We start from the raw sequence: 142513 nt of genomic DNA, 5'->3' as shown, positions 1-142513 counted from the left end.
GAGGGCGTACTCAGAAATATGAAGAGGGAAGGGGTTTTGTGCGCTGTCAGTAGCGAGTCTGGGAAAGACAAGCAAGAGACAGACGCAGGGACAAGCAAGCTGTGGTTTGTCCAAAGCCGTTTCAGTGAGAGGCACTTCAGTTCTCCCACCAAGGTAGACCTGAGCTGATCCCCTTCCATCCCACGGAGATGCCTGCCCTCATCCGCAGGGCAGCCCAGTCCAGAGCTCACGGAGCGAACCGTGGGAAGATGTTCAAAAGCAACTCAAACTAGAGAGCACTAAAAAAGCAAAGGCGGTTTTTAGTAGCCTTTCAACCTGGAGCTGAGGCTGACTGAGGAGGAACGGGATTGCTGTGCTTGCAGTTTGTTTTATGTATGCACCTTGAAGCCAGTGCAGAAGATGCAAAATAACAGTACTTTGAAGGAAAAGAAACCAGAAGGCCAAGAGACAGGCAACTGAACGGAGCAGATTGACTTAACAGATACGATACGTTTTGTTGCTGTCTGCATTATGTGTGGAAATTTATACTCTAAGTGACATAGTAACAGACCAGATTGTAATCAAACAGAACTGCTGAGGTGTCAGGATCACAGATGCTGCCTTTTGAAAATACCTAAAACAGAAAGTAAAACGTTGAAAAGTCCACCGTGGGGAGTACAGTGAAACTGCTCTGTGACATTTCTAACCATTTCTTTCTGCTTTGTATTGGTCTCTCTGGTGCTGGCGGTCTGATGACCTAAGTGAGTAACAACAGCTACAGTTCAAATAAACCTTGATGAAAAGCAAAGGCTGGCAGCAAACTGGCCAGGGCAGCCTGGAGACACGCGGTGTCTATTGTGCGCTAGACACTGGCCGGGGGGGAAGGGCTGCTCCACGCGTTTTGGGGAACTTCAGCCAATGGATTCCTCCCCTGGGTGTTACGGGAGGGCTTGGCCAGCATGTGAGAAAGGGAGGGGAAGAGTTTGAAAACAACCCAGCAGGCTCGAAGGAAGGAAGAAGGTTAGAAAGTGGCCCGCTTGGCTCTGTTCGAGCGTTTCGCTGCAGGTGATCGGCGGCGTTAGGGGCGGCAGGGCAGGAGGAGCCCGCCGGGCGCGGGCCGGCGCCGTCGAGGTCCCGGGCGCAGGTAACCCCGGGCCGCAGGTGTCGGGGGGCTGGCGTAGAGCAGCGCGGCTCGCGTGGGTCGCGCTGAGCTGGGGGTCGGCCAGGAGCTGTCGGAAGAAGGGTTTTTTCCTAAGAATAACTCAACTTGGTCTGAATGATAACTGGGAGGGGAGGAGGGCAACTCTGCTGGTCTGCTTTGATGGGGAATTTGGCGGCGTTTGCTGTTCATACAGCTGGAGGAGGGAGGGAGGCAAGCAGGCAGGGAGCGACTCTGTGCAGCAGCTCAGGGATTAATGTGTGATTTGGCTGATTCCTTTATCTATCACAGGACGTTTTGAGGCTAGAAAGGCAGAAAGAGATGATGTCTTTTATTAGATTGGCTGATAGAGTGGGAAAACACAAACAAGCTCTCATGCACGTACAGCCAAACCTAGATGAGATTTTCAGTGGCTGATATCCAAAGTGCTAAGAGACATTCAGCAGGAGAAAGAAGAAAACACAACTTTTTCTTGTCTGGAGGTGTGCTCGCTGGTTCAGGGTTTTTCATCTTTTTTTGATTAATGACCCAGATTTTGGGCCTCTTGGAAGTGATCCAGTCCTCAATTTTAGCAGAAAATCCTCCAGCAATTTTCCGCAGTGCTTTAAAACATTTAGTAACAATTGGCATGATGCACGGATGTGGTATTTTGTTGTATTTTCTCTTGTGCAGGTTCTTTTTACTGTTTCAATCTGCTGTCTCTGCCATCTCTCCCCTCCTCAGTGCAAAAGCCCTTTAAGGGTTATCTTCTCTCTTACAGGGGGGAGTTAATTCCATTTTATTTGTTAATGGCCTGGATTGACTTTCCAAATTTCAGTAATGTCACTGTGGTGTTTTGCCTTGTGCATGCTAATCAGTGGATGTGCAAAGAGCAAAGTGGAAATTATGTTTTGATTGATGAGAAAACAACATCTTTCAAGGGTGCCTCTAGGTTGCATGTGGAAATAGTCTTGTATGAACATGCTAAACTTCCCTGACTAGAAAATGCCTGGAACTTAGTGTCTTGGTGAACACGAAAGATTTTCTATTATTTGTCTGAGAGGGGAAGTGGTTTTTTCATTACTAAAACATAGCAGTCAAAGAGGATGGCTGAGTAAAAATATCATGCTGCACAGTCTTTTTAGTAGAATATCATTTGTTGTTTTAATTCTTAAACCTGCTTATGATGATTCATGCAGAGCCAGGCCAAAAAATGAATTTACAGGGTCTAATATAGGGAAAGTTTAGCTCTTAATTCAGTCAAATCTACACCTATTCAGCATAGAATTATAGTGGAGTAATATGTAAAAATACTATAAAAGTCAAGTGATAATGTATCAGCTGAGGGGGATTCTCTTGCTGGTAGCTGAAAAATCCTGCAATGCAGGAGTACTAAAGCAGAACTGATCTATGTTTTATTCCCTCGTAGCAGTGAAGTGCTATTGCTTAGGCTCTCAGGGGTGAGAAATTAGAGAGGGAAAATAAGGGATTAGCTGAGGTTTTAGGAGACACTGTGAACGGGGACAAAATATTTGACAAGGAAATGGGACCATCATTTCTAATTAGGTGGCCTTAGGCAGTGTACATAGAATAAACAGGGTAAGGGTAAAGTAATATAAAGTAGAACATTTAGAGGGCTGCGGATGGCTATCAACCCCCTAAATGTGCACTGTGCTAAGGGTTTTAGCAATGAAGACGACTGGCTGCAGCATCTTTTATGGGTCAGCTTCCCTGAAAATGAATGAGTCCCGTCTGCCAAGTTTGAGGCAATTGCGTGGTGTCCTCCTGCCAGGATCTCTAAACTCCTGTCCTGTAACACCGAATACTGCAGACAGGGAGTGGGTACATGGATCCTGTGTGAAGAGGAAACAAAAAGATCTGAAACCCTGGTGTTAGACTAGAATAACATAAAGAAGTAGTAATATTTTTCTGGTGGTTTTGCCTACAAAAAATGTAATGATTCCTAATTAAAGGAGGAGGATAGAGTGCTTGAACAGGAGTCAGGAAGAGCTGTCAAAGCGTCCACATTTCTCTTTCAGTTTTTGTGCAGAACTCCATCTGCCTTGGTGAGGTTTTGTAATTCGACCTGCAAAAGCCCCACTTCGCCCCTTCCCGTTTGCTGCGGGTGGAACTGCTCCCCCACCTTCCAGGCTTTGCCATTTCAGATCTAATCTAGAACCCGTTCAAGGTTTCTGCTGCTAACCGACACTAATGACCCCCTGAAATGACACAAGTCAGGAGATAACGACCAAGTGCACTTTTACGAGTGGGTCGGGGCAACTAATGGTACACAAGGTGGGAAAATGGATCTAGCTGGCCCGCTGCGTGCGTGACGCCCCGAAGGGCACGGCTCCGTGCAGCTGCCCAGGCAACACAGCTTTGCTCCAGCCACCCGGCCAGGTGGGCCGAGCGCAGCTCGGGCAGCAGACGCCGTCGGCAGCAGCGTACGGGGCCCCCTTGGCTCCCGCACCCGTGCAGGTTTATTTCCGCCACCTTTTTTTCCGCGCTGGACATCGCATCCCTCCCTTCCGCGGGTGGGATGGCGTTCACTCGGGAGCCCGCGGCCGGCCAGGCCCGTGGCCCGGGCGGCGGCCGTTGCCGTGACCGGGGAGTGGGGGGGCTGCTGAGGCCGGGGCTGCGCGGTGGGGAGCGAGGCCGTTGCCCCCCTTCCTCCCCCCCCCCCCCGGGGGCGGCTAGCAGCTCCCCGCGGAGCAGCACGTCTCTCCTCAGCGGCCGGGACAGCAAATGGCGCCCCCGGCCTCACCGCAGCAGGTCGGGCGAGGGGGGTGGTGGGGGGGAACCCGCTCCTGCCCCACTCTCCGGCAGGGTATCCCTTCCCCCTCCCCGCACGAATGGTTCCTTCCCGCTCCCCCCCCACCACCACCACCGCGGCTGAGATGGTTTCGCCCCCCCCCCCGTTCTCTCTTCCCTTTCCTGAGGGCTGAGCCGCCGCCCCCCCTTCCACCTCCCCGCTGTCCCCCCCCACCCCACCATCATCCTCGCTTGCGGATTGGCTGCGGTGCGGGAGGGAGCCAGCCAATCGGCGGCGGCCGCTGGGGCCCGTGTCGCTGAGGGGAAGAAAACACAAACAAGCCGGGCAGGCGCGGCGGGGGCGGGGCCGGCGCCGCCGGTAACGGTGCGCGAGGAGGCCGGCGGGGCGGGGCGGCCGAGCCCCTTCCCCCTCCCCCTCCCCCCTGCCCGCGGGGGGCGGTTGCTGAGGCGAGGAAGGCGCGGTGGGAGCGGGTCCTCTCAGCCCTTCCCCTCTCCCTGCCGCTGGTCCCCCGGGGGTGGCGGCGGCGGCGGCGGCCGTGCTCCTCCGCGCCACGTCGGTCAGTGGGAGCGCCTGAGGTGCGGCGTTGTGCCGGGGCCGGCCGTGCCCGGGTCGCAGCCGCCAACGGCCGCCGGCCACCTGCGCTCGCGCCATCTTGTGCCGAGGCTGCTCCGCTGCCGCCGCGGGTTGCCGTCTCGTTTGGCTGTTGGCGCGTGGGGCTGCGGAGCAGCCGCCGGGGCGATGACGAGCTTGACGAGCTTCTGCTTAAAAGTGATGGGGCAGAGAAAAACTGCATAAGCGACGCGCAAGTTGCTCGGGGATGTTTCACATAGAGTAAGGTTTGGGGAGGTTTTTGGAGCTGTCCCCTGCCGCGTGGGTTGTCCCTGTCTCCCCCCCTCCCTCCCCCCGGGGAGGTACAAGTGCATGTGTGGGCCTAGGCGCGTGGGCTGGCCGTGAGTACGGGGATGGCGGCCCCCGGTTGCTGTGCGCAGCTTACCGGTGGCTTTCAGTGGCCTAGGAAGTAGCTCCGGTCTTTTGGACTATTTTGAAAATACGTTTCGTATCGCTGACTCATCTTGAGATCTCTTGCGGTGTTCTCTTTCTGCAGACACTTAAATTTACTTCTGTCCATTTTGTTCCAGTTTTATCTCTTCTAACATAAATTCTGGGTTTATTTATTCTGTTGTTTTTAATGCAAGTTTTTGGATCTTGTTCTGTGGTTGATTGGTAATGGTGCAGGTAACTTATCCAAAAAATCACTTAGTATTTTGCTACAGAGATAAATTGCAGCATTCTGAAGTTCGGGCAGGCCCTTTAACTTGCATTAACTAGAGTCTAGGCTGGGAGAGCGCATTCCTAAAGTGAGGATATGTCTCCTGATGAGTGTATCAATATGAATTGTAAAGCCCAGTTATTCCATCATGCTAGTTATGAGCAAAGCAGGGTTCTGATGAGGGTGAATCTCAAGACTGCAGATGAAAGTTGTGTTGTTTTTGTGTAGTGGTACACAAGACTGCCCTGTACGGAAAAAGTGTTCCTTCACCTGGAAGTTAAACTTGATGATAAGTAATGAAATACTTTCTCTTGGTTGCTATTTAATACATTTTGGTCCTTTATCATCTTTTTTAAAGAAGTGGACAACTGATGGAACACTTCACTGGGAAGAATAAAACTGTTCTTATGTGGTAGTTTGCTCAGACTAGACCAGATCCATACAAGAAAGCTCTCTAACCACCAGTGACTCAAAACACTTGAACTCTGAATGGCTGAGGTAATTCAGAAAGACCTTTTCCTAAAAAATGGTTTGGGGCAGGGAGGACTTCTTATTACACAAAGTCCTTAACTGCTTGGAATTAGGGTTGACATTAGGAAAATACAAGATTGTGACAACTTGGTACTGTGTCCCAAACCAGAATTTCTTCACTTTCAACTGCTTGTGATGAATCATTTGCAGTTAATAGGTTTGTGGTACAGTGGGCAGAAGGGAGGAAAACAAAGGAAGAGAAGAAAAGCGGAAGGGAGTGATGTCGTTGGATGTCACAATCTTGCCTCTTCTCGCTAAGCTGTTTTCAGGGCAGTAATAGATGAGAAAGGGAAAGAAGAGCCACTGAATTCTCATGGGACAGAGACATACACCAGTCAGTAGTATTCATAAGACTACAAAGTGATTCATGTAAACACTGCAGGTAAAAAAAAAAAAAAAAAAAAAAAAAAAAGGATGTGACGGATGCTGGAGCCACCTTTTTTTGTGTACATAAAGGAAAGATGGATGATGCCATCATAGTGTTGACCCTTGGTGGTCTCTAGAACAGCAGCTGTTAGGAAGAGGGGGAGAAAGAGAGTAGCAGAAAACCAGAAATTTCCAACTTTATCTTTGTTGATTGAATGGTGGGTGTGAAGAGAGTTTAGCGTGTCCATAAGCACAGATGTGAGAGCTTGACAGCTGTAGATAGGCATACATATGCCGTAAAATAAAAAGACTCTGTCCTTGAGGGAGGAACAAAAATATGTGTCTTCTGAGGGTTTGTCTGAACTTTGATAAAGTTGTACCAAATTATCAGTATAGTTAAACCTGAAGAACATTTCTCTTGTGGGTGCCAATATAACATTGATATTGTATGCTCAAGTAGATAATTCCTTTGCAGAAGAGGACAGTCTAAGCTGATAGAAGCGGCTTTTATCAGCTAGAGCTGCCCACAGAGGGCTTTTACCCATAAATTAACGGCTTTCATCCTGGCGCCTCATTTCGCCTGTTACCTGTTGTCTCTCAGCAACAGAACCACTACTGCGAAGACATCAAGTTCTCATTCTTGATGTCATAATTTTGCGCTATGAATTATGACATCTAGATAGATGTGTTTAAAGGTGGTGGTGTCTCATGTTACACATTTTTGCCTTTCAAGAGGCTTTTCAGTGCTTACAGTTAGTTAAGTATGTATTTTGTGAGTGAAGCTTTTGCAGCTTTTTAGTCCTTTATGATTTAGCCCAGTGCTTTCCTTTCCACTAAGCTTTACATTTCTATTTAGGTCTTGAAAGGAAAACGTTAAGACTTTGCGTTTTGCTGTCCATTCATTTAAGCAGCTATGGAAATAGAAAATAAGCACGTTTATGTTAACCCTGCAGGTAAGTAACACATTCGGTTTTTTTGTGCTTAAAATTGCTTGGTTGGCCTGAAATGTTCTCTGTTTTAAGTTGTATTGCCTGGGTTCTGTGTGTGTTGTGGGTGTTTTTTTATTTTTATTTATTTTAGAATAACTTCAAAAATAAAATGTGTAGGTGCATTTGAGAAGGACAAATGCTGCTTTTCTGTAGCTGTTTAGTTTTAAAATTAGAGGAAGAAAATGATGAAAGGTTTGGCTAGAAGTAGGCTGGAATGGGAAAACGTTACTTGGTATGTGTTAGAGACCGCCCTGAAATTGACTGTTCTGTCCATATCGCAGATGCCTTTTCTAACAAGGTCCAGTTACTGCAGTATCATGTTTTTATGTCTTCCAAATATTGTAATGGTCTGCACTGACTGTTTTATACCGAAGAGTTGTTGTGGGCTTCTGATGTTTTTCAAGGAAAAAAAGTATATATATGTTAAGAGATTATGTAATGCAATTGAAATTGTAACTTTCTGTAGATGAACTGTAATTTTAATATTACTACCAGAATTTAATTTAATACTGTAAAAGAAGCATTGATTCTTAGCATTTTAGAATTACATTTGGATAAAGACACGAGACTGCTAGATCTCTAAATTCACCTAATTTGGCCAAATTAAATTACTGTGTAGATAAGTATTTGCTGAATGTTCTTTTTGTTATTTACAGTAGCTTCTATATAAGCACAGATTGTAAGTGTGCCTGCTAGGCTATTGGCAGTTAGTACGATTGATTTGGATAACTTTAATGTATAGCAAGCAAAGCCTTGAAGTTTTTAGAATGCTACTGTTTATCTGTGTTTATGTATATGTTAAATGATGTAAAAATGTAAAACTGAAAGGAAGATCAGCCTCATTTTATTTGTGCTTTTGATTTCATAACACTTCTTGATTTTTTTTTTTTATAAACTTCTCAAAATAAAACATACTGTAAAGAAATAATCTGAAGTTCTGCTTAACATCGTGATGTGATTTTTCTGTTGGAAAACCATAGTTGAGAATAGACAGGTAGTGGCACACTCATCAAAACTAGTATAACCATTTAATCTATTTGTTCAGCACAGCATGGTAATGAATAGTGGAGGGCCATCATAGGGATCGCAGTACTATGGAGAGAGAGTCAGATTTCAGCTGGAAGTAATAGTGTTATATTAAAAAATATGTGTTTAGTAATGCAGTGAGAAATATTGAGTCTTATGGTAAGGGTGTTTTCTGTGGAGGATTTCCTTTAGTCTCAAACCTGAGATCAGGATTGTTTAAGGAAGTTGGGACTATAGCCTCCCCCTTTTTTCCTTAGTAGTCAGATTCAGGACTGCCTTGTGTTAATTCTAGAACGGTTTCTTTGCAAACTGAGCGAGAGGTGGTCACTGAAAAATATAGGTCCTGGACAGCCAGATTGAAGGTCTAAACTGGAGAAATTAAGATGGGGCACAAAGAAGAATTTTAATTCAGTTCTTCTCTGAGATGAGGTGGTTGTGCTGATGGATGGGTGAAGGAAACCTGTTTGGGTTAGCTTCCCCCCCCCCCCTTCCCTCTGCGAGGTTTATGCAAATTATCCTTATTTTATTAAAATACTAGACAAACTGAGAAAGCTTGTTGTGGGAATTCTTTTCTGGATATGATGCATTCTTTATTTTGCTGCAAGCGTAAAAGGAATGCTTTGTAGGAGTAATGAGTGGAAAGATGAACAATAATGCAGTCATTCCAGTCTAAACTTCAACTGTAGCATTCACATCTGTGAACGCTAGCATCTAAATGTTGGTTCTTTGATCATAAAGAAGGCAGCATCAGGCTTTCTTAATTTTATAGTGTAATATCCTCTTTGATATGGATAAGCGCTTTGAGGTTGGAAATGTTTCATTAGTGCACTTTGTTTTCAAAACTTTGCCTGAACCTATTTTGAATTGAAAAAATACAGTTCTGAGAAATATGGCCAAGTGAACACTGTAAATCACCATGTATAGAAATGGTGAGGTAATATATTTCAGCTAAGTTCAAATACAAGTTTAAAATATTCTTCATGTTCTGGGTTGATGTTGTGAACTTTTCTGTAAAGTAGGCTTGGTACAGCTGGAAAAGCATCTTCTGTGAGCCTCACCAATGTGCTTCCTCTTGGGCTTGGGCTTCCTCTTGGGCTTGGATTTGGGCTGTAGGTTTTTCTTCGAGCCTAATGAACAGGAGAAGAAGGGCTTTATAACAGGGAACTTGGGCTTTTGCCTTCATGCATGTTTGCTCTAATTTGCAAGACTTTTCAGGGTATTAACTGGAATGTAAAATCGGTCCCCATTTTTATGGATGAAGAAAGGGGAAGAAGAAATTCTAAAGGCTCTTCTAATAAAAGTCTGCTTAATCATTGAGTTCCTGTGGAGAAGATCATGACTTTGTGAAGTAGAGACCTTAGGTCCGAATTTTAGATGTACATTAGCTTCCTAAAAGAGTGAAAATTGTTGCACTTCTCAGTGCCCCGAGATGTTCACAGGTCCTTAAGTTGTGAGAGGTGGGTTTGGGGGGTTGGGGAGGGATAATACTTTTACATTTTAGGGGGAAGGGTTTAATAGGTATTAAGCTTTGTTTCATTTTCTTTATGGTAGGGCTGGGGAATAAACAGCAATTTTAGAAACAGGCGTGACATAGCCCACAATAAAGGACAGCCCCTTTTCTGGCCTATAAAGGGCATATAGTTGGTGTGAAGGGTGTTTGTTTTGTTTTCTTTTTAAGAAGAAAGCTCCGGTGAAATTGTAGAGTAAGCATTTGTTACAACAATTATTCTAATCTTATTCATTGTATGAACTGATGTTTGGATTTTGCTAGGTAAGTAAGCACTTAGGATCCTGTCCCTGAAAATGGCAGACTGGAAAACACTGGAGGCTTCATCCTGCAGGATACTGGGGTATCATAGGAGGTTAAGGTGGGATCATTATATTAGTCTTGGGCCTTATTTGTTGGCCTGTTTAACTCACTCATTTTTCTCCCTCACTTGTCCCCTCTTACTTTTAAGGCTAGAAAGGGACAATTGCGTTTAATTTCCTTTAGGAGGTGGGAACCTAGAAAAGAAAAGGGAAAGATCACATCTTTTAAAAATACTTTTTTTTTTTTTTTTCTTTAACAAGTCTTTGTTACCAAACTCTCGGGGCTTTGTATTGAACTGCATTTTTTTCATAGCTTGAATAAGAGAAAATGGAGTGAACTTGTTAATGTATTCCTGTTAGTCTAAATCATTGCTTTCCCATCTGGTGGTCTGTGTTTAAAATTCCTCGAATGAGAGGAATGTTGGTTGATGATTTAGGAAATTAATTTCACTTCAGTGAATAGTCTGTTAACGTTAGTGAGTTCTTACAGAACTTACTGCATTGGCAGTTTTGTTTGCTTCTAAATCAAGAGATGAGTGGGTGGCGTGATAACTAGACATTCAGATCTTAAGCACTTAGGAATTCTGATAGATTTTTTGTTTAACAAGGGTGGAGTTTTATGTGGTGTACTTGTTTGTAAATGGTTTATTTATTTGCTTTCCCTCTCTTGACTGATGCTCTGTTTAGGTTGTGGAGAACCTGTGTAGGGGAATAAGGAACTCCTTATTGCCGTGATATGTAGACATACTTTAAAAAAAAAAAAAAAAAGTCTTCTTAAAACTGTTGGAAGTAAGATATCTATCTAATGTTAGTGTTGTAATCCATTTTAAATACACAGCGGTTTTGGCATTTTGACAGAAAATTGTTTAAAAAGGTAAATGAGATTTTTACTGTGTCTCTTTTTTTAAGAACTCGATAATCTAAGTGATGCTCAATTTTCTGGTGATGAAGAAAATGGTGGGTCTGAGGAACGAAAGACTGAAATCAATGGAAATTGGATTCCTGCAACTTCAATTACTGAGGCTAAAATAAATGCTAGAGCAAAGAGACGATTGAGGAAAAATTCTTCTCGAGATTCTGGGAGAGGAGATTCTGTTAGTGACAATGGAGAGACGCTGAAGACTGGAGTTGTTGTGCCAACAAGCCCAAAGGGGAAACTCCTGGACAGACGATCCCGATCTGGAAAGGGAAGGGGTCTACCAAAGAAAGGTTGGTATAGCCTAGCAAAGAAAGCACCATTAGATTCTGTCCAAAAACATAGCATTTTTTCCCCATTGGGAATCATTTTTGGAAACGGCAGTCTCTGTCTGTGCAGGCATTTGGGTCCTTGTTAGGTACAGCAATAGTAGATAGCAGTCTTTAGGACAAAAACTTGTATGTGTATCATTAATTAACTTCTGTCTTTAAGGTATGTACCTTTTATGAGTATGTTTCATACACAGATTTGAACTGTTGCGGTGGAGGTGATTCAGAGGACTATTACTAAGGCAAACTGAAAGCGTGGTTGTATTTGAAAGCACAGTTGTTTCAGCCTTCGGTAATTCTTGTGTTGTTTTGTACTGCTAGTAGCCTACTGGAAAGAGATTAAACACTAGTTGCTAAAGTGAGAACGTGTCATACAAACACGCCTGCCCTTTTCAGCATATACCCTGAGAACTAAGAGGTGGGCACAAGCTGTGATATATTGCCTTTGAATAAGGGATTGTTGTGTTCAATTCAAAGTATTTTTTGTAAACTAGCCGTTCTTACTGTCCTGTGTTTTGCCAGGTGGAGCAGGTGGTAAAGGAGTTTGGGGAACACCAGGTCAAGTGTATGATTTGGAAGAAGTAGATATTAAGGATCCTAATTATGATGATGACCAGGTAGGCACATACCTTCTTTGCACAATGTGCATTTTGATTTCCCTTATTCGTTACAATTGCTGTGATGTTCATGCTAGTGAAAGTGTGGCCTCTCGAGTGACCTGAATGTTGGCCTGGCCGTCCTAAGTGCTCATTTTTATGTTCAAGAATGGATTATTGACTAGTTAAAGAAGACCGCTGTATAAATGCGATAGTATAACATTCACAGATCTTACCTTAAGCTTATTTCCTCTTTCTTTGCCTCCTAGGCAACACCCTTTTCGAAGGTGTGTCCTTTTAGTACTGGTTCTCCTGGAGGTGAATGTTGCAAAGCTGCTCTAAACTGCAGATCAGCACCACGTTAAAAATGCAGCAGACTTTCTCAAGATGGGAGATACTGGTCTGGGGGGGGGGGGGGGGGAATCTCTTACGAATTTTTCTTCTTCTCCCATCCCTCCCTATATCTTACATTTTCTTGGTGTAAATGCTTCCAACTAGTGCAAGGTTGATAGCCTAGATTTTTTTGTTTGTTTGCATACATTTATTTAGGATTTGTTGTGGAAGGTTTCCCCTTTATAACCACATTGTTGGCAGGGGTGGGGGAAGCTCACTGAGCAAATGATGCTTCATAGACTTAAATCATTAAGGAAAAGAAAATTACAAACACTGATTGCTGAAGTCTCGAAGAGCAATACATTTGTGAGACCGTAAGTAAAGTCTTTATAACTTAAGCAGAGTGATGGTATTGTCCTTTGAGCAGAGACTGTAGCCATAGCTGCTGGGAGGGTGAATGTGGGTACATCAGAACCTTGCTTTCAGAATCTTCGCCCCTTCCCCAGCGATTCAAAGACTTACCTTAGCAGAGAGAGTTATTGAAAATGAAGCTGATGATTGCATAAAAGAAAGTTGAACTAATATTCTGTGGGACTTCTGCACGGTTAGCTTTACTGAGGTTGTAAACAGAAGCTGATATGGTAGAAGGACAGGTGTTTTACCTTCTTTAATTCTTGGTCATGGAAGGCTGCTTTTGAAAAAGCACTAGCTGGAAACGTCATTTAGATTTCTTTGATCTGTAGTATTGCTCTAAATGTTACTACTGTACTCTTGTGAGGAGTGAGGAACTGAATTATGGTGAGAGATGTGGCTGTGCTGGAACTCTGGTCTTATACACAGTGCTTTACAGGGCCAGGTTTTACAGGTGGCAGTTGCTGTGTGATTCTTTTTTCCCTTTAGGGAATGTCTTCACGCACAAATACCTTGAAAATGCCTTTTCTCTGTCATGCAGATAGGTACCTGCTAGTGCCTGTCTGCTTTTGCAATCAGTGGGGAAGGGGGAAAACAGGCAGGCTTGCTGCCAGGGACTGGAGTGCAGCTTGCAGGGAAAGATGCTAGAAGTTTAAACTTGTGCTGTAGCACAGCTGCATCTGCTGAGCTGGTACAGGAGTTCCTGTTGCCCTCCTTTCAGTACACAGGACGTAGGTACTTAGGCTCTCTGTTCATACAGCGTCAGCAGAATCCTAGGAGTAGTGTGGAGTGCGTACCGTCACGTGACAGTAAACTCAGCTTTCCAGTTGAATTCAGCTAACAGTAAATTCAGACTATAAGGAGCGTGACATTAAGCCGCACTTGAACTGTGGAGACATAATCTGATATTTTCTGATAGAATCTTGACTGCCAGGACTAAAGCATTAATGATTTAGAAGATATTTTCATGCTAGTCAAACTGTGTAAGACCTAAGAAGATACAATATTGTTTACAAAAGTGTGTATTTTTTGTTGCCTTTTAAACTAGGAGAACTGTGTCTATGAAACAGTAGTTTTGCCTCTGGATGAAAGAGCATTTGAGAAAACTTTAACACCAATCATACAGGAATATTTTGAACATGGCGATACTAATGAAGTTTCGGTATGTCACGTTATTTATTTGCTTGTTTGTTTATTTTAGGAGGCAGCCCTGTAGTGTACATGGGAGTCCAACAGCTAGCTATAAACGAGTGTATAAAGATGTTGGCAGGGAATGTGCAGTTAGAATACCTAAATGGTTGCTTCTGCTCATGCCATAAAGAGAACAGAAATATGTGTGTGTATATGTGTGTGTATAAAATGTCATGGTTGTATATGTTTTTATATATTACATACAAAAAATCTGTTTTATTTTTCAAATCTTATTTAGGAAATGCTGAAGGATTTAAACCTCGGTGAAATGAAATACAGTGTGCCAGTGTTGGCTGTTTCCTTGGCGTTAGAGGGGAAGGCTAGTCACAGGGAAATGACATCCAAGCTTCTCTCTGACCTTTGTGGGACAGTAGTAAGCAAAACTGATGTGGAAAAATCGTTTGATAGGCTACTGAAAGATCTACCTGAATTGGTTTTGGATTCTCCCAAGGCACCAGAGGTATATCTGAAATTTTTTGTACTTGTATTCAAAAGCTTTTTCTTCTTAACTGTGGTTAAAACTGGTCGAGTAGACTGAAGTAGACTCTGTATTTGAAAAGTATGCATGGATTGTCTTGCTGTCTCTAATGCCCTATCCAGTTTCCCGGGCTGTGTTTTTTACTTCGAGATGACTCCTTTAATAAATGAAACCTGAAAACCAAGCACGTTAGAATTATCTGCTTAGAACTGCTTTGAAGTTCAAGGTTTATTTAAAAAGTGCCTCTGTTTTGTTGCAGTTGGTGGGCCAGTTTATTGCTAGAGCTGTTGGAGATGGGATTTTAAGCAATACTTACATAGATGGCTACAAAGGCACTGTGGATTGCACCCAAGCTCGGTAATTTATTTGCTTTCTATAGTTGCAGTTTTCAGTTTCAAAGGCCAGGCAAATAGGCTGGAAATTTGGAGCTTTAGGATAAACAACGTGGTTCTTTATTAAGTCTTCTTTCTTAATTTAAAATGAACTGAAAGAAATGCACAGAGAGTGTCTGTCACCAAAAAAAAAAGAAAAAAAAATACCCAGAATGACTCACATCAGAGGAGAAATAACTGCAAGTGCTTCAAGAGTATTTTAATATATTTGAGTTCAGTCAGTCAGGTTTGATATTCATCTTATGTTTAAAAGTTAAAGAAAAAAAAAATTGAGCTGGAACAAGAAGTGTGCCCAAAAAGTAATGGGAATGGGAAAGTGTAGGTATTACAGATTTTCCTTTATGTTTTGTAGTAACTTCCTAAAACACGAACTTTGCTTTCTAGAGCTGCACTCGACCGAGCTACTGTGTTGCTGAGTATGACGAAGGGTGGAAAGCGTATAGACAACGTATGGGGATCAGGAGGTGGCCAGCAGTCTGTGAAACATCTTGTGAAAGAGGTGCCTGAGTTGTACAAAACTCCTGAGTTTACTGTTTGCCTAAGCTTATCTTGTTTGGAGTGGAGCAGAGAGACGCACATATCCTGTAACAAAATGATGTCAGAGTGGGTTTTTGTATTTATATAAAGTAGTTTTTAAAAAGTGATCATTTCGTTGATTGAAACGGATACCTATATTACTTTGTCAGCGCTGGGAACCTACAGGCAATACAGAATATGAACTAGTACACTTTTATTTTTGCTTATAGCTTTAAGAGTTTACAATGGAAAAGGCAGTATTATAGAAGAGCCAAGGTGGAAGCTGCCAGCATTTGCTTGTTTTTTGGCATCATCAATTAAAAACACAGTAGAAACAAAATTAGGGGAAGAATCGGGACAGGTTAGAGATCCATACTAAGAAGTAGGGAAACGGTTTGAAGGGAACAGTCGTGTTAATTTCTAGGCTGTGAGCATAACGGATGAAAGGAGGAAGAGTTTAAGGGAGAAAATAAATTTTATCATGGCTATGTTAACCTTTTGTGGTGATGGGCATCTTACCAAGCAGCATTTCTAGTGCTTGGGTATCTGTATTACACTATGGAGAAGTATTTGGCTTGTACTGTGTTTCATGTTACTGATAGCTTCTCAATTTAATGACATGTATTTAAAAAAAAAAAAAAAAGCTGCAAGTTTTGGGAAATAACTTGCTGCTGAGTGGGTTGCAGATTATCAAAACAGTTGACATCTTTTAAATTTTTATATCCAATTAACACTGGGTTTTTTGTTTGGTTTAAAATCCAATAGATTGATATGTTACTGAAAGAATATTTGCTTTCTGGAGATGTATTGGAAGCGGAACGTTGCCTTCAGGAGCTGGAAGTACCCCATTTCCACCATGAACTTGTATATGAAGTAAGGAGGAATCAGAGTCCCTTTAATAATTGTCAGTAATGAAAGCAGATTTTGTTTTGTTTTGATGTGAGCATGTAAATAATGTGACTGGAATCTGAAGCTCAGGTTGCAAGTTCTGATGTTATTTGAATAACTAAAGTGAAGTTAATGGTTTGTGTACTCATTTGTGTGCCCTTTGTGCAACAAGTAGACCATTGGCCCCTCTGTGAAGATCCAGAATTAAATTTTGTTTGTTGGGTAAATAGGTGCATTCAGATTGTTTCAGATTATTGCAAAAGAAGAGCTGGTCCCGTCCCGTCCCGTTCCCCCCCCCCCCCCCCCCAAGGAATAGTGGCAAAAAACATGCTTTGTTTTGGTGTTTATTTCCTTTTAGTTGCGAACGTGCAACAACAGATTTCAGACATCTGGATAATCTAAAGGCTGTTCATGGGGTTTCTTTTTTTTTTTTTTTGTTGTTGTTGTTGTTACCCAGCTTCCTTTGCATGGTGGAATTGTTCCATCTAGTACATTTGTAAAAGCTTTGAGTATATGAGAGAAAGATCTTCCTTTGCTGCATCCAGAAGATTGTTCTTACTTGTATTCTTTTCACCTGCTAAATTGGGGAATGCTTGTTTACCATTTGAAACTGAACACCCGCAATCTAAAACAATCTAAATGTTCTCTTTTGTATAAAATTGATTCCATTTAGCAAATTTCTTCGGAATAAAAAAGTCCTTTTTGCTTGTTGGGATTTGTGGAGATTGGTAATTTTACACTTTTTTTGGATTCTTCCAAGATCATAGATTAAAAACTAGTTTCACAAAAATAATTTCCCCCTATAGTGCAGCAACTGTATGAACATGCTCACGTACCTCTCAAGTCATGCAATGCTCTTTACTCTGTCTTCTCCTTTCTTGTTTTTCGTAGCTTGTGTCCTTATTTGAGTAACTTTCCCTCAGTCTTTCTCATCAAACAATAATATACTGCAATTGCGAGTCCTTAAAACAAATGGACTTAACCTCCCCAGCAAATGCACAATACTGTATTTATTGTTACTCATTTTTGCACTTTATATACTTACACAAGATGTGCTTGAACCACTGTCATCTTTTTAGTTAAAAGGCTTGCATAATTCGTTTCAGGCAGTGGTGATGGTTTTGGAGTCATCTGGAGAAAAGACTTTTAAAATGATGCTGGATTTGTTGAAATCTCTTTGGGGGTCTTCTGTCATTACTGTGGACCAAATGAAAATGGTAAGTATGTCATTTGGAGAATATTGGGTAAGGTCTCCCAAAATTTGTATAGTTTTTACCTTTTCGTAAGGATCGTTGCCAGGGTTTTGTTCCTGCTTCCTCCCCTCCCCCCCCCCCCCCCCCCCCGCGTCTTTCTGTATCCCATACACAAAAGCCGTCACTGATGTATACAGTATGTAACAATATTTGCCATGTACTGGAGCAAATACAAATGAATTCTGAGCAGTAGTTCTATGTAGAACTGAAGGGTATTGAATTTTTAAATCTTCTATTGAAGAATTTCAGCTGATCTTACACAATTAAGTGATTAAAACCAGTAATTTAAAATGCTACAGTATAGCTTCATTTTTTTAAAATAATTTTTCTGTTTAACCAGTAGTTCTTCATAATCAAAGAAGTATAATGAGACCCAATTAGAAATACCAACTGCAACAGTACATAGAAGCAAATATTTTACTAAATAAGCATAATTCGTGACTTTGCTTCCAGCTGTCAACACTGGACAAATCCTGGGGCAAACTGGGTACCAGACTTAAGACTCGCGGCAAACTTTCCCCAATCCTCCTGCTGGAGGGAAGTGATGAAGTCATCTCTGGTTGGCACAAATATTTCCCTTGCTGCATAGTGGTGGAGATTTGCGGCCTGTATTTTTTTTATTTACTAGCAGAAATAGTAAGTTTTCTTCCATGTGATAGCAACCAGGCTAATACATACATTCTGTGCTGCCTGGATTTATAATTTTTTTTTTTTGGAGTCTTAGAATTCTGTTCTGCTAATGTTTTCATGTCTGTAGGTGGTTCTGTAATACCATGATACCGGCTGGTATTATTCCTTGTTTTTCTGCTAACTTGCAGCTCCTCTGGTTTAGGTTTGTTGAAACTGTTTATAGTATACGTGAAATTACATGACAATTTATTCTACAGAAAATTGTAATAAAATCATGGAATAACCACATCAGTATTTGAATTCTTACACTGCAGGGCTATGAACGTGTTTACTGTGAAATCCCAGATATTAACCTGGATGTGCCACACTCCTATTCTGTGCTTGAACGGTTTGTAGAGGAATGCTTTCAGGCTGGAATAATTTCCAAACCACTGAGAGACCTCTGTCCTTCAAGGTACTTGTTTTATTATAGATAGGTGAAGGCACAGGTTTTTATGCCCACTGTAGCTAGCCGAAGGCAGGATCTTGTGACCTGGGTATTGTAGATTGCAGTTTGGAAGCTAAGGAGGATGGAGGAACATGGGTTGGACTGGGAAAGAGTTTATTATTATAAAGGTGCATTGATCTGATTGTTACGTGGAGGCTGCAATAAATAGTTGAGGAAAGTAAGCCTCTGGAGAGTCCCAGGCAGCATGCCTCTCCACTTCCCAGAGGAGGAAGACCTGCTTCTTCTCTGTTGTGTTAATTGGCTTGGCAGAGATCAGCGCAGTCCTGAGACGCAAGATTTGGGCATCACAGTGACCCATGTAGTAACAGTGGGAAACCAGACAACCATTTGTAATTTACTTTCAAAAAACTGCTTAAACAAACATACTGAAATGCGTTAATAGGGTACCAAAATTAGATTCATTACATCAGAGGAAATGGGACACTTGCATGGCATAAGCTCTAAATACCTAACCCTTTACTATTTTTCATGTGGTTTGTATAGTGTTTTTTGTTTTGTTATTGTTTACTTATTCATAGCATAGATAATGTTCCGTTTTTTCCTTACTGGTCACCATAGATCCATAAATTCTACTTCCTGTGGGCGATACACATAGTTTTGTTGAATTTAATGTTAAAAATATTTTTTCCCTCAATTTTGTGTGTCGGGAATACTATTTATTAGACAGATCTTTTCCAGTTTGGGTGTGGTGTTAGATGACTTAAATATAGCATCTTCCCAGCTGGCAATCAGCTTAGGTTTTGAAATTTTGGTGACTTTATCGAAGACAAGCCTCTACTTGTGGACTTTGGACTTAAAATTGAGCTTGTGTATATCTTGATGATATTAAATGTTTTGCAGGCCTGAGGTGTGGGAGGGTTGAAAGTCATCTCTGCAACAAAAGCGTGATTATACTTCAGTACTAGTAAATATATTGAGGTGTGTTTTTGACTTACATACTTCTGCTTTGGTTAGAAAATGCAATTTCTAGGCTTTCAAGCCAGCATCTTTTACATGCATTAATGATATTAAATATTTAAAGGCCAGCAAAGCAGAAGACACTTGAGAATGCAAGTTTTGAAAAGCTTCTTCCTACAAATATAGCTATATAAATAGTCAGACAGATTTAAGCAATTTATCAAGTGATGAAGAATATTAGCTAATCTTGTTGATACCTTGTACACTTGTCCCAAGACCAAGTAAAGATTTTTCAGTAACAAAGAAAATAGAAGTGATGCTAGTTTGAACTTCCTAAAAAGATACTATTTTCTTACAGGGGCAGAAAGCGTTTTGTGAGCGAAGGAGACGGAGGTCGTCTTAAACTAGAAAGTTACTGAATGTGAAAACTAACTCCTGAAGCCTTAGAAGTTTAAAGCGGAAGACTATATGTGTATATATATATATATATATATATATACACACATATATATACACACACACACACACACACACAGACATACACATATATATATATACACACACATATGTATATGTGTGTGTGAATATATGTGTACACATGCACACACACTTTTGGAGTGTGTATGTGTATACGTATACACACACACATACATAATACACCAAAATTCTAAAGAGTTGCTTAGCACAGTTGATATTTTTTTTAAAAGCACATGCTTCGGGTACAAATCATTTTTTAAAATAGTTTTATAAATTTCAGGAAGAAAAACTTTCTTTGGGCATATAGTAAAACAACTGGCCACTCCGCTGTGGTGGTGCCTTCAAATAAGCTATCTTTTTATAAGTGCCATATGTTTATGACCTAATCATTCCATGTTTGCATGGATGTCTAACTGCCGCTCTTTCTTTCGAGGACAGTGTTTTCATCATAAAATCACTGGTTTATACAAAGCTTTACCGAAGGGTCAAGTTATGCTGCTGTGACCCCATTTTCATTGCTGCTGAAGAAATACTGTGCTTTGGGAGGAAAAATAGTTGTTTCTTTGTTTTAAAGAGCCCAAGAAAATGGGGTTGGGTCATAAGATGAATTCATCTGTTCCAGGGAAGAACACTGGTAGGTTTTAGATTTTTCTAGCTACCATGTACCAAGCTGTTTTTTTTTCCTATGTAACTGGAAAAGTGAAGTTTTCTTAGAACATATTAAAGTAATTTTTTTTTTTGTGAAGTTGTCCTTTCTGCCTCCTCTTTGTGAAAAATGTTTAAAAAAGATTGGATCTCATGCTTTATTGAGTTTACTCCATGCAATAAAGCTTTACATCTAACGCCACCTTTTTGTATTACAGTCTACAGAAGCGCACTGACTGATTAAACTAAGGGTAAATAGTTACCAACAACGGTTGTGAAAACAAAGGGGGCTTGCATCGGTGTATGCAGGCTGGTGGTGAGCTCTGTGGGCGCTCCGGGCAGCGCAGCTGAACCGAGCCCTTTCTCCGTGTTTGTCTCATGCCAAACACGGGGAAGACCGTTTTACAGCACCGCCCTGTAACCCTCTTTCCCCCCCCACCCAACCCCCCCACGTGTCGGTGGTGTTCGGCGGCGCGGAGGGACGGGGCGTCGCCGCCGCCGGCCGCCCCCTGCCCGGGTGGGCTGCGGCTCCGCGGGCGCCGCCGGGGCCGGGGCTAAGGCCGCGCCGCCTCCTGCTGCCGCGCCGCCTCCAGCGCCGCGCGCTGCAGCTTCTCCAGCTTCTCCAGCGACACCGACTTGAGCGGCAGCAGCTTGGGCTTGCACAGCACCATGGCCGGCGCGTCCTCCACCGACAGCTGCCCTGCAGCGGGAGAGAAGCGCCGTCCGTGAGCGCCGGGGCCGCGCCGCGCCCGGGCCGCCCACTGCCGCCGCCGCCGCCGCCGGGGCCAACGGTACCTTGCTTGGGCAGCACCTCCCGGAACGCGGCCTTCCCCTCCGGCATGGCGGCGGCGCGCAGGCGCAGTGCCGGCAGCGCCGCCCACGGGCATGCGCAGGGCCGAGGGAGCGGGGCTAGTCAGCGGAGAGAAAACTACACTTCCCGGCATGCCATGTGCGGCGGCGCCCCCCGCCCGCAGGGAAGCGGGTTTGCCGGGCTCTCACGTGCCTAGTGCATGCTGGGGGTTGTAGTCCTGATAGGGCCGGGCCCACGGCGGCCGGGGAGCGGCTTGCCCAGGCGCACGCCGGGAATTGTAGTCGCTGTGGCGGTGCGGGCCCGCCGCGGGCGCAGGCCCTCCGGGTGCCCGCGGCGGCGAGGGCCGGGGCGACGCCCTCCGCCTCCCCCTGCCCCCGCCCCTGCCCCGCTTTTGTGTTTTCTTAATGAAATCCCAACAGATACCGTCCGACAGACGGGCTTTGCCAGGGCTTAACTGCTCCGGGGTTCTTTTTGAGGCAGGGCCTTGGGATTTGCAATAGTGAGTGATGCTACTGTTCAGAACGTAAACAGGAGTAAAGGGGGGGGGGGGGTGTTTCCAAACGCGCAGGGCGTAAACGCAGCAAAACCAGAACTGCCGGTGCTGCTCCGAGCGCTGCGCGCCCCGGCAGCGAGCCTGCACGCTGCAGGACGCCTGGCGCCTCCGAGCAGAGCAGCTTCCCCGGCGACCCCTTGCCCCCTTTGCGCGGTGGTCTGACCCCCCGCGCCTCCACAGAAAGGTTTCATCGCCCGGCCTGACCGGGTCAGCGCCGCTGTGACGCAGGGCGCGCTGTAATTTCAGGTCTGGCTAACGAGGGGGCCTGGCCGTCCTGCGCGCGTCGCCCGTGCAGAGGCCTCTCTGGGGATTCAGAGTCGGCGCCTGCAGTCGGCCGGGCCTCGCCTCAGCGGGCGAGAACGACTGCCCGGGTGGCGCTGGGATTCGGACAGCTTTCTGCGTACCGCTGCTGAGGGCCTGGCCGTGGGTCAAAGCAGGGGTGTATAAACCAGAGCACAAGCTATGTTCAGCTATGGAAAATGAGAGAGAAAGTGATTTTTGCTGATTGCTCCTTCCCGTTCTGCCCTGCTGCGGCTGGGCATGTGTTTCCCTCTGTAGCCCAGATGCTGCGTCGGGGACCCGTCAGCTGCGGTAGCAGAGGCGTTCTTGGGTTTACAGCGAAACCTGTGACAAAACGTTCACTTCCAGTAAGCAACACCTCTCCGATAGCTATTTAAAGCCTCTGTCTCCATTGTTCCAGGGCTATTTCCTTTTTCCTCTAAGGCAACCTACAGTAGGAAGCCGCTGGTCCCTCAGGTAGCCCACTTCCACATCGCTTGAAGTCTTGCCTGCTTGTGACGCTTGAGGCCAGCAGAGGCTGGGAGCTTGTCTCCCGCTTCCTGCCTTTTGTGGACTCGGCCAAAGATAACACTTGAGTTTGGTCCGGGAGACCACAGAAGTGGGCCCATTTCTGTTGTGATTCACCTATTCCACTTTCAGGTCAGAAGATTGGCCTTGGTGAGACTATTAAATGGTTGTGCTTTCTTGGGACATCCTTCTCTACCCTTTGAAGTCCACAGAAATGTTCCCACTGATTTCAATGGAAAAAGCTTCCTCTTTAGTCTGGTGTGCTAGCTGGTGTGCCCAATTAGTGTTTCCTACTGATTGGAAGTGAAAAGGACTAGGCACTGATTGTGGATGTTTGCAGATGAAGGCACTTTACGCAGTACTTGCGATTTACAAATCAATAATTTGGTAGCTTTTTTTTTTTTTTTTGGCTGATCCAGTCAGCATCTTAGCTAAAAATGAACTGTAAACAGCAGTAGTTTTTTCAAGACGAATGAAAATCTTGCTCCGTGAGACCTGCAGTTGCTCCTGTGAAAACAAATATGGCCTGCAGAGCTACAGAAGATTAACTGAAAGCAAGACATTGAAATCAAATTGCCAGGTTTGGTTTTCTTGACAGTGTCCTTCAGAGCGTAGATGACCACCTGGAGTCCAGCCTTATGTGAGGGTTGGCATTTACAGCAACCAGAGCCCATCTCAGTCACGCAGGGAATCACTTTCCAAAGCAGTTTTCCTGCCAACAGGGTTTGTTTGCTTGGTGATGAGAAACAATGGTCACCTCAGTTTGTTACTTGAGCATTTTAGTGATTGAGAAGTGGCATCTGGCACTGTGCTAAACCCATTTTCTTAGCTAGCCAAATGCCAACTTGGCAGCCTATCTAGAAAGCTGATAGCATCGAGACAGGGTGATTATGGGGATTGTTTTCAGCAGTCACTAGAAAGTCTGCTTTTGCACCTCTTTGACACCTCTCTGTAGAGAAAAAAAAAAAAGTTACCATCAGCAGGATTGGAAGGACTGGAGGAGAGAGAGGAAAGAGGCATGGGCATGGTCTGGAGCTTAATATTGTGCTATTTTGCACCTTCTGTCTGAGGATTTCAGAGTGCCTTAAAGACAGTAATGGGTTTAGCTTTGAGTTAGGCTAGCATTCATTCACTAGAGTAGTGTTAACTGTAGGTGACAAAAGGGGAAAGCGTGGCACAGAGAACCTGACTCCAACCTTGTGTTGGAAGAGGAACGAGAGAAGGTAAGCGACTTTTCCAGTTACATATGAAGGACCTAGTCTTTTATTTTGCTAAGAAAAAAGTCGTTATATACCATTTTTTGAAGTTTTCTGCCTCTGGGCTGTGTCCTCTGACATACACTCATTTCTCGTACGACCCTGTCCAGTTGCCAGAAATAGCTAGAGAGCTGAAATACTTTACCCAAACCCCTTGATCTGGGGGTTCGGAGTGCATTCGGAGTAGGACAGTCATGAGCTGCTGTGTTGTCTTGGTGCTACCCCAGGTGCCTGGGGAAGTTGGACCAAGGCTGCCCTCCTGCACAGCACATGAATACGCAGCTCCCACGTTGTGTCCTCACTGCGTGCTGCCTCTTACAGTCTCTAGATTAGACCTTCAAATACAACCTGCTGCTGTTTCTCTAAGTGTGAGCGTAGTATCTGAGAAGGGGATAATGCACTTTAGGTTCCATCCTTATTTTACTGATGTCACAAACAAGTTATTCTTGTACGCTGCAGAAAGCCTCCCAACCACAAAACCAGCAATAACTTTATAAATGATAAGCTTGTTTTCTTCCTCCTCTTCCTAGATATTCTCAGTACGGCAGACAGCAAAGAGATGAGCATTGCTGGAATCCAGAGAGTTTCATAACGTGGCGGCTGCTTGCTGAAAGCCCTGCAGAGACAAAACAACATTTATTTTAAGTCTTGAGAAACATCTCTGACCGAGTATAAGAAAACAGGATTTAGGTGGAGCAATATTGCCAGTCCCATAGGTTCATGAGGCTTGGGATTTTTTTTGTCTTTACACATTTTAAGTGCTTTTTATTTTTACTCTGCTTTTTGAGTCTCGCAAGTTCATGTTTTCCAGTTTAGGGGAGAGTTTTGTGTTTTTATTTTTTCATACAAGGCAGTCTGGAATCAAGTCATTACTTTAAAAACAAAAACCTTATTGAGAATACCGTATAAACACAAAACTCCAGACATGGGATGTTTAAAAATAAGGCCAGTTTCATGAGAATTGCCCATCTTGAGGGTGATTTTTCTGTTCTAAGTAAACACATTGTTGACAGTTCTAAGAAGCTTTTAATAACACCTGATCTGTGTTTGCTTTCCAAGCAGATCTCTCCCGCTCGCTCGCTCGCTCGCTCTCTCTCTCTCTCTTTCTCTCTCTCTCTTTCTTTTCTAACTATCTAGCACTCTTTTCACCTCTACGATTGCTGATGAGGCCAGAAACGCAGTGTAGCAGCATAACTTTGTGACATGTGTTTCAACACATGCACATACCACGCTTTCAAATATACATATGTTTTTTCATGCATTTGTCTCCTTAAGCTGCTGACTGGTACTGCAGGATACAGGACATCAAGAAGAAGGTCATTCTGGGTGAGGCGATGGGGGAGCCGGGACAAAAAGCCTAGTGTGGCTTCCTGAGGTGTTCGTTGAGGATGCCTCACAGGCGTCTTCAGAGCCTGAAGACAGCTTAAAATTAAACACAGTCCTCGTTTTTGAAAGGGAGTTGATAGGTGAGTGGATTTCTTTGAATTCAGTTTGATAAAAATACTTATCTTAAAATCTGTTGGTATTCTGACACAGCAGTACTTTCAAGCTGTACACATCAAGGCAAGAATAAAAGGTGGACGGATAAGTCCTTATTCAGTGTAAAGATTTGTCTTTCACTGCTGCATTTGTGCCAAGTGCCTGGAAATGTATTGTGCAAGGGACACAGAAGGAGCGTTTTGACTGGCTGCTCTTTTTGTTCTCCCTCTATCAATAATGTTCGGTAAATGCCGCGATCTGACGGCCTGCCTTAGTGTTACGCGTAAATCCCGTTCTGGGCTCCCAAGCCAGATGCTCTAGACTGGCGTTTCCAGGAGGTTACTGCTCTACTTGTGTGGCTTGAATCGCTTAAGTCTTTGGCTTTGTGCCGTAAAGTGCCAGCAGAGGCATGCTGTAATTGCCCGTAAATGCACCGTCTGTCATATTATTGTTTAATTATTCCAGCTTCTCAGCACCATGCACTGCTTAGTGTCTCTCTTGCTATCTTTATTTAATTGAGTGGAAAAAATCTGAGACTTGTGCTTGCTTCGCTTGCCTCACTTTGTATTTATTCAGTATCACTGGATCCTACTCTGAAGTCCCAACTGCTGTCTGCAGAAGTCAGCCTTTTATAGGGTCAATAATGTCAACGTTTAAAGCATATGTTAGAAACAGAATCAATATTTTAACACATGGTAAACTCAGGCCATAAATCTCTTAACACAGTGAAATGACTGTATTATTATCCTTTGAAACACCCCTCCTCCCCCTGGGAAACAAGAAGGGGAAAGAAAACTCTTGAATAACCACGTCCTTGTTCTTACAATGCAGGGCTGTTCCTAGCCTGTCACTTTGGCTGTGTCACTTCTTTCTTTTCTGTCTGCCGACCCCCCCTTTTCTTTTGTGTCAAATGCCTTCATCTTCATTTCCTAGCCCATCACTACTGATGCTGTAGTTTATTACGGGGATGTCAGCTCTTTCCTGAGATGGGCTTGTGAGGACGAGCTCCACCACTGCCCGCTGCTTAAAGCTGCAAACACCTCTGTGCTTTCTCCCAAGCTTGCAAGGAACCCCTTATTAATGGGTTTTACCAACAACGACAAAAAAGTCTTTCACAGCTCTCACCAACACCTCTCACCAACGCTTTCCTTCCCTGTGTGGCCTACACAGAGTTGACTGCACACCAGCTGCTTTTCTTTGCTCATGTTCCCCCTGTTTATGACAAGTGCACGCCATTTTTCTGGTCTTACATTTGGCTTACAGGGCGTTGAATCAGAACAATCTTTTTGTACAGCACCTAGCACACAGGATCAAGATCAGGCTGCTATGCATTACCACAGCCATAATAAATATTAAGGTTGTTAGCACTCTGCCCTAGTTTTCCCGTCTCTAGGCAGAAGGAATTTCAGGATGTCCTTTTGGAAAATAATTCTACACCTGAATAGATCTAGTTTTTCAGAATTTTATTTTTTCGAATGCTGAACTGAAATGTTCCTTTGCAGGTGGACTTCATAGAATGCCTTGACTGAGCCAGCGTCGTTGTTGGGGTTGTGCTTTTGGCTTCCCATAAGTGAACTGGAAGATTATTCATTTCGTATTATTTTCTATTTTGTTTTATTTTTCATCCATCTCTTTCCTGCAGGAAAGAGCAATTTATATAATGATTTCACTGTGGAACTGACTTCAGGCCTGACTGCTATTTGTCACCATTCAGGAAATCCATCCCTGGCTCCAGAGGAACACTCAGTCCCTGCTGAGAACCTGGAAGAGGGGGAGAGAATTGATAGCAGAGCTGCAGCTATTAAGACCAACAAGCAAATATTGTATTCAAACTCAATTTCCCTTCCCGTATACCTTTTAGAGAAAAACTACCTCTTTAAAAGGTTTTGAATTTGGGTTGTTTTGAGTCAAAGCGTGCAATCAATCAATTTATTTTATTTATTTTCCTGGGGACTCTCCTGTTCTGCTGATGTGCATGTTTTCCACATTTCAGACAGTGGAGTTTGCAACAGCGACAAGTTGCAATCCTGAGTAAAACTGCTTTTGCCTGTGGCCTTGGTTAACCTGCTGGCAATGCTACTTGCCTGGGCATGGGGCAGCTGGCTTTTTTACACAGCTCAGCATGGAGGTGCTGCCACTCCCAGTCACTTTTAAGACACAATTGAGCTGTTTACAGTAATCTTAAGCAAAATATGCAATAAATTGTTCTGCTTTTCTGGGGCCACCACTGCCGGAGACCTTTCCCCTTTCTTGGCTACTGTGGGAGCCTCTTTCCTTCTGCTTCACACCTTTATCAGATAAAAATGATAAGAGTACAGAACTGCTGGCCTCGGACGGCCCTCTTTGAAGGAGAGGCTGCACGGCTACGCTGTTGAGCCTGTTAGGAGATCACAGGGGGTAATGGGGAAGTAGATGCCTGCCCCTCCTTCATGTAGAACAGAGGCAGGATGGAGCCTTTTATGAAGCTGAGCATAGAAAAAAAAAAAGAGGCACCTTTTACACTAGCATTCCTTCATACCAGTCAGCCTCGTACTAATCTTCAGGGACCTTTGAAGGCATGATGCAACATGCTGTGTAAATGCAATCTAAGCCACACCATGCCAGTTTGGGAAGTCTGGCGCGGGAGGCACAGGTACACCAGTAGGAGAGGCCAGGTACCACCCGTCAGCATGCAGCCCTACGGCGCTCATGTGGTGTTGGGGACTGAGAGCAAATGGGCAGCGTGTGGAAAGCTGGTGAACCCACGGCCACGTTAGGCTTGAAAACACTTTCTTAGGGAGGAAGTGGCTTTTCCCGTGGAATGGTCAATTCCCCAGGGCCCCCATGAGGTCACTGGAAAAAGTGATTTCTGCAGAATATGATTCAGAGCGCCTAAGCATAGGTTTATCTCTATTGACTACACAGGCAGGTTAACCTCTGTGGGTTTAAACTAGCTTTTGTGAATACCCAGCCCCTCTTGCTCCTTAGTTTTGGCAGTTAATCTAGTCTTGGTTAGTCCTTGGTAGGGACACTGCCTAGGAAATGCAGGTGCTGCAGACCGAAGCTAAGAAAAGCTGGTCCACTGGAGAGTTCTGTGTTGGATCCTAGTTTGTCCTTTTGGGTTATCCTGAGATGTCAGCAAGTATCAGAAGAATGAAATGAAGTTGAGAAAGGTTGGTTTCCCTATAGATAGCCTGGCTGGAGTTGGAATAATCAGCATCTGTTTCCGTTTAGCTCAGTTTTCATTCCAGCCTTTCCCCTTTCAAAGTACAGATAACTGAAGCCTTTAATTTGCCCTGTCTTTCGCTGCAGAGCAAAGTAGGAGTTTGTAACAGCCGATACTATCCCGTCTAGAATAACTACACTAAAAAAAAATACATTTACTTTCTGTTGTGAATAAAAATCTCTTGCTTGTTTCTATTGTTTGCAGTGTTGACTTTGAAAGATAAACTCTTTGAACTGGTTGACTGTCAGTTTGTATAACTGAAGCTTAACTTCCTTGATAACCTGTGGATTTGCAGTTTTCTTTTGCACTAAATAAATTGAAGGATTACTAACCCTGGGGCAGTTAGGACACAGCACACACTTGAAAAAGTTTGTGAGCATGACAGCAAATAAGAAAAAATAATATCTCATGCATGGCATTTTGGATGTGCTGTTTCAGAGTTGATGTTTTTCCACCTGTTTTTCCACCTGGAAGAGCCCCTATGGGACCTAGGAAGTGCATTTAAAAAAATGCTAAGGGCCTGACACACATAGATATCTTGCTAATGAGTTGAAAGCTAAAGCTGGTGGGACCAGATTTTTTTTTTGGGGTACACAATAGTTTTACAACCCTCACTCATGCTGCCCAGTTTTGAGAAGAGAGGCACCTTAAAAAAACTCTGTCGTTCTTTCAAATCTATATGGGCTTTGTAGAATCAACAGGAGGAAAAAACAAAAAGAATTTCTTGTTACTCAAGTAAGCAGACCAGACTCTGAACATACAAAAGGAACAGACGGTAAAAATAGCAACATCTTACTATACCATAGTCCTTCAACAGAGAACCACATGTTGAGGTTCCCCTTCTTTGAATCCTTCTTTGTATTGCAACAGCATCTCACCCTCAGCAGAAGTTTTCATGATGGTGGGTTAGTCTCTGTTTTCAATGTGGCAGATCTTCTCGTCAGCCACTCTCTTGGAGTACTAGCTCCTAGAAGCTACCATAGGTGCTCAATGTCTATATGCATCCTCAAGACATGGTTTCTCTGCCCTCCCCAGCTCGGCTCCTGAGCAGTATCAACTCTTGCTAGCCTCTCCAGGAGTTTTTGTATACCTGTGACCAAAACAGTGGAGCTGAGATTACATTCAAGGTAAAGATAGAAAAGCAGTGATGAAGGCACAGGCTATTTTCATGATTGGTGTGATGCCTGCAAAATGAAATGGGCTTTGTTGTGCCACCCGTCTTTGAAGCCTGCTGCCCTTCCACGGAGCAACCAAGCATGCTGCAGCCCTCTGTGCAAGGCTGACCCCAAACTTCTGGTAAAGTGATGATCCAAGAGAAGGGACGGGAATAGAATGGTCTTGCTAGACTGAGGGGCAGATGAGAGGAAGATAAAACCTAGGACTGGGAATGTGGATGTTTGAGACCTGACAGCAGGAGCCTGAGGTTCAGAAAGAAACTGAAACTGGGAATTATAGGAGTTTTATGCTGAGACTGGTTGTGCAAGGACTGGCAGCAGGGGAGGGACAGAAGACACAGCAGAATTGAGGAATTGAGTTTGTTGGGAGGAAAACACTAGAAAAAGAGACAGGAAACTCTTGGAGGATAGAAAGTTAGACAAAGGACGAGCCAAAGGAGATTGAACTTGGACCTGATGTGGGAAACAGAAGCTGGAGGCACTCTCGGAGGTAAAGAGAGGAGTTACAGACTGGGTAAGGAGCAGGTGATCGAAGCTTGGTAGTTGAGATTTGGCAGAGGCAAAGAGGAAGGAAACTGAGCACTGTGTGAGAGGTGTGGGGGGCAGCCCCACACAGGACTGAACAGAAGGGAGAACTGGTGGAAAGGGGCACGGTGGGATGTGCTCCCGAGGACATCCTTACTCCCAGAGCTGGAACTGGCACAGAGCTTTCTTGAGGCTGACCCCTCACTTCTCACCAGTGAGCAATCACCAGCCCAGCTGGCAAAGAGTTTGTCTCTTGTGCCCCCCCCACCCTACTCCCTCGTATAGAAATGGCTAGAATTTAGTGTCCTTGGACAGTATGGCAGCTGCTGCATGCCAGAGGGAGGAAAGAGGACTCTCTTTTAGTTAGTTGACAAAAAAATTTACAATTTAGAGGAGGTAATGAAAAGGCCAAGTGATAAGGCCACGAGAGAAAGGGGCAATTCCTTAGTCTGCCAGCCACTAAACTAAGAAAAGGCAAGGGGGGCTATTATGATAGAGGTATAAAAATTCAGTCAAAGATGATTCTGAAGTTGCTGGACTGAGCTTGTGGTCAGCTTAAGCAAGCTTAACTAATTAATTGTTTTATTTTAGTTCATTGTGTAAGAGCTGGCTCCTAATAAATCACACTGCTTTGTAGAAACATGCTTGAAACAACTGTGTAAATACTGAATAGCCTTAGGAATGGTCTTATGAATCCACCAAATAATCCAAATTCCAACACTCATCCCCTTCCACTGCTGGTCTAGATAGAAGGTAACAGTCCGCTGTTATCTGTTTCTCTTTTAGTAAGAGGGGCAGAGGTCTGGGTCAGCACTGTTGATAACCCATGGAAGGGCTGTGATGCCACATGATCCTGCACTGAAAATTGTCCTTTTTAGCAGCGCTACATATATTAAAGGACCATTATTAAGGTTGCAAAGCCAAGCATTTAAAAGTTAGGCAACGTCCAAATGAAAGTTGCCCGTGAAACCTTAATTTAGATCCTGTATGCATGTAGATTATGAAATGCTCTTTGTTTCCCATGCTGCTCATCTCAGTGGGAAAGGCAGTAATTCAAGATCTTCTCACAGTTTTATGGGTTTTCTAAGGAAATTGAGACAATGAAACTTCTGACACTGTCTGTGGATATGTCTTTAAGGAAAGGTATGCAGTTACGATACCATAGGGTTGAAAATATGAACCTATCTGTGTAGCCTCCTAATGCTGACAAGAGGCCATTAACTAATACTTCTACGGAAAGGGAATATTATACTCATCTTCTACACCCGGATCAAGCATGCGACACTGAAGATCTGGGGAGACATCGTGCCGATAGAGGCTGAGATTAGGTTGGAACTAAGCTATCCAGCATCCAGTATGAGGGTATAAAATTAACAGCTCCATTTGTGCAGATTAAAAACAAATCCTGCATTTATGAATTCTGCCTTTGCAAAAACAGCTGTTAGTTTTGATGGCTGGCACAAGTATTAGGATAATATTGGTCTAAGCTCATATGACATAGTTAAGGAACTGCAAGAGAAGGGTGGAGTTATCAGTGTGACATTAGTTGGCTGATTCTCTGCCTAGGGACAGTTGTCCTGCTATGCTTTATTTCAGCTCTTCAGTTTTGTTTCAACATGCAAAGAGCAAAATAAGCTTCTTGTCTATAATATTTTATTAGGTTTCAAAACCTATTTTTGAAAGTGAAGCATGTAGAAACTGAAGTAAAATCTCTAACAGAGGCAGAGTACACATAGCATTGCCACTTTGTACATACTTCTCCGATGCTAAATGCAAAAGGGCTGTGGCACTGTGCACAAAAAGGGCCTTAGAAATATAAAGGTGCAGTACAGAGTCAACAAAACATGCACATTCTCCTTGTATGGTGAATACACACTGTGGTCTTTGAATAAAGGAGATACCATTAAATGTACAAATCTGTGTCTGCTCAAGCTGCACAAGAAAAATATTCTTTCCAATTTTAAGTTTTTCAGGGCAAAGAATATATCTGCATTTGTCTCGTAAGGGACTGCTGTACTGCTGGCACTCAATTGTTACTGAATAATAACAACAAATAAATATCCAGTCATTTTAAGAAATACTATCCCTAGGAAATTATACCTGGTATGTTGGTTTCTACCCTGTGACCCAAGATGTTGAAAAGCTAATTCTGCTTTTAACACTGTCCAGTAACCAGATGGACGTGCCTAATTTGCCAAAGAATCACATAAAGGAAACTGGCAGAACCCAGATAATCAAATATGAATAGCCTTATTGAGCTGAAACTAGCCTCGATGGTTGCCAAACATTGTGAAAAACTGATGATGGGAATAGTGGACACCTAGCTTTGATTATCTGACCTAGGAAACAGCTCCCAAATTTATTCATGGTTTTGAGTCTGCTGAGATGGCTGTCGTTCCTTTTAAACATGAGCCATCTTACAGACTTTAGTAGGACCAGTCCAGATCCACAGCTAGTGAGATCAATTAATAGACTCCCACTAGTTTTAATGTGTTTTAGAAAATTTACGTTAAGCTACTACCGCAGTAAAGAATCCAGCTGGGCTTGAAAGGGGAAGTGATTGCAACTGCCGGAGAATTTAGCCTTGTAAAGCAGCTAAACCTTTCTTAACAAAATAGCAACAGATCAGTTATAACATGCCATCAAAGAACTAGCTTTTAAATCTCATCTAAAATCAAATGACTATGGATAGCAGATGCTCTGTCGCACTCCAGAGTACTTGTCACACTCCAGAGTATTTGTGTACTCTGAGGGATAGCTGCCACTTTCTGAATGGCTACCACCACTTCTTGCAGCTCCCATGTATTCCTTTTAAGGGTAGCCTGAACTTGCTTAGCCTGTGTTCATGTGCTGTACAAAGAACATACAGCACATTGGTGCAAGGTTATAGCAATTGCCAGCCAGGGACAGTCTCAGCTTTGTTGCAAAAAGAAGCATGAGAACATAGCATTCTTCTGGTCCACCTCTCGCATAGTGTTTTCCAGTGCAACATGTCTCAGTAATTAAAAGTGACCAGCAACAAGAACGTAGTCATCTGGTATATGTACAGTAGTAAGGAAGTTTCTTTTAATTGTTCATTATATTAGAATTTTTGATCATGTTTATCCTGGAAGGCAAACTCTTCAGTTAAATTGCTACACTAGTGGGAAAATACTTCCTATTTGTTGTAGTATTATGAGCAGCAATCAGTAACTGACTGAAGCTTGTTATGGACACTCCTAGTCATTCAGGGAAATCTTAATAAAAGCTTTTTTTTAATCTGTGTGAAAGTAGCTACACAAATAGAAAGTTTCACCAGGATATGTGGCCTGGGGACCATGTGGTGTCAGATGTGAATCAGAGAAGGGGTGACATGCTTAGACTGCTCGAATTGTACTGTGCCAAACAGTTGCAATTGCAAGCAGTAAGTGGTGGCTGCAGGGAGACAGCGCGTTCAGGATTGCGGTGAGTTTTCACTACGTGGCTCCGTGGGACACTTGAGTCAAGTGGCAGAGGAAAGCTGCTACTTCAGAGGGGAACCCTGCCCGAATGCCGTTCCCTGTCACTTCAGCTTTAGAAAAAACAGGTTTAGGTTGTAAATAACCACACAAGGTAAGCAAACGCCCGACGGTGTCATCAGTTTTGGGTTCCCACAGGAAACGAGTCAGAAAAGTAGCTGGACAATTCTGAACACCCGGTATCTCTCAGAGAAGCGATGACGGCGCTACTCTCGCCAGCGCTAGAAGCAGCGACGCTCGAGCGAAGGCCCGGGCCCACCGCAGGTGAGGGGGGACGGGAGCGGGGCCCTCCCCGACGGCCCCGGCAGCCGAGGCAGAGGACACGGGGGCTTGGGGGCGACCCAGGGCAGCGGGCCCTCGCAGGCACGAGGTGCGCGGCCCTCACCGAGCCGCCTGCGGCAGGCCTGGCCTGGCCTGGCCTGGCTGTCACGGGCAGGGAGGCCTCGCCAGCCGCGCCGCCCGGGCCAGCCCTCCAGCCTGGCCTAGCAACGGCCGGTTTAGCTCCGCCAAAGCAGCCCGGCCTCTCGCTCGCCTCGCTCCGGCACCCCCTGCCCGGTCCGGCCCCTCGGGGCGCCGCGCCGCGCCCAGACCGCCCGGGCCTCGCGGCGGCGTCGCTGCGACCACCCTCGCCCTTCGCCGCCTCGCCGTCGCCCGGGGCAACGGGCCCACTTCCGCCCGAGGCCAAGATGGCGGCGGCGGCGGCGCGACCCGGAAGCGCTCCCTCGCTCCCTCCCTCCGTCGGCGGCGCCCTCCTCCATGGTGCCGCGGGAGGGCTGTGGGCGGGGAGTCCCGTGACGGCTCGGTGCGCAGAGACGGTGGCCGGCAGGGGCGGCGGGCGGGCGGGGGCCGAGCGCGCCGGAGGAGGATGGCGGAGCCCGCACGGTACGGGGCGGCCGAGGCCGAGGCGGGCCAGCAGCGGCGCCGGGGCTGGCCGCGGGCGGGCGGGCGGCGGCTGACAGCGGGCGGGCGGGCCCGGCGGCGGCTGACGGCGGGAGGCCGCGGCACAAAGGCGGCGGGGAGGGCCCGGCGGGCAGGTGGCGGCGGGGGGGCGCCCGGCGGGGGGCAGGGGGAGGTCGCCGGGCCGGGCCCGGGCCCCGCGGGCGGGCGGCGGGGCCGGGGCCGGGGGCGGCGCCTGGGGGGGCGGCGGCGGGGCGCCCTCCGCGCTCGGGGCCGGGGGCAGCGGCGGCGCCCGAAGGAGGAAGCGGAGTGGTGCGGCCGCGGCGCGTCCCCGCCGGGTGTGCGGGTGTGTGTGTGTGCGCGTACGGGTGTGCGCGGCTAACGTCCGGTAAGGCTGGGCGCGCTCGGGGTCGGGCTGGCATCCCCGGCCGTGCCGGGGGGCGCGCTGCCCGCCGCCCTCGCGGCCGGCCGTGCGGCTCTTTTCCTGTTTCACCCTATTTACCGAGGGTGGCGACGCCGGTGGAGCCAGGGAGGCTCTCTTTGCTCGAGCCGTCGCCTTCCCCCGTAGCCAGGTGATTTTACTGGCGTTCAGAAACGTGGAGGTGTCGCTGGGAAAAGCGAGTGACAGCTTCCCACAGGCATTTGTGCTCGTAGGCCGTGTTTTCCCTAAGTTATGCCCGTCTTTCTTCTGGAAGTGGTTAAAAAAACAGCAGCAGTCTTGGGTAAGGTGAGCGGTTATGCACACTTGGCTTAGGCTGTGTTTGTGGGTGAGCTATACAGTAATTCAGCAGCACTGAAGTTCAGTGAAACTACTGCTTTCTGACTTTACAGGTTTATTTAAGGATAGGTATGGAAACGGCAGAAAAAGTCGTGACTTGTCACGAAACAATTTAAAAGTGTTAAAAGTAATAACTGTAATTTTTAATCCATGTACTTGAGATGGGACAATGAAGGCATGCATTTTAGGCTGTTCTGCACATGTGCATGCACAAAGGCACTTTCAGTGCGGAATATTAATAACGATGGAGTTCTAACTGTGTGTACATTGCAATTGCTGCAGTACCCCCCGCCCCCCTTTTTTTGGAACTATCAAAATATAGATTAAACAATATTTCTAACAATTGAGGTCATAATTTTCTGCCATTTACTTGTTTGTATGTGATATGTTTGATTTTCATCTTTTTATTTCTCCCTTTTACCTCCTGAACAGTGGGTTTTTATCGTTAGATGTTATTGGATGCTTCTATTTATAAAATCAAGGGCTTAAAAGTAGGTGGTGGTCAAATTAAATCACACTTATTTACAGCCATATTTCAGGCATATGTTGTATGATGATCTTGATATATTCCTAGCCTGATTTGGGGGAAGATTTACTGTATCCTATGAATTTGTTAATACTCTGTTGTGCATGCATTTTAATTTTAGTAACACCCTTTTCTTGTTGAATGATTTGGGCTTGACTATTCTGGTGCTCCATGTAATTATTCTTTGCTGTGGGTGAATAAAATGGAAGATTTGAAGGTGGATTCCTTTTAATTTAGGCTAATGTTTGTCAGTCGTCAGGATTTCTGTACGTGTGGTGAGGCAAAGCACGTACATCAGGCAAAACTAATGTTATAGCTAATCTTGTAGTACAGAAAGATGATTCCAGACAAAGCTTTCCTTGTATCCACAGCCCTCCTTTGAGGAGCACTGAGGAATTCTCAGAGAGGATGCTGTCTTCTGTCATGTCCTTCTCGTTCTGCTATTCTTTATTCTGCTCTTTCCAGAGACGTTAAACAATGCCCAACGTTTTTCTTAAGGGTAATAGCAAAGGTAGGGTTGATAAACAGTGCTGGCTGTGAATAGCTGCTGTTCCCGGTATAGATTTTCTTCTCCAGTGTGACATATCTGTAAGGCAAGAGGTGTTGGGAGGGGCGTTCCTTTGTTATGTTGACACTTAAATCACGCTGACAGATGTATTGTCCTCTAAGAATCGTGCATGAGCGAAGGGATTCCGTCGGACGATGAGGTATTTTCTTTGCTTGCCTCCGTGCACTCTTAGTTTACGTGCAGCAATTAATTTCTCGGAAGATTGCGGTGCGTGTTCCTTTTAGGAAACCCTGGATTTATTGTTGCTTGGCTGTGGCTTTCTAGAAAAGAATGTTTCTGCTGAAGCAATGTGCCGTGATCCTTGCTTGTCACTGTGAGGCCCAACTGGTATTAATTTGTGTAGCATAGCCATGAAATAGGTGGATATTTGTGTTTGTATGTATGTATGCAGGCACACTGCTCGTGCATATTAATCGGATTAAGACTGTAAAAGTGTCTTCTACTTGTTAGGAATGAGAAGGATCAAATTTGATCTTTTCCTGATAAGGCTGAGGAAGGTAACTCTCCCCGTGTGATGGGAAGGAAAGCAAACTGCGTTAAGAGATGTCATGCTTCTAAGGCGTCGTCGCCGGGGATTTGGGTGGGTACTGAACATGAAGTTTCTCCCTGGCGGCGGTTTTTCTTTCGTATCTGAAGAAAGATGGAAACTTGTGCGTTTGCAGGGAAGGAGAGGCGGCGAGTGCCTGCTCCCCCCGCAGCGGCCGGGCCGGCTGCCCGCGCTGCCCGCGGCCGATCCTGCTGCCGCCGGGGCCGGAGGGCTCCGCGCGGCTCCGCCTGCCGCGAGCGGCCTGCGCGGGGCCACCCGCCTCCGCCAGCGGCGCCGGCGCCTCGGGGCTCGGCCTCCTTGTTGTAGTTGTTGTTATTAGTTTCGTGGGGTAGCTTTGTGGATGCTCTTTCAGTCGAGCCCCTTCTTGCTTTGCTCTCGCTTGTTGGAAAACCTCGTGTTTATTTGCATTGCGTGCAACTCTGCGTCTCAGAGGAGCTGTTTCTGCCTCTCTTTATGGTGGGTTTGTGCGTGCGCGTGTGTGGGAGGGCTGGGGAGGACACAGTAGTGAAGATTAAACAGCCAGTTGTAGCTAGATGGTGGAGATAAAAAGAAGCCGTGTTTACATTCAGATTGTACCGGCTGACATATTTCAGGCTGTTTGATGCACTGGTGTGGGTATGTTACAAAATGTGCCGAGATAAAATGTAACAGGTTGTATAATAAGAAGGTAATGTTTGCGCTATTAGCCGTTGACCGTAATTCGCCTTTTTTTTTTTTTTTTCCTGCATTGCTTGGGCATGACCGTATTGTGAAATACAAATAACGTGCTATTAAATCTGGGCATTATCCGACACTAAATGTTGTTCAGCAAAAGCATTTTCGATATAGCAAAACAACGATCGCTTGGTGAGAAGGGGCTTTTAATTACCGAAAATGTTTCCACTGTTAACTTCTAGGAAACTGATGTGTTTTGTACTGAGATTATGCAGTGTTTATATATGTATTTTTAAACGTAACTTTATACCACATAGTTAATTTTGGCCTGTGTAAAGATCGTTGCAGTTTAAGTAGTACTTAATCTGTATTGTACTACAGCAGAAATACGTTTGAGTACACAGTCTATCATAATTGTAGACATGCTGATTAGCGTGAGAATATGTTAAGAGGCTGTGAATTGGTGTAGATAAATACTATGATGCGTGGTCAAGGAACTTGAAACAATCTGGCATGCCTATATACTTGGGCCTTCTAGTATTGTTTTACTGTTAATGTGGACACGTTAAAAAAAGAAAAAGGAAGAGTTGACCTTTTTTTGTTTTGTCTTGCTTTTTGTTTTCCTACTGGAGGGCAGCTTGTGTTGTCGAAGTGGATGTACATTAGATCTTAAGTTGCACCCCGCCCCCTTTTTTTGTTACAAAAATCTTTCTGCTGGAGAGCATTTTTTTGCCACAGGGAAGTACGTAGCTCTGTGTATGTGGTTTTTGTGCGTGTGTGTTTTAACGTAGTTGAAAGTTTGCTGCTTGTCTGGTAGCGGTGTCGGGGTTTTGCAGCGCTGGCGGTGCGAGCTGTACTCCAGCCCAGTGCTTCGTCTTGACAAACATCGGACTGCGCTCACAGTAACGTGGTGGACGTGGCTTGCTCTTACCTTTGCCATGCTAATCTCGTACGTGCTTTTTGTTTATAGCTTAAATTGATTCATGTTGTAGGTATGAGCAGGTGATATGAAGTGATCGAGGAGGCTATTTCCACGGAGCCTTGGTGATCCTACAGATGTTGTATGCGCCTGCGTGGACCGTGATGCCCCTGTGGCCACGCTGGCTGTTCTGCCTGTCTTCTGGTTGTCCTTTCTGCTGGCTGAACCTTTCTGGTGTGCGACTGAAGGGGCTGCGCACCAATGCAAATAGCCTTTCCAATACCATCCACATTTGCATTATAATAGCTGCATAAATATTGCAGCACATCTCAGTTCTTTCTCTCACTGCTTTGACTGCTGGGGTTTAAAATAGTTTCTTTCTGTAGCGTAGATGTTGTTCGTAGCTGGCACTGCTTTAGAGAGGGGTTCTGAAGTGCATCTGTATTAAACAGTGAAGCCTGTTTGCCATGAGGTGCAATTTTAACTTACCCGTGTTCTCGTCTCCCACTCCTTCAGCCCACAGGTTGATATAGGCAATTGCAGGGAAGGAGAAAAAAAAAAAAAAGCATGAGCTTTTTTTCTACCAACTATTTCTAAACTGACTTTATATTTGGGGCTGCATAGCATGTTGCTTGAAACTTAGTTCTGCATTTTTTTCCATTTTCAAGACTCCTATAGGTATCGGGGGAATATTTTATATGTAAGAAATAGAAAATATGGTGCCACCATTGTTTTGGTGCTGAAATATTGAATGACTTATGACTAACTACCAAACGCACTCTGAATTTTCTTTGAAAGTGTAAATACAGTGATATGACTGAAACCAGGCACTCTTTCTGAGAAATGGTAACAGTTACCATCACCTATCGGTCATAAGATTGCTTTTCAAAGTTGTTAAACAGCACAGTGGTTAACAATACTTACCTGACTTTTAATAGATGCATGGTGACTTTTTTGAAAGCTAAAACAGAATGCCAAATTTAAAGGCTTTGAATTCATTTCATGTAGCTACAACCTTATTACTGATGTATTACTTGTCAAATTTTGGGATGGGTAATGTGTTATGCTATTACTTTTATTTATTTATTTATTTATTTTTGCTAATCAGTTATAATCCTAGAGTTCACTCTGTCCTGCATGATTTGCCTTAGTTCATGAAAGCAGCACCAAGAAAAGTATATTAAATCAAATTTATTTTTTTCCATCTGATGTTAGTAGATTGCTACTCTTTCATATGTTTACACATTTCAGAGAGGTAGTAATTGTTCAGGTTAATGCTATGATGAATGACCCTGTTATTAAAGCTATGAAGACATGATTTTCTGAAACAGTGAGTGATAGTATTTCAAGAAACCGTGAATTTGCTTTGAACTTATATGTGGTCATAGACCTCTCAAGCATTTTGCGCAGTACTTCAAACAGTATATTACAGTAAAATAGAAAAAAAAAGCTCTAAAAAAGAGTGTTTTTAACACACGCGTATGTTGTGACAACTTGAGGTGTAGAAGAAGTATTCTTAGTGATAGACATGGAAACATAAGGGTAAAGACTGTTAAGTGAAGGAATAATCATGAAACCCTTACACCTGAGAAACTTTGGATGTCGTGTGTTTGTACTGTAAATGTGCATAGATTTTAATTATACATTGGGTGTTAATGGTGATGTTGGCTTCGGTACCTTGAGAAGCACTGCAAAACCACTTTAGGATTTGGCATTGGATTTAGATCTATACTTTCACTATTTCACTTCTAATGGGAATTAATATTAATCCTACTAATTGAAGAGGTGATTCTTGAAATTTTGAATGATCAGAAAGATTCATTGGTCTTCCGTATTGTGTTGACTAGAGAGAAAAATTAACATGTTTGTTTATTACTCTTAGTAATGAAGAGTTACCTTCCTGACAGTCAAAAAGACCAAGGCCCTTTATTTATTCTTGGACTAGCTGCAGCATCAGTTGTGGAGAGTCAGACATCTCTCTCTCTCTTTTCCTCCTTCTTGTCTGTGTCCCAGTCATCTAAACCTTGACAAATAGGGGGTTTTGCTCTCTCTTCTGTTCGGTATAAGGCTTCTTTCCTGTGACTGGCAGTAATGGCAACCTGTGTAATTGTGCTGTGTGAACTATCTAGTCTTTTTGTATAGTAAGATTTTTTTTTACTGTTGTATTTTTCAGATGCTGAAAGTTAGATTGTAATCTATGTTGTAATAATTTTATGTTGTAAAATTAATCATGTTTATTGATTATTGTCCTGGAAGTAAATAGTCCCATTGTATAAAAATACTTGGAGAAAATTTGTAAAAAAAAATTTGTTTAACTGCCTTAGGGGGAAGGGGAAGGAGAAAGGAGCTTGCATAGAAGAGTGTTTTTTATTTTTATTTTTAGTCAAGAGAAAGCAATGTAGTATGTCATTGTAATTTAAAGGTTGGTAGGGTAAAATAGTGAAGTTCTTAGTAGGTTTGTAAATGGCGAAATTTATACATACTGTGTAACTGCAGGTAACCGAGTAACGCTGAGGTTCTTCACTGAGCTTCAGGCTTGTTTTTCTTCATGTTAGATGTAATCCAGTAAAATACTGAAGTTTATTCAACTCTCCTTTAAAAAAAAAAAACCAACTTTACCCCCCCACCACCACAACACCCACCCCTCAATTGTCCAAGGAAAATAACTGAACGATCCTTTTTTTCTTCATTGTAACTGTAGAGTTTTGTGCTTTTTGGACAGTGCTTTTATACCTCTCCTTTTTTTTTTTTTTTTTTATACCTCTCCCCCGCGCCCCCCCCCCCCAGCTTAAGTCAGCTGCTGCAGAAAAGCAGAACTATGCAGTTCTTTCAAGTCTAAGGGATACTCGTGCAGAGGATTCTTCAGGTTTCCCTAAATTTTAAGTTCTATTTGGAAGCTTTTAGTAACACAGAGTTCACTGAGTGTAGCAGAGAAGGTGACTTCACTGGCAAACTATATGGCTCCTGAAGGCATTAGGTGGCTTAGTATATAAACAAAAGCCCATAGCAGTCTAAAATAGGTCTTCATAAAAATAAACAGTGCAAAAAGTGACCTCCTAAACAAGTGAAGTGAAGGGCTACCAGAGGATCCATCTATTAGTCCTGCACAATGCTGATCGTAGCAGAATATGAAGGACTTGCCATGAAAACTTATTTTGCTGTTGCCTCTGACATAGCATTCAAATTACATACATTTTTTACTCATTTTTTTCGTAGAAAGGACTGTACAATCAAAAAGTTGAAAAACAAGAAAAACCTATAAAATACGTATTTTGGACTGTTTTACATGATTTTCTTATTTTGCAAAACCTAAAATATTTCTAATCAAAGAGAATTTTATGATACTGGCAGGTTATGTGAATTATATTGAAGTTTATTGATAGTTTATCTCGTTTCATGAACAAAGAAATGTGTTAGTATATACTATGAGGTAAGGTACCTGGGAACTTGTGTTTGCGTGGCAAATTTTGTCCCAGTAAGTCTCTAACTCTTGAACTCTTGTATAGTGCTGCTGATTAAGGGAGATTTCAGGTTATCTTTTTTTTTTCATGGTGGGCTACATATTTGCTTTTTGGAATATTTAAACAATTACTTGGCAGCTTTCTTGATAACGTATTGTGTGTGGCGGGCCTAGCTAGGAAGGAAACAGGAGTTTTTAGTTCTGTAACTCTGAGTAGTAGTTCGTATAATAAATATAACAACCTGGGCTTTTTTTGTGACTTCATCTGTAAATTTTTTTTTTCTGTGTTTTAGGTTACTGTTAGTCATTATTTCTCCCCTCCTTTTCCCCAGAAGAAGTCTTCAGAGAACTGTTGGTAGTTATTTCTTGCATATAAGCTGTATACTGTCTTGCCTTTTAAAAATGGCTTTTTGCAATCCACTCTTTCGAGAAGCTCCAAGTCATATCCAAACAGCTCTCGAGGTTTCAGTTACATGCGGAGCTGTCATCTTGTATGTTTTATTCTTCTTCTGAACGAAGAGTCTATTTCTTGAACCAATTAGCTGTTGGGTGTAAGCCAGAACTTTCCCCTGAAATCACAACTAATGAATAAACAAATTACATTGGAAAGATTTCTATTCTCAAAGGACAGCGGCAGTTAACGTGTGACGAGGATATGGTTCATATCCTGCAGCCTGTGTGTGCGTGCGCGCGCAGTCGGTCCCGCTGAAATCAGCGGGGTGAACTTTGGGTACGGATCACGCGTTTGCATCCGATGTTTGATGGTGCGTCTCTCTTGGAACGTTTCTGAAACCGTTCCAGCTCTTCTGTAGCAAGCAGATGGGATGCGCGCGCCTTCGTTAGCAAGCGGTTATCGCTGCTGGTGGGACTGAATCTTCATCACGCGCCGGGTGTCCGACTCGGCTCTTTCTGTGTGCCGGCTCCCACGGTTGGTTCTACTCTCTCTAGGAAGAAATCAGTAATATCGTTACATGCTCCTGCCCTCCTGTGGTAATGGAAACCTAAACATTTCTCTCAAAAACCAGGCTGTGTGAAAATAGAAGGGAAAGAGGTGAGAGCAGGGAACTACTACTTCTCTTCTGTAACAACCGCTTGCATCTCTCAAACGGTATGTGTGCTTTTGGCTATGTGTTCGGCTTCAGAAGCACCATAGAAATTTCTAAACTTGCTTTTATGGTGTCTGCCATCAAAAATATTCTGTAGACGTTAACAGCTATGAATTAACCTTCTGACCTTTTTATCTGGTGTGTACTGTCCCTTTTGTGTTAAAAGAGAGAAGCTAAGGCACAGAAATTTTAGGGAAGATCTTAAAAAGCAGAAATGGGAATTAGATGCTCTGCTTTTGGTGTGTGAGCCGGTGGGAGCTGAATACGCAGCTCTGAGGCGTGCCTTTGAGAGGCTGCCCGAGCCGAGCCGAGCCGGCCCGACGGGGCGACCTGCTCCGAGGCCACCCTGAGGTGAGGAAGGGGCCCAGGAGCGGGACCGCAGCCGCAGCCCAGAACGCCTCACTTCTTGCAGGCAAGGGAAAGGCAGGGCAAGGCAAGTGGGTGCAAAACACCGCTCTGGAATTCGTATCAAGAATTAAAGCCAGGCAGAGTAAAGCATGAGGTATTTGCCATGGTATCATATATGGTATGATAACAGCTAATAATGCTGCCTGAAAGGATCCTGAAGTGGTGGTGGCATGTATGTAACCTCTTGTTCCTTCATGTGAAAAGGCTCTTTTCTATTTATTTCTATCTCACCCCTTTGTGTTGCAGAAGTACTTTGTGTCGAGTCTGGTTGGCCTGAAACATGACCTGCCTATTCTTTTAAAATAGTTCCTGTTCATAAACGTGGGAATCTGAGGGAAGGTGTTGATCATCTATACTAATAATACTAAAAGAGGGTTCGTTCCTTAACGTCTTAGTTTCATGTTAGTTTCTGAGTTAATGGTGTACGTAAACTGTAGATATACAGCTTCGTTTCTTTAGGCAAATGTTTATGCGTTATTTGCATCCTGTCAAGTTGTGTAATGAGAAATCTGTGTCTGTCACAACTTCCAGTCCTGTGACTTCCAGTATCTATTAAAACTACACACACACACACACACACACACACACACACACACTATATTTTTGTTGTTACTTAAACCTGCTTCATGTAAGCAGGCAGACTTTAACAATTTGCCCACTGCTACTGCTCTTGGGCCAGCTTGTCTTTGAAGTATGGTTTCAAGAATATATTATGTAAAGCGATACCTTTTTAGATTACAGTTGTATAGAAGCTGCATCTCCCTTTTTTTTTCTTTTTTTCCATCACATTTTGTTGTTTTACGGTGTCCGTTTTTTGGTCACTCTTTATCTTTGAAGCCATTCCACAACAGTGAAAATATACTGCACAAAGCTCTGACAAATAAAAATGCTCCAAAATAAGTTCCCATAATTTTTGTTGTAAATATCTTATTTTTTGGCACACAAACAACTTAATGCAATAAGACAGCATGAAGTTAGAGCATGAAAGCTACTCAGAGAAATTGCTTGTCTGTATCCTCTTGCCCCAGGGTAACGTGAGGGGTATCGTCTCCGTTCATCTTTGCCGATAGTGAGTGTGTGCATGCCCGAACTTTCTGCGAGTAACTGATGTGCTGGAGCCGTCGACCCTGAAGTAGCTCTGCTTGTGAGCCTCTCCGGAGCTATAAAGTTTTTGGACAAAAGCAGGGGGAGGGAGCATGGAAGGCTTGCACGCGAGCGGTAGTTTGAAAACGGTGCTGGTGGTTATCTAGTGCTTTTTCTAAAAAGAAATCTACTAACGGTTTGAACTTTTCACTTGCTTTTTCTCGATAACCGCATCCGTGCCTTGCACGTCGTGTTTCGAGAGGACGAGCAAAGGATGCTGCGCTGCCGAGAGCGTTCTGCCTGGGCTGGGTTTGCCCTGTGGAAGCTCGGGCGCTGAGCTGCAGGTCGCCCTCTGGTTAAGTGCAGAGTGTAAACTGACTGCTCAGACCTTTGCATCCCGATAAAGAATAAGTTTTCTTTTCTCTCTAAGTAGCTTTCTTGAGCAGTGTGGGTGAGGTGGGTGAAAGCCTTAGTTATTTATTTTAATTAAAATTGTTATATAAATTCTGTGCTGTGTAAATTGTTTTATGAACTGCTGGAGAGACAAAGGTTAACAAGTGTAGACTTTTGCAGATAGTACTGTGCCTCTTCCAGATGCACTGCAGGTGTGTGCATATATTCATTCAGGACAAAGGCATGCTGCTGTTCACTGACCGAAAGGAAATGGTCAGAACTTGATTACTGCTGGAAATGTTCCTTTAGGCCCAGGTTTTGATCGCTTATAAGGTGGCTGCTCAATATGAATATGAAGTTTACACTGATCAACTATAGAGATGATAATTACAGATGTCCAAAATTTAGGAGTTGACTGGATTCTGGTTTTTCTTGCTTCCAACACGCTGGTTGGTAGCTAGTGAGCAGTATAAATTCTGTTACCTGTCAGATCCGGAGGGGCTGGCTGAATGATCCATTTTTTTCATCTAATTTGACCATGGGCACTTTAAATCTGAGGGTACTGTTTGGTTTTGATTATTATTACTATGCAGCTTCTAGCACTGCCTGATATTTGCAGCCTAATATAAATAAACTATCCAGACTTTACAAATAACGACAACTTGAACTGAGTTTTTCTGACAGGAGCGCTTAAACATGTGGTCGCAGAGCAGACTAATCAGCCAGCGTGATGGATCTGATTCTTTTAAATGAAGCTTTTTGTTTGCCTGTAAGGCTTGCTCTTCTGTGGGAGGTGTTGGAAGTGTGTTTCTGATAGATACGCTGATGTTCCTGTAGTTGTACCCTTACTTTTTTTTTCCTGTTTATTTTGTAAAGCTTATTTCACGCAATTGTTTGCAAAGTTTGCTACGTTCTTTGTTGGGTCACTCCAGTTTTCTTTTGGTACTTCTGATGACATGTAGTGCTTCTTGAAGAAATGGTGTGCATTTTGTGCAAGCCTTTTAATATTTGAAACTATATATAGAAATAATAAGTAGAAAATTGAGAACTCCTGACGCTAATATAAGCAAAGAAGAAATTTCAACTGGAACAGATTTTTTTTTTTTTCCCCTCCAACTTACTTTGGCTTTGCTGTTTATTTATTTATTTCTTCTTAAAAGTGCAACTTTAATAAGACTTCAGCATGCTCATTGTAATAGTCTTGCTCTCTGGAAATGCCTGAAGCTTTTGCCCTATATTTTGAATTTTACTTTGAGCTTGATTATATCATTTAAGTTAAGCACTTCTGCTGATTCAATGTTTGAAAAACTTTTTAAAAGGAAAATCCAGGTAATGCTGGGCTGATTTTAGGTTTCTTCTGTTTGCTTCGTATTTGCTTAATGAAACTAGGCGCATGTGCAAGTTTTAAAATCGCCTCATAAAAGATGACAGAAAAGTATTATGTCACATGAAGTAGTAAAATTTTATTTTCTCATTTTACTTTAGTGTTATAGTAAATAATGATTTTGTTGAAAATGAACCTGTTTCACTGTTGGTTGAGTGCTGTTTTTTTCTGGGAGTTGCTCCCTAGTTCAGCATCTGCATTTAGGAACTGTTTCTTGATATGTGAATCTCGGTCCCAAAAATAGTGATCAAATGCAATTATTATTTGCAATTATTTGTTTATTCCGGTGGGGAAACCTAAATAGGTATAATCTCCAGGTTTCTTTCTTGTCCTAGAGGTCTGTAGCAGTTGCAGTTTTATAGCAAACAGGATTTGTACTGGTATTTGAACTGGCTGTTGGTAGTTGATAAATGAAATCCAAAGAGAAAGATCAGAATCTAATTAATATATACTTTTCCCCCCGTTTTTGTAGATATTGACTTTCTTGTTCTTGATCTAATATAGGACAGAAAGTGAAATGGACACTTTTTTTCTTGCTTTTTTTTTTTTCCTGGTCTCTTCTAGTCATTCTACATTCATGGTGCTATCTTCAGATATCCAAGGTCTGATGTAGGGCCATATGAGCTCTATCACGTTTTTTTTTTTTTTTTCCCTAAACAAACAAAACCTCAAACCTTTTAAGCTTAATTTTAAGGCTGCTAGTTTTTCAATTTCACTTCACCTGGAGTTGTTTTATGGATATCTTTCATTTCTTCAATCTTGAAAAAAGTCATCTGCTAAATGGTGAAAGTAAGTTCTGTTGCATTTTAGAGGTTTTGAGTTCAGTGTTTAAAGGTCAAGCCTGCATTTCTCTTTTAGCAACTTAATGTATAGCGTATGCAAGTATGAATACCATGTTCTAGTGCGCAGGGCAGAATAGCTCAGCAGAATCCACAGATCAGAACTGGCCTGCAGGATACAAATGATTGGCTTCCTTTTTCTGAAGGAGAGGTGGCAGGGCTTTTTGGGCACCAAATACTTCACAAGCACTGAACTTTTCCTTAGATACCTCTTTGTAGCCTCATCTAGCTTGCTGCACATGTTAGTACCATGATCAAAGGACGGAAGGGCCAGGGCATCTTCTAGCAGATTCCTGCAGAATTATGGTGTGATCGTAAACATAAGAGAGGAATTGGACCCACAAAATCATCTTATTACGCTATCACAGCCTTCTGGGGAGGGATTAAGAGCTCTTGAATTACAAGATTATTAATAAATGCTAGAAAGTAGGAAAGTGACATGGTTATATACTGTTAAAAAAAAAAAAAAGTATGCTGAACAGAGCCTGCAGTAATGAGGCTGGTGATAGTAAGGATCTTCTGGCCTCGGTTTAGTGGTAATGTTATTTGCTCCGTGAAATAAGCTGGAGGTTGTTCGTGAGAGAAGAGAGCAGTGAAATAAAGTCATTTGCACAGATCTGATATGAGGAATCATGTGAGGAGTTAGAGGACAACATAAAAAGTGTCAAATAATAGAGGATGTGATGGAAGACTCTTTCTCCCACTTGCGCTTCCAGCTGTCAGCCCCTGCTACCACAGATTGAATTTAGCCTTGACAAGCAAGAATGTTTAGTTTAAAATTTCTTTGTACGCATCATGGCTGAATTTGATCCCCATAAGATACTGATTTAATATAAGCTGATTTTATGTATATATCTCTTTTTTTTTATTTAAAGCATATGTTTATAGCATTTAATTACACTTTAATGGTAAGCTAACGCTAACAATTGTCAGAGCAGTTATGTTACTCGTTGTCCCTGTAAGAATGACAGAAGCTTTGGGTTTGGTAGGAATTTATGCGATACAGATGGGTGATACTCAGCTCTCTGGACTGTAGCCCCCCTTCTCCACCTTCTGTTTGAAGAATTATTGTCAGAGAACAGAAGAAGGGGAGAAAGGAGGATTCATGGGGTAGAGAAGCTGCCCCCATCGGGGGAGCTGGAGGCTGGTGGGGAGGGGAAGGTTTCATGGGACACATGCCAATCCTTCAGTCTCCTGGAGGAATAAAAAGACCTGACGTGATTTGACTGCTTGTTGTCTCGCAGCAAAGAGAGGGATCAGGAAGGGCCTGGGGCAGGGTGGATACACAGCAGTGTCACCTTGCACCTCACTGCAGGGGGAGTTTATGCTGAGGAGGTGGCCTTGGCCGCCTCCTGGGGCAGGAGGTGTCCTGAGGAAAGATGCGTGCCATGCTTGGCCTCCCAGCTTTGCTCTCCAACCTGGCTCCCCAGGTCTTCTCCGCTTCTGTTGGCCCGCCTGTCTGTCTTCCATCGCGCTCTGTTGGTTACTCCTGTAGGTTGTCACGTCTGTAGTTCCTTGCAGTTTGCACTGAGTGCTCCTGCCTTCGCTTCAGGGAGATGGTGGTGGTGGTTCTTGCCTATCTTCTGCCTGTGTACCTGCGCTCTTTTCTGGTGCTGTTTTCCTAGGAAGCATCGTTCTTTGTCTTGTCTTCCCTTCACACTGTTTTGAGAATGGTTGAGTAAAAAAGGAGCAAATGGGTAGGAAGAGTTTATAATAACAGGTATATCAGCTTCCTTGTTAGACTGAGATTTTTTTTTTTTTTTTTCCAGAGGTTTATGAATCTCTGCAATGCTTTTGGTTTCTTCTCTATCCTTCTCTTCAGGAGCTCTTTTCTCCCTTCCTCACATATTCTCCTTGTAGCCTCATGGTGCTCTTATATAATTTTAGTGCCCTGATTTTGAACATATTGTTCTGGAGAATATTGTCATACTGAAAACTGTTCAGTCCTCCGCGTAGGTTTGCGAGTGTGTGTACCGTTTCTGGATGCTCTCTGCACATACTGCATGCTTTTTGGATTACACTTGTTCTCTTCTAATCTGATTTACTTCAACTACGTTACTACTAGCGTGAATGCCGCTCAGGGGGTTGAAATACTCATCTCCATCTGCCCTACCGTGCCTCAAAGCAGAGATCCCCTGGAAAGGGTGCCGTGCAGGGAGCCGTGCCGCGGCCCGCGGGTGCGGTAGGGGAGGCTGCTGCCAAGGGCTTGCAGCGGCGCTTGCCTCTGCGCAATCCGGCGGGGAGTGCATGTGGGTGATCCAAAAGCAGGTGGATCCTGTTCTCAGCTTGCTCAGTCCCTCTGGTCCGTTTCTCTTTAATACGGGCAGATATTGCGTGATACAAGTGTCTGGAGACAAGCGCCTCTGATGAGGCGCTATCTTGTGTTATACTGAACTGAGGAAACGTGTTACGCTGGGGTGTGTTTTGTACCGCTAGCTAGTCTCCCAGACCCAAGTACATCTGCTCTTTGAATGGATGTCAGTCAATCTTGCGTCCTCTGTTTTTGACTTAATTGCTGTTGAAAATGTGCTGAGCTAGTGTAAAGGTTGCATTTTTCTTTGTTAGTCATTTGTTTTATTATAACTCTTAAGCGCTCATGAACAGATCAGATGATTCTTTGCCGAGTTACTTAGACGTTTACAAATGACATCTGTTTTTTGTCTAATAGGAAGGGTAGCAAGGTGCAAGATTATGTTATTCGCTGCAGATATGCACACAGTAAAGTTTTCCTGTTCTTAGTTTGCCAAAGTAGCGGTATGAACTTCCATGTTGCGCTGAGCTATCCTTCTTTATTTATTGGTCTTTCCGATTTCCATTATCTTACTTAAATTATGGGAAAGGGATGAGGCAAAAGGCTTACTATTGTATGACAGCTGTACAGTTTTGTTCAATTAAGTGTGTGCCTGAATTTTTTTCCATTACCTTCTCCTTGATAAAACAGCTAAGATTTTTTTTCAGTCTTATGTTGTTGCTACTATATTCTCTTACAATACGCAAACCTTTCAAGCACGCTAAAGAGTGTATCGTGCAGTATGTTTTTGGCAAGCAGAAATCATGTTTTTCACTATTTCTAGTAAAAATATCGTTGAAGACATTTGTTTCAACAAAAAAAAAAGAAAGAAAAAAGCCTCATCTGAACAGACTTTAAAGAATCTGTTTGGAAAGGATCATAGGCTTTTTTTTTTCTTCTGAAAGAAAACATCTTGTTCCTGTGAAGATACCCAATTTATCATGCATTTTCCAAAATTGTTATTGTGTGTGAAATAATCTTTTAATCAGGCTCCTAGTTACAAGCAGAATAGTGTTCATGCTGCTGTTAACTTGTTAATTTGCAGTCATTTTTTACTTTAAAGTGTTTTGGTGCACGTTGCTGTATTTCACGTAACTCTTCTTGTTTAGCTGTAGAATCAGCAGCACAAAAAATAACATGAGAACGTAAATCTTGCAAAACTTTTTTTTTTTTCTTTTTCACATTTAGAAAGACTAGTGGTTTAGGCTAAAAATTTGACCTCTCTTAGGTTTCTGTAAACTTTTAGCTAACGTTTGAAAGGACTACTCTGCACGATTTTTTTTTAAATTTATTCTTAACAAGCTAATGTAGAGAGATAAAGATACATAAAGCAAATATAAAGTGACCTAAGATTTCCTCCTTTCGCTGAGTGACAGGCTAAGTTAACTTGCATTTAATCGGTAAGATCACGTCTGCATGTTGCTTCTGCAGAGTGGCTGGTGTACAGGAAGTTCAAATTCCAGCTTGTTTGTTTCCTTCTCCCCTAAATTGCATCTTGGTCTGTTTTTGAAAATGCTTGTGGAAACGAAGTCCCTATTTAATATTCCTCCTCTAAGACAGTGAACGTTATCTTTAGCCATATGAACATCCATCTCTGTTTAAAAAAAAAAAAAAAATTCATTGTGGCTGGTCTTGCATCTTACTGCAGTTAGTTAGCGTGTGGGGTGTAGTTAGCCAGGGTTTCAGACTGGGCCTTCAGACGTTGTGTGGTTAAGGCTCCTCTGTAGCAGGAATGAGCATGAAGAGTGTTGATTGCAGGTCTGGACTTCACATGGTTCTTCATGGGAAGGTGAACAGAGTTCTCTTTCTCTTCCGTGTTTATTTTGATTTTTTTTTTTTTATCTACTGGGAAAGAAATCTCAGTGATCCTTGTTGGAATCCATAACAGCATGAATGAACTTGCAGGAAAATCAGATGTTATCATTCTTGTTTTTTTTCCAATCAGTGTTTAGTGCTTTAGCATTAAAAAACATGTAAAAACTAGATAAGGTAAAGATACTGTATCTCAGCAGTTATGACAATTAAACTTGCTATATGAAGCAGTCACAATTAGACAAGCTTGAATAGGATTGCCTCTTGTGCTTTTTAGAATGTGTATTCAATAGATCTTTAATTACTTCCTACTTATGTCTTCTATCTAGGACCTCTATGTCAGGAATGGTGCTCATTGGATGTATACTATCTCAATATTTTTATGTCTGTGATATTATGCAGACTTCTTACCAACTCTCTCCCGTCCACCCCCTGTGCCCTTCAGCCTCCTGTCCCCATTCTTTTTTCAGCTCCTGCCCACTCCTTCCTTCCCGATTTTTCTCAGCTTGCTGTGCTGCAGGCAGGCTGCTGGCTGTTTTCTCCCTGCTTGGCCACAGTGACCCCGTGGAGAGGGTGGAGGAGTGTAGGAGAAAGTTTCTCAGCCAGGTAGGAAAGGCCTGTTCAGCTACTGTGCAGTTGACTCGCTCTGTGGGAATACCTTATATCAAAAGAAGTTGGCGTGCAGGAGTTGAGGAGGTGAAACAGGCTCAGGGTTTATGAAATACTCAGTTCTGAGTTGCTGGACTAAGAATTCTTTACGGAGCACCTATAAATTACAGGGCTTTTTAGAGGTTTTAAAGTGGCCAAAAGTGAGTATCTGGTGAAATTCACCATGACACCAGAACAACCTCTTAATTCAGGTCTCTGATCTGAAACAAAACTATGCCATAGCTTTTTATGAAATTGGTATAGGAATTATCTTCAACATGAACAAAGCAACATACTTCTACCAGCTCTGAGTCTTATAAACAGCCAGAGCTTTCAAATTCACTTCTGATCTTGCCTGCTCTCTCTTTTCGCAGGCCGCAACCCCAAGGGTTGGCAGACAGCTCCAGGTTAATATCAGGCTTGAGGAATGAAGTCTGGAAAAATTCAACGTGATTAAAGAAACTTTTACCACAGATAGATTCATGTTACAGGTGATTCAGGTGGCACTGTATATAACTATACTCAACTAATGCTGTTTGCTTAAGTAGTATTTCGGTGCTTTATGTCGTTATGTTTAAATCTATTTTGCTCTTGGGAGAAAACATTTGAAAGCTTTGAAAAAGGCTTGGGAGCAATTTTATTCTGCATCACCTTATCATGGCGTATAATGAGCCCACATTTCTATGGTGCCATTAGTTTACAAAGTTCCCAAAGGTATTTCTAAGTTGCATTTGTTTCTCAAGCTATGCTTAAGTATGTGTTCCAGCAGCGCTGCAGGACAGCCGTCTTTTCAGGGGAGCGTGGAGGCGGTTTAACAATGCGCAGCAAGGTGGCACAAGCGGTAAGGACAGGAAGTGAATAATACAATATCCAGTTGAACCTGCAGCAAGCGTTTGGGTAGGCAGAACGCAGTTGACCTTAGAAATATATGTAACAATTAATGACCAGAGTTTGGCTGGAGTGGACATACGTATTGCAGGAAAAATATTTCTCTTTGGCAATTTGTAGTTAGCATACTAGTTCTTGCATCTGTATAAGGATACCTGTAAGGCAGGGTGGGCCATGCTATCGTGTTTCAGCAATTGTTTACTGGACCAAAAGAGACTAGTGTGCTAAAATTTACATTCGATTATCTGAAATATGACAATTTTCTTGTACTCATGTTCTATGCATATACTAACTTGGCCTGAATCAGTTTGATTTCAGCAGATATAATACATTTATCTGAAGTGATAAGATTACAAAAATAAACAAAAAAGCCTCCATCCAAAAAAATAGGCAATAATGGGGCCAAATGTGTATATATATATTTTTAAAGTTTTATTTAGAATATTCTAAATTTCGTAAGTTTTGGTTTCCTGTACCCCTTAATATTTAAATGTATGATGTAAACTCATGGCAAGTATGACATCCTGAAGAAAACAGCTCCAGCTGATCATTATGCTGTTTTCGAATGCTGCTTTTTAAAAAAAAAAAAAAATTGTAGTGAAGCTAAAATGTACATTTTAATTGGGGGGAATTTGAATATGGTTATGGTTGTTATGTTTTCTCTGGGAAGAATGCTAATCTTTTCTAGGAGAAGTTTCTTTTCTCAGAGAGCTTAGATGCATAATGTGTTAATGATTACTAAAAGTAATCATTCATTAATAGTCACTTCTAAGTAAGTATGTATTTTTGGGGGCTTTACCAGCCACTTATGTCTTCCAAACATCATACCCATATTGACTGGAAAGTAAATCTTATTGTGCATGTCCTCTTCTGTATGTTAATCGTTTAAGCTAGCTGTTTAGTGAAATGACTAAATCAAAGCTTTTTGTCTTCCAAGTTGAAGAAGTGCAAATGATCTTAGCTAGAAGAAAATTTAACAGGAGGCAGATATTGTGTACTGACAAGCTGCTGTATGTAGTTACTATGGCATGGGTTCTTTACATCATATATTCTAGCAAATATCCCTTCTTACCTGGTTGTTCAGACTTCTGTTAGAAGTATGTTTTAAGTTGATTTTCAGATAGGCTATTTTCTTGGCAGAGTAACCGTCTGCAAAGGGATCTTGTGACTTACACAGTCGTTAATTATGGTCAGAAAATTCAAGGGACTGAAAGTCATCCAGCATTGAACTTTGTGAAATGGGTCAAAATTATTACAGAAAAGCGTTTTGAACATGACAAGCGAACTTAGTGATTCAAATTCAAAGACAAGGAAATGAGGAGGAGTGCTACAATAAAGAATATTCTTGTTTTTTTTGCTAGGTAGTTTTGTGTTGCTGATAGAAGCTAGGGTAGGATACTACCATAGATATTAATAGAGCAGTGTTTTCTTTAGCTGAATTAGGATTTAGCATGCGTTTAGTTCCTGTTTCAGTAGGCTCAACATAACAAGGTAGTTAGTAAATATGTTACCCTGTTGTTGCTTTGTGTGCTTATTATCTCTCCTACTCATCTTTCTTCTTTTGTCTCCTATTTTACTGATTTTGTTTTGTTTTGATATGCTGTTTTTAAGTGTTGAGAGGAAATGATGAACAAAAGAAAAATCTTTGATACTGGTGTAAAGTCTTGTGTCATCACCGCTATGGTGAGACCACTGGCATTTTGTGTCGAGTTTGTAACAAAGTAGGGGGGTGGTGGGTTTGCTTCCTTGGTTGTGGGACCTGTCCGGGGATCTGAATGGTAGTTCTGGGTGCTGAGTGGCGGCAATGGTGAAGTTTCTTTTACTGTGGGAAGAAGGAAGCTTTTGCTGCAACAAAGCAATCTTTGATCAGAGGAGGATAAGGCGTAGATTGTACTGCTTGTTTTTGTGGAAGATAGTTTACTGCTGTAGAAACAGAATTTGTATATTAACAAAAATGAGGTAACATACAGGTAAAGGAGATGCTATTTTTTTTCTCGTTCTTAAATGCAGCTCGGCCCTAGTCTCCACTAATGTACTTCGTACCTGTTTTGTTTTCTTGGACCTTCCTAAACCAAGATGTCTGTTTTGGGTAATGTATTTTTCAGACAGATGTAGTTATTAGGATCCCTGTAGTAAGACAGGGAAATTTGTCTAGCAAGTTAAGATTTTTTGAATTTCATGTATTATGCAGGATTACATTGCCTGGTAGTACTACAAGTTACCATGGAAACAAAGGCATGCAGCCCAAAAGGTACATGCTGAGGGACGACACATGCAGGAACTACCTTTCTCTACATTGTAAAATAAGCTGCCTCCCGGAGTTAGCAGAATTCTTCCTGCTTGCTCTTAGAGCCTATTTCTACAAAAACACGAAATGGCATTTTATAATTTGGCCGACAAATAATGGTATTTTTTTCTGGAAGGAAAAAAAGGCCAAAATGCTTCATAAAATAACATTGGAGCGTGTATAAAATGAATCATGGATCATGGTGTGTATATATTTTTGTACGTCATGGTCAGTCAGGGTATACTATGCTAGATGAGTTCATGAGGGCACAAAAGTTTACTTCTACCCCCTAAGGACTTAAAGCGCAAGTGATTCTCTATTAACTAGTGTGTAACCTTTTTGTCGGGACAGATTTGGACTTTGGTATGTGACATGGCATGTATTGAGTACTGCCAGTGAGCGGCAAATCTGATGGCCAGTGAATGAAAAGACAAATTTTGAAGCTTAGTTATTGACAGCACCATCTGGGTGCCTGTGTATGTGCTGCGTAACTGAATGGTCGTGTGGGCATCTGGAATAAGATAGGCCTGATTTCTGAAGTGCGAAGTGATCAACCTACAAACACCTCTTGAAATTGATCTGCCTGTATATAGTAATTTCAACTTTAATTGCACGTACGTTTGTAATTATATATTCCAGTAACTGATTTGTCTACAGGTTTAAGCAACTACAAGTAAAACATATATGCAAGCCTTAAAATGGTATATTTGTCAGTGCCCTTTTTCTAATGTTTGTCCAGTCCTTCCCTCTACCTCCAGGTTTTGCTTTAACACGAGATCAGGTTGTGCTTGGCTGCGCTGCATCCTTGGGAGTAGCAGGAGGCTGGGAATGGTCTCTTGGCTGCAGTCCTTTAGCAGATGAAGATATCTGAAAGGGCTTAGTGGGCTGTCACGGCCCGTGCCTGCTCGCTTACCCAGCTCCACAGGCTAGGGCCGAGCGTGCGCAGGGGGAGGAGGCGCTCCTTCGGTGCGAGGGGACCGGGAGCCAGTGCGGATCTACTGAACTGGCAGTCTGTGAGCTACCATCTGCTGGCCGCTCGCTTACGGGACTGAGATGAATTTAACAGCCTGTCTTCTCTGCTGAATGAACCAACCGTTGGCAGTTGGCACTGAAAACCATGGCGGTGTTGTGCTGCTGCCATTGGTAGTCCTATACCCTGAAATAAAGGATTTTCCTTTCCAAAGGAGAGAAAAAATATGGCTAGCTGGCATATTTCAGGAGCACTACATTCATCAGCGTAGACGAGACTGCTTTTTTGATCGATGGCTGTGTGATGGCTAGTTATTCTCATGCTGTCTCCATACCTTCTCAATGAGGTTTTGTGTTTAAAGGAGTAATGCAACCGCTCGGTGACTGATTCAGCAGTTTGTTGTCAGCTGGGCTGGTGGTGGCTGCAGTGGCAGCAGCTCAAGTGCACTTATGCAGATGAAAACTCTGTAGGTCAGACATCTGAAGCTGGTCAACTGTGGGAGAGAATTTGCTTTGTTTGCAAGTGACTAGTTGACTTAAGCTTTTTGGGTTTTGAAAGGAAAGTAGTGACAATCTTTTTTTTGCATATGTGGTATTGAGAATGGAAAGTCTTTGTAGCCACTTTGGCTAAACTTGAAATCTCATCCGTTGCTTATTGATGTGTTCTCATTTGTGGTGGTGTGGAATATTTTTGATATGTCCCATGCTAGTCCGTGTGAACGGTAAATACTTTTGAGAAGGTATTTCTTTTTAATCTGCTGTTTATTTGTGCACAGGAGTTGCTGAAGTTACTAGATAGCATTTGAACTCTGCCTTGTTGCTAAAAACCACTTAGGTCTGACTAATTAGAATTTACTAGATCAGAATTGCCACTTCAAAACACTTTCTTTTTTATTATGTAGTGGAAACATTGTTTGCTTACTCTGAAGTGTCAAGTATGAGCTGATTCTTATTGTTTCCTTTCACAAGTATAATATTCTGAATGATCCTCTACTATTATTTGGTTTGAAGAGTCCAAGCCATGGTATATGACCCATTGGGTTAAGTTTATTGCAAACATAGAATAAAGAGAAAAATCATTCCTGTTCCATGATACCAAATTACATACAGAATAAAGTATTCTTCTTTTATATGCTGGCTTGTAGATTGCTACTACGTTACAGAAGAAGTCCTATTTTATTTGCGTTTAGTGTATTAAGCTTTAGTGAAAATGATGCCTTAAATTTTGAGTATTTTGAGCATGTAATATATTTGGGTTTGAAAGTGCCTGTTTAGTCTAGTGAAACCTCCAACAGGAACCAGTAAATGTTAAAGTAGAGCTGTAAAGGGACCGTTTGTAAGACGGTGTGCCATGGCGATTTTCCTTTTGTAGCAAGGACTGCTGTTGGTTAGTCTCATCAGCTGAGAAAGGGGGGATATTTAAGCAGTGGGGGAACAACTTATTTCAATTAAAGATTTCTTCTTCCAGCCCCCTCTCTGAACGTACAGGACGCTCCTATGTCAGTGAAGGTCACAAGACACGTAAAGCATCGTCTGAGGACTGGGATTACTGGGAGTGACTCTCGTGCAGGGACGCCCCTTCCCAAGGGGGCCCGCCGCAGGCGGCTGGGAGCGGGGGCCTCAGCGCGGCCTCGGCCGTCCCGGCTGGCTTGCCCCTGCCCGCGGCGGTACCTTTGGCCTGCGCTGCCGTCCCAGCTCCAGTGCGGCCCTGTTGCTGGTTGCGCCGCAGTGTTTCATTAGGGAGCTGCGCTCACGCTGCTCAGGAACTGCTGGTGGCTTCAGCTGTAGGTCGGCCACCCTCAGCAGCTATCTGAAAATAAAAGCATCTTTTTAAGAAAACAACTCTCTCTTAACTGAATGGTCAAATTCTTCTCCAGGAGCTGTGTAACAGTTTCCCCCTGCCACCGCCCTGCGCTCAGGTTTCATGGTGAGTGAATGAAACCTGCTGGAGCTCTGCAAAGCCTAAGAAAATACGAAGAGGCCTGTTGTGAGTTTTGAGGCAGAATTGTGGCTTTAAATACTTTGTTAAAAACAGATAACACTTTGATGCTGTTGTTCACATAAAACCATCTTTAAAAGATGTATTTGGGGAAAGTCTTTATTGAGCTGTGAGGTAATACTGGCAGTGATTTGTGTTGTAAAATTACTTTACCTCAGTGAGAGGGAGACAGTTAAGTCTTTCACAGCCTTTCTTGCGTAGAAATTGGGTGAAATCCTTTATCCCAGGGCTCATATTGTATTAGATAATGACCAGGAAACATGAGTATTTGTATTACCAAGATGCAGGTGATTAGTTTAATATTATTTCTAGAATTGCAGACGTTATTGTTCCTACTTCACCAAGTTTTTTATAAAGTAATTACTGCATAAACGTTTTGGGTTATATTGCTCAGAGTAAGAGAAATCTCTTTTCAATTGCTCATGCATATGAAAATAGTGAGCAAAAATATGCGAGATTGATGTGTTACTCTTTTTCAAGCAGCTAAAGAAAATACAGTTTAATCTGAAATTGTTTGTTTCTAGAGTTTCCTCAGTTACAATTGACAGAAACAAATAAATCTGGGTTATATTCACCAACCACAAGAATGAGTGAATCAAAATTCTGATTCTGGTTATTTATAGTTATTTAAAAATTTTACTTAAATAGTATTCAAAGCAGGAGAGAGATTTTTTTCCTTAACTTAGTTCTGAGACTTTTATTTTCCATTATACACTGCAGCAAGCAAGAGTCTTATTCAGTTTTCCAAGTTTTCCAGCACATAGTAGTTAAATGTTTTTATGTCAATTAATATTGACAGGAAGTCAGTTTGAACAGCATTGGAAAATGGAAGTAGTTGGCAGAACTGGCTAATTTCACTGAATTTCCTTTTGCTAAAAATAACTCTAAAAGAAGCTCTCCTTTTGAGATACAAAGAATGCTTGTTTGAGTGTAGTTTAGAATTGATGGTGACTCTTGCCCTTTAATCAAAAGGGCTTGAAAAATATGAATAACCTTTTGAAAAATATTCAGCTTCCTCTGTAGTATATGCAATTAAGCTCATGTCCTCTAAAAGTTTACAGACGTGTTTAACTTGGTGTATGTGAGTGACCCCACTAGCCTGAATGATCTGCCATGGAAATGAAAGTTCTCTAGAAATACTTGTGAAGCGTTTCATTTGGATTAATGCTTGTAGGATTAAGGATTTCTGAAGTTAACGCAAAGAAGCAAAGTTGCTGCGTTAAGTTTTGAGTCAAAACTCAGTCACTGCTGTATGAAAGATTTTAGTCCTGCTAAGGGAAAGCATGCAATATCAAAGGTATGCTCTCATTTGTTTTGTGTGTAAATATGCGAAAATAATTGTAGGCAGTTTGCAATGCCAAGTACGACAAGTTATGAAATAGTAGCATTAAAATTAATTTCATATACTTATTTGGGTCCTTTTGTGCCCCTGCAGTGTGGCTCAAGAACATCATGCCATGCTTACAGGAACGCCTAGAGCGCTTATTTCACACGTTGGGCCGCTTTTGGGCGTAAGTCAGTGTTATTTAGTTAGGAAGAGCTGTGGCTTGTCCATCTTTTACCTGTTGTGGAAGTTGATGTATGGCGACTGAGAGGGTTATGGGAAGAGAAGGGGTCATCCCCTGAACCCTGTGTCTCCTCCCCATCCCCTGCTCTCCTACTTTTGGGACACCCCCAAGATAAAGCCCAGTGGGATGGAAAGGTCCCAGAGGTGTTGGTGGTGGTGGGGATGGTCAGGATGCTAACGTTGCGGTACGGCAGAGGTGTCTACTGCTTCACAGAATAACTGGATGAAAGCCCGGCGCTGGGGCCTGGTGCGACGCAGCGCTAGCGGCGCCCCGGTTTTGCCGCGGGGCGCCGCAGACCCTGCGGCCGGCCGGGAGCGGGCGACTCGGCCGGCTCCGCTTCTGCCTCAGGCCCCGGAGTGGGGAAACGCAAGTTCATTGACACGCTTCCCCCAACGTGGGCTTTTTGCCTGTGTTTTAACTGGAGAAATTCCCCCTCCCCGCCTCGGTTTTTTCATTTTCTTCTTAAGAGAGCAAGTTCTAGTCTTCTACGTACTAGAGAAATATTTTATTTGGAAAGAGGTAGACTAGGGCTTCTCAAATGATTTCTAATATATCTCGCAGTCTCAAGCAGTAGTTAAAAAATCCTCAGTAGAGAGATAAAAATACCAGACATAGATACTGTACGGTTTAGCTGTTAGGGTTTTGTCATTCTGAATAGTGTGTATGTTTTGAATAGCTACTGTGCTGTGAGCTGAGCTCTGATTTCTGTGCACTGCCTGGTGCTTGCATGCGAGCTGACTGCCTCCTAATATCCCTAACTTTGAAGAAAAGTGAAATCTCTGGTAGTGACCCTTCATAGCACTCAGATTTTGTGCCAGGGATTTTCTTGATGTGTTTCAGAGGGTTTTTAACCCTCTTTTTAATTTTTTTATTTTTTTCTATTTTTATCCTTTTATATAGGCAGAAATATATTTTTGTTCCTCCTTGGAATATGTTATGCTGGCATATTGTAATGGGGGAGGGCTTCCCTCTCCCTCCCCTTTTGTAGGTACTGGTACAAGTAATTGCTGACTAAGACACTGAAATGTGTGAAGATGACCTGAAATATTTGCATTACTGAGCTCCTTTCACCAGTACTAATCTCCAACTGTCTTTCCTTTGAGGCTCCTTCAAAACCTGTGTCTGCTGTAGTGCATATATGAAATTAGCCAAATCTCTTCTGGTATGTCTTGAATTTGATTAAATCGAAAGCTCATGAGAGCAGCAGCTCCTTGTGCGGTGTGTGGTTTTGGTTTTGTTCTTTGTTTTTTGTTTTTGTTTGGCTTTTTGGGGTTGTGTTTTTTTTTTTTGTTGTTTTTGCACGTTAGGTATTGCATTTGTAATAGTAGCTGTTTGGCACTGTTAACATTAGTACAGTTTTCTCTGTGTTTATCAGAACTGAGAAACCGCATGTGTTAGTGCTCAGTTCTGTTTGTGGCACCCCCTCAATGCAGTGGAAACAAGCTGACGGTCAGGGGAGAGGCTCTTGCCCTTCAGCCAGGTGCTATTCTCCTGCATTTTTGCATTTCAGGATAATTACATTTCCTACTGGTGGAGTTTTACAAGTATATAGATTATACAGTGCTGAAAGCAATTTTTAAAATACAACACAGTGAGGCTGATAATCTTGAGAGTAGTGGAAGTTAATGGATAGTGTGAAAGCAGGGTGGAAATCTGAAGTATACAGCAAGCGACTGGCTTGGGCTGCTCGACAGAAAATTTCAGTTAAAGGCTGTTTATGCTGGGCTGCTGCTAGCAAACTGCTATTGTCCTTTACAGCCAAGTCCTTTGAAACATTGTAACTGGAGGCAGTGGGGGTTATTTGATATTATGGGTTTTGTAGCATGCACTTTGTGATACTGTAGCAGTAATGAATCCCAGCTCAGGCTGGAGGTTACCTCCCGGGTGATCTCTTTAGAGCTTTGTTGCTGAACAGCTGGAAATGCAGCTGAGGTGAAGTGGCTTGTCTTTCTTACGCTGTCCCTAAACAGATTTTTCTTAGGTTTAGTTTTTAAATGGATGAATATACTGAGTGCAACGTGCACCTGTGTGTTTTTTTGAGCACATGCACGTACTTGAAGGCAAGCATAGTTAGGTAACTGTGCAGTTAAGAATACAGGTATTTGAGCTTTGCTGAAAGATGTTTGTATCTCCTGTTCTTGCCGGTGGCTTACTTAAGTATACAAAGTATTGTTTCACTGATTTTTGACTGTGAGCTTTAGGAACTGATGTGGAAGACAGAATGTTAGAGAAGAAACGAGTTCCTGTGGTGGTTTTAAGAGGTATTTTGCATAAAACTTGTGGCTGGGTGCTTTTCTTAAATGCAGACAACGTTTTTGTCATCAGTGAATGCTGCATAACAAAGGAAAATTGATTTTAGGCTAAAAGGTGGATTGACATGGGAACGTAAAATTACTGTTGCCGTTGATTGACCGTTTATTTTCTTCCACAGAAATGCATTCACAAACCTCTTCAGAGTATTCAGAATCTCGAAGTTCTTGTGTGTTTCATGGGTTTTCGATTGAAACATGAATCAAAACTGACTTTCTGTGATGCTTGCTGATTTTTATAAGAATGGAGAAAGGACTCTGTTAGGTTTCAGCCATCCTTTCAGTAATTAGCCTGCATCATATTCATTGGAGAAAGACTCAAGATACTATTTGCTTTTAAGATACGTTGCATCCTACTCTCATGAGAAATTCCTTCCTAATTTTGCTTGTCTTGAAGCATAATGTATTATATTTCTTCTGAGCTTTCAGTTGACTTTTTGATAGGATTATTCCGAATGAACTACTACAAATTTTTAAAATTGTTTGCATCTTCAAAGCATGCAAAGCTAGTGATCCCTGGCAACATTCTGCTTCATGTTAAGAGTAGAGAACTGTGGTTCAGAATAGGTCGGAAGAGAGATTTTGAAATGATGTGTTTATATTACAGTCCCATATATTGTGTCACTTTAGATCGAATTGAGGACCTTTGGTGCTGAAAGAATGAGGCTGTACAGGTTTGCTTGAAGAGACAGGCACTCAAAACTGTAGCAGATCCTTATTGACTGATGAAGCGTGGAGGGGAGAGAGAATATTTGTGTTGATGACCAGGAGCTTACACTAAGACATAGCTAACATGTAAGACAAGTGGTGGAAGCTAGTGACTAAAATGTCCTAATGCAGGCAACGTTATGTTTCAGAATTGTATTTGTTCCTTTCTCATGTGTGCTAGTTAGTATAGCTTCTTTACCACAGTGGGTCTTCTGAGCAATATGTATAGTGTTTTTGTATTAGCACTGGGTTTTTCATTGGCATTTGAAGAGAAGAGCAAATTATTAACGTGAGTCAGCAAGCACAGGCTTGATATGGAAACATTCAGTATTTAATTGGAAGAGAAGTTTTATATTTACACTAACTTTGGCTTCTTTTCTCTCCTATGTTACAGAAATACTAATATGGAGCGTTTGACCTTCTAATCTCTAATAGTTGAATCTTCTGATACCAGGATTAGGAAAGAGTGCCTTCAGAACCAATATGTAGCAAATGGGTATTGCACCTCCGACGCTCCTCCCTTGGTTCAACACTTGTAAGTTTTAAGGATCCTTGTAGCCTCAGCAGTGAATTGTTAACGTCAGAAACGGATTTCATGTGGTGCTTGTTAAACACTGAGTCACCATGAGTAGTAATCTAGGAAAAGAAAAAGACTGTAAAGAGAAGGATCCAAAAGTCCCATCATCAAAAGAAAGGGAGAAGGAGGCCAAAGCCTCTGGAGGATTTGGGAAAGAGGGCAAAGAAAAGGAGCCTAAGACCAAAGGGAAAGATGCCAAAGATGGAAAGAAGGACTCCAGTAGCACGCAGCCTGGGGTAGCCTTTTCAGTGGACAATACGATAAAACGACCTAATCCAGCCACAGGTACCCGCAAAAAATCCAGCAATGCTGAAGTGATCAAAGAGCTAAATAAATGCCGGGAAGAGAATTCAATGCGCTTGGACTTGTCCAAGAGGTCTATACACATGCTTCCATCAGCTATCAAAGAGTTAACGCAATTAACGGAACTTTATTTATACAGTAACAAATTGCAGTCTCTACCAGCAGAGGTGGGCTGTCTTGTGAACCTGATGACACTGGCCCTGAGTGAAAACTCACTCACCAGTTTGCCTGACTCTCTCGATAACTTGAAGAAACTGCGCATGCTTGACCTACGGCATAACAAACTTAGAGAAATTCCTTCGGTGGTGTATAGGCTAAGCTCTCTTGCCACTCTTTACCTACGCTTTAATCGTATAACTACTGTGGAAAAGGATATCAAAAACTTGTCAAAACTCACCATGCTTAGCATACGAGAGAACAAAATCAAGCAACTACCTGCTGAAATCGGTAAGCGATTACACTGATTGAAAGTTTAATTTTTTGCCTAAGTTCGTTTTGCAGTTCAATTAAGTATGCATAAACTACCACTTCTTGAGGTGCCTTTCTGCATCTAAAACTTGCATAAAATTGTGCCATTGATCATAGAGTTGCGATGTTAGCTTATACTGAGAGTAGTCAACACCTTGCAGATACTTCTTAAACGAACCCCCTTTTTCCTCATCCATAATCTTAAAAATCAGCTGTAACTTTTGTCATGTTTACCTTGTTCTATCAAACACTATGTCTTCAGAGCCCGAATAGTTTTAAAAAACCAAGAAACAGAGTCAGATTTTATTTTAAGATTTCTTTATAAATCATTTATGAACGTATTGTAAATTATTAAAAGTTATAAACAGATTATGGGCGTGAGTAATATGTTACAGAGGGATATGACCGTGGTAATAGAAGGTCGAGTAGGTAGCTACATGCTATTGTTGTGAGCAATCTGTTGGAAGTCGAAACAGTTGATAATGTAGGTTAATGATTCATGAAAGCGTCTACCTTTTATAGGTCATGAATATGTTATGTTAATACATGGAATCTTAATATAAAGTGATCAAGTGTTGTATGTGTAGTTGATGATTCTTATGTTTTTTTTTAACAATTTATATTTATTTTTCCAAAAAGTGTTACAAAATTTTGACAGGTAAATGTGAAGTAGTTATGAAAGTGGCTTATTGATTTAAATAGTGTATTACTGAAAATGCATTGGAATACCTGTATGTCAGTAACTCCAGGGTTGCATCTAATGGGTTCTGATGCATGAAAACATCTTATTAGACTGTTCTCAGGCGATATTCCAATACTACTTATATGCCTCATAAAAAGGAGATTCTATCACAAGCTTTTTATTCTATCTATCTCCAGATTTCCAAATTAAAGCATAGCTTAGTATATTTAGGGGGAGGAGGAAGAGAAACTTCATAAATATAAGAAACTACTTTAAGTGTAGAAAAAAAACTTGCAAAAGATACTTAACTTAGTCCATGCTGCACTGTTTAGTAATAATTCCTGTCTCTTATTTTTAAACACTAGTGTGAGACTTTTTCCTGTTAATGTACTCTTGCATTGGCTGGGTTAAGCATCACTGAAATTTGTCCCTGTATTCAATAGTTTTTGCAAAGTTTGGGAAATGCTCTTGTTTGGATCCCTTACTGATCTTTCACACCAGCAGTGCTGGCTTCTTCTCTTGCACCTTGATATATAAGATGTATAAGATAAAATATTCTTGATGGCAGAAAATCCTGGAGACTTCTTAAACTGCTGGTCAAGTTGCCAGCAGTGTCCAGCACAGAGAGCTTCTGCAGGATACTAGACACTGAAGAAGCGTAAAGAAACTGCCCGTTCTTGGTCTCATTCTTTTGGCTCCCTGTAGGTACATTTGTAACATATTCTATCATAGCCACAGAAACACTTTTTTTCTCAAGGCAAGAATTAAATAGTTAACTTGGTATGTCTTCTGATAAAAAAGATTTTTCAGTTGGCACTAGCATCTCAGCAATCCTGGGAATTTCCCCTGGGAGAACTAAGGAATTATAAGTTTGACCTGTTGTTTTGGCATTTCAGTTTAAATCTAACAGTGTCTTTGAATCTTTCACTAATCAGAGAATCATTCTGGAAACCACGGGGCTGGTATTTGCAACCAACAACATACTGTGTGATTCTAGCTATGTGGAAAAAGTTGTGACTGATATAGCCAGTTGAGATGCGTTATACTGTTTTCAGTACTTTACCTGGATCTGTTTTGTGGCCCAGTTATTAAATATAATCTAGCAGAGAGACAGCCTCTGAAGTTCAACTGATTCTCAATAGTCTTGAAAAGTTGTATATAATCATTTCATAAGGAAATAGCAGATATATGTACTGCTTCCATCTTTCATATTCTATTTATTTATTATTCTTATGGTGATATGCATACTGGCAGTGTTCTCAGCCCTTTATCACACCCTGGGCTGAGAACAGTAAGTACTTCACTTTTGTCTCTGTGTCCAGAAGTTAGTTGGGCCTTTATTTGTATTGTGGTAATGCCTTTGTTTCTTGTTATGGATCAGCACCTCTTGTTTTTGTGCTTGTAAAATGATTAGTGCAAAAAGACTGTCGCTCTTCCAAAGAATTTCAAAGGGGTTTTGCTGTGTTTAGCAGCATACTTTTTTACGTAAAGTGACTTTTTTTGACTAGGTTGCTTGCGAATGAATCAATTTGGAAAATTAGCTTATTTAAAGGACTTCTAAGTTTAAGTAACATGTAATTTTACCCTGCCAAAATATGCAAAACAGGTATTTGAAAGCCTTTTACTTCAAATAATAAAAACAGACAAGATGGTTTCACTCTTGTAGTTGATTTCTCCTCCCTTTCATGTATCCTTGTTCTAGTACAAAAATGGCATGCCTGGGTTGGAAACAGCTGAGAAATGAAACTGCTGAGAAACGGGTTTTTCACTTTCCAGAGGAATTTCTGTTAGTTTCTGTAAACAGTTGTTAGAGCTCTGTTTTGCATGCGCGCGGTTTATTTCAAAAAAAAAAAAAAAAAAGTCTTTTAAGTCAGAATGATTTAAATCCCTTTTACATTTATAATACAGTTCCTAAATACTATATACAAAGCTGAACTTAAAAGTAAACAGTCTTGTATTATCAGCTTGTAAATAACAGAAAGTTTTGTTGCTGCAAAGCAGGAAGTAAAATGAGGCCATTATCTTTTATAAAGCAATATCATGCGGAGCATTTCAAATTCTCTTTTAAAACACCCCATTGTTCTACAGCCCAAGGCTCACATATCTGATGGTAAGCTCTAGCGTGCTTGTTCATATTTTTAAAAATTCAAAGCTTATATAACCCACTGACTTGTTCAGCGAGGAAAAGTCTTCCAGCTGTTAGCTATGACTTGTTCCTTTAGCTATTCAGGAATATAACTGCGTTAAAAAACCTGGATTTTAATTATTTTGTCTTTTGGTAATAGACACGCTACAAAAAGTTGCCCTGCACAAAAAAGAAACTTCAGCTTGAAAGGTGGGATGTTGCTACCGCTCCTTAGCGAGAAGGAACAACCTTTTAGGAGCTGGGGTTGAGTGTGATGAAATTAAAGTTTAATGAGTGCTCTTATCATGCTGCAAGGGAGTTGCTGATGGCCTTCACTCCCACTGAACACAAAATATCAGTTGTGTATGATTACAAAAGGTTTTCCATGAGAGAAACTTTAGAAGCTTTCTAACTTAAAATAGTAGTTGCCTGCTTTGCGAGCAATCGTCCCGTATTCTTCTAAAAATCTTTAGTCTACAGCATTATACGCTAAAGTTTATTTTCCTTCTACTCTCATTCAAAGGAATTGAAAGTAAGCCCCAGAGTCGAAGTGCTCCCATATTTGAGACCTTTCTTCCAATATCTAATATGTTTATGGTCAGTTTATTTTTATGCCAATGATGTTGCTCTGTTCTTAACATTTATTCTCCTGTTGTGTTTGTAGACTGCAATTATATCTTCTCTTAGCCATTGCTTAGACTGGAATATTTAGTCTTGGGTAAAATCTCCATTCTTTCAGTCACCTCGTTACCTGTTTTCTACATCATTTTATGTTTTGACTGGTAAGCCTGCATGACTAGTTTGAATGTACCGTTCCAGGTGAGTGTTTCCCTGTTTGTGTTGGAGGTATCTCTGTCGATGCAGTCTATAAGGATCATATAGCTGTGTTACACTGGTATTGCACAAATATCCTTGTGGTCGTCTAAAACATCTGCCCTCTTTGCCTTCTCTGTTCTCCCCTCCATGATCAGCCCTGAGGCCTTACTAGAAAGGTAGACTTTACGTGTATGGCTTTACTTCTTTGCAGTGTTAAATTTCATGCAGTTTCTGTCAGTTTATTCCAGTGCCTCCAGGCTCCTGGAAGACCCTCACTTTCTGACTCAGTCATTGCTAAAATATACTGCACAAGATGGGTCTTGAGGTGGATTCTTAAGAATCCTGAAGAGGTAGCGTCCACCCAAGGTGGTATTTTACTTTCAGTCTGTTATCTGAATAGCGACTTGTAGGCAATTCCTTAGCTGTCTTGACGTCTTGTACCAGTTGCTATCTGAGTTTCCTCATTATTTTCTGCATGCACATCTACATAAGACATCTTTGTGGAATCTAAATGGACTAGACCGAACGAACTAGGTTTTTGTACTATATTATTTGTACAAAACTGTTCATATCTCTTTGTGCAGAACTAGTTTAATATTTTATTGATTTACTTTTTTGGAATCCTATGTTTTGCCTCTGTTTTCTACTTACATTCGTGCCTTTTGTATCCTGCAAAATCTGTTGCTTTGTGTGGTGTTCAGATGAACGTAAGGGCCTTCAGATGTTCCCACTGTTTCTTCTTCTTTCCTAAACATTGAATTGGTATTCTCCAATGCTGTGGTACTATTTCTTGTTTGATAGATGTCTTGCAGAAACTATACAACTGGTCATGTGCTTTGAAAATAAACTTCTAGAAATGCTTATCTAGAACATCTACTGCTGCGCAAGCATACAGTGTTAGTACTTGTTAGAGATCCCTTTCAGGGAAACCTGGGGTTAACTCTAAACCACTTAAAAGTCTGAGGGAGGGTAAAACATGTCACAAAATGTTATTTGCAAAACACGTAGTTGATCAGATCTGACCAGTTACTGGAAAATACTTTAAAGTAACTGGACTGTCACAGTGTGTTTTGTCTTGAAGAAAATCTAGAAGAGGTGAACCTACGCAGCGTTCAACTGCGAGGAAGTAACCTAGTATTTGTCTGGGTTCTATTTTGGGCTTTAAACTGGCTTTGATAGTTAAACGACACAAACTTAAGTGAGGTGACTACAGTGGGGGAAAAGGTTGATTTGCATTTAAAACAAACTGTTTTAATAAAAAAGAGGAAGTAGTTAGTAAGATGAGGTGTTTGTTTCTGGTCCTTGTGTCCTTTAAAGATTTTCTTTTTTTCCAGAATGTAATACATCTCATTCCCTTGTGTTTAGTTTGTTTTACTTTAGGATGATGACAATAAGCTTTCCTGTCTTTTCAGCGTTCAGAACGCGTCTTAACTTTAAAGAACCATAATTGAACTGAACTCACTCAGTGAGCCAAAAATGAAGAAAATGTTCTTTACCCTTCGGAAAAAAATATTTCCTTAGTAGCTCAGCAAATTCAGGCTCTAGGCACTTAGCAGGTCATTGCTACCAGTCCTTTATAGGACCTTCCTTAACACTTTTCCAGCAACATATATATTGCTCACATGTTTTTAATGTGATTGGAAATTAATTTAGTAGACTATATAGTAAGGTGAGATTTTGATATGCATTACTATAATTTCAGATGCAAATAGACTTGTTTTGAGTAAGAATACATTAAAAAATGCATTTAACTGAAAACATGTTCAGTTTTTTTTACCCATTCTTTTTTGCATGTTTAGTCAAGAGCTCTTTTCAAGAACAGCTGAATTAGGAGGGGGTTTCATGAAATGTCTGTGCTGATGGGTAACAGGTTCATGATGCTATAAGTGGCAGTATCCGCTCCCTTCCTCCTAGCTTCCCAGCTGCTCAGTCGTCCTGCCTCCTTCATCTGAATTGTTCCTTCGTGAGCTGATTTATCTCACTAAACTGGCAGAAAACTATGCATGTTTTTGCTGCTTTTGTTTTCTATTAATTTAATGAATTGAATTTGGTGAGGTTTCAAGTAAGACTGGAACTGCTATAAGAGGAGCAGTGAGACAGCATGGATTGGTTTGGATGGGGAAAGCAGGGCCTTTCTCTTCCCCAGCACCGAGCTGTTAAAACAGCTTAGCTTGCTTCAGTTCACTTTTGAAATCTCAGTTAGGATTGCTGATGTTGTATCAAAGCATGTAAAATGCTCTGCAACTGACTGGACTAGATGGTCTCCAGAGGTCCCTTCCTACCTAAACCATTCTGTGATTCTGTGATCTGATGAAAATGATTTACTGTCTGCAGAGAGCCATTGAGAATGCACCGTGTTTCCCTTTCAGAATCTCTCTTCTTCTTTCCTGTTGGTTTCCCATCTCTTGTTCCACAAAGTCCTGTGTGAGTTATTGGAGTCCTGATAGCATCAACTCGCCCCCACTGTCCTGAAGCAGGATTTGTTGTTTTTTTATGTGTAGGGGTCAGAATTAATTTATGCAAGTTTCTTGATGGCAAAAGTATTCTCATACCCAGTTTTTCTTATAAATTGCATCCTACATAATAATGGCCATACATTTGCAGACCTGGAGTGCATCTTGCTTAGTATCTTGCCTCCGACAGTAGCCTAAGCAAATGTCTGTAAAAACAGGGTAAGTGTATGTGAGGTTTACCCTCGGTTCTTTCCCAGTGCCCAGCTATTTTCAGTTCAGCAATTTCCTGAGTCTGGTGCAGCTTGTCTGTTTAGTAGACTTCTCTTCCGAGTACTTGACTGTTTTTCTCTTTCAACTCATATAAACTATTCACATGCTTGGCAAGCTCCACATATTTGCCCTAAGCGTGGCTCTTGATAGCTACTTTTAATGGCCTCTAGTTCTTACGTTCAAAGAGATGGTCATGTTCACAATTTTTAAATCATCCCTCCAAATCTTGCTTCTGAGTGTTAACGGATGGTTTGGAACCCATCACTTCTTATGTGAAGCTAGATTGGGTTGTCCCTGGTCCCCCACAGGCATTGCTTTATGCTATCTGCTTTGGATTTCATCTGTCATTTTGTTGCCCAGCCGCTGAGTCTTGTCAAGTTCCACAGTTTTCTCAGTCTGTGGTAGCATTTACTGTCATGAAAAGTTTAGTATCAATCATCTGACTTCTGTTGCTCCTCAGCCCTTTTTCCTGGGTTGTAGCTATGCTCATGTCAAGTATGTATACATACAAAGTGCAAAAGCAGAACTTACCTGTTCAATTGGGTGTTGAATCTTCGGTAGCATCGATGAAAGACAGCATTAATGGAAAGACCCCCCCCCTCCCCAGGTGGAAGCTTTGCCAAAAGACAAACTTCAAGGATAACTATGGCAATTAATTCACAAGGTGGACTCCAGCTTCATCACCATATTGGGTAAATTGTCCATTCCTCCGAGATCAAAAGGTTGCAGATTAGAATGGAAGAATGTGAAAGCTATGGTGAGTCAGACGGTGAGCACGAGAAGGATGAAAACCAGAGGAACTGTCTTGGGATGAGGCCAAACAAATACTTCTATTTGCAGTTTGTTGCTTAAGCTAACCTTTTGCATTTCTTATATCTAGGTTTTTATTGCATTCTTCCATACTGTGGTGCAGAAATTATTTTGCACAAACAAGTTGACAATATTTTCTTTACAAAGACAAATATTTAAGTTTTTCTTTTTGTTTTAGCACATACAAGATCAAGAATAAATTGTCAACACAGTTGAAATTGCATTCGCATAGTTTCTGCAAGTTTCTTAAGACTCCAAATATTGTGTTTTCTGTCTGTGAATGCAACTTTTATTCTATGGAGAATCTGGTCAGGGCTGTTCTGCAGGGGAAATATTTTTAGACTGTAATTCAGGGAATCTGCCTACACCAGACTTGGAATGTCTCTGTGACTTTCTTCTGTTCTTCCCTTCCCCCCTCTACCCAATATTTAGATCATTTGTGGTTTCTATGCTACTTTGAAACTCTTTTTCATAACACTTGCACCTGTTTGGTTTTCTGTAGCAGAGACAGCAAACCAGATGTGTGCAGCTGCATTAGTGCATGTCTGCTCACTCCATCCTGAATGTAGTGCCTCCGCATTCAATGACTTTTTAGTTGCGGAGCTTCTCAGTGATACTCTGAATTTCCTTTCCCCCCTTTTAGTAGAAATTTATAGGAAATTTATTTAAGTGTATTATTTGTATTTAAGAACCCGTTCTGTTTCAGCGATTGGGAAGAAACCAAGTTGTCTCTTGGACTTAGTTGTCATACTAGTATCTGCAAACACAGAGGTTTAGGGTATTTTTTTTTTTGTATTTGTATTCTAATGTGATTAAAGCCTGAAGTCAGGAACAGGAGTGTAATACATAGAGGCATTCATGTGCCATTCCCTAGAAATTAGAGAAAATGACTCCTTATTGGATCTGGTTCTGGTCGCTTTCTTGAGTTGCAGCAAGGGTAAAGACCTTAATTTTGGACAGCTGCAGTTTTGATATCTGGGTTCCAGTTCCTCTGAAAGCTCCTGTGGGAACTCAGTTTTGTGTCTTGTCAGCTAGTCCAATTCCTCTTCTGATTGCATTTTCTTCAGACTGGCTTTAGGATAATGATTAAGTAGTCCTGCCTTTTTGATCTTGCAAAGCTAATTGGGATGATGCCCCAAATATAATTCCAATGAATGCTGACAGCTTGTTACAAGTCTAGTGTTTGAATGTTTCTTAATTTCGATTTTACAGTTATTTTGACTGTTTGAATACTTTCACAAGTGCAAAATAGAGGGGAATAATCACTTCCTTCAGCCTGCTCTTGCTAATGCAGCCCAGTATGTGGTTAGCCTTTATCATTGCGAAGCATGCTGTTGACTCACATTCAACAGGGACAGGAACCAATATGTGGCCGCTGGTTCAACTCCACCAGAGTTGACCCCAAGGTCTTTACCTGCAGAGCTGCTCCTTCACTAATTAGTTCCCAGGTTATACCGTTTTATGCAGTTACGCCATCCTAGCTGCAAGACTTAGTGTCTGTCCTTGCTGATCTTTGAGGTTTCTGTCAATTTGTCTTACTGCCATCTCAAATCCTGTCTTGAGCTTTTGCTAAAGACTGTATCTTCTCAGATTTTAAAATGTTGCTTGAACATATTTTTAATTGTATGTATGTGTATTTATTGTTTATAACTGAAAGTAACAAAGTGCTCTGCTTTTGTATGTCTTGCGCAGGTTTGTCTTAAACTGAATTTTTAGTTTTTTCTTTTTGTTGAACTTAGCTTCAGTGCTTTTTGAGTGCTTCCCACAACTAGATCCTCCTGTAAGTTGTGCAAGTTTTAAATATTTTATTGTGCTTAATTCCTGTTTATGAGTATATTAACTTTGGTAAAGAAAGCTAAATCATTTGTGACTATATAAAAATGATATTCCTTTACTCGGTAGCTCCTGTGCATGAGTTGTATTTGTGTAGTGATAATTCAAAGTAGCTCTTATTTCTTAATCACCTGTTTGCACAGTTGGTAATAGGCAGCAAGCAAAAAGTTCATCCTGTCTCAATGGCATGAGTACCTCTCAATGGTGTACTCAAATCTGATTGAGAGGGAAAAGGTTAATTTGTTCCAAAAGCGTAGAATTCTTTTTAATTTTTTCTAAAATGGAGACACTTACCTCAAATAGCTTTATGGACAGACTGAAAATTCTTTTACCTTATTTTGCTAGCAGAGAGTCTAGTGAGAGAATAACTACTACCAGCGTCGTGGGAAATATTTGCAATTTGTTGCCAGCACTGCTAATTTTAGATAATTTTTCTTTAGAAAAACATTAACTTACAAGCAGTATTCTGACACACCAGAGTGAGCTTCCACTAATATCTGCACTCTCTTCTTCCTTGTACTTTCCAGTAAGAGTCTTTATCCTCCTTGCTGTGTCATCTGGCCCAGGATTTATCATGTTGTGAAGGATTTCACAATGTTCAATCTGCCTAAGCAGGGGCAGGCGTGGATTTAATCCAGGGGAAAACAGGTTATATTACAAGTTGTGTCTGCTATCCAAGAGTGTTTCCCACTGAGTGAGTTTATGGTACGAGTCACAGAAGCCTATTTGACATTGACACATACTCTCTCCCTACGTTACTCTTAGCTTATGTGTGCTTTTACCTACATATATATGTGTATATATATATGTATGTATGTGTGTGTGTGTGCATATTTAACAAACCTATGTCTTATTTTTTAAATGGAAAGGAATAATTTTCACAGTTAAGAAATTAGGGCATGTGACTTGGTTCTTCTTGTCCCCCCAGGCTTTCAGGGTTAGCTATGTAATTGGACTATAACTCTGCCTCACCGTACAGAAAATATTAGTCTCTTCATAATGGTGTGCTTTTCAGCATATGTATTTAGCTTTGTCATGCTGTAACATTTAATCTCGGTGCATATGAGAAGAACAGTGAGGTGAATACTGTTTTTATTATAAATCTCTAATTCATTTTAAGGACATCATTAGATGTATACTTCAGGCTGTTTTTAATTGGAAGGTCATTGGGAGTCTTCTAGAAACGATATTCTCTGAAAAATACATATGAATTATCTAAAATTTTTATTTTTTAGGTTGTTTTAAAATATAAGTTTTTAAACAATACATAGTGGATTTAATTAACCTTTTTGTGAAGATTATTTTTCTTATGGAGAATCCATTCTGTGTGTTTCATGTGGACACTGCTTCTATTTTAACCTCTTTTCCTGTCAAACCAGGTAGTACATACATTTTTGTCTGCTTTCTTGACATACCTTCAGCTTCAATAGCTTCTGTTTCCCCGTGTCAATTACAGTGAAAGATATTATTAAAAACCCCTTCAAAACCCAGAAACTTCCTAGTTTATGTTGTACTTGCCCCGAGGATGCTCATCTCTTTTGTGCAGCTGGAATAGGCCGTAGCGAATCCTTTATTCACTCCTGTTAGCTTAAGATTTGTATGTTTTGGCCATTACTTGGGGCTGAGAGAGTAAGTTCATTTTACCTGCGATCAGTATTTCCTGAAATCACTGCTTGAATTACTCAGTGATTGCTGGTGTTTGGACAGTCTTTTGCTGAAGTGATTCTGGGATTGCCTGTGTGGTAAGGGGGAACGTGTTTTTTGTGTTTTTCCTTAGTACACCCTTTTCTTGGTAAAGCTTATTTCAAGCTGTGGACAGCCTGTTTCTAGCTACCATGCTTCTGTTCAGTTGGTGAAGAAACAAACATATTTCAGCAAAGTTTTTCAATGTAGTACACTAGAGCATCAGAGTCAGCAAGTTTTGATTCTTTTAATATGAATATCATGAGTTCATCACCAGCCATTTTTCTTCTCGTGTCTGTGTGAATCATTCTTTTAGGGTTTGTTTCTTTTTTTTTTTTTTTGACATATGCTTCTTACCCTGGCTGAGCAAAAAATGCAAGACTGCAGTCTTGGTGAAACTTATTTTCACCTTTTTGAGAAGCTATTTCTTCAGTACAGTGGCCACTATTGAGACAAGGAGGACATTTTTCATCATTGAAACAAGTTGTCTTTATATTTGGCCCTAGGAACAACTCTGTGCAGATGGCAAGATGGTTGGCCTTAAGTTTGGCCTCTTTGTTCTTCCAGCTCATTATTTGTTGTATCGATTGTTTATGCCATGTGTTTATCCTGGCATCGTTTGTGAAAGAGCTGCTGTTGTGCAGCAGTGCAGCGTACAGTGTATCCATTCATTGGGTGAATTATTGCTGTCAGTTGGCCATTGAAAGAGCAGTCCGTGTTCTTTAACTACTGACCTGACAACAGTGTGCTTTCAGTGCATTAAGTGATTATCATCTTGGGTAGTGGAACGCTTTCCGTATTTTTGGTTGTGTTAACTGCAGTGTTTTTTCTTGGGGGGCTGCTCAATTTGGCAGCCTGATAGAGGTGAGACTGCCGCAGCTCCGCGCCCACAGGTCCAACCGGTAGCAAGACTGAGCATGTACTCCCTCGCAGTAGGTACTCGCACAAACGCATATATATATACAATACACACACAGCTGAGCACGTGGATCAACACAGACAGAAATGTGATCTGTGCAGTAACTGGCCCTGTATCCTTGGTCTCCCCAGCTGCTGACTCCTGAGGCCTGCAGCCCCACTCAGGTTGCTGGTAGAGACCCCCTTGCTCACAGGCACACACGCTTCCCCCCCCTCTTCCCCCCCCCCCCACCTGCAATCTCACACACGTGTCTCAGTTGACCTTCAGACCTTCTGGTCTCTGCAGTAGTTGGCCTGGACCTCCTGGCCCCTCCGGCAGCCAGCTCGTCCAGTTAACTCACTCGGAGACACGTATGTATCTGGCCCAGACTTTTGGTCAGTTTGACATGTGGCTCTCAAGTCACTTAACCTACTTGCTAGCAGGTTTGGCTTGATAATGTGATCATACCCTGACGTCACACTTCACTTGCTCCAGTTGCTGGTACCCTGCATGTATGGGCCCCTACAACACATGGTCTGACTCCAGTTCCTGGCTCTCAGACCTTTGTACTCATATGCACAGAGAACAGAGCACCCAGGAGAATGGTTAGAAATGGAGTTTAATGAGAACACAGACCAGGCTGCGGTGATCAGGAGCATGACATGGCCAGAAAAACTTACCAACCAGCATCTCAGTACAAGACAGACATGGATTTACTCAAGCGAGTCCAGAAAAGGGCCACAGAGATGACTAAGGGACTGGAGCATCTCTCATACAAGGAAAGACTGAGAGTTAGGCCTGTTTAGCTTGGAGAAGAGAAGGCTCAGGGGGATCTTATCAATGTGTATAAATACCTGATGGGGGCGATGTAAAGAGAATGAGGCCGGAGTTTTCTCAGTGATGCCCAGTGGCAGGACAAGAGGCGATGGGCACAAGCTGAAACACATGAAATTCCACTTGAATGTACTGCGAGAGTGGTTGAACACTGGAATAAGCTGTCCAGAGAGGTTGTGGAGTCTCCATCCTTGGAGATATGCAGAGCCCATGGTCCTAGGCAACGGACTGTGGGTGACCCTGCTTGATCAGGGGAGTTGGACTAGATGCCCTCCAGAGGTGCCTTCCAGCCCCAACTATTCTGTGATTCTGTGAGCTGTTTACATGGGACCCTTTTATCCCCTTATCCCTCTATTTTCCCATGCTTGTTCCTCCCCAAACCACCTTGATTCCTCCTTTCTGCCCCACCTTTGTTTTCCCTAAACATCTCATGATAAGTCAGTTCCAAAATGCTCTTCCCTGCATCCCATAGTAAGTCTCTAAGCCCCGTGGGCAGTAACACCCGTCAGCCTGAAAGATGCCTTTCTGTTTACTCATTGTGGTGGGTCTCACCCCTGGACCCAGGGGGCTCATGGCTCTCCTAGGATAGCCATGGGAGTAACCAGGACAGGGTATCTGGGCCCCCCTGCTGCTGTCCTCTGTGCTCCTTTGTGTGTGGGGAGATGAGCCTTTTATCACATAACCTAAAGTTTTTCACCTTGGTAAGAGGAGCGTATCTGATTTAAGATTTTTTCCTTATGCCATAGAGAACAACAGGACAAATTGACCTTACATGCTTTTTGTTGACTTGCGCGTTGACTTGGATTGTTGAGACCAAAACAGAGAAAATGCTGAAGAGTTTCAGGGCCAACAACAGTTCATCTCCCCTCTCTTCCCCCTCCCCTTCAGCCCTTAAGGGGAAAAAAGGTATTAAAATGAAGTTTCACTTCATTTTGGACCATTTTGGTGACATGCTGTCAAACCACAAGTAGTATTATGTCTAAGAGCCAAGATTCTTTCCTGAGCAATATGAACTGTGTTTAAATAGCTATATCAAGTACGGCTGTACAACTTAAACCAAAATGTTAGCTTGCCTTTAGTTGGCTAAACAAACATGGGCATCTTCCCCCCCACCCCTTCCAGAATTAGATATTGAGATGTTTGTGGCAAACATGTCTTGCTGTTGCCAGAGTTTTCAGCAGGTGCAAAAAGGAAGTGCAACAAATGTTACTGCAAAAACCCAAGGGTCTCTTCAACTTCAGCAGATGTAGAGTGGGGAGAAGTCAAGTAAAAGAGAAATCACTGTGATGAAGTGGAATTTATGCCGCGTTTTGAATTTGGCATCATTGGTTTAGTTCTGAAGTGAAAACAAATGAAGAAGAGTGTCAGATCTGAACTTAATTATGAATTGAAAACTGCTACTGTAAAGTTCTGCAAAAATTACGAGATTATCTTTGTAAAGATTTGTGGGTTTTTTGTTCATTTTTTGTTTTAAAGGGGGAGGGGGATTTAAAAGCCTTGTTCTAGCTTTTCCTCTGCCTTCTGTTGCCTTCTACACTTCTCTACAGTTCTGTTTTTCATGAAAGCAAGTAGACGAACAGACCCTACCACTACAGAACATTGCATCTTGCTCAACCTCTTAAATTTGCTTTCTTCTGCATATTAATGGAATCGCAGCATGTGTGGCTTGTGCTGTGCTGGATCCAATATGATCGACTCTCGGCTCTGGGGTTGCCTGGAATACGATTGAATTCTGACTTAAGAGAGCGGAGCTCACAGGTTGTGACAGAGGAGCTGCTTAACCACCTCCTTTATGTTTTCCTTTGCATGTCTTCTGGAAAATCTATCCTGATTTGGGTCAATAAATGCAGCAAATAAGATCAGTTGTATATAAACAATTGTTTAAAAAGCAGAAGAATGAAGCTGTTGGCATTGAATTTTTTTTTTTCTTCTGAACTTTCGTAACTTTTTGTGATATGGAGTAAGTATTGTGGATATAGGCCACCTGCAACTTAGATACAGAGAATGAGTTCAAAAATACATTGTGTTTTAATAACTCAGGATTTGTGCCAGCAGTGGTGACTGGCTGATCTAAAGGGGGGACAGTCTGTGCTTCAGAACTTGCCCAGTGTAGTTCTATAGGTCCGTGGGGAAAATCTGTAAAGGGTTAGGACAAAAATGTAACGTTCCTCAATGGGAATTTGCTACTCTTCTGAATTTGTTACTCATAGAGTGATACGTTTTACCTGAACACAGTGACCTCGTCTTTACCGGATAGAGTTGAAGCTGTTAAAGTAACTCGCATTAATTTCACCTCCATGAGAAGCAAAGAATACAAATGCATGCACCCATGAGTACATGCGCCTGCACACACACGTTAGGGTGTTTTTTTGTTTTGTTTTTTGTTTTTAATAACAAACCCCGAAACCTACTGGTTTGAATGCAGTATGTTTGTCGTTAAAATCAGTGGAACTAGTGTGGGTAGCAAGTTGTGCCTAGTTCTACTTTTAAAATCATGCATAAAGTTCCGGAATGAAAACGTTTAGTGTAAAGTAGCTTTAAACTACTAAGCTTTAGTCTAGTCTTTTTTAAACCTTTTATTTCAAACTTTTATTGACTTTTATTGTACTTGCATATTTAAAATATAATAATCTATAGGAATAGGTTTAGAGTTTAATTATTATAAATTGCCTTGTATGTACTGACTAAAAATAGCAATCAGGACTTTGAGGGAGTTTTCTAGGTTGTCAGCAATATAATTTTGATGTCTCTTACTGTTGGTTTTGTGCCTGAAAGTAATTCATGCTATAAAAGCTGATCTGAATTTCTCAAAATTCAATATAAGCCACTTATTCCATAATGGTTTTAAACTTCTGGTCAGCCTGAAAGAAGTATGAAGTATAGTATGTTTTTTGTTTTGTTTTGTTTTTTTACTTCTCATGTTTCATACCTTAAACTGTCAAAATAAGTAAGATTTCTTCAGAGAATCCATAAAAGTTCTACCTAAGCTTTTAAAAACTGTTGATCAGGTTTTAGATCTGACTGATAAAATTATGGTCTTGCAATGCCTTATTTTATATCTATGATTTTATGGTAGCAGTAATTTTTTCCAGATTATTGCTAACTCTGTTCATCTCTGTTGTGGAAGCTGATTTCTCTCTTATGTGAATACAGCTGTACGTTAAAATAAAGAATCTGATGTTTTGGCTTTCCTGTGTACTCTTAGGTGAGTTGTGTAACCTCATAACGCTGGATGTAGCGCACAATCAGCTTGAACATCTTCCAGAAGAGATTGGAAGTTGCACGCAGATCACCAACCTTGACTTGCAGCACAATGAGCTCTTGGACCTGCCAGAAACCATAGGTATGTAAGGAGGCTGGAGAGGGGAAAATACATCTCTATTTCAGTATGCTCAGTGAGAGGAACAAATTTAAGAATGAGTATTTGGTTGGTGACTATAGAATGAATGGTGTTCTGCTCAGGGCAGCATCTCCCTTGAGATCAAAAGCAAGGTGTGCGTGTTACTTGACATGTGGAGTCCAGATTTCTGAATGCTATTATTAAGTCTAGCTACGCTGCGGACTGTGGCATTGCCTGTGCATAGGAGTTACAAGAAAATCCATCACTTCTAACTCTAATTTAAGCTGTTCAGTGTTTATGAGTAAATATCTACAGCTTTTCTGTCCACTCTGTAGTGAAACTGGTCATTTATTGACTTATTGAAGGACTGTTAGTTAATATTTTGGTAGATATTTTTAACTGTCCTCTTTGGTTAGAGGAAAATAGAGAAGACGAAAAAGAAAAACATTTTAAGTGAATTCTTTGTTTTATGCTCTTTAGTGGAATGATTTGAAAACTTTCTTCAGAGTCCACAACGCTGCTGTGCTCTAATGTGGTAAAATACAGGGTTTTCTAGCTTAGTTTGAGAATAATAGACTGAAGTAAACATCATTTCTTGGTTGGTTTCAGAATCTCATATAGGCTGAGACAACAAAAGGTGACTTTCCAATTCAATTAAATTCATTTTGAACAGATGGCAGAAAAAGATGCAGGTTGTCTATTTAAAAAGACAAAAAACCAAGGCAGTAATGATTTTAAGCTCTGTCCCCAAAACATTCATGGGAAACAAAATGTTACCACTTGGACAATACTTATTATTAAACATTTCATTAATGTACTTTAAAGTATAGTGAAGAAGTGATTGAGCAGAAGTGAGGAACCACTTAATAAAATTCCAACTTTTGTTTTAGCAATAAATTGTTGACTGTGGAGTTACTGTAGCTTTTTATTTAGAAAGTTTGACCTGAACGGAGTTTACACTGATGAAATATCCACTGTAGCTAAATTTCCTTCCTGGGTTGATGATATTTTTAAACTCTGAAGATCTCTTTCCATCTGGAATTTGCATCCAGCTTAGACCATTCATAAGTACAGCCTTATTTTTGTAGCTATTTTTTGTCAGTCTTAATGAAAGCTGTTTTAAATAAAGTCTACACGTGCTGTACATGTCATATTTAGGGATATAGTTCTCTGGATGAACTGCTTGTTATGGGGAAAATTCTCTAATAAGTTGATGATATCCAGCATCAGAGTTAATACATCACTATTGTTATTTCTTGTACAGAATATTAGTATAATTTATTGAGATGACTAGCAGTCATTAAGCTTCTCGGAGGAACACGAAAGTCTGACTTAGAATATCCTGTGAGAATGTGCTAGCAGAAAAAGGTCTTGGGATAGACAATCGCACAGTCGTTATTTAGCCGATTAAGTCATTTGAGATGGGAAATTACTGAGAATGCAATCAAAATGGTTTGAGTCATTTATTTTTTAAAAAATTTATTGTACCTTTAGGTTGTTTATGTTGAGCCAAATTTGTACCTTGGCAGACTAGATTTCTGCAAATTCTCGTTATTTTGGTTTCCCATTGCATTGTTTTAAGGCATTTTCATCATATTCTGAAGTTATTTTTTAAATGTATATAGCTATCTCTTTGCATTGCTTATTTGAGCAGAGCATCGATGCTTTATAGCTGAACAAACTATCAAAGACAGATGAATAATAATAAGAGATAAGAGTGTACTATACTATCTTTAACTTTATGCTTGTTCAGTTTTTGTACTGCTGGAAAACATCTGTTCTTTGTATTGACCAACATGAGTATTTTTGCTTAAAATAAAAACTTAAAACCAGAAATCAGTATTTGTGCCACATAAAATACAGTTCAGAAGCAGCTAGAATTGAATACTTAAGGGGAAAAATTTAAACTCCGGTTTAAATGATAACGATCAACCTACATTTATGCATGTTACAAAAAAGGCAGCCTTAGCCAGTTCAGCAACATTGGCTTTATTTCTTAGTCATCACAGTTTTGGTTCAACATTAAAGCAAGTTGCGGCTTGATTTTTAGATTACAGCTTGCTTTGTGGTTAGGACTGTTCAGTGAGAGAGTTTTAGTACTGAGAAAAACAGAGTGAATCGTGTATGGCCCTGGAAGCAGAGTCTGGCTTGCTGTTGTTTCGAAGCCGTTGTAATAGTACCGAGCTGCCGGATGGCCTTTCCAACCCCTGAATCTTTCCTCCCTTGAGCTTCTCTCTCCCGCTGTCCTCGCGGCTGTCTGCCCGGTGTTTGGCGTGACTACCGATTCTTGCAACGTTTGCACCCTGCCAGGCTCCAGCACGCTGGAGGTGCAAACGCTGCTGATGTTTCCCCAGTTTAGTCAAATGCGGGGTGGGGGGTGGGGGCTGGTTATCACAGACTGGGTGCAAGAGACACCGAATGCATTTACTCAATATAAATATTTAATGTGCTGTGAGCCTCTTGTTATGGAAAAGACTTTCCATTACTGCTGGATCAATCCCCTCCTCTCCCACTAAGCCCCTTTTGATGGGGGGGGGGGCTCTGCCAAGCTGCTTTGAAAAACAACCCCCGTGCCCCGCCACCTTCCTTCTCTAGGTCTTCCTCCCGCGCTGCCAAAAAAATCCCAACCCTGGGAAAACTGGTGAAGCGCTTCTTAAATTTATTGCTGGACTATCTAACCACAGAGATTTCTGGACCTGCTGTAAGACTGCTAATGAAAAAAAAAGTGCGAAAGGCTTGTTTTCTACCTGATAGTGCGGCACTGAAACGTGAAGGAGTTGTAGGGAAAGGATGTTGAAGGGGGACGTGCGGGGAGTGGTAGGGAAGGGATTATACATCCTCAGTGATTACAGAGGTAGCACAGCCAATATAGTCACTCTGTGCAAATATAAAGGTCTTGTTTCGGTTTAATACTTTATAAGCACACTCCTTCATACAGTAACTAATGTCAATTTTAGATATTAGTTGTCAGGAAGTGACCTAATGTCTTGCTTTACAGATACTGGCTTAATACATTCATATCTGTATTTCTGTTGATTGAAAATTGTGAAGTACTTTGTATATTAGATCACTTCCTGTAAGAAAAATGAGCTTTGTGGAACGGCTTAGCACATTCCAAGAGTCTCAAGTCTAGAATCAAAATCAAAGTGGGATCTTGGGCTTTTAATTGCAGAGCCTTTTCTCTCTACCCCCAACCCCCCCACTTTTTTTTGGCGGGAGAGGGGTGCAGGGAGGAAATTATGAGCTACTTTTATTTAAACAATGTCTTATCTCTGTATGCCTAGCTGGTGTGCTGATAAGAGGGACTATCCAAAAGATACTTAAATGGTGGTAAATAGCACACCATTTATATTAAAATGAATACTTGGACTTTTGAGGCAAAGAGAAAGCAAATTTTGGGTGGAGTGAAGCATTTCGGTTAGCTAGCCATTGGATTATAAACTAGCTTAAAAATATTGTTCTGTAAATACCACATTGTGAGCGCTCTCTCTTTGAAAATTAATTTTAGCATTCTATATAAATGTGTTTGTAATTTCTTATTTAAAAAGGCAAAAGCACTTATTTGAGAAAGTAAATCAAGAGAAACAGAATTACAGCATTGAAAAAAATAAGATTTTCATCTATTTTGTAATTTTCCTTTTTTTTGTGTTTACATGTGCAATCTGATTATAGTCAAATGTGGCATATTTGTGGACATTTCAGGCAACAGACATTTTAATAGGAAAAAGAATAGTCAGTTGAAAATGCTCCAAAATGATGCTTTAAAAGCACAAAAAATTCTGTAACTGGACACACTTTCCAATGTCTGACATGGCTTTGTTCCTAAAAGATGATTAGGAAAATCAGAAGAGTATTTGAAGCCTAGAATCCATGCCCTTCACTGTGATAGATGAGCGCCAAGCTGAAAACTTGCATGAAAGCAAACATATGGAGAGACTTTGTCGTTTTTGCTGGTTGAAAGCGTGCTGCAAATTGTGCTTCTAATAGTTTTAACCTTAGTGTTTACCTCTCAGATCACTGTTGTGCTTTTATGAAAAACAGATGATAAGCAATGTGGACTGAGGTAGGAATGTGCACCTGATACAGCTCAGATTATACAAATTGCAGCTGAACGCTTTAAGTCCTTAGATGTATTAGTAAAGACCTTTCTGTAGAGAAGGAGAAGCACTTAAAAGTGGCATTTTAAGTATACCAGGCTTAGCAAAAGCATCTATAAGGGGCTAACTCCAGGAGAATTTTTCTTCTGAAAATTGTGACGAATGTGCTGGTCTCTGAAAATCAGTAGAGTGCCTTCAAGGCTTATGGGTGCTGCTCTGGCCATCCACAACTGATGGGTTTGATGTTTCAAACAAAGCATAAGCATATAGGCTCCTGCTCCAATTTTGATGGCACTATTCATAGTCTTAAAATTGAAGCATGAGACCTCATCTTTGATCAGTCAGGGTCTATGAGCTTTCAGTACCTTGCAGGATCAAGTCCGTTTCCATAGTCTCATAATGCGAGCTCTGGTCAGCATTCGGTGCTCTCCCGAATGGATTGTGCTGTTAATGACACATTTTGAGTTACGTTCTGCTATAATTTGTCAGTCACGAAGAAGCTCTACCTTTTCTTTACCTCCTGGAAAGCAGTTAACTCTCGCTCTCTTAATCTAGAGCCTCTTGACCGTTGACGTTTTTGGGTTGTTATAAGCCTTTGCTAGCGCTCACGGTATTCTCATAAACAGAATGAAGCTTCTGGTTCTTGGTTTCACTTCTACACTTGGTAAATATAAAGCAGTGAAATTGTCTAGAAAATCATGAGCAGCACGGAGAGGGTAGATAGGAAGTGATGGTTCACTGTCTTGTCTAATGGCAGAACTGGTGGCTATGAGGCAAGGCTGCAAGGTGTCAACCTCAACTGAGCAGGATGTACTTCTTGCAGTGGGTAGGTAATGCTTGTGTGTCCATGTTCACACAGGTTGCTGTAGATGCTAAAAGCCCATGGGCCCGCAGGGCAACTTGACATTTTTGCAGAAGAAAAATGTATCTGTTGCTGCTAAATTTAGGAAGTCCTTGAGCCGTACACTGTTGAATGCTCCCCAGGCTCTTGGAGAAGTTTCACAGTGTGTTTTCCCTCTTCTTAGATTCTTCTCTTGGCATCTGCTGCTGAGCACTTGTTTCCAGAGAAAAGATGTTTGGCTAGATAGATCTGTGGTCTGAGTGCAATCATTTCCTTAGTTAGCCAAAAAATGATACGTGTTATATTCATGCGTTACATACTTTTATGTGTTTTTTTTTAATATAGTTGAGCAGATTTGAAAATTAAATACATCTATCACATAAGAAATTTAACGTTTTTGTACACTGCCAATTAGTTGTAAATTGTTCTTTGGTGAGTTACATTGATATAAATCTTTAATTTCGCAAAAAGGATTTTAATATTCCATTCAAAAGGAAAATATGACTACCAATGAAGAATACAATGAAATAAATTTCAGTTGCTTTGTGTTAGTGTGGGAAATATGAATTGAGTAAAATTTAATGATTGAGTAAAACGTAATGATTTAATTGAAAATTTGAAATAAAAATCCCAACTTTTGCTTTTGACTCTGTTGCAATGTGTAGCATTTTGTATGATTTTTGTATCATTTTCAGTTTTGAATTGCAAGCTAATTATGATTTCCTTTGATTATCTTAGTAAATAAATCTCTGATCCAACATTACATAGTTAAATACGTTCTATTCTCCTGTTAAAATTAGGCTAGCTTCTCTTGGCTTAATAACTCTGAGTTTGTTTATTTGATGTTTCTTCGTGAAAATATTTTGTGCATTTTCTATTTTGTCTGTGGATTCCTTATGGTACGATTAGGATGGGGACAGTTTTTTTTAGGGAATGGTTTTTTTTTTACCATCACGCAGTAATTAGATACGGAGACCAATATGTATAGACATATTATAACTGAAGCTCTGCATTTTCAGAAAGATTTGTATGCTGTGGAAAGAAAAAGAAGCCCATAACCTTATTTTGTTCATGTGAGAAGCAGGCATGAGGGAAGAGTGATTCAAAGGAACGCATCAGAATCAAGACAAGCAGGTCTATTACAGTTACATGCATTTTGGTGAAAGCATGTTAAATGAAGTTAAATTTTCATAGCTTAGAGACCATTTCAGAAATGTGTCACTAAGACTTTGTGCTCCATAACCTGACACAGGCATTGTGTATAGTGCATGTCAAATGCATTAGCCTCTGTCACTCAGATTTTGCCAGCATCTTGCAAGCATCTTTCATACATACAGTTTGTGATGATTGTGGTCTTGAATCAGAATTGAAAAATAAATACCTGCTGAAACGGTCATGCTTTAGTCTTAATCTTGAAATAACTTGGGAAACTTGTGTTTGGTTGGTTCTATTGGATTGAAAATAGAGAGGAGTTGCATTAGTCTCTTCAAATGACATTTAAACCAATAAAGGTGGTAGTGATTCATTTTAAAGTGATATTAGTATATTTTTTTAATAGATTAAAATTAATCTGTCTTTTAAGAGATTTTTCTAGACTTTTTACAAAAAGGATAATGCACTTGGGTTTGAACAGGACAAAAATGGTAGACCCCTTATGACCTTGTAATTTGTGAGTCTGAATCTACCTCCTGATATACCTCCTGATATGGCCAGAAAGAAAAATCAGAATACATTAAAAAAATCTAGCTGTTAAGTCAATAAAGTCCAGAGTTCCTAAGTAAAGTGTTATTTCTGTTGTGCTCAGCACTCTTAAACTTACTGCACCTTTGCGTTTGGCAGAGTGTAATTACATGTCAGGCTTTGGCTTTGGTGGTTGGTAGCACTGATCAGGAGGGATTCCCTCCCCTCCTACAGTTCTGTCCCCATCCCAACTCTTCGTAAAACATCAGGGATTAGCTGGAGAATATTAAGTAGGATGTTCCAGCCGTGCAAGTTTCAGAGAGGATTTGCCTAGTGTTAGATGATTGATTGGTAAAAGCTGGTTTAGACCCTTACAAATCTAAAAGCCGTGGTTTAGGAAGAAGTTGCCCCTAGATCAGTTGTGTAAAGATTTAGGATTTTGTTCTGCTTTTCTCTGCAACATGCTTACTGAGAACATTTTCAGGATATCTTACTTGACAGTCATTTCTTGCTGTAGCAAGTGGTGGACGGTGGTAGACATGATCTTTGCTTGCAGAATGCAGTTTAAGATTAAAATGGTTTAATTGGAAGTTTTTCCTTTACTCTGTAGCTGTCTGGTGAGATGTCTTGATTTCTGACAAGAGGTTAGATTAGGCATGCCAGTAACTTCTTTAACTTAAAAAATCTGTGAAACTGTTCAACACTTGCCGTGGAGCATGGATGACATCCGGAAAAATTAATATGTAATAAGTACAGAGTATCTTCTAGCTTGCTTCAAGGCTATTTTAGGCTAGGAGCACTGCTGAAATATTTTAACACAGTATTTAATCTCTATACGTCATGGGCCACCTGAGGCTGTCCAATCTCTGCCAGAAAGTTTTCAACTCTTTAAAAGTCTTTAGGTCCTGTCTTCTTTGGGTTTTATAATCAACTGTAACATCTAATACACACCGAACCTCTTTGACTTTTTCTTCTGTATTATACTCCTTAATATTCTCAGTACCTAATTAAGGTGATGTGATATGTTAAGTTTACTGTGATATCTGTTTATTTTTTGAAAAATGGCATGAAGTTTGGGTTTGATTATTTCTGGATGTATCTCTCTTCTGTCTGTTAGAAATGGCATCTGGTGCCTTCTGTATGCGAAGCAGCAATATATGTTCCTTCGAAGATGATCCCTTAGTGAACTGTGCTCTATGAAATACGAAATGTGTAGTAGTGTGGAATGTGTTCTTTAATAGATAGCTACTTATAACATGTGAAGTTTAATCAAATCAAAATCTAAGGATATTTAGAAAAGTTGGAAATTCTGGAATAGAGCTATGCTGTTTGTAGCAAGCTGCTGTAATTATCTGCTGCATGCTAAAGCTTATGTATACTTTTGATTGCAATCTAAAGGGAAGGTTTTTTGATATCCACAGCTCTTATGAGTCTGCTTTATGTTTGGATGTTATCTGTAGAAAGGATATTCTCTAATGAACAGATTTTTAGTTGATTTGTGTGTTTCTGGTATATTTAAGAAAAAGGTACTGACCCTGATATTAAACTAGCTTGATGAACTAAGCTGAATAAAACAGACTGACCATTCCATGTTTTGTGGTGTAGTAATATTTTGTTATTAAGCAATGACCCTTTATTTAAGGGGAGAGAATTTGAAGGGTTATTTTGATTAAGGGAGGGCAGGGGTGGTGTGTGGTGGATCTTGGAAAAAGAGAGCGTTTGTCAGTCCCTTTAGAAGATGCTGGTTGGACTTTGAATGAGGAATTTGGATTTCTTTGTATTATTCAACACACCAGATTCTGTTTCTCTTGATTTTGAACTATTTGAGAAATTAATTTATTACTCCTATTTAGAGAACCACTTCAGCTGATCTATCTAAAAACCAAGTGTATTTTTGTCAGCATGGCTTTCTGATTCATTTCCAGTCTATCTTTCTTGTTGGAACTGGCAAACACCCATTTTTTATTTGACTAATATTTTTCAGATATCTTTTAATAAAGAAATTAATTTAAACAATTTATTCAGAGTCTCATCTCTAGTAACAGGATTTATTGCAGCTTTTTTTTGGATTTGCGTTCTCCCAAGTAATTTTTAATTTATTTCTGTGCAAATTAAACAGCTAACCCTGAGAGACATGTAATCACACCAATGAAGTGACTGCAAATTCTGTACTTATGTTGCTTCAAAACTGAGAACTCGGAGAAGAGGTGTCGCAGTGGGAGGAGTGAAGCCTCCTGATGGCTGTCAATACACTTTGCGTGTGGTAAAATGGGACTGAAACAATTGCTACAAAAGTGGCTGTAGGAAATCTGATTCCCGAGACTGTTTGATTGTCAGGCAAAAAGTTGAACTAAAACAATTTTGCCGTCACTTTCTTATGCCTGGCATTTTGTACTAAGAAAAAAAAAGTTTAAGGCTTAGTTACGCTATAAGATCTTATTTTCAGAAGTACTGATGAACTGGGCAAACTTTTTTTTTTTTTTTGGAATGGGCTTCCTAGAGAAAAAAATTGGAAAGATTTTTGCCAGTCGCTTTTCCTGCCAGTAGCTGCTTTTCAGTTGTGGTTATCAAACTGTCGTGTTTGTGAACATCTAGTGTTGCTCTCTTGTGAGTCATCCTACCTGTGAGCCTGCAAGGCTGTGCTTTGGGAGCCCCGCTGAGGTATGGTTTCAGTGCCCAAGTATGACTGCAGACGGTCGTGATGATGTTGTAACTGACTGAATTGATCCAGATCAGCTGTTACCTCTCTTGTCTGTCTTCTAAGAGGGCAGGATTGGTCTGAAGGCAGAATGTCAGTGAAGTGCTTGAAATGGTGCTAGGTCAGAAATCAGCAGGTAACCTGGAGACTAGTCGAGGCCTTGTAGAATAGCCGAAGAACTGGCTGAGGAAATGAGACAGCAGGTTGCGCTGCAAGGGGGAACGTGGACTGAAGGGAGTTTAATAGCGGAGTTCTTTCAGGACGAAGTCCAAAAACAGTCTTGTTTAATAATTTCACTAATGCTTTTGGCAGCAAAAGTCAACATCTGTAAATTAAGTGTGCTGATGGGGCAAAAAAAGAGGGGGAGGGAACGGAATATGCAGAAGAGCTAGACGACGATCTTGAGATGAGAGCGCTATAAGGGCAATCGTTTTTATTTGCACAGTGTGCAAGGTCTGCTGTTTAGGAACCTCTAATAATTCCTGTTGTAGACTGCAGTTTATCACTTGGCTATCAGAGAATATAAAAGACCAGCACGTGTTAGTGAACGGCCCGAGGATTGGGAGGAGGTGCTCAACAGTTCCATGTTGCAGAGTAACGCTTGGCTAGTCTGGGAGATATTTGCAGGATAGTGGGAGCAAGTCTTAGCATCGTTGTACCGGACACTAAGTCTGACCTCCTGCTCCTTAAAACTCTGGCCACTCTTAAAAAATGGGTACATTTTAACAAGCTGAGCACAGGGAAGAGCTATAAGGATCATTATGTTTTGTGAAGAAGAGCCTAGGAAATCTGGCTTGTCCCGCTTATCAAAATAAAAGCTGATAAAGCACACGGTTGCCCACCAGGATACGTTCACAGTGATGGATGAATATAAACTCTGAGACTGAAAAGATATTTAAGTTAAAGCATAATGTTGGCATGAAAATAAATGACAAGAAATTAGTTGTAAATAAATTCAGACTTGGAATTAGCAAGCAGCTCCCTCTGACCAGATCCGTTGGACCGAAGGACAGCCTTTCCAGGAGCAGCAGTAGAGGCACCACCACTGATGAAGTCCTGGCTTAAATCTTACTAGTGAAAGAAATTGTACGGCATAGTTGCCTGGGATAAGGCAGGGCTGGACTCAGAGCACACAAGAGGTCTGGCCCTGTGTTCCTGTGTGAATTTCACTTAAATAACTTAATTTTACCAGTGCAGATTTTGCACTACTGCTTTTGTTGCTGTTCTCAGGATCGACTGCGTTTATTGCTGTGGGGTGTAAAGCAGTCGCAAAGAATACAGCACATGCCGGACACGTGTTCTGCTGCACCCGTGGCACGTCTTTCCCACGGAGGACGAAGATCACTAGGAAAGAGGAATGATGATAAATTTTTCTGGAGAGAAGCTGTTTATACCTGCTTTCTGACAGTGCCCTGAGGATAGCCAGTGTGCATTGTTCTCTCCTGGAAAACTGTGATATAATTTGACTCTCTGTACTGGCTGCTTTGTTTCGTTTTTCTGAAACGCCACATTGCTGGTAGGAACACCGCCACGTACATGCAACCGGTGGTGACAAGCTGGAAGCTGGCAGAGCTGCAGCGTATTGCTAAGCAGCAGTTGGCACTGTGCATCGCCGCGTCCTCTTTGCTCTCCATGAGAGCACCTGATGAAAAACTGAGATAGCATCTCCTTCATTGATTTTATAAATATATGTGTGTGTGTGGGTGTATATATTTTTTTGTGCAACATATATCTGTCATTCGTTTAGTTTATGAACTGGTAAGTACAGATTCGGAGAAGTGCAGCCAGTATGCTTTGTCCATCGCCGGGGCGCTGAATCCCAGCGCTCCTGGTGCCCTGGCTGTGCATCTTGTGCGGGGAAGTGAGGCCGGTTTTCTGTAGAGTCGCGCCTTACCGAGCATGGCATCAAGTAATTATTTTACTTACAAATGTATAAGCTCAGTGTGTATTAGTGGAATGCAGGATCAAAATAGGTGATTATAATTATTCTGTTTAGCCTGTATATACATTATAGAATTTCACCGCAAAAGGTCAACATTTATCTGTCAGAGAGCGATATTGCTAGCTCTGGATTTTAAATGCCCTTTTTTTTAGATAAAGGAAGACTTACTCTGCTGCTCTGCAAAAGAGAATTGGATACTTGCTCTGAAAGGAAACACTTAAAAATATAAATAAAAATGACAATGGGAAATACTGCTAGTTAAGTAGCTCCAGGTTTGTTTTGACAAACAAATTTTTGACAAATTTTGAGAGTCAAATGAAAGTCCTGTGTAGCTAAATTTCAGATGTGCACTGAAAATGTATCTTTGGTTCTTTCTTGATTTGTAGTATCTGGATGATTTTGTTATACGTGGCTTTTTCTGTGGTAACTTTTTACCTTTCACTGTTCTTGTGAATCTCCATTTTGGTAACTACTGTGAAAATTGGAAATGTTATTAGATACGCTGCCAATCTAGCTACTCAGTTATTTAGGGTCATTCTTCAAGTGTATTTTGACCAGTCTAGAGAAGTTGAAGAAAGAGGTATTTTGCCACTCTCCTTGTTGAGACTTCCCCCCTTCCCATTGTATCATTTGCACTGATTTTCATTCTTTGCTTCTTTTTTATTTAATTTCATCCATAGCTTCCAAGCATGTCTCAGATACTACGGTTGCTTCTTCCTTTGCTGTTTCCATAGTCTTTGTGTGTGTACGTATGTACAGACATTCGAATATCTTCTATTTCATGAGTAATTACTTGGACTGCACGTACTGAGCTCCCTTTATCTTTTTTTGAGCAACTTCTTCTATGTATTCTTGCTGCACTTTGTTAAATCTTCTGTCCCTTTTTTAATGTATCTTTCTGGTGTTTCAATATGGAGAATGAATGTGTTGTCCCACTCACTAGTGGCTGTAAAAGTGAGTATAAAATGGTGAATGTTTGCAAGGGTCTAATTGTGTGAACCTGTTCAAAAGCTCCCACTAGTGCAGTGTATGTGTGTGCATAGATGTTTTCTCATCACATGCATGAGCTAGAAGACTTAGCACTGTTCTTTCTACTATTTGCCAGCTGATTTTTTTCAGTGAAGTTCAAGGTCTTATGACTTGCAAGTGAGTCCTAAATGCTCTTGGTACCATACGGTTGATAAGATATCCTTAAACAGTTGATTTTGGTCCTGAGTGCTTATTAAGTCTTTAAAGGTTGGGGCTAAAGGCAGTTTCAGATGGGATTTTTTCAAGTTGCAAGTTTGGCAGGGTTTTTTTTTCTTGACAGAAACATATGTCAACTGGGACTGTCAGCCTGGCAATATTCAGAAATATTTTTAAATGCACTATTGTCCAGATTTTTGCGGATTTCCTCCAGACTTTTCCTTTGGTATCATTCAAAAGCTTGGAAGATTATTTTTTCTATCTCTTTTTAAAGACTGTGTTGCTTTTGGAGGATAGTTAAGGTTTTTTTGTCCCCGTAGAGGAAACTGTTTTGCCAGAACCTAAACTGTGTGAAATATACCCAAGTTTTGGTAATATGAGCCATGCCATGAGCGATGATATCTGTAATTAAAAAAAGTTCTTTTGGGGACATCTGGAAAACTGTAAAAGATTGTTTGTTGGTAGAAAGATCAGGATACAAGAGCATTTACAGTAGATGTAGGCCTTGCTTCCTCACCGTATCATGGCAAACTTAAGAAGCATATACAATATGCATAATATACTTTTATTGCATGTCGTACCTGAGCATCAGAAAAAACTGTAAACACGATGCTTATCCTGTTTTGAGGTGACAGTGTCCTTTCACCATTTGAAAAGCTTGAGGTGTAGAGGGGTTGTGTTTCTTGTCTGCTTTCACACAGTGCGTCTGCAGAAGATTCGGAAATCAAACTGCCTCCTGTTCCTTAGCATTACTCTAATGACGTATTAATAACTGTGCTCTACTTGTAGGAAATCTGTCCAGTCTAAGTCGTCTTGGCCTAAGGTACAACAGGCTGTCGGCAATTCCGAAGTCCTTAGCAAAATGCAGTGAACTTGATGAGCTGAACCTGGAGAACAACAACATTTCTACTTTACCAGAGGTGAGAGTTGCAGGGAGTTGCTGTGGGAGGGAACGTGGTTTCTGTTGTTGTAAGGAACCTCTCTGTTTTGCAGAGGGGTTGGAATACGTGAAGGTATTTCACCTTGCATCACGACTCTAAGGAATACTCTTCATTTTAACCTACATTTGTGTAATTTGAAATATTGCAGTTCTGTATATATTAGGTATATCTAACCAACTAGTAGAGAGAAGCTTGTGTCACACAACCTGTGGCAAGTGGGGAACGATGCGTGTTAATGCGTTCATTTTCCTGAACCTCTTATGACAGCCTATGATAAGGAGTCCAGGTTCCCATCATTCAAGCTGGACAAGAAGTTGTCAATGTTGCTGCTTCATGCCGGTGGGGAAGAAGTAGAAAAATAAAAGTGAAGGCAGGCTATCTTTATCCCCTTCTAACTGAGGCAAGAATGGCCTCTAAAAGTCTGGATAAAGTCTGTCACGGTGACTTGGCCTTAGCATTCTGATTTTAATGTGAAAAAGAATATGCAGTTGACACCAGTGTGGTACTGTCTAGCAATTCATTGACAGATCATCCATCAGTTATGGAAAAAAAAAATTCACATAACTTTTAAGTTTCCAAGTGACTCTGTGAGGATCAGAGGAGAAGTGAGAGAACTGTTTCTCTTCCTCCATTTTTACTTTTTGCAGTTGCTGCACTTGATTGTCATACTGTCTTCTCTCTTGCTTCAGGCTCAGTTTAGGAGCAAAGAAAATAGCAATAGTTAGACGTTTTGGAGGCACCTTTTGCCTACAGAGTCTATAGAAGTCTGTAGAAGTAACACATTCCCTGAACTGAGTACTTTGTTGTTAGCTCTGAGGTGGACAGACAGAAAGACTTAGTCACTGGTGCGTCTTTACCTTTTTGCATGCTACTCTGCTACAATTCTCCGAAATGTGGCCCTGTACTCTCCGTTTTCATGTTGCTGGGTAGCCAGAGTAGTTGGTTACAGAGCATATAAAAAAAAAAAAACCAAAAAACAACAGAAAACCCACAAAAACCAGTTTAGATATCTGCAAACTTTGAAAATATTTAGACTGCTGGATTATACCTTTTGGTTTTTTTTTACTTTGTTTTTTGCAGTCTCTTGAGACTGGTACTAAACACGTAGAGAAAAATCTTCATAGATCCAAACTTTAACACCATATTTTTAAGCTTTCCTAACCTGTTCAAAACAAGAGTCATGCATTTTAACTATTTAATATTAGTAATATATACATGTAACAAGGAATATAGGAAACTTTGCATAGAGGGGAAAAACCTAAATGCATCTAGAGTTAGGCAAAGTATTCATAGCAGCCAAGTACAGTCACTACTTTCCTTCAGATAAATTACTGAACAGTAACGATAGCTTGAAAACATAGAATTTAATAAATGTTCAGGTAAAACTGTCGTTTAAGAAAAAAAACTATTGAGTGAAAGCTACGAGGCAGCTTTTAAGGCAAGAGCTAAACTAGCTCACCCCACTGAGACATATTATAAAAGCAACTACAGTGTAATTACAAATAGATACTGTGAGAGGTGATTACTTGCTCTAAAACATGTTCAGTCATAATACAAAACTCCTTGAGATTGTGCTGCCTTCTCCATATGTTTGCCAATGGTATGTTAGCACTTAAGCTGCTACTCTGCAGCAGTGTATAACTTAGTAGTGCAATCTGTCTAAAAGGAAACATTCTTTGCCATGATGCAAAGAACGACGTTTGCCAAAGAAACTTCTGACTTTCAAAACATAGCTGAAGCTGCTGACAATGCCTAATAAATATTTTATATTAAAAGGATGGGTTGGGAGAAGGCAGCACTGCCACAGTTTTCATAGATACCAAGAGCGTTGCTGTCTTTGTACTGCCGCAGTTCCATTTCTTCCCTTCAAATGTGTGTGTTTGATTACTCTAGGCTATTAAAAATATGCTAGCTAGTATGCTCTAGTATTTTTGTATGGATGCAGACTTCAAAAATGAGTTTTAGAAACGCCAGCATCCATTTAAAGCAAACAAGGGTGTTTGTAACAGATCTCACAGACGGCCTAACTCTAGGAAGAAGACTATCAGTGAAACAAAGAATAGCCAAAAGTGGGGTTTCCTGATCAAAAATTGTACTAGCTAACGATTAGATTTTAATGATTAAAACTGATTTAAAGATCTATTGTTTCATCCTTAGGGAGAAAATTGCTTCACTGATATTTACTGAGAAGCCCCAAGAATTGTATTTCAGTTCTTTGAAATTTTAGCCATGACATGTAGACAAGTCCCTATTTAATCCATTTTATTTATGTTGACATTAACAAGCTATTTAGAAAAGGAAAAGTAACTAAAGCTTTCCTGCTGAAAGCCTCAAAACCATGTTCTTAAAGTTTTTAAGGTGAATATAGCACTAAAATTGACATTAAGAATACAGTTGGAATCATTATCTTGTTATTGCTCTTTTCTGATGGCAGATGTTGCATTAGTTATGGCATGTAATGCCATGCATAAATCTCTAACTTCTGTAATACTTAAGCAAATAGGCCTGAATTCTAGTTGGCATAATAACAAGCAAAGGTGATGCTTCAGCAGTAATTTAGCTCTCATTGTTCTTCTCCATAGTTCCAGCAACTTGCTTGGCACAAAACTGACAGATAAACTGTGAGATCTATGCTGCTGAGATTTTATAAGCTAATAAGATTAGGAAGAGGAATAGAATGAGACTGTGGATTCGACGAATAACTCTTGACATCTAGTTTAACTCCAGGATTTTTGCTTTTGTTTTTTTCCTTAAAGGAGGGGGGGGGGGGAAAGTGGAGTAATATTAATTAGGAATATGTCTGAAGACAGGAAAAAAGCTGGAATTTCTGAAAGCTTCACTGAATAACCCTTCTGAAAACCCCTGTTCTTTCACTTTGCCCTGTCCAGTTGCTTGAAACCTTTGCAGCTTAAAAAGAAACTTCTTGTTCACAGTATTGTTTAATTATTATTTTTATTATTAAATTAACCAAAAATTTTTACTGGAAATATCAAACATACACTTGAAAAACGTAGGTATCAACATACACTTGATACCTGCCTGAGTCCTGCTTTCAACTGTGAGCAGACATCTAAATTAAATGAACTGCGGTTCAGCAGTGCTGGCCGCACTTACTTTAAAATTGGGGCTGGTAGTCGGCCGACAGGGCCTGCCAGGCACGACCCCGGCGTTCTTCAGCGTTGCCCAAGATGCAGCCATGTGTTACGTGAAATTCCTTTTGGAGCAGAAAAGGGTTACAAAAACGTCCTAAGACTATGCTTGTAAATGTGATATGTTTGCTTTTCCTTATCTGCCAAAATATAAGGAGAAAGGGAGAAATAATGCAAAGGCTATTGACTACAGGGGAGAAGTTGTCGCTAATAGAACTTTTATCAAATGGAGCACTGGTTTATGCGCTGCAACAGTTTGTATTTAGCAGATGGACTTGCCGGGAGATGTTTCTAATTAGAACCACGCGGGAAAGGGTATGAGTTCAAATAAACTTGTCCTAAGTTCCTGGGTGGTTTTCTTCTCTTTACAGGGTCTTTTATCCAGTCTTGTCAAATTGACTAGTTTAACACTGGCCAGGAACTGCTTCCAGTCCTATCCTGTGGGTGGCCCGTCCCAGTTCTCCACAATCTACTCTCTCAATATGGAGCACAACCGCATCAATAAAATCCCCTTTGGAATTTTCTCTAGAGCTAAAGTTTTAAGTAAGCTGAACATGAAGGTGAGGCACAGACACATGCTACTGTTTGTAAAATGAATGAGGGAGCGGTGTTTCCTATTCCACGAATTCTGGCAATCTTAATTATATAAGGAATACACTTATGATGCTGAAGTGGACACTGCTGCTGTCAGATGTAGAAGCAACTCCGTATGAGTTTTGAGAAGTACTGTCAAAACGTTGTTGATTTGTCTCTGTTTTTGTTATTAAGCTTCGGACACGTTTGCCTGCGTTTGAACAATGAAAGCAATGTAGTTGGTTGCAGAGTTCTCTAATAGTCAATTGAGTCATGAGTGTGCAGAGTGGCTCATTTCTCCTCTACTCTTGTGGTTTAGATTAAAAACAAAATTATATAAAATATCTGTTAGGTGTGGAGTGTTTTTTTTTTTTTGGGAGACTTTTGGTGGTAGCTGCAGAGCGCAAAGAAAGAAGGCCTTGGAGTGTGCGCCGCACAGTGAAGAGCGAGGGAAAAGGGATGATGTTCTTCTGTGAATGGGTTTGGTTTAAGTTTTGGTAAATGCAAGTACAGATTTAAAAACAAAAACAAAAAAACCCCCTGTTTCAGCAGTAGCTAAGCTCAGCTACTGTTTTGAATGTTTTTTGGCACAAATGTGTTCTTAATTTGCATTATTATTATTATTAAGCACATGCCTGTCTGTTATTCTACATGTTTACCAGTTCTTTGAATGACCTGCTTTTTTTAAAGTTTATGATTTTTGGTCTAAATCACATTTCACAGCAGCATTTTGAACAGTAAGATGTTCAAATTTATTTCAGATGCTTTTACTCTGAGCCACTAGGGTATATTTACTGGTTGATGTGGAGGATTTTGTTTTCTAAACCACATGTACCTGTTGTTTTCAGACGAGCTATGAAGCATTGCTGGCTGTTCCCTGTGTCCCAGCTCAGCCAAGTAGCCAGAACCTTGAGTAAATGTCTTTGATGCTTTTGTTGTTTTGTAACTGTACATCACCTTTTTTTTTTTTTTTTGTACTGGTTGGGAAAGGGGGGATTGGAGGTTTTTTTTTTTTTTGATTTCTTTTGTTTTTTGTATCAAACTTCATATATTTTTAGGATTCCAGCATTACTGATAGCACCTTTGCAAGTTATGGTGGATTTTCAGTTCTTTTTTGTCTCCATTGTATTCAACACAGAAAGGACAAAAATATTATTTTAACTGTTGGGAGATCTGAAATCTTGAGAATCGTGTACTTCTAATTATTCCTCTTCAGTTCACATTGGTAACACAGAGTTGATTCTGTAACTCTAGATTGCTCATAATGTTTTGAGGAATTTGAAGAATGTTTGGGCAGTTATCAACATTTTCTTCTTCCAGTTTAACTGTCTACACTTTTATTATCAACTATTTTATAAGCGGTTTGTTTAATCCCTCAGACACCTTGCTAACCTCTTGTAAATGCAAACCCTAAATGTTTGATATGTTAAATCACAGGACAATCAGCTGACCTCACTCCCCTTGGACTTTGGGACTTGGACTAGTATGGTAGAACTGAACCTAGCTACTAATCAGCTCACAAAAATCCCTGAGGATGTATCTGGGCTTGTTTCTCTTGAGGTGAGAAGAGTATAAATGAACAGTTGACTGGATGAATCCATGTAAATAGGCATTTTCTACTTCAGGTTTAATTCATGGTAATTTGGGTCATCTTGGGAAGAATGTCAAATGAATATGAATATTCATATTCATAAATAGCATATTCATATGCTGTCGAAGTAGATGTGTTTCATCTGCTTATGGTTGTTGTAAATGGCTTTTTGGATGCTGTTCTTTAGCCTTCAGATGAATAACTGTGCCCAAAGGATTGTGTGTGTGTATATGTATGTGTATATATCTATCTTTACCTAAGTAGAAAGAAAATCTTCTCAACTGAAAATTAGTGAAAAACACTAATTTTCATTTTTGCAACTGAAATGGATTCAATCTGAGTTCAGGACCCAGAGAGACGAGCACATAAATGAAAGGGATCAGAAAAGTGTAACGAAATGGTCTACAGCAGAGGTGGCTTGAACATAGTGCTGTGAACCTTGTAGGCAGCCTTGTGGGGATTCATGTAGAGCTTTGAGGGGGGAGAACTCTGTAGGTGGAAACCATGAACTAATCCTGTCTCATCCGTGGTCCTGTTTCCTGAGGTACCTTCAGCAGAGACAGTCAGGGACGTACAGGTAGAGGTGCTTTTTTGGACAACTCTGGCAAAGTGTTAAAGGGATTTTATAGCCTCTGTGAGTCACTGGGAAAAATCTGTTCAAGTACAATAGCAAATGGTGCATTTGAAATTGCAAATTTCCAATATGACTACTGCTCTAAATAATTAATAATTTCCTATAGTTTGATGCAAAAATGATATAGCAGATTAATAGCTATTTATTAGCCCAGTTTTCTTTAAGGCTCTTGTGGATTTGATTGGAAAGTTAGTAACCTCTGACAACTGGAGTTTGTGGGTGTCCTGCAGGCTGCTTGGGTTAGAGAGCTGCATGGCGCGCAAGCCCGTTAGTCCTGTTTTTCTCTGTAATTAAAGAATCAAATACAAAGAATTGTTTGGGCAGTGTTTACACAAAAGCAAATGTTCCCACAGCAATGCTAAGTCAGCTGCATTGCGTATAGGTAATATTTTCTGTTCCTGCCTTTGTTTCTTGATACGCGATTAGAGCGTTACTATTCTTATTGTTATGTGCCTATCTTAGAACATAAAGGAAGGCCACCATAATATTGTTTGTGGTAATGTTTAGTTTCTGGCTTTTATTCATTTTGTTTTTTCACTTTGATTTTCAGTCTTGTTTTCTATTCTGTCCCTGCCTTTTCATGTTTCCAGGCTAGATGAAGCTAGTTAGAGCTGGGGTTACGAGAATCTAGGCACTCGCAAGCTTGGCTGGCTCAACGGGGAGTGGTGAGCGGCTAGAAGGAGCTCCACGCTGGGTGCTCTTTCACATCCTTGTGTTTCAATGTGCCGTATTGAAAAACTAGATGATAGTGTTATTTAAGCAGTAATTACCTTACTACTCACTGGGTTGCTATGAGGCCTGATTATTTCTAAGGGCTGGTTGAGCTTCTCTGGAGGAAAGTGGTATACTAGTGTAAACCCAGTTATTTTATTTGCCTGTGTCAAAATGAATAACTTTTGTTAGTTGACATTGCAAGTAAGGATACATTTCCTGAATCTAGTATCTTTATAATTCAACTTGGGAATGAGCAGAAACATGAGAGGATAATACTGTAGTGGGGGCTACAGAGTGATAGGAGACCATTCTGGAAAGCCAGTGGATATCTGTGCAATGGTCTGCTTAGGTGCTTTGCTCTGCAGGTTTATTTGCTGCTGCCTCTAACCAAAGGGACATATGGAGGGATTAGGATTTTCAAGGAAGACTTAGCAAGCACAGTAAGCGGGTAGCTGTAAGGAAGGATAACAAAATGATAGGGAAATCCAGGAAAATAATGTTTTTCTTTAGTCATTTGAAGAAATAAGGTGTTCTTTGTTTTTGTTCTGTGTTTATCATTATGTAAATTAGTATTTGTAATAACCTTATCATAAAGCTATGCCTTTGTATCACTAATTAAGACTGCTTTTTAATAAAAATCATGTTAATCACCCATTTGATTTTTTTTTATCTTTTCAGTTTGCTTCGATAAATTAAATGTAGGCTAGTCTTGTGTTTGATTACTTGAAAAATCTAAAAAGATCCTGTCTTAATTCTTATTTAATTATTGCATTACTGAAATTATCTGTATTTTTTTTTAAGGTTCTTATCCTGTCAAACAATCTCCTAAAGAAACTTCCCCATGGAATTGGAAATCTACGGAAACTCCGAGAGTTAGATCTAGAGGAAAACAAACTGGAATCCTTGCCAAATGAAATAGCTTACCTCAAGGATCTGCAGGTGAAACAATAATTGGCAGAGATAAGCATCTTATGTTCTTTATTTACACTATGCTGAATTAATTATAGTCTAGTTTGAAGAGGGAATACAGAAGCAAGAGTTAAGAATCTCACTCAACTTCCTCCACAGTTTATCCCCACCAGTTCTTCTACAGATTCATCAGTTGATTTTGAACAAACAGATTTTAAAGAGCTTAACCATATTCTACCATGAATACAATACTACTGCAAGAATATCCTCTGGTTTCAGTAATGTTCATGAAAACTTTTCTATTTAGGATGGAAGGCACTTGTTTTATGCACTTTTTTCATGCACTGCCATCTTAAGTTTGGTGATGCTTAATAGAAATGAAATGTTGTAGCAGACTAGGACATCTTTTATTCAATTGCTGTAGGGTTGAATTCATCAATTATTAGCTGCAGATCTTGTTATTTGAAGTCACAAGTTGAGCTAATTTTTAAAAATGTGATTTCTTCCTTAGAAATTGGTTCTGACTAATAATCAGTTGACCACCCTTCCCAGAGGTATTGGTCACCTTACCAATCTGACGCACCTTGGGCTTGGAGAGAATCTTCTCACACATCTTCCTGAGGAAATTGGTAAGATTCTTTTTTCTGGTTTCATGCTGCGTGGCTGAGCCGAAGCAGTTACTGATACAGAAGATAGGCATCTACTGTGCTTGAAAATAGAGGCCACAAAATTCATGTGAAATTTCCAGAGATAAACAACCTGGTGTGAAACGTGTGCCACAGGAACAGCACTATTAGTGTGTGATCTTTGTCATCTTGTTGAACTGTCGTGAAATGAATGATCTAGCTTTTTTCAGTCCTTCATGCAAAAAGCTGCCAAATGCACATTAATCTGGAAGAATGGTGAGAGTCCTTTTCTCTCAAAATTCTCCCACAAGACTGTATTAGCAGTCACTTCATAAATATATTCTTGGAAAGAGTTCAGTGTAAAAAAAAAAAAAAAAAAAAAAGAAATGCACTGATCCCAGTCACTCTAATTCCATGGTGTAGTCAAAAACCTTGTATAAGGTATAGACAGCTAAAGCAAACTTTTTTGCTGATAGTCCTTCTGCACACACTTCCGTTTATAAAGCGTCGTATTATTGTTCACCTTGACGAGATAAGAAAAGGAAGTGAAGAGGAGGAGATCTACAGAAAGGGAGGAGTAGGATTCTTTCCATCTACTTGAGACATCCAGAGTAAGCAGGATTCAGAACGCCTAAAACTGAAGGGCCAAGCTTCTGAATAGTCAGTTGCAAGTGTATTAGAAGAGCATGGTTCTGAGTTCTTAAGTTATAGTGTTAAAGTGTTTTAAAGTTAGAGTTTTTTATAGAGGCCAAAAATGGTGGGAGAAGCTAGGCAAAGCAAAATATGGTCAGAAACATAGCGATGCTCAGATGGGGGAAGCTGGGTTATGGCTTGTCTCTCCCAGCATCTCTAGTGAAGAGCCGTTACAGTTTCTGCTTCTCGTGTATGTGTTTCAGTGCGAGAAGGGCCTAAAACAATCTAAATACGAAGCTGTAGCATTTATTCAGCTAAACTGAATAAATGAGGTATAATTCCTCTCAGTTCTGTTATTCTGTGTGTTCTCAGCTGTTATCTAAAGGAGATGTTATAACGGACATTTTTACAGAAAACTGAAAAAGATGTAGTTCTAAAAGTTGCTGTGCTTGAAAATGGAAGTTGAGGTGAGTCACTGAATATAGATTCTGTCTAGTAAAAATCTCCAAGCGGTGTGGACTTCTCTCAAGTTTTAGAGCTTCAGTCTAAAAGTTATATAACCTGTATGAACCCAAAAGAATATTTCTTTATATTATTTTATTTTGACCAGGTACACTGGAGAATCTGGAAGAACTGTATCTGAATGACAACCCTAATCTGCACAGCCTTCCCTTTGAGCTGGCTCTTTGCAGCAAACTGTCAATAATGAGTATTGAGAACTGCCCGCTCAGCCACCTTCCACCTCAGATCGTTGCGGGAGGACCCTCCTTCATCATTCAGTTCCTAAAAATGCAGGGACCGTATCGTGCCATGGTCTGATGCTAATCGGATTGTCCAATACACTGTACAAAATACAAACTGCATTAATGTTGTAATTGTCTGTATATGTATATATAATATAATATATGTGGTTTATATTATATTATATATATATATATAAAATATATAAATAATATAAAAAGGCAAATTTAAGACTGCATTATGTGTTTCTGCTAATAGAGGAATCATAGCCATTTAGATTTTTTTTTTTTGTTTAATTCTGTAAAAATGCTTGTCTAAGTTTTCTTTGCTGAATTTGATGGAAGTTATCTGAGTAATCTGGAAATACCAGTTCATTTAAAGCAATTGCCAATGAACTTAAACTTTAAATTTAAGGGACAAAAATAGTTTTGCTTAGATTTACTTTCAGTTAAGAGAAATGTATAACCTTTATATAATGAACTTTTCTGTTATCCTCCCTCTTTTTTGTGTCAAAACCTGAAAGGGTCACATGTCCTGAGGTTGGGATTTTCTTTTAACTTATTTTGAGATTTGAAGCAAATGGTGTTTTTTTATATTGTTTACAGTCAGAGTAAATCACTGGATTTTGTTTTATTTTGATTTGCTCTGTTTTAATCAATCATATCTAGAATTTATATGCCTCTGCTGATGAAATTTTATCAACCGGTTCATATATTAAAACCATGCTCATCAGAACAACTGGCAGGTGAAAAGGATGCAGTCAAAGCAAAAGAAAAAGAAAGAAAGAAAGCTTGAATCCTTTTAAGTCTTGCTTCCCTGAGTTATCAGTTGCAGGCATAACATATCTGAACTGAGCCTTTTGCGGTTGGTCTTTTCTAGCACAAGTAAACCTTTTCAGATTGGTAAAAATATTGAGTATTCTCAGTGAAGAGCAGTTTTCATTTTGTGAAGTAACGATTCCATGAGGTCTAACAGTACAGTTAAGCGGCAAGGAAATAATATATATGTACATTTTTTATTACAATGTTGAGTCATAAACTACCACAGGCAATTTTAAGGATTCCTTATAGTCCTTGTACAATAAATGAATGTGTCTTACTTTTAAACACTGCAATATATGTAAGTTTTAAGGTTGGTTAACAATGTACTACGGTTTTATATCTTGACTTGCCTTGTACCTCCTTCCATTATGGAACTTCTGTGTCCAAGCACAATATCTTCACACTGTGCTGTTTTGCTGCTGAACTAAATGCACTTTTCCCCACAGCTGGGGCACTTGCTTCAAAATATTCAGTTCAGTATCCTGAGTATTCTTTTTTTTTTTTTTTTAAACTTCATCCTATCTGTTTCAGTATTAAACCGATCTATTAAAAAAGAGGCACCTTTTTCATTTGTCCATAGATGTCGATAGCTCAAGAGAAACACTGTAAGTAGTGGCCATTCGGTTTTATCTTGACTTTCTTGGTTGCTTAAAAGGCAGAAGACGCTTCAGGGAAATCTACGCTATTGCTGCACTTGTAGGGCCAGTTGACCTTTTTTAGGAGGCTAGAAACTGTAGAGGCGATTGCATTCCACATGTTTACTGAAGAACTGTCCGCTTTGTACTGCTTGGAGTTGCTGCTGGGCTAGTATGACTTAGAGGACTGTATCTTTTGAACAAAATCCAATCAACTGATGCCATGAGAAATCTATTTCACATGCAGAAGTTTGGGGAATAATATTTCTGGCTTTCAGGCATGCTTAAGTATATGTATTGCCTTGATCTAGTTCTTTCCAGCACTGCAATCTCTTTGTTTATCTGTTCATTAACAAGGAGTAAGTCTAAATGGAAGGCAGGTGGAGATATAAAACTTTAGAGGGCTTAAACATGCTGTAAAACTATTGTAGATGTCACTGGATTTTACTAAGTAATGTCCTTCTCTTTCTCTCTCACGCGCGCTCTCTCTCTCTCTTTCTCTCTCTTTTTTTTCCCCCCCATCTACTGTAGCTTTCAGTTTAGACTTTCGTTTATAAAAGCCTAGTTTCTCACAGTTCTGCCTGAAGTTAATCTTTCTCAGCATTAAGTTGTTAAAATATGAAGATGCTGAAATGTGTAATTTCAAGACTGTAATCTAGCTTCTGAATTTACTGCTAAACCCATACTCTATGCCTTCAGGTCACTAGGGGAAACTGGTTTGATTAATGGTTCCTTAAAACAAAGGTGGCGACCCCTTGTGTTTTAAAGTATCTCGATCTCGTTCCCTGTCTGCTCCTCAAGCCCATTTTTATAAGAGTTGGCAGGATTAAAATTGTTAGTTTGTAAATATGTTGATTATTCACCTTGTTAAGGTACACGGTTAATGACTGTATGATTGGAGTTGACGCTCTCTCACACCGATTCTTGTGGAGGAGAAGTTGGCTACCAAAGTAGTGCTCGATACACTTGCTTAGAAACAAAGTATTCTTTTCATTACACTTGCAGGAATAAATAAAGCTATGTTTTAATTCATTACAATATTAAAAACAGGATATTTTTTCAAACTGTCTTTGTACTAGTATGGTTGTTGCAATGCCAGCTACTCCTGAGCCCTGTTTTAGGAATTCAATGTTAGACGTTCTGAGGTGAACGCTTGGTGGTTTTTCTGGTGTCTCGAGACAGATTTGAATAAAAGCCGTGTGAGAGAAGTTCTGCTCCAGGAAAAACTGAATCGGAGGGGGGAGAAAAAAAAAAGTTTCTCTTTAAAATTAGCCTGAAGTTGACATGTTAAATGTGTTGTGAATTGGGAATAGGTGCATATAAATCCATACATGTACGTATCTGGATTTATATCCAGAGCCTTACACAGATCCATAGAAAGCCAGCTTTTGACAGCTTGATCATTCAAGACAGTCTTAACGTCCTGACATAACAGACTTCTACATTTCCCAGGATGCTGAATTATTAACTGGTGTGGTTTCTAAATTGTATTTAATGCCTGATGGCATTCACTTGGACACATGCTGGCTTGTACACGTTTAAGAATTTGGTTTGGCCTGCTCAATCGAAATATGAGTGGAAAGAACTTCATCCTGACAGGAGTGAGTATGTGTGTATGTATATGTATATAAATACATACATATATATGTATGTATGGCATCATAGACAAGGTGGAGAAATTAAATTTTTAGGATATCTTTGATAAACAGGGTGGATAAACAAGTGAATCCCAGAAAGCTATATTAAAAAAGTGTGACACCCCCCTCCCCTTGCTGAACTGTGGTGTCCTTCAAACAGCCCTTCTAAATTATTTTGAAGTGTGACAATCTTTAGTTTGGGTGAAAATCATGACCTTTATGGCTTGCCCATAGACAAAATATTATCAATTTGGTATGTGTCTCTGCTTGTGTACATATGAATATCTGCATGCACGCATGCTTTATAAAGACACTATCTGGAATCAAGCTATGATTTAACAGGAGCTAAATTACTGTACTATAGACTAAATAGTATTATGAAAATCTGACCAGGTATAAAGCAGATTGGACATTTATTAAATAATGAAAAAAAAGGAATAATTGCCAATGTGACTCAGATTTTGATCACATATTGCATTTAAATCTGCTAAATTAGAAAGTTGGTTGCTAATTCTTGAATGCAAAAATGTTTTATTTTAGTATAAATAGTATAAAACTATTGAAGTTCTATCTCTGGACTACTTAACTTCCTAAACAAAATCATCTGTAATATAAATGCAGTGGAAATACTGCATGTAAAGTTGGGTCACACAGTTATGTAATCAGCACTTTTTTGTTTGTCAGATGCTATTAGAAACTTTTAAAATCATACTCCCTTTTTAGGAAGAGTTTTGTGTTGTAGAGTACTTGCTTCAGTGCCTCTCTTGGATTTAGGTTTCCTCTGCAGTTTTGTCCATCTTTTGCTAATGTTGTGTGAGAAAGTGCATGTTCGGACTTCTTGAAGGTTGTGTTTGCTCATGTACATGATTTAGTAAAACAATACTCAAACTGTTTAACTGGTTAGCACTTAAACCTGTTCTGTCTCCTGAAATTCAAGTACCATCTTTAATCCTGGGAATTTTAAAAATAACTTTTATTTAAAAATTACAAAACTTTACCAGAGGTTATTTTGTCCTTTTTTTGAGATTTTTTTTTTTTTAATTTCTGAATCAGTGCAAACTCATATCAGGGGAGGATTTGTCTTCATATCTTGATGCAGCTAAGTATTTTTGTACAGTCAATATCACACCTCAGTTGTATCAAATCAGCATGCCAGAATTGCTTTTGATTAGATGTGCAGTTGCAGTTGGCAGTAATTTGCACAACACACAAACTCAAGGCACAGTAAAGACAATTACAGACAAACGATAATATCTGCAAATGGTATCTAACAGTTTTTGTTTTTACGCTAGCAAAGATCAGAAAATTATGTTTATTATTCTAATGTTTAGGTCTTAACCAGGACTGCACAGGATTCTTGCTGTGGAAAAATACAAGACCACACTAATTTTGTGGTTAAAAGCTAAACAAGAGTGTAAACAGTCTACAAAAATGTACTTTTAATCTCAATTATTGTAATGTTGATTGTTATGTCTATATAAAAGATTGCCTTGCTTTTTTATAAAGTCATTCTGTATCAATGCATTCATTATAAATAGTATATTTGTAAATGAGCTGCTACTGAGTCTTTTGAAAGTTTTCTAGTGTTTCTAGTCTGACTTAACCTGGATGTAAGTCATGCTCATTCAGTGTCCCAAATTATTGAGAACTGCTTCCTCATGATATACTCTGCACTCTTTAAAAGATGTATTTTCAAGTAAAATACAAATTTTCATGTGCACCAATAACAGGGAACTTGAAAAGTTGCATGACAGTGACTGCTTTATGCATAAAAGACATGTAAATTACACACCTTCATAAAGCAAATGTTGGTAAAATCTTTTACTTTCATTTTGTCATAGTACAGTAGGGCATAAAGTAAAAAAAAAAAAAATTTCTCTTTGAAAGGGAAAAAAAATCTTGAAAATGGCTTTAGTGCAAAATGCTTTTCAGCAACAACAACAACAAAATGAAAATAGGTAAGAAACTCCAGTGCCTAAGCGACAGTCACCTGTATTGTTTAATCATTTTGTTTAATAAAAGATAGTATTTCCAAGCTCACATTTCATAGCTCTAAAAGGTTATCTTTTTAACTCTGCAAAACTCATTACGATAGACAGTGTTTCAAGAAGGTCATGCTTACATCATGTTCTGCAAGCAAAAAAATGCTTACATCCTGTGAAATCGGAGTAGAAAGGCTTCGGGAGCTCAGATGTGGTGATGAGGAGGAGAGCACCAATGGCAAAATACTTGCGATGGTGGTTGCCTTTGAAATAGTGAACCGCGTTTACAGAGCATGCAGCAGTCGCTATTGCAATGATCTGAACATCTGTCCAGGTACGCTTGTGTCAGATCTTTGCTGATTAAAATCAGTAGAGGGTCTGGTCAAGCTGCCTAAGAGCCCGTCTTTGCCCTGAGTGTCAGTTCCTGGTACTGTAAGCGATCTAGCAATCTGAACACAGGCTAAGGGATGCTTCAGACTCGTCATGAGAGCGGACTGTCCTGTGCCACGCAGTGCTGAGCCGTGTGCCAGCCGCCCTTCCCTCTAACTGTGCGAGTAAGAGGGACATGCATGGATGGATACTTCCCCCGGCAAGCTTCCAGAGCTCACCAACCAGAGTTCGAAGGGCTTCCTAAGGGGGAAGTAGTATGTGCATGACAGCACTTAGTAGCCCTTGCTAGATTAGGCAAATTCACAGAAGAAAGTGTGCTTTTTTTTTTCTCTTTTCAATCTATTGGTATATCTGGCCTCCACAACATCCTGTGTCTAATAATTCCACAATATAATTATGTGCTGGGTGAAAAAGTACTTCCTTTTTGTTTGTTTCAACCCACAACACCGTATTTCATTTGGTGAATCTTAGTTCTTATATTCTGAGAAATTTATGAACACTCATTTTCCTGTTCACCTGTTTTTTTTTTTTTACTATTCTTGAATTTATTTATTCATTTATTTATTTACATATTTATAAATGATTTTACTTAAGATCTGGGGGGGTGTCTTTTCTCTGGGCCATAGCTGTTGTTATTTAGCTTCTCTTCAGACAGAAACTCTTCCATTCTGTGATAATCGCTGTAGCCTTCATCGGCAGTTTTCTAGTCCCATCTCTAATTCTTTTTCATTCTTCATAGCCTTTAGCAAGTTACCTTATTCTTTGCATACTTCTTCTAGTTAGTGAAATAGTACAGCTCTCTTATGAAAGTTAAAGTTGAGTGGGTGATGATGTTTAGTGCTAAATTCCAGTGGGGGAATAAGTCCACTGCAAAATGATCAAATTGGGGTTTATATCTGAGATGCAAGCCACTCACTGCAATCATAAATTGTTTCCTTTGATTAGTTGTAATACTGTGACTTCATCTGTTGCAGCTAGGTTAGAGAGACCAAAATTAATGTTAAACTTTATATAAATACACTGATTTATACAATATCAGCACTGAAAATGCTCTATTCATAGTAGTAGAAGTACTTTTCTTTTTCTATACACAGGGTTAAGGGTCCACAGTGCTGGAGGATGTGACTTTTGAAGATTCCAGTTGGCCTTTTTAAACTGTCAAAGCTCAGCATTTTCTGAAAGTATTGAGAAATTGCTAGTGTTACTGTTTCGTTTTTTTCAGCTGGAGATTGACAGTGCGCTGGTTGAGTTTCATTTTCTTCCTCGGAGCCTCTGCAGAATAGCTATGCATGTAAGATATTGCTACGGTAAAAACATCCCCCTTGCTCCTGCCCATCAGTAATGTACTGCCGATCATCAGTGTGAGCCAGGCAGCGCTCAGCAGCCGCTGAGACTGGGGCGAACTCGCCAGTCGTGACCGCTTCCTATTCAAAGGATGAAGCGAATGTCCGCTGATGAGCCTGGCCTCAGAAGAGCAATACATTTTGTCTCTGAGTGAAAAATGAAGAAAATGTCAGTTTCTGGCATCCGGTGTCCTAACCACTGTGGTAAAAACGTGCAAGTTGATGGCTTGGGTGACTCTGGTGAGGCAAAAGCATTGCATTTGTGTAACTAATCAGGTCTAAAGTGCTTCGGGGTGGTTAGTCTTGCAAGGGTGCTGCCCTTTGGCAGGTCCTAATTTCCACTGGTGGAAGCTATGGATTTAGGTACCTAGTGTATGCTGAAGTGCTTAGTGGCCAAGTACTGTCGCAAAGTCTGGACCTCAGGGAGCTTTACAGAGTATGGCTAGTCCTTTGAATTGTATGTGGTGGTAAATCGCAACCCATGCTAGGGGGGGGAAAAAAAAAAAAAGGTGTTAAAGGGCTGGAGTTGGTTAGCTTTGATACAGGTAGAAGAGGCTGAGTGCCCTGAAAGCTAATTTGTTTTGATTTTGAAAGCCATCTCAGTTAGTCAAATAAAATATATCATCTCTTCATACAAGCCTTGCCTCACTTAGGATTGTCAGAGTGGGAGATAATTAGGTTGCCAAGATCAAATGATGAGGTTTTAGAGGAGGAGCCATCCGGAGTATTTGAGTGAGCAGCTGGCAGCCTGGGCTGCGCAGTTAATTATCTGACTCTGTGCCTCACAACTATTTTTCTAGTGAAGAACCTTTTAAGAGTCTTTAGAGATCAATCTACCCCACTGCCTCTGAGTAAGATGCTATCTGCAAAATTGCACACAAGTATTCCCTTTTAAAAGCTCCTTTCACAGCGCCATCTTTTTCTTTCTATTGGTATAACATTTTGATGTCAAAACTCATAACGAATTCTTAATTTGCTGTACGTATGTTAGTTACTTCACTTGACCTAGTAGTTGGTTTTCTTTTTGTCCTGCCTTATTACAGTTGTGCTGCCTAAAGCACTTTCCAGACTTCACGTCAACAGTTTTAATGGAAATACATGTTTTGATATTTTCATAATATTTCCAAATTGTTTGGAAACAGCCACGGTAAGAATAGCATAGTAAAACTCTCCTCTCTATTTCTTTATGTGACCCAAGGTTTTTGAATGTCCTTTAGCTCTTTTTGTCCTTGCCAAGTATGTTACCTGAGCGGGAAGTTTGAATCATCTATCTCAGCCAGCATGGCAAAGAGCAAGGAGTTCAGTAAGGAGCTGATGCTAGTGAGGCTGCTCTGATTTCAGCTGCCTTTATCCTCTCTAAGCACTGCACTTCTTTTTGGGCCTGCCTTGCCTTTCCTGCCTCTCAAGAAGCTGTACTATAGAGCGTGGTATGGTACGGGTATGGGAGATGAGGGGAGACTCTCAGCAGAGACGGGCACTTGGAGGTTTGCCTGGAAGAGCTGAAAGGGACTGGAAGAAATTCCCTGAAAGTAACATGAGCAAAGTGGTAAGTGGGTCCCCAGTGGCCAGCGCTTCCTGGTTTGTGTCTTGATAGCTCGCATCTGAGCTTCTTGGCAGCGTCAGGCTCCAGGGACAGCCTGTCGGGCAGAATATACTGGAGCCACGGTTCTTGGGGCTGTGGCTCCACCAGATGGATGGTCCTGGAGCTGGGCCACCACTTCTTGTGAAGAAGCTTTTGAAATTTGGGGGAGGTTGGTGTCACAATGAAATAGAACCATATTTGGAAGCAGCAGAATCTGCCAAGGAAAGGAGGGGCTTTTCCAGCAGTGCTGGGTTTTCTTGCAAGCTCCTTCCATGTGACTTCTGATCCCATTCTCCACTCGCCCTCCCACCTGCTATCCCTCCAACTTCAGGTTTCCCTCTTTCTGCAAAAAGCCTGGTATCTGACCCCTGTGCCTTCCGTACTGTGCTGAGCTGAATGAAGTAAGTGGAGCAGGACAGAGGGAACAAATGAGATGTGGGACCTGCAGCTTTGAATCTGTGTACCTGTCGGTGCGTGGCTCTGATCTGTATCCCTGGCAGTGCCAGTTCCTGTTGTGAATTTGCTTTGTATCTGTTTCAAATGCCTTTTCTTGGTGAATTGAGAAACCAGGAGAAAAACAAGGTTTGGGAACAGGTGTCTGGGAGGAGGAGAAATAAAAGATGCATCTGATGATGCCTGGCACAGCTGTGTGTTGTTTTTTTGCTTGCCTGTTAGTCCCTTGGACAGCTGGTCTCTAGAGCACAGCCAGCTTTTTTCACAGTGTCTCAGAGATAACCTAAGTCCGAGCACTTACTGAATAGATTTGGTCTGGAGTAGATATCAAGAGTTGGATAAGTGTGAATTTTGATTAAATAGTAATTCTATGGCCAATCCGTGCCCCGAGCCATTTAGGAATAAGGATGAATGTCTTAGCTGAAATGACGCAGAACATTTAATGTTCCTTAAGGAGTTCTTAAGTATGTATATTTAATAATACTCATTACTTTTATTTTAGGAAAACCCACGTGCTCCCACAACTAAATTGTTAGTGAAATATTAATCAGGAAAATGGCATTCTCATTTTATACAGACATTTAACTCCCTAGAAATGTTAAAAAAAATTTAGATTTCTTAACATATTTGTTAAAGTTACAGCAATTACTTTTTACCACTCATCCCTTGCTCTGCTTAAGGAAAATTGAGACTGGATTGTAGCGAGGAATCGGTGGGGATTTTTCCAAAGAGTGGCTGCAATTCTAGAGGACTGTGTTGGCTGGACGAGGTGGCCCAGCATTCAGAGACCTAGGAATGCTGTTCAGTAGCACGTGAGTCTGCGCGAGACAGGCTGCTAGGCAGGTGGCCGATCCCACAAGCACGGACTGTCTGTGGCCAGAGGCTGACTGCTTGTCGCCCGGTGAGGTGTCCTTAACAAAACAGTTTTGAGGGGCTGGCAATTAAAGCCAGTGGAAACCTGAAACAAGCTGTCTTCCTGAGGATTTGGGGGATATTTTTAGCTTAGCTGAGCTGAAAGACTGCTCTGAGTCTTGAGATTTAGGTTGTCCTGTTTTCCTGTCGATGCACGTGATTGCATGTGGGACTAGGCTTCCTGTAACGCTTGGACACTGCGTGACAATTGCCACCTCCTTGCAGTTGTGACCCAGCAAACTGCTTGGACTGAACAAGTGGAAAGAAGAGTTCAGAGAGAGTTCAGCTCTGACCATCTGTAGGGAAGTTCAAGCATTTCTCACAGATTTGATTTTCCCTTTCGACCCTTCTGCTGTTACATTTAATTTGCACTGACAAGCTGAATCGCAATTGAAATAGTAGTGATTCGTCCTTTCCCTCCCACCCTGTAGCTCTCATCAGTTGCTTAGAGTGGCTAAGGGCGTTAAAGACGTGGGGATTTGTGATGATGGTGCTCATCCTGTGCTGATGAGAGCGCTGACCTACAGTATCCTCCGTCTGAGTGCAAAGGCAAAACCATGGCAGGAGAACTGGCTGGCATTGCTCCGCGTGGGGGTGCAAACGACTTCTCAGGAAAAAAGGGAAAAGAGTTTATTTGTAGCAGCAGAGATTAATCCTTGCTGGTATGCGCTTAGTTTTATGTGACACTTCAGGGCAAGATGTGGATTATTTTGCTGCTGAATTTGGTATAGCAGGAATTTCACTTGCTAATTATGATGTTTCCAGGGAAAAGGGAAATTGGAATCGACAAAGCACAAGTTGAGGTGCATTATAATTCATCTCTCAGCACCCAGCGTATCAGCCTGCCTTCTCTCACTGCTTTGTCCTGATTGCATATTACCCTTGGTATAGTATTCCCAGACAGGGTAAACATTTCCTGGGGAGAGAGCTATTTTGTATTGCTGAAAAGCAACTGATAGTGCTGAATAAGTAAATAAATCAAAAGCTGGTGTTTAAACTTAATTTGAGCCTCTCAGAGGAAAAAAAAATGCTGTACCTTGTAATCTGCACAGGGATAATTGTAACGTAGGCAATGAGGGAATGAGCACAGTAACGATGATGGACTTCCCTCTGCGTCACGTTGCGTGCAGGCTCTGCAAACCACTGCAAGGATGGAAACCCCTGGCTTTGGAAAGAAGGACCCACCCTCCTGTGTCCATCAGATGGTGAACGTTTCTGTCTGCTTTCCACTCGCCTGGCTATTGTCACGCAAGCTGGGAAGGTGTAGGACCATCTGCCAGCGGAGTTCAAATGCAGGGCAGCTTCTGGCCCTGCAGCGAGGGCTGCGTGTGCTGTGCAAACCCTCCTCTCGGGCAGCTTTCCCTTTCCCCGCAGAGCCAGGAGCTCGCTCCCGCCTGCCACGGAGCTCACCCGCGGCCAGGGCTCCTACGCCGGCCGCAGTTGCCCCTCTCAGCTGGCCGAGCTCAGGTGCTTTTTGGGTGGGACCTCGGGGGTACAGCAGGTAACTATATCCACGAGCAAGGACACTACTAGCGATTTTGCCCATTTCTGAAAGGAAAGCAGGGGCCAGCCGTTCCACTTAACACCTTAAGTCCCTCTAGTCCCTCGGTGCTCCCATAGAAGCAAAAGGTGTCTGGTCCTAACAAATGGACTTTTCTTCGCTAAACCTCCCAGGGCAGAGCCGTGGCCACCCAGGCCTCCACTCAAACAGCCTTTAAAACCACTAGCGACGAAGGCCCAGGCGCTGCCTTTGCAGCATGGCCCCCACGAGGCTGAGGCACGAAGAAGCCTGGTCTGGAAACGCCAGCAGAGAGGCTGGGGGGTGTTTTGGGGCCCGGGGAGGGGAAGCGCTGCCTCCCCGCTGCAGCGCGGGGCCCTGCCCGATGCGCAGGGCGGCAGCGCGGGGAGCAGGCGGAGGCAAGCTCTCCCCAGCACCGCAGGCGCGTGTTTGGCAAGGCTGAGCCTGCGGCAAAGCTTATCCCTCTCGGCATCCGCCTCCCTTTCAAACACCCTGCGCCCTGCCATCACCCAGGTGCCCAGGCTACGCACTGCCTCCGCGGGGGCGGTCGGGTCCCCCAGCCGCAGGGACGGCCCGGCGGCTTGGCCTGGGGGGACAAAACTGGGACTGGCCCCCCTGTGTCCCCCCCAGTCCGCTTTGCTGCTGGCCGCGGGGGGCTGCTGGGGCTGGGTGCATTGGCGCTGCCGGGGGCAGTGCCCACCGGCGCCCAGCTGCGGGGATAACCGAGGGGAGCCACTGCAAAGGGAAGTCTGTTCCCAGAGCGGGCAGCCACTCTGGGAGGGTTTCTCAGCATTATTTGCTTTTTGCCACTAGGTGGTGAAGTAAGTGGGGACACCTGAAGTGCTGCAGCACCCGCGGGCAGCCTCCCTCCCTCCGTGTACGACCAGGCTGATGCGCTCTGCTTTCTGGGAACGCAGCAATTGCAGGCAATTATCCCATGGCTGTCTCCTACGGCTCAGCCCTCGAAAAAATGCTGCTGCCACCCTAGCTCTCTGATATTTTTAACTCTAGTGCTGCCACGCTTGATTCACTTAGATACATCAAGCTGGGTTAAACAGGAGGCGTAACCTCGCCTGAGGCAAGCGTGCACCAAGAGCCGTCTCCTCCCGAAGGCTCGGTGCAGCAGCTGGCTGTGGTCTGGCTGTAGAAGGAGATGCACAATCCGCTCTCCCATTTCTCTCTCTTTTCTTTTGATGACCGGAAACTGCCATGGGATTTACACCTTGCCAGGTGGGAATTGCAGCTTTCAGTCCCCACTTGGCTACTTTGTTTTGTCTCCTTTCTTTTCAGAGCCATTTGTTCTTGACCCCTTTGCTGGGAGCTTCACTCCAACTGTGCCAAAGGACCTTGTTGGAGACTTGCAGTGGAAAGGAGAGTTATGGAGAATGATGGGCTGTTGCTCCTGGAGTATTTCTGAGTTCAAAAGAGGAATCAGTTGAACATTGCCGACTGCAGCCCCTGACCCAGAGGCAGTGTCGTTGTGCCCAAGTCCCAGCTGGAGGAGGTGAAGAAGGGGAAGGGAGACGGGCAAAGACAGGCGCTCGAGCCCTGGGGAGTGAAACTTGAATGAGTTACAGCTTCTCGGCCGAGTAATGAAATGTTGGCCTGTCCCAGTTGTGAAATTACATGCCTTAAAGCGAAGCAGCCTCGATTTTGCCTTCCAGCTGGGCCAGCTCTGCCGATGAAAGGTAACTTGTTGAGCTGTGGAAACCTGATTGTTTTCGTCTCGGGGGACGCTGCAGAGAAAGCGAGAGGCAGAGTGAGCGCTGGATGCCCAGCCTTCCCCCTCTCTGCGCCACGGCCTGGGGGCCTCTCTGCGTGCCTACGCTGCCTGCTTCTCCTCTGAAAAACTGGGAAATCCCTTCTGGCCAGTTATGCACTGCCTCTGCTTGCAGCGCAGGCTTGGGCACGCGCTCGCCCTGCGGACGGCTGGAGCGACCCTCCGTGCCCTAGCCAGAAGCAGAGCGGGAGTGCTCCCGGCTCGGGCATCGCCGGCTGGGACGGCGCTGCGCGGAGGACGTGGCAGCCTTCGCGCTGGAGCGGGTCAGGCAGCGCCCGCCTGACCGCCGCGGGCTGCGGCCCCCAGGTAAGGGCTTGCGGGAGCCAGCGGCTCAGCGCCCTGCGCGAGGGCCTCTCGGTGAGCCACGTGGAAGGTGCCGGTGATACGCTACACGCCGTTCGGGGTCTGCTAGGTTTGTTTCTTACCCTCTGGCCGCCCTTACCGGCTGGTTCTGTCTTGCGAGCAGGTGGGATGGGAAGCCAGGAGAGGAGGAGGGAGCTACTCCCCCGTGCCGAAAGGGACGGTCCCTTACGCGTTTACTCCCGGCCGTAGCAGGCAGGAAAGAGGGAGGATTCCCAGCCAGGAAACTGGATGAAGAAGGTTGGACTGGATAAAACCACGCTCACCGGGGCTCAGCACAGAGGAACACGCACACACATGCATCCACAAGGGCTGCAGAAAGAAAATGCACGTTTCTCTCTCCCTTTGCCCCCCGGTGTGAAGTGTCTGAGGGACCTGAGGCCAGCTATAGGTCAGCGATGCGCAGGCAGCCTGTGAGCTTTCTTGTTGCCCATCGTTTCTTCTCCAGAGATGAAACAAGCCCTCACTGTTGCAGAGGCCGCCCTGGGCTGCAGGGGAAGCTTAGCTGCTTCCCGAGCCCAGCCGGCCCTGTGGGGTGGCCCTGGCACAGCCATGCAAGGGGTGCACCTCTCCCAGGGCGCTGCTCCGCACCACAGGGAGAAGGACCCAAGCTCCTCTGCTCCTGTAAGGAACTGGCTGGTTATCTGCAGCTTTGGGCGCTAAGCAGGCTGGCACCTTGCCAGCCAAACCAGAGGCAGAGTGAGCCTGGGATTTGTTGGTAGGGAGACAGCTACCCCGGTCTGCGACTTCTCACGGACCTCCGGGGCGGCTGGCTCAGGAGCAGACCCAGGGAGGAGCAAAGGAGGGAGAATAACGAATGAATAAAACATGAGCGCTCTCCCTGCTCCTCAGCCTCACCCTGAACTCTGCCACGCTACAATCTGTAACACGGAAATGTTTCTCTTGGCCAGATAGCTGTTGATTTAGGGCTGTGCAATCAAACCTGGTAGTTAAAATCCTGCTGAACAGGGCAGGCAACCTGAACGCCAGCTAATGAGGAAATGCAAGCAGAGCTTTAAAGCGGTTTGCAAAAACACAGGAGGAGCAGGTGGTCACATATGATCTGTCTTGTGCTGGTGTGAGCCAGCTTTCTGCACATCACAGGGATAGTCAAGAACTGCCCCAGTAGGTAATATTCAGTGAGCCTCCGTTTCTTCTTGTCTGGACATCTGATACCAGCAGCAGCGTCCCTGCTTGCGAGGGATTAGGTGCTAGCACAGCACATTGTCACAGCTATCTGTTTCATACTGATTTATTCAAATGACTAGGAAAAGTACATCCAGCAGCTGAGTCCAGACAAACTCTGTAGAGAAACATGGCTCCGTAGGAGCAATTGCTGTGAGGGCTATGAAGAGAGCAAAATCCAAAGCTACAAGCACAGCATTGGATGGGAAAGGAAGGTCTGCAGATTTTAACATGTGTGCAGGAGGGCAGAGTGCCTGAGTTCCCAAAACAGCTGGTGGTGACAGCTGGATGGGCAGTCAGATCAGCTAAGCTTGTGATTATTTAAAAAAAAAAAGACTAATCACAGCACCTGCAACACCTCCCTAGAAACGGATGCTCGTGCGTGCTGACATCTATATTACTTTACCGTGACATCGTGAGTATCCCCAGCTGTGCCAGGTTTGCCTGCAGAGGAGCTGTACCTCTTCCCTAATAGATCCTCTCTCTCTAAGACCCTTTTCCTCTAGGGGTTAAAGCAGGAAGAGGGATATACATTCTTATTTTGTGCAATTTGGGCGTATCTCAGACAGCTGGTCGCCTGGAGTAAAAGTGGCCAACTCAAAGCTGCCATGAAGGGCTGTTCAATCCTTAGTCTGTGGGGTGTTGCAGCCCACAGGATTTCACTGCATGGCCCCCAAAGGAGCCCAGTTACTGAAGGAAATCTTCCTGAAACACATCCTGTTTTGATTTATTCACGTACGTCCAGTAGCACAGGACTCCACAGCTCCAACGAGGGCTTCCTGCCATGTATATGCAAATACTGAGATCGGTGCAAATGAGCTGAGCGCAGATATCCTCACACAAAGCAGACTGGGATAGCTATCCTCTGAGTGCAGAGCACACCCGGCTCTGAAACCCCAGCTCTGCCCCTCTTTGATGGTTTGTGTCAAGTCAGCACAGAGGTGTTCTTGAAAGCTTGTTCGAAGAAAGTCTTTCTGTACCTTGTCTAATGTTTGCCCCTTTTGTATGATCTACCTGGGAATCCTCACTTAGCTGAGATGCCTTGAGCTGAACTGTCCTTAATTTGTCCAGCCTTTGTAACCCTGAACCAGACTATCCTACCTGTACCAAAAGCAAGAACAGATCTTGGTCCTTTAGTATCTAGCGTTAATCTTTCTCATGTCAGAATCTCACTGCTGTTCTGGAAATAAACAATTCTTGGGACTGCTTGTTCAAAACATACATTTTGCAGCCTTATTACCATAATGATTCTTTCCGGAGATTATATCCCCATATGTGATTTGCTCCATGCCGTGAGCAGCTCTGAGACCCCGCAAACGTTTCTGAGCTCCCTCTCCCTGCGAGGCAGCCTGGGAGGGTGGTCCCAGCTCCCCCCGCCTCTGCTGGAAGCAACACCAGTGCTACCTGGCAAAGAGGTGTATAAACATGGAAGCAGTGTGCCTAATTAATGACCTGCAACCGTCCGTAAAGGTCATCTTGTTTATGAAGAACGTACTTCAGGTACACGTGCTGAATGAGAACTTCTCGGCTGCCCCTCAGAAAGGGCACAGACGCCCGCCCTGGGACGGCAGGCTGGCGGAGGGGAGCTGTCAGCAGGAGAATCGATAGCGTTCAGTCTCGCTCATTAGTGCAGAACAAGAACACGGTCAGAAAAGGAGGGCCCCCCTCGCCTGGCGAGCCTGGCTCTACGCGAGGCTCTGCGGTGAAACCAGCCTGCTTTCCTAGGGAAATGGCAAGTTCTTGCAGCAGTTCGATGCGTGATGCCGCTAGAACGACAGCAGAACAAGCTGTTTTCTGGGCTGTCTCATCACGCAGGCCCTTGTTGACTGAGTTTGAACTGCACAATCTGTATGACTTGTATCAATTTTGTCAGCAGCATGCATTCAAAAATTGAGCATCTGGATGCAAACGCCATGAGATAGATACAAAATCTTATTTGCTATAGATTTTTTTCCCCTGAAGCTTTTCTCTACAGTCTTCCAGAGGCTACAAATTTGAGATTCTTATCTAACCCTAGGACTCTGAGAGTTGAGCTTTATGAATATTACAAATTACCAAAAAGCATGGGATAGACTCAGAAAGATGGCCATCCTGTAGGACAAGGTGCACCAAAGGTTGCCGCGTGAGATCTAAGGGTCCTTTCCAGCCCTGGCAGTTTCTGACAACCATTCATTTTGAGAACTGGGCAGAGCTATGACATGACTTGGAAAGAAAATAAAGGGGAGATCTGACATTACTGAGTCACTTTGCGGACAGCACCGAGTGCTGCTTTAGCTCCAGAGGTGTCAATAAAATCACAAAGATGTTGCGCACAAAAATGGTAACGGTGCGAGGAAAATGCTTTTGCTAATGCAGGTCGTCTCTCTCATCTTTTCTCTCTCTCTCAGACACGAATACAATGAGATTGCAGCTGTCCCCACTTGCAGAGAGCTCTTTTTCCAGCTGTGCTGCTGGAACAAGCCCTCTTCAGGCTTTTGGCCTCATGTCCCTCTCCCATTCTTTGTCCCAGCAAAGAGCTTTGATCAAAGCTCTGCTTTTGTGACATTGTGCCTCAGGAGCGATGCTGTTGGCTGGGTTTAGCTTCAGGCATACGAACGGTGTTCAGCCATCTACCAAAGGGAGACAGCAAAATCAAGGCAGCTGGTAATGTTTCATTATTTATATGCGCTCTCTGCTCGCTGCAGGGAATGCAGCTTAGCTTTATAGGGAGCATGGGTACAGACTGGGTCTATCCAGGAAGGCACCAGCGCAGGCCCAAAGCAAAGGATCTCTGACAGCTTGCGATTGCCTTAGCGTAGGGAGACTGTTATGACTGAGATCAAGGCAGGTCAGAGTAGGGGTCATGTATTTCAAGGATGGCATAGCCTGCACCCTCTCTTTCCTGGGTCTTTCCATCCAAACAGTGACCGTGGAGGCCTCTGCTGCGGGAGATCACGGGGACCTGCAGATCCCACACCCAAGGGAGAACAAAACCCACTCCAGAGCTACACCTCCTACAGAGCATGCAGGTGGCCCCTGCAACGAGCAGAAAGCAGAAGACGTCCCAGTTCAGCTTCTCCTTGATGTCTTCCCTGGCCTTGCCACAGACTTCGGTGAGTCTCTTCATCCTGTGTGTCTTCATTTGCCCCTCGCAAAGTCTGTGGTTATACCATGGTCCTGGATCAGTAACAGAGCACAGAGCATCTTGTAATACTTTGAAGGGGCTCCCTATGCAGCTGATCTTGTTTTTAATGGCCATTACAGTACTTGCCCCTGCTGTTCTGGCCTTGGAAAAATGCCACCGCACTGTGGTTGTTGCCTTGCATGCACGCATCCATGCACTCGCGTGTTCACTCTCTGCTCGAGATTTTTACAATGTGCATAGACAAGTGCGTGTCAGTCACCTCGAGTTCAATTTCCAGGCTGTAAATCACATTTGCAGATTGCTCTTCTCCCAGGCAAAACAGCACAGTGACTCCTATGCCCACTCTCTCAAACAGTGGGATTCCCCTCTGTTCTGCCCTCCCTTGGTCCCTCGCCAGCTCTCAGAGGCTGTGCTCTCCAGCTCTCAGACCCTGCCTCTTCCCACCCCTGCTCCATCTCTCCTGGGTGTCGTCGGGCGGTCTGGGCCTGGCTTATAACACGGTGTGTGGTGCAGGGACAAAGATGACAGGGCTTCTTCCATCTCGCAAAGGAAATAACGTTCATTGGCCCGTGCGTTCAGCACGGCAATTAATTGAAAGCTGCCTGAATCTGTAGCACCAAGCGAGCCTCATTAAAGCCATCTGAAAATGAAGGAGAAAAGAGAAGAGACCGTGAGCGAGAGGGATCAGGGCTGCAGTCAATGTGCCGTGTTGGTGAGTAATCTGTACATGCTCAGAGCTGACAGCTTTTGAGGCTGGACCGACTTCCAGGTACGTCACTATTGCTCTTTCTCTATTAAAAACGTTCTGTGTTGCCGTTCCAGCTGCGATGGTGGGTGATGGTAGCACAGCTCCTCTGTGCTGCTTCCAGGTCAGCGAGGAGCTTGGAGGGGCCTGGGGACGATTCCCCAGCGCCAGGGCTGGGTAGGGTGTTGCGGGCTATTCCCCACCCTGGCCTGCCTTCTCCATGTGGGGCCAGCAAGGAGCGCGTCAGCAGCAGGGTTGGGGGGGAGGCCACGTAGCCGGACCCAGCAGGTGGTGCTTCCCAGAGGGCTGTGTCTTCTGGTATCTTAGTGGCCTCTGTCTCCTGCAGCCATCTCACGGTGCAGGGCTCGTGGGTGCTGTTGGGCGGGCTTGTGGCCCGGGTAGCCAGGAGCGTGCAAGATTTTGGGGCTGGCAGCAGGGGTGCTGGCCCCAGCCCCGAGGGCAGCGTGCCCCGTGGGGTCCTGTCCCTCCTCCTGCCTCGTTTGGGACTGCTGCCTCCCCTGCCGCAGGGCCTGCTCAGCTTGGGTGTCAGAACCGTTTTGATGGGAGACGCGCTGCGGCTCCTTCTGAAGCCACCAGCCGGGCGGCTGCCCGAACCCGCGGGGAAGCGGGAGGCAGATGCTCCTTTCCCGAGCGTAGAGACGGGGTTGCCCCCAGTCGGGCTGAGGAGGGGGGCTGGGGGGGCGCCGGGCCAGCTGGCGGCTCGGGGGGCGGCGGGCAGGCAGGTCCCAGGGGCGCAGCACCCCCAGGCACGGCGGCGGGGGCCCCGGCCGGCGGCGGGGCAGGAGCCGGCTCGGCCCCGGGGGCGCAGCGGGAGCGGGGTGGCCCGGCCCGGCCCGGCCCGGCTCGGCGCGGCGGTGCGTGCAGTGCGGCGCCGCCACCAGCAGGTGCCACTGCCCCCCCGCGCTGCCCGGGGCCGCGCCCGGCTCCGCTCGGCTCGGCTCGGCTCGGCTCGGTTCCCCCGCCCGGGTCCGGCAGCAGCGCCCGGCGGACCGGTGCGCGGAGCCGCGGGGCTTGGGAGAGGGCGACGCCCCTCACCGCTGCCTCGGGCCTTCGCGGCACCTACGCGCCTGCAACCGGGCAGCGCTGCTGCCCTTCCCGTCCTCTCCCAGTCCTCCTCTGCTTTCGCCTCCCCGACGGGCGCTTTTAACCTGCCGCCTCCCCGGAGTGACCGGTACCGCCGGTGCCGGCGGTCTCGCTTTATCGCCTTCGCAGCGTGCGGTGCCCTGGCCCGGCCGGGCCTCCGGCAGCGGAGAGGCTCTGCGGCCGCTGTTGCGCTCACCTCTGGCTGCAGGCCACCCGCAACCGCCAAAGGCCGGGGCACGTGCAGCCCCGTGAGCAGGACTCGCTTGGGATGAAAGCGGTGCCTGCGCCGAGCGGGACCCTCGGAGCGCGCATCGGCGCACGCAGGGCCCGCTGGGCACACGCGGGTGCGCGGGGACGCTCGAGGCCAGCAGGCACATGCTGGCCCAGGTGGCCCGTGGGCGCCCGCAGCCGCCTGGCAGCGCCGTTACATGCTGCTGCTGCTCCCCTCGCGGCCCAGCGTGGGCACCCACCACCCATGGGGCTGGCCGCCCCTGGCCGGGCGCACTCGCCCCATAACCGGAAAACAGCATCCGCTGGTGGTAGGGGCTCCCGCATGCTCCACGCACAGGTTGACGTGTCCCTCTGGCGCAGGGTCCACGGGCCTTCGTGCACCCGCGTGCACCGGCGCAACCCTCCTGCCTGGGCTGCTCCCCACGAGCCCCTCGCTGCCCGCAGGCGCACACAACGCGCCTTATTTAGCGACAGCCCAAAACCCAGAGGGGTGAAGAGCCACCCCCGCGTCAGCCCCCTCGCAACCCTCCCGCAGCGGGCGCAGCCTCTACCCCTCGCGCCCTCGGCCGGGCCTGCCCCGCTCCTCGCTGGCGCGGCGGCCTGCGGGCAGGAGGGTTGTGTCGGGGTGGAGCTGTGTGTGTGGGAGGTGCGCGGGTGGGCACAGGGCAGGGGGAGCGTGTGGGGGGGGCTGAGCGGAGCCGGGGGGGGTGGGTGCGTGCACGCGTGAAGGCAGCGCGACAGGCGCTGCGGGAGCCTGCGAAGTGCGGGAAGGGCTCGGCGGTGTGTTGTGTGTGTGTGTGTGTTGTGTGTGTGTGTGTGTGTGTGTGTGTTGTGTGTGTGTGTGTTGTGTGTGTGTGCGCACGGGGGCAGCTCCCCACGTGGGGCTGACGCGGCAGCCCGGCCTGATCCGGGGCTATAAAGCGGCTCGGCGGCGAGCGAGGCAGAGCAGCAGCCGCCGCCGCCGCCGGCTGCAGCCCCGCGCTCCGCTCCGCTCCGCTCCGCTCCGCTCCGCTCCGCGCGCCGCCCCGCGCCCAGGTAAGCGGCGGCGCCGCCGCGGCCGGCCGCGCGCTCCCCCGCGGGGCAGCGCCCCCAGATGCGCCGCCCAGCTCCGCCCCGGCGGGCGGCGGAGTAGGAGCGCGGAGCCGAGCGCGGTGCAGCGCAGCAGCGCGGAGCCCGGCGGGGCAGGGCAGGGGTGAAGGGCGGGGGTTTCCGCGCAGCCGGGGTTGATGTTTAACCTGGAGCGCCCGTTCACGGAGAGGGGCCACCTCTTCCCCTCCATGGAGTACCAGCGGCAGCTGGAGGAGGAGGAAGGCTACCCGCCGCCCGGCACCAACGGGACCTTCAACGACAGCGGTGCTGGGCCGAGCTGGGGCACGCCGTACCCCCTGCACACCACCGTGACCCTCATCAGCCTGGCGGGCTTGCTCATGCTCTTCACCGTCTTCGGCAATGTACTGGTCATCATTGCCGTTTTCACCAGCCGGGCTCTTAAAGCCCCCCAGAACCTCTTCCTGGTCTCCTTAGCCTCGGCCGACATCCTGGTGGCCACGCTGGTCATCCCCTTCTCCCTGGCGAACGAGGTCATGGGATACTGGTACTTTGGCAAGGTCTGGTGCGAGATCTACCTGGCCTTGGATGTCCTCTTCTGTACTTCCTCCATTGTACACTTGTGTGCCATTAGCCTGGACCGCTACTGGTCCATCACTCAAGCCATCGAGTACAACCTCAAGCGTACCCCACGCCGCATCAAGTGCATCATTTTTATTGTCTGGGTCATCTCGGCCGTCATCTCCTTCCCACCGCTCATCTCCATTGAGAAGAAGAGCGGGCAGCAAGCTGACCAGGGGGTAGCAGTGTGCAAGATCAACGATGAGAAGTGGTACATCATCTCTTCCTGCATCGGCTCCTTTTTTGCCCCCTGCCTTATCATGATACTGGTGTACATGCGCATCTACCAGATAGCCAAGAGGCGGACCAGGGTACCACCAAGTAGACGGGCAGAGTGCCCCGAGAAGAGGCAGAACGGCTTGGCTGACAAGGAGGACCTGCCAGCAACAGCCCAGCTTAATGGGGAGAAGGCAGCAGGAGGCGGTGATGGGCAGGAGGGAGAGGTCAACGGCATAGACATGGAGGAGACCTCCTCCTCCGAGCACCAGGAGAACAACCAGTGTAAGAAGTCAGACAGACCATCGAGGGGCAAGGCCAAGACTAAGTTGAGCCAGATTAAGCCTGGGGACAGTTTGCCTAGGAAGGCAGAGGAGGAGAGAAACACCAAAGGGTCCCGGTGGAGGGGCAGGCAGAACCGGGAGAAGCGCTTTACCTTTGTGCTGGCGGTGGTGATTGGGGTCTTTGTCATCTGCTGGTTCCCCTTCTTCTTCACCTACACGCTTCTGGCCGTCTGCAAGAGCTGCTCTGTGCCCGACACCCTCTTCAAGTTCTTCTTCTGGTTCGGTTACTGCAATAGCTCCTTGAACCCTGTCATCTATACCATTTTCAACCATGACTTCAGACGGGCATTCAAAAGGATCCTCTGCAGGATAGAGAGGAAAAGGATTGTTTGAAGGACCCTTTGCTGCCACCAGGACTAAATGATTCCAGACTTTGTAGGAAAGCAAGGCATGGGTCTCTTGGGCTGCGCTTGCACGGGATGGTTTCCTGCAGCTCGCAAGCTGGAAGCCTTTAACACCCGAGACGAGCCTGTTGAAACGCCGGGCAGCAGCAGGCAAGTGGAAGCCTGGCCGTGGCATTTGGCTTTCCAGGGGAGGATGGCTTTTGACTTGCTTGGTTATTTTGTTAGTTTTTTTTCTTTTGCCAGAATCTCTCTGTGGATATTTTTGTGACTGCTCAGTTTGACTCTTTAAAGACAAAACAACTGATGCGCAGCTCCATGAGATGAACAACAAAGAGGGAGTATACCACCTCAGAGGTGTTGGCTTTTTTATGTTGTTGTATCTTTTTTTTTCTTCAATACGTAATTAATTTTAGCCCTCTTGTAAAATACAGTGTTGTATCCCTGAACCTGAATGTCTTAATTTTTGTAAGGCAAGCAGCTTTGAAACTGTGAATGCTTTGACATGTTAAAAGTTCCTCTCTCTGTCCTCCCCTTCCCCCTGAACAGTTAGGGTCATTTCCCCTACCTGGCAGTTTGATAACATTAATTTCAAATGCCCTGTTGGGTTTTTGGCTATAAAGCTTAAACTCACAGACCACATAACACTTTTTTTTTTTTTTAATATCATACCTGATTCTGTTTAATTTTTAAATTGTTTGCGACATAGTTCAGTTGAGAGAGTAACTTTCCTCTTTTTGTTAGTTTAAAGCAGACCCTAAAAGACCAGTGGTTTTGCATGTAGTCAGGGATAACCCGGCGGCTGTGACAAGCTGTTTCTCGTACAGCGTGAGGCTTGGGACCTGGCCAAGCTCCAACGAGTTAATCTCCGTTCATATTATACCACGCTGCAGCACTGAAATGTGTTCAATGCTAACTCACTTCCCCCACCTCCGACTGTAAATAGATAACATTTCAAAGCAGGTATCAGGGCTCCACATATCATGTTATCTGATTTGTATTGATTTCTGACGTTCTAACTCCTGCGGGTTTTCCTGCAAGGGGGTTGTGCACAGAGGCTGTTCTACCTTTCTGAATTATGCGACATGAGTTAAGTTTTTAATCTGCCGCTCTCATCTTTTGTAGGAGGTACCGAACCATTCCTCTTTCAATCTCAGTCTCATACAGAGCAAAACTCTGGAATGGGAAACTTACTGATGGTTTTCCCAGTATTTTATAGTGTAATCATGCTTTTTTTTAAAAAAAAGAAATAATGTAAATATTGTCAGACTGGAGCAGGAGAGAAAGTGTTAATTAATACTGCTCTTACACTCCTTTCCTGAAATGTATTTCAGCTTTATCTGCTAAACACACGTGGGCGCGCGCGCACACACACACGCACACACACACACGCACACACACAAAACAACAAAAAACAAAAAACCCAAACAAAACAGAACAAACCAAACATCCTTGTGCCGTGAAGAAGTGTCTGGACAATATTAGAAGGAAAAGCTTTTTTTGTCTACGTGAGCTGGAAAGTAAGCCTTTTAATGTTATAACAACAGCTTTGTTGAATACTGACAAATCACAGAAATTGTTTCGAAAAAGCAAAGTTTATTTGAGTGTTTTGTATAAAGTGAATTTACCTATACTGGAGTTGTACAGTGCACAGGAAGAGACTTAGAAAAAATAATCCCTTTTTACTTTTGGAAGTGTTTTGTTGATTTTGCTCTCTCTTTGGACTGTGTAATTAACTCCAAGGATCCCTGGATGTATTTTGGGACCTGGAGAGCAATGTTTACATTCACTTACATTTTCAGAATTGAATCCTCAAGAGGTGAGGTAAGCAAATAAGCTGTGCTTTACTGAAAAAAAAAAAAAGCAGAAGTTGCTATAATGGATGATTATTTTTATTAAATAAAAAAGTGTTTACAGATCAAGTGTGAAAATCTTCTGAATAATGTTAGCTCTATTTTTTTTTCAACCGCTCACCAGTTCTCTGGCAGCTATGGTCTTGACATCCTTTAAAGAACGTATTGAGAAAAGCACTCTTGTTTTCTGAAAGGCATTGTTATACTGGATAGGAAACAATGGCTCAGTTCATTGCGCAGTGGCATAATAACAAATGAGTCCTTGATATATATATTTTTTCCCCTTTCATGCCACAGTAACTGCATTCTTTTGCTTCTTAAAAGAGAGCTTAGGGTTTCACGGTGTGATTTGCTCCTTGGAAGGGTAGACTGGCACCCTTTCTGCCCCTCAGTGGGAACGTCTGGCTGGGGCAGTACTTACAGCTGCTTGGTAGAGGAGGTTTCTAATAACTATGTCACAAATGGGATTAGAAACAGTTAGGCTGGAAGGCAGGTGGGGGTATTTCTTGATATATGCAAGGGTATCCATCTGACCAGAAGACGTGGGCTTTGTTTCCAGGCCCTGCGAGCAGCATGTCTGGGCTTGCTTGTCATTGAGCCAATGCTACTAAGACCTGTCCTTGCAGGAGGGTGGTGGGAGGTTGTTCTCTGGCTGAACGTGACGGTGCTGTGTTGTCACCTGCCTTCATGAGGACTTTGGGATCCAGATCAGCACTTGCTTCTGTTGTGCTCCTTCACTGCACCAAATGCCAGGTGGCTCCAAAGGCAGGATCCCGCGGGTGCTTTAGCATGTGCTTTGTTTTGCCCGGCATCATGTGTAACCATACAGCTGAGCTTGTGTGCAGTTGTTTGCAGGTTGAGGATCTCCAAGTGGTGACTTCTTACAGGTAAATTCCTACTGTTTCAGCTGGAAGGGGAATGAGGGATGTATTCAAGGGGCTTGGTTTCCAGAGGTGCTAAACGCCTCCCCTTCTACTGCTGTTCAGGAGCTTTCTTCAGTCTTCCCGCTGCCCTGGCCGTTTTGGTACCTGAAGTCACCTGGCTTCAATACTCTGCTTTTGATTTGGTGAGAAAATAAGGGAACAGAGACTTGTGATGGAGCTGGTGTGCTGGGACATGCAGCCGTAGGGGCTGCTCTACACCGAGGTCGTGGTTGCAGGCACTTGGGCAAACCTGGGGATGGGCTGGGGCTGGTGAGCAGCATTGCTGCTTGGTGTAGGGGCTCTGCGATGTCCCAGGGATGAAACCCATGAGAGATGGGGTGAGGAGGAGTGGACAGTGATAGAGAGGGCACACCCCAGCACTCCCTGTGGAGGGGAGACCTGGCTTTTCGGTTGTGACCTTGTCATCGCGGGGGATGTCTCCACGTCACAGCTCGTCTTCTCTCAGCCCACCTGGGCTGTGCGAATGATCCAGGCTCTGAGTCTCTGTGGCCACAGTGTCTGGGAGGGGTGACCTTGGAAAACCAGCCGGTCCAGGGGCCAGCTGCTGCTCCTGCCCGGCCTCCTTGCAGGGCAGTTGCAGGCCAGGAGGGCTTCCTTCGGGCACGGTGACCTGCCGACTGTCTCCCTCATCTCAGCTGGTACTGTTGGCCCTGGAGGGTTTTCCAGAGCCAACAGCAGCCCTCTTGGGCGCTGTAGGGGACTGTGCACAGGGGGCAGGGGGTCATCTAGCACCGTCAGCTACGCTCGCCCCATCCCTCTGGTGCTCTGTCTTCCTTGTGGCCAAATATCGAGCACGGTCTGGAGAGTGTTTTAATGGCGTTGAGGGTGGCAACAGGACTTTAATGGACTTTCAGTTGATGAAGCTTTGTGCAACTGAACTGTGTCCGATTGCTCCCAACTTTCCATCAAAGGTAAAAGTAAGGTGCAAATAACTGAAATGGTGCCTTTAGGGTTGTGTCCTTCACAATATCAGCAGTTCAGCCCAGTCAAATAAAGTACTCCAGGGGGCTGTTTCCCTCGGGGGCAGCGACTCCCTGTGTCTGACACGGCAGAGCTGCCTGCCCGTCCTTCTGGCCCATGTCTGAACTTCCAACATCTTATTACATTTGCCAGTTCTGACAGCTTTTATTTTGCTTTCCCTGAGACGCTGGTCTTTGCAGTCTCGACTGTGTCCTCGGCCCTTTACCCCCGCTGGGGAAGGGCCCCTCCGGGCTGCGGAGGCCTGCGGCAACTCATTCCTCCCTGCGATGGGGAGAGAGCTACCTCGGCGCTCCGAGCTCGTTCCCGGGCAAATGGCACACCATGGGGCGTAACGAACTTTGGTTAATTTTTATGACCTTTTATTTCGGGGCTCAAAGGTTAATGGCGTGCGGGCGGGGAGGGGGGGACTTGCCTCCCCGCGCGGCACGGACGTCATCTGTGGTGGCATCGCCGAACGTGCAGCCTGGCACTGGTGCGTGGAGATGTCGGGCTCAGGCTTGGCGGGTTTTCCTGCAGCGCGGGGCAGCCTGTGGCAGCGTCCGCTGAGCACAGCCCAAATGTGCCAGCTCAGTGACATGTGGGGGCTCCTGCTGAGGCGATCTGGCCTGGCAGGTGTCCCGAAACATGCCTGGGGAGCTGCAGGAGCTGCAGGGGTTGCTGTGGAAGAGAGTGGTGACTGCCTGCACCCATCTCCACATTTGTCATCCTGCTAATACATCCTCTTGTTTCTGCAGGGTTTTGGACCCGTTCTCAGAGGGTTGAGGAGCTGGTAACAGGGAGGAGCCTTTTGGAGATGTCCCAAGGGCAGCATGCTTGGACGAGCAACAACGTTGGCCTGTGACTTTGCTCACAGAAAATGAGTTTCCCAGGCCTTGGGGACCCCCCCCCCCAACAGGTTTTGGCCCACGTCCATCAGTAATGCTGTGTCACGAGTACCCCCCTTCCCACCCAGTGCCCCTGCTCCTCGCCCTGGGCCTCCTGCCTCCGGGATGTCCCTCTGGGTTTGGTGGCTGGGCCAAGTGACAGGGAGCTGGATGAGGTTCTTATCCACTTTTATTATCTTATCCAGCATTTTTTCTTCTTCTCTCTTTTTTCTTCTCTCTTTTTTCTTCTCTCTTTTTTCTTCTCTCTTTTTTCTTCTCTCTTTTTTCTTCTCTCTTTTTTCTTCTCTCTTTTTTCTTCTCTCTTTTTTCTTCTTTCCTCCTTTTTTTTCCTTTCTTAACATTCCCTGCTCTTTCACCCCTGAAGAAGTTCAAAGTCTGTGGAGATTAGTTCTTTATTACAGCCAGTGCCCTGGCAGACTGCTACACTTGGAGCTGTGTCACTGTTTCTACAGTGTACCTCACTTTGCAGCTCGTTTATAATAACATCTTTGTAACTTGTTAAATATTTGTAGCTGCAATTGCTGTGCCTTATCCCAAGCTGCAGAAATGGAGTGAAGAGAGATTATGACTAGCAGAGAGCCCAGCCCCAGCATTAGCCACGAATGCTCCATCAGCTCACGAACGCTCTGTTGAGAGGTACGCAGGGCCAGATCCTGACCAGTCCATGAACGAAGAAGACTGTAGTCCGAGTCCTGACTGGAGAGCAGAAACTCCATAAAACACCCTCCTTGCAGTCGGAGCTGGTTCCAGGGTAGGGGATGTCCCTCACCCACTGAGGCTGCAAGCAGACCCCCTTTTGGGCTAAGTGGGGTGCATCTACACGGCCTGGCAAGCCCAGGCAAAGAGATGACATTGGACCTCTGGGAGGTGGGTCAGGTGTCAAATGGAGATGTTGATATTTGAGCTGGTTGTTTAACACTTCTTCCTGGTCAAAGGACCTTCTTGGCTGTTGGATGGTTCCCCATGAGTTATCGTTCCCTCAGGGACCACCAGCGCCTGGGGCAAGCGCCTTGGATCCAGAAGTGCACAGGGAAGCGGGATGGGCTGCAGCACCCGAAATCCAACAGAGAGGCGTGAGGACAAGCCACAGGAGCAGGAAGGCATCTCCCTTGCATGAGCAGAGGCATAGAAGTGTATTAGTAAAGAAGTAAGCATCTCTGGCTCTATTTTAGTCTGTTAGTGCAATGGGGCTAAATTCCAGTTTGGTCAAGTTTAGGACAGACTGTCAGTGCTGGGTCAAGTCTAAGGTCCTGCTCACCCTCCATGGCTCAGAGAGTGGCCTGTAGCAGATTTTAGGGAATACAGAGGAACAACTGCCCTTTCCCAGGAGGCTCTGGAGTAATTAGATGGGTAGGAATCTCCTGGGCCAGTGGTGCGTTTTGCATCAATAGAGAAATTCTATTAACATGTGTTTCCTTTCAGCGATGCCCTAGATTGGGAGATCTGAATGGCTTTCAAAAATGAGTTCAAGTCAAATGCCGGTAGCTGACTTTGTGCAAGAGGAGTGGGGTGAAGCTCGGGGGCTGGCGGGTGCTGCCAGAGGTGAGACAAACTGACCCAACTGTCCCTGGCTTCCCCGCATGGGAAACAGTGAGATTCTTGCAACGTTTGGCCCTTATTGGTTTAAGCACAGCTCAGGGCATTGTGTTTGCAAAAGCAGCCTTGCAGTCCTCCTAAGCTGTGTAACCTGCTGTAGGGTTTGCTCCCAGAGATGAAAAGCAGTTGTTTTAAATCAGCTGGTACATGAAAGAATTGATTGCTCCTTTGCTGATTAAAACAGTTTTGCTTTGCTGGATCATGATTTTATGGCCTGTTTCCTGTTTTGTTTTTCAATTACTCTCCATGAAAAAAAGGAAAAAAAGAACTTCCCATCGCTGGACATCTCTGGTAAAATAGTTTCTGCTCAGGGCTGCTTTGCCCTCATCTGCAAGCTTGGAGTTGCTGTAAAGCATTCTTCTGAAGCTGGAAACCTTATGCTGCTGCTGAAAAATTCCCTGCGTTAAAAAATAAAATAAATCTAAAGATAAATATTTAACACTCTGCAGCCAGCCTTCGACTTTTCAGGATTAATGGAGCTTTTTTTAAAGAGTGAAATGCTGATTTCTGGCCTTTTATCACCAGGATGACTTTTGCCACCAAGTAAATTCTGACAAATGGTTCCTGTCCCAGACCCAAAGGTACAGGGTTAGACCCTGAGTGAGGTAGGCCCCCAAAGCTCAGCTGGCGTGCTGCTGCTGATTTACACCAGTGGTGGAGCTTCTCCTGGCCCCGTGCTCATGCCGGCAGTCACGGTCTCCAGGTAATTGAGGGGTAAGGCATCTCAGGGAAAAGCTGGATTTGTTCTTGGTTTTGAGTTGCAGACACCTGACCTGAAACGGCTCCTTGAACGTGGTTTGCTAGGATGAGCTTGCTGTTAATTTCGGCAGGGCTACGCTGGTGCTTTGCAGCCTTGCCGTGGCACAACCCGCCTCTGCTGGCTCATAGGCTCTGTTAACCAGAAAGGCACATTTCTGCAGGGGACTCCAAATAAATTACTAAGGATTTTTGTTTCCCAGAGGGGTATCTGAGACATGGAGCAGTAACATGACCGACGTCAGCCGAGGCTGGACAGCTGGTGGCCGAGGTGAGGAGAGTGCAGGATCCCCGCGTGCTGGCCCACCACTTCCATCCTGCCTGCCACGAGGCTCACAGGACTTCATGGTTTTCTTCACACCCCAAATGCAGAAGCCCTAGGGGCAGATAGGAACCTGCTGCAGGTTAAAGGGTGGGGGGGAAGTGAAAAGTTGTTTCTGTCTCTCTCGGTTGTGCATTTGAGCAGTAACCTAAGCATAATCCAAAGACTTAAACTTCAGAGAAGTTAGTTAAAAGCAATCCTACGTTTACTATTTTCAAAGCACCTTTTTGGCTTTTAAGGCAGTCTCAAAATTTTTTGGGGTTGGAAGAGTTAAAATGGCCAGTTTAAACTAAATAATCTGACTTCCTTGCAATGACGGATTTACCGTCGTAGGTCCTTAGCCGTTGCTGTCTCACGGTAATGAAGACACATTTAACAAATTTTGAACAGCAATATAATTATTTAAGGTACACTGGTCAGCCTTTGGATGAGATAGCTTTAAAGCAACGCAGCAAAGAGGAAAAGAAAAGCCTAACGATGTTCTGCTAAATTGGGTATGCACTGATGAAAGCAAGGTAAGTGGTGTTGTGGGTAGGGAAATCTTTTGTAACTGTCGGACCTACCAGGGCTAATTACCAATGAGAATAATGTGTTGTGGCTGGTATGACTGGTATGAAGGGGCTTTGGTCTGATTAGGGTTTCTTACAGTAAAATCAGACAGTTATAGCTGCAGAGGCAACAGAGGCGGCTGTCAGCACAGCCAGTGTTAATTGGCTTAAGGCCTCTGCAACGGAAACGACCTGCTCCGATGTTAGCTAGTGCCTGGTGTCCCCAGAAATGCCCCTTCCTCCGATGCTGCCGTGTGATTCTCACGGAAACGTTTCGCTGGAGCTGGGTAGGGAGGGTGGCCCAGACACCCGAAGGCACTGCCAAGAAAGGATTCACTCTGGTCACATCCATGCCGCTGGTGAGGGGGGATGACTTTTTTTTTTCCCTCTTGATCAAATAACTTTTCTTATCTCTGTAGTTCCATGGGTTACTACTGCTGATGATATAACATTGACAGGGAGTGGGAAGAAGGAATGCATTTGTGGACATACGAATGAAATGCATAGAAAATGAGAGGTGGCAAGGCGGGGTGGGGGGAAATGCTTGATATAAAGCAGATGATATTGCTGTACACCCAGATGTGAAAGATCCATGCAAAAAGGCTAGAAGAGGCCAATGGCACGTTTTTCCTATTTGTCCAAACTGGAACATTTTGAGAATTCAGGGCTTAAATGCTTTTATGCTAGTACCTGTGCCGGTGCCTTTCAATATGGGACTTTATTGTGAAGCATTTGCCTAGGCAGTGGCAAGGGAAGGTTTGTGCCTCTCTCAGCACTAACCACAGATGAAGCTCAGCTGAAGCTGGCTGCAGGAGAGGCCTCCACATTTGGAGCATATTGCACACAAATATTAAGGACGTGGTCAGCCACGAGAGCAGTGGCAAACTGGAGCCTTAGGGAGGCAACTTGGGTTTTGCAGAGGAAAAGTGAACAGCTCTGAGCTGTGGAAGATGCAGCAAGAGTAGGGTGATGCAATCTGTGGCCATGCGTGGGACATGTAAGTACAGTCAGAGGCAGCAGAAGGCATGAGAAAGTGTGATCTTGGTGTGTAATGGAGCTCTCCCATGCGTGTGCTGAGTCAGGTCTTCTGTGGCATTAGCAATGCCAGCAGGCAACAGCTCCTTTCAGCGCTGGCGAGCTAGCTTTGATACAGGAGCAGGACCAGGATACTCAGCAGGCTTTTACAGCACGGCAGTGCTGCTGACTGGGGCACGGAGGCAGCTGTCATTGCAATAAGCAGGTGAAAACCTTTCTTGGCTTTTGCAGGGAGTGAGGAAGTTACCTGCCGGAGCTGCGTGCGCTCAGCCTGGGGGCTGGTGCTGGGCTTGTGCTTCAGTCAGTCAACAGCACTGGAATGACTTTTCCAGGAGTGAATCAACCCTTTAATTACAATTTCCTGCACCTGAAATCAAGCTGCCTATTACAGGAAATCCTTGGTCCTATATTGGGGTTTTCTTTCCCTTTGCTTGCTGGCAACCTCCGTGCAGGGCCAAGAGGGAGGCGTGTGAGCTGCTGCCCACAGGCTCTGCAGCCCCGCAGCATTGCTGCCTGCCAGCGGTTCCCAGGAAAGGTCTCGTGCTTCGTGCTTAATTAGGGAAGAAAACAGCTAAAAAAAACTCAACACAGACAGTTGTCATTTTGCTTTCTGTCAAATCTGAGGAAGAAACCCACAGCAAAACCACACTCTGAGCCCTCAGCTATTTGCTGGAAGCATGGTTTGAATTGGCCAGAGATGAACTAGATTATCTGGAAATTCATTATAAACCTCAAGTATGGTCTTGTGATTTAGACAAAACCCACTTGGCTCCTGCCATGTTACCTCCTTATGCTAATCAGTTTGTGCTGGTGGGATTATTTATTGTCTATTCATTATCTAACAAAATGAGCTTTGCCACTCCCCCTGTGGTTTTCCAAAACTCTCCTCTGGGTAGGGTTTGACTTGTTTTGCTCATGGTTTATTATCTTTGGAAGTATTAAGGCCTTTCTACACACCTTGGTCACCCTGTCACCCCTGTTCAAGCCTTTATATGTAGCTATCAGAAATCGGCTGCTTGGTCTTGGATATGGATACTTAAATAGAAAACTCATTTGCCTAAATATGTCTGTCAATGAGCGAAGAATGAAAAAAGGGCTCTACATTTTAATTAAAACAAAGATCTGTTTGAGGCTGAAGGACCTGCCTACCTGTCTGCTGGCAAAGAGATTGATATAGTTACCTATAGAAGAGAGAGGAATTCAAGTCTCATTTATAAAATAAATTCAGCTATCTTATAAATATTGCAGCATCCGGCTTTATCTATAAGAGCCTGACATTGCTTTATAACCGGCAGTGACAAATAAATACACTCTGTTCCTGCAGTAGTGGATACGACTTCATTTGTTAGCATAAAGGCACTTACTCAGGTAAATTATTTAGTTTTTCATGTGAATTAAAGCACTTTGGATTATCAATCACGTGCAATCGTGTTCTCTCTCTAGCCACCTAAAACAGGAGGGGGATATGTAGGTTTATGTGTCCCAAAAGCACTTCTACCAGGTTTGCCCACTCTTTTGCTAGGTTGTGTGTTTGAATTATGCTTGGCACTGACGGGCAGGGTCACGTCAGTGACCACGGGACTGACGCTGGGGTAGTACACATCATCTCACGTGGTACAGAAATGCCCCTGCCCTGGAGATATCGCATACAAGCAGTCAGCGCAGACAGGTGTTGGAAAGGCAAGCGAGGAATAAAAATAATACCATGTGCATAACTTGTGGGAGGTGCCTGAGCCCTTGAGAGGACTTTGGCTGAGGCCAGTTCCCCAGTGAGAGTAAACTGATGAAACCCTGTTGAAGCCACTCATCTTTAAGCCCGGTGTTTGGTCCACAATTTGCAGAAGGTGGGATAGCAGTGATTTAGGGCTTGTCCCTTAGGGCAAGAGGGTGGATTAGACTATTTCCCACAGTCCTTTTCAGCCTGATTTTTGTGTGTCTCTACGTGCAGCCCTCTCATGGCTTTGCGATATTGTGGGTAACCCCTGTCGTATACCCAGGGTGCTGGTAATGGGTGATGATAGACGCTAGAAGGGGATGGGCGGGGGGTATATTCCCCTCACTGCTCAGATATGCAGTGCCCCTACTCTGACACAATTCTGTTCTCTCCATCTACCCTGCTCTATGGCAGCATTTTAGCCAATATGGGTTTAGTTTTGGGTATGGTAAGCTGTGCTTTGAAAGTATGCGCAAGATCCCAGCAGGAGTTTTCTAAATAAGATTATTGTCAGGACATAGCAATATGATCTGTACGTTTAGACAAGCTCTACCATTAAGCATGAGGATAAATACAGCGCTCTAATTATCCAGCAAACCAGTTCCATCTGCTGGCATCTGAAACGCTTCAGAAGCATTAGCAGATTAGTGGCTTGTCCCTCTCATCGCCTCCTGCGTGGGGACGAAGCTAGTGAAACCCATTCAGAGAGGTGAAGTGACTTGATAAAGGTCAAGCAAAAAAGCTGTGGCAGAAAGGCGGGGGTTCAGAGTCCTTGCCATTACCCACCTGAGGATGTTGCTCTGCCTTTAAGAGTGGGTCATTCCCTTGGAGATAGAGACTGTGGGTAGATGCAGTGTTTTAATAAGTCAGTGTGGGCCAGCTGACAAAGCTTACCAGCATGAGTCAGAAAGCCAACATTCAGCTTGCTTTTACTGCTCCCTAAAGCAGTGCCACAGACGGAAATGGGATGAACCCCGTGGCCCTTTTGGCAGAGGGTAGGCCAGGCCCCTTGCTCAGGCCCTCTCAGGGGTTTCAGGCTCAGTGGGCATGTTTGCTCGTCCCCCTCGCTAATCCGTGCCGTGGTGCCCAGGGACAGCGTGGGGACAGGGACTTTGCTTGAGGTGGTGGCGCTTGCCCTGTGAACTCCAGCGTCTTTAGGCTCAGGTACGGTTTCTCCTTTGGTTTCCTGTCCCTCTTTTCTCTAGAGGTTTGGCAGCCCAGCTGGTTTCTGCTGTCGCAGAGCCCCCAGGCACAGCAAAGCGCACTGCAGAAGGACATGCAGTGGCCTGGGCTGGCTCACAGGGCTGTGTGCTGTCACCTCCTGGCCGGGGAAGGGGAAGTTTGCATATCCTGCTGGTGGTGGGGAAGGGAGCCCTGCTACAGGCTTGTGGTGGCCCAGAGGCAATGGTTTTTGCTCCAGCCGGGGGCATCCTTGAGGCATGGAGAGAAGATGTGATAGTCCCGTCATCCTGCCTGTGGCTGCCGGATGCCCTGTGGGCGAATGCTCAGGGAAGGAGCTAAACCCCAGGGCTCCCTTTACCTTATTCTGCTTTTCTGCTCCTGCGGCTGCAGTTTGCCAGAAGCTCAGGGCTGGCCCGAACACAGAGAAACAAGGCCCCCATGCCATCCTTTCCTCTGGACATTGCTGCAAGACCTCATTAAGCCCAGGCCTTTTTTTTTTTTTTTCTTTCAGGAATCCACTAAGAAATCTGTCTTTGTTTTTATTGCTTGCTCTCTGTGTTGCTTAATTGCCTCAAGCTTCGTTCCTAGCCCGCAGCAGAGCCTCCACAGCCAGCATGGATCTCTTTTCCCTCACCCTGCTAGGCTTTCAGCAGAGCCAAAAATGTAGCGAAGCAGAGGAAACAGTTCCCAAAGCAGATTTCTGAGGGCCCCTACAATAACGGAGCCAGGCAGGCAGATCCAGCACGTGGCAAATACCAGACCCGGCCCCATGGGCTCTGCTGGCAGCTTTCCTTTCCATCTGATGGGTTGCACCAGGCTGTCAATCAGCATTTTTCAACTAGTGAGGGACTTGCAAGCTTAGGCGATGGTGATGGGTCATTCTTGGGAAGCTGCTCCTCTTGATATGTGGACAACAGCAGCATCCACCTAACACTAGACAAATCTGCTGTCACTCATACATGGCTCTTAGATTTGGGCTTCGTCCATGGGGTAAGAACACTGAATTATGGCTCAGCTGACCACATTTTTGCCTTCTGATGCAGAGAAAAGCATAAGCAGCAGGAGCGCAAGGAGAGTCTGTTTAATGCTCTTCCAGGGCTGGACTGTCTAATGCAAACAGTTTTAGAAATATGACTAAAGTAGGAAAAGAAACTTGGAAAAGACTTCATTTGGGATAAAAGCATAGTAGGCTATTTTTCGCAAACACCAATACAGATTCTTCTAAAAATATTATCTTGAATGTCTGTTAGAAAATGAGAACCAAATGTGATTTTGAATAGTCTAACACAGGCTGTCACTTCAGAGGAGGAGGGATAGGGAGCTCTCACTGGAGGTAAGAGATGTGCTTGTAGGCAAGGGAAAAGCTGTCCGGAGAAAGGAGGACAACGGGCTGTGCAGAATCTGATGCCTTCAGCCTTGGAGGGAAGCACCGTGCAAGTGAGCACAGTCTGCCTGCAGGAGAGGCCGAAGCATCCCAAGCTCCCACTTTGCCTTGTTGGCGACCATTTTTAGTCATAGTTCGGGGATGTTTGTGAGTGTATGTAAGAGTTTCTAAGAATCAGGAGAACGGCATGTGGACATCTACAGTTTCCCACAAGTGATGGTATTTTACATACTCAAGAAAAGGAGTCTAATTTTATTAATTTCTCTTCTTTTGGGTTTATTTGATTGTATTGTATTTGATTGTTTTATTTTTTAAAGCAGAAGCAGGAACAATATCAAGGGATGGGGGACAGGAGGGAATGATCTATGCAGGAGAGGCCAGACCAGAGCTATCTTGCTGTTCAGTCGCCACTAGCCCTTTTGTGCAGTCCTTTCCCTGTTAACCGAACCTCGCTGGTGTGCTGTTCCTGAGAATCCTGCAGAAGCAAGGAGGTCAGTTTCTCTCCTTTTCTCACGTTTCTGTGCCTCAGCTTCTCAAGTGGTTTCTTTCTTAAGCCAATAGCTCCAGCTGCTGCTGGGAACACTGCGTTCAAAGTGATTTCAGGTTGCAGACATAGATGCTGGTGCCAAAGCCCTGCAAATGATTGACAGCCTGTAGGGTACTCTTTGGTACTCATTCAAACAGCATACAAGTGGTCTTGGAGGGTTTTCCATTTAAAGTTCTCGCTAATCTAATATTAATCTCTGCTCCAGCTTTGCTCTTTCTGAGCAGTGATCCAACAGCCCTCTGGGCCTCCTTCTAAAAGCTTACAAGGGAATTTTTTTTCTGGTAGAGCTGATGAATGTGAGCTTGTTTTATTCACAGTGTACTGATCAGGGCACTCCACGTCACGCTGCAGTACAGACACACGCATCCTACAAAGTGCACACTTCTCCCTCCCTGCCTGACAATTTTGCCTTGTCTTTTAGACAGATGTATGTCAGCAAAGGTCCTGGATACCTTTATAACCAGTCTTTATGGAGAATGCAATGAGGAGAGGACACTGGATCTGCTGGCCCAAGGAACTTTTATGTTGTGCAGAACTGGAGGCTTTCCTAAGCAGCTTGTCTGAAACGGAGTACGCCTCTGGAGGGAAAATTTTATTCTGAGACCTGCTTGCTCGGGTTCAGTTCATCTCCCTCTGACTGTGTGAAAAAGTAAATGATGTCATGATGGGTTTGAGAAGTCAAGATCACATCAGGAGCTGGCAATGCATGATCTAATGCAGAAGGTTAGTAAGTGTCAGCTCCACTTCTCGAGAGAGTTTCTAGGGGCATGAACTATTATCGCATTTGTTAGACCATTAGTACGATGTGTAAGTCCAAGAGAGCTGTAGGATGGCACAGGGAGGGCTAGGCAGTCAAGTCCATCAAGTTCCCTGGGTTGAGGGTGGTGAGCAATGAGAGCTCTTCACCTCACAATCTCAGAGCATCCTCTGTGCCATTGCCTGGCAGGCTGATCCCCAAAGACGACTCACCCAGGAACACATTAACACAGGACTTAAATAGATCCTGAATCTGGGCCTTTTAACCCAGAATGTCCTGCATTCTAGGTTAAACGCTGGACTTCTGCAAAAGAATTCCTTGCTGCTGAGGAGTCATTCCAGCCAAAAAACCCATCTGATTAATATCATGGTGAGAAAGCTGCAGTATTTCTTTGAGCTCTTTTAAACAGATCAGATAACTGATGAGAGTGTTGGGAGCTTTTCAGAACCCAACTGGGATACCCCTCACAAAATCAACACCAGAAGGCATTTTTCCTGTGACATGTTTTGGCTCTATCACTGTGTGTAATTTTTGTGATCGTTTTTGTTTTGCCCAACTGCTTTGCTCTAGGCATGATGGGGAGGAAAATCCATCTTTCAATAAATACTCTTCAAGCCACCTGCTGTCACAGCAGATTGCTGCAAGTAACTCCAAAGAGGAGTTGCTTGGTTAGGTTTGTATTCCCAGACAACCAAACCATTGAAAGTCTGAGATTTCAGGCCATGTTGCATACCTGCTGACAGCCTGATCCACATCACAGTGCAAACTTCTCTACAGGTTTCAGATGCAGCTTGTATAGCATTCAAAGGCTAACAAAACTCAGATGGGGAAGGGGTACAGAACATGAACCTCCCATGCAGATGGCTTATGAGGATGTGGCTTTCCCAGGTGCTGGAATAAGACGAACATCCTTCAGCAATAGTGCATCTCCAAAGCCTTGTTTTTATCTCTCTCAGATACTTTCAGCCGGGGGGAGGGGGAGACTTTTGCTCTTGCTTGGGAAGAACTCAAATATTGTGCACTCAGTTTTTCTTATACATGCACAGACATCTTAAATCTTCTGCCATAGGAGATGAAAAGTGTGTGTGTGTGTGTGCGTGTGTGCGTGTTTGTGCATTTGTGCACGCTTGCTTAGCTGCATTAGCCTTTGAATGCTTTGTATTTGACCTCTAGGTTTTCCTTCTTCTGCGTTCCTACTGTCTAACTTTGCTCTGCAAACACAGGGGCTAGAAACATGCTCCTGTGTCATAACCAAAAGCTGAGCTTCTTGGTGGCTGTATCTATGTACAAAGCAGTTTGTTTCTTAGACAAAGATTTACCTATGTTTATGTCTGTCACAGCTTATTAGTGTATGGCATGACCGCAATGCACCTGGAAAAAGCCCAGCTCTAACTGCTCATTTCCTGGCCTTATCATCAAAGCCTTTCTGCCAGGACATTTCCACTTCATATCTGCTTTCTCTTGTATGCAACTTTTTTTTAAAGTGACAGTAAAGGGTATTGGCAAAAGAAAAGGAAAATGAAAAAGTCTTCCTGGCAGAACCTATTCTTACAATGCAGCAGTTGCTGCGGAGGAGAGCCCGCAGCAGGGTTCCTCCTTGGAGAAATCTATAGATCAGAGCTTGTGCTTCTTTTCTTGCTTGATAGCACAGGCTGCCTCCCTGCAGAGAATCGTTATGGCCAAATCAAGCCTGAAATTTTGCATTCAAAGCTCTAAATTAGACATATGTGGTTTCACTTCATCTCCTGAATCCTGGCCAAGTGGGTGATGTTCTTCTAAGGCCTCCCAAAAGGAGATCTAGGCATCTCCTCGGTGATGTGAGCAGTCCGTCCAGAGCTTAACGGATGTGTCCTGTTTTAAATGCCTGCATTAAGACAAGTTGAATTGCTCTCTGTGCATTCACTTTCTCCTGGTTGACAGTGAAGGGAATCTGCTGGCCTGCTCGGAAGGGAACGCTTGCTTTACAGAGTGGCAAGTTAGGAGAGAGAAATCCTATCAAGGAGGGAATAGTCTGCTTTCTTCCTGCCTTTTGTCCTGGTGGACTCCATCCAAATCTAACACAGTAGGCTAATCATTTACTTTTATTAAGCCTTTACAGAATATTTCAATAAGCAGAGTCACAACTGAAAAAGAAGTAGCCAGGCAGGTATGTCTCATGCACCTCATATTTGGATATGTAAGCTTGGAGCGGAGCTCTGGAGAGGGACAGGAATACAACTGCAGAAGATGACGGCAGTTGCTCATGGCGCCTGTCTGGATGTCACGAACTGAGGAAGCTCACGGCTGGTAGGGCAGGGTGCCCCCTTTTGCAGTGGGCTGCGTCATCTCTACCGAAGAGCCATTTCACGATGAACTCATCACCTTATTTTCATAACTCCTTAACATTTTGCTCTCTTGTTCTGATGAGTTGAAAGCCATATTTAACTTTTAAGAAAAGGGCTTCTTCCCCCATCTTCTCACCTCCTTCTCCTTGCCATTGCACATGCTGGTAGTTGCACTGGCAGGATACGCTCCAGGCTGACACTACTCTAAGAGCAGGGTGAGAGGAGGGTGCTGAGAGGGAACAGCGCGCTGTGCATTTTCCTTCGCTAGCGTGATTTGTGCATGGTTAGTGCACACGCAAAGTAATCAGCACATTCAGCCTAATTCTCCGGGATTAGTAAAGGGATGATAACAAGGGGAGAGGAGAGATTGTGCTGCTTTTATTCCATGTTTTGGTATGGAGTCAGATGCTATGTGCACATAATCAGCTGAGATCAGGTATCTCATTTTTAAGGCAGGGAGCTGAATTTATCACTGTTTTTTGGGTTTTTTTTGTTTTTGTTTTTTTTTGAAAAGGTGGTATTAGTGTGAGCTTTGGAGATTTCCTGTTGCTGTCCTAGACAGGATCAAAAGGAACTCAT

At 43.2% G+C, this 142513-nt stretch overlaps 3 protein-coding genes and 1 long non-coding RNA gene across 13 annotated transcripts; 3 read left to right on the top strand and 1 right to left on the bottom strand.

Moving 5' to 3' along the window:
- The first annotated feature begins 938 nt into the window (after window positions 1-938).
- PDCD4 (programmed cell death 4) lies at window positions 939-20441 on the top strand. Of its 10 annotated transcripts, XM_009672361.2 has the most exons (13): window positions 4314-4721; window positions 5519-5658; window positions 6914-7010; window positions 10791-11090; window positions 11649-11743; window positions 13515-13628; window positions 13896-14117; window positions 14395-14492; window positions 14912-15026; window positions 15809-15916; window positions 17038-17148; window positions 18129-18268; window positions 19578-20441. In XM_009672361.2, the coding sequence occupies exons 3-13, from the start codon at window positions 6971-6973 to the stop codon at window positions 19636-19638; spliced, it is 1404 nt and encodes a 467-aa protein (XP_009670656.1). In that variant the 5' UTR covers window positions 4314-4721; window positions 5519-5658; window positions 6914-6970; the 3' UTR covers window positions 19639-20441. The 10 variants fall into 10 exon arrangements, with proteins under 10 accessions (XP_009670655.2, XP_068805739.1, XP_068805738.1 ...); XM_068949638.1 differs by lacking the exons at window positions 4314-4721; window positions 5519-5658 and adding an exon at window positions 986-1123; XM_009672358.2 differs by lacking the exons at window positions 18129-18268; window positions 19578-20441 and adding an exon at window positions 17638-18102 and having other exon boundaries at window positions 4312-4721.
- On the bottom strand, window positions 16271-20779 carry LOC104142435 (uncharacterized). The gene is made up of 3 exons (XR_693711.2): window positions 20605-20779; window positions 16977-17128; window positions 16271-16508 (listed from the first exon to the last, which is right to left on the bottom strand). It is a non-coding gene; the product is annotated as an uncharacterized lncRNA (long non-coding RNA).
- Window positions 20780-34391: 13612 nt separating this feature from the next.
- SHOC2 (SHOC2 leucine rich repeat scaffold protein) lies at window positions 34392-105255 on the top strand. The gene is made up of 9 exons (XM_068949632.1): window positions 34392-34531; window positions 63084-64016; window positions 79647-79784; window positions 93014-93144; window positions 96686-96874; window positions 98325-98447; window positions 100628-100765; window positions 101247-101364; window positions 102605-105255. Exons 2-9 carry the CDS (start codon window positions 63314-63316, stop codon window positions 102811-102813), a joined length of 1749 nt encoding a protein of 582 aa, XP_068805733.1. The 5' UTR covers window positions 34392-34531; window positions 63084-63313; the 3' UTR covers window positions 102814-105255.
- An 18357-nt stretch (window positions 105256-123612) lies between these two features.
- ADRA2A (adrenoceptor alpha 2A) lies at window positions 123613-127020 on the top strand. The gene has a single exon (XM_009672363.2). It carries the CDS (start codon window positions 123765-123767, stop codon window positions 125097-125099), a length of 1335 nt encoding a protein of 444 aa, XP_009670658.1. The 5' UTR covers window positions 123613-123764; the 3' UTR covers window positions 125100-127020.
- The last annotated feature ends 15493 nt before the right edge of the window (window positions 127021-142513 follow it).

This window comes from Struthio camelus, chromosome 7 (genome assembly GCF_040807025.1).
Source record: "Struthio camelus isolate bStrCam1 chromosome 7, bStrCam1.hap1, whole genome shotgun sequence".
NCBI classification, from domain to species: Eukaryota; Metazoa; Chordata; class Aves; order Struthioniformes; family Struthionidae; genus Struthio; species Struthio camelus.
This window is presented reverse-complemented; position numbering and strand designations above follow the sequence as displayed.

Excerpts from the sequence above, each read along its gene's own strand:
- PDCD4 (XM_009672360.2), top strand. The coding sequence starts at position 6,971 with ATGGAAATAGAAAATAAGCACGTTTATGTTAACCCTGCAG. Across the intron at positions 15,027-15,808 it reads TGAAACATCTTGTGAAAGAG|ATTGATATGTTACTGAAAGA; the intron begins GTGCCTGAGTTG and ends AAAATCCAATAG. Across the intron at positions 17,149-17,637 it reads CTGTGGACCAAATGAAAATG|CTGTCAACACTGGACAAATC; the intron begins GTAAGTATGTCA and ends CTTTGCTTCCAG.
- SHOC2 (XM_068949632.1), top strand. The coding sequence starts at position 63,314 with ATGAGTAGTAATCTAGGAAAAGAAAAAGACTGTAAAGAGAAGGATCCA. Across the intron at positions 93,145-96,685 it reads ACATTTCTACTTTACCAGAG|GGTCTTTTATCCAGTCTTGT; the intron begins GTGAGAGTTGCA and ends TTCTCTTTACAG. Across the intron at positions 96,875-98,324 it reads TAAGTAAGCTGAACATGAAG|GACAATCAGCTGACCTCACT; the intron begins GTGAGGCACAGA and ends GTTAAATCACAG.
- ADRA2A (XM_009672363.2), top strand. The coding sequence starts at position 123,765 with ATGTTTAACCTGGAGCGCCCGTTCACGGAGAGGGGCCACCTCTTCCCC.